Source organism: Vespula vulgaris, chromosome 8 (genome assembly GCF_905475345.1).
Source record: "Vespula vulgaris chromosome 8, iyVesVulg1.1, whole genome shotgun sequence".
NCBI lineage: Eukaryota > Metazoa > Arthropoda > Insecta > Hymenoptera > Vespidae > Vespula > Vespula vulgaris.
In genome coordinates, this window is record NC_066593.1 from 7,450,724 (window position 1) to 7,594,902 (window position 144,179).

The following is a 144,179-nucleotide window of genomic DNA, read 5'->3' on the forward strand; positions in this document are numbered from 1 at the left end:
GATTCAATTACCCACGTTTGCTGCAATTACAAAAAATCGATAATTGTGAAACGCAAACGTTAAAGCATGCAATATTTAACTTGCATCTTACAAAATAATTGTACACTTGCTTTGTAATAATATAACACTACGATAGAACGTAATTATACCTGGTATTACGTTTGAACTTTAATGTTTTATATGCTTTTCTCTTGCTACATGCGTATGGGGAATTGGAATGTTTATTACGAACGATGAGTTTTATATACCGCTTGTGGTTTTACGCGGAATATTTCTTTATTGAAAATGTTTACGGATTCAATCGAGTCCACCTAATCGATTATCCGATTTTTTAATCGGATGTATCGAGCCGTATATTTTCTCTATTCTCCGGAGACTCGTTTAAATCCGTACGTCGTATTTGTGACAAAGCAAACAAATAATTTCTCGAAATTTGTATAGTTTGATCGTTTAAGTTTACTCGATTTTCATGAATCCATCCAACGAAACGATATTCGATAGAGAGCGTAAAATGGTTTTGAATATAAAACATAAAAACATAGACGGAAAGAGAGTGAGAAAGGGAGAGACAGAAAAAGGGATAGAGACAGAGAGAGAGAGAGAGAGAGAGAGAGAGAGAGAGAGATGAAGAGAAAAAGAGCGAGTTGTATTACGTCGTTGTACAGTTGTGTCGTTGATCGTCACTCGTAGCATAGTTTCTACCTAATGAGGCTGATTAATTACTCGCACGTTGAAGTTTTATTAATTGCTTCTATTCGCTCGTTCGACTCTTCGAGCGTTCATTATAGCCTCCCCAGTAGCCGTTTTATTTCCAACGAATTGAAATTCGTTTTAAAAAGTGACGTCGGAATCGTTTAATTTAATTATTTCTCGTAAATCGAGATTAATCGCTCGATATTGGTTTTACCAATGAAATTTTTAATGTAACGAAATATGTGTATCTGACTTTTACCATAAAGATTAATGATCCTCAAATAGAAAGAATTTGGAAAGACGATAAAACGTAAATATGATAAAAAAAAGCTTTTAAAGATAACAGAAGCTTCTCTTAGAGATGATAAGTAAATACGTAGACTAGACGTTACAGTAATAGATATGATTTTATATAACGAAATGACCGTGTGGTTTCGAAATACGGACGATATAGAAGCGAAAACGTAAAAGGGGGAAAAATAACGATAATGGCGATAAGGCGGATGAGAAAAAGGATAAGAGAAACAGATGGTGGAATGCTTTCTTCTTCGAGACTTCACCCCCTTCGAAACGATCCCTGCGATATCCTCGGCTTAGAAAGGATCCTCTCGTCCCGCAAAACTTGCTCCTTCATCGACGAATCTCTTACGACTGGCACTCGATCAGAGTCTGAGTCAACTTACAAGAAACAACAACATTGAAGAAGAAAGGACGGACAAGTACTTCGAATCTTTTGTTTTCGAATACTCAATACATCAATGATAACCTTACAATAACTTACAAGGAGAACCTATATAAGATGAAAAACTAAAGGTTTCCATTATTTATAATTACTTATAGAGTAAACTACAAAACTGTTAACATAACAAATTGTTTTTATTTTACATATAATAAATATATTCTTGGAATCCCTTCAACTTCCAACACATATCGATTATGTCTTTGAAAATCTGTCTCGTTGATGATTAAAATTAAAGAATATAATTAATAGTTTTACCTTTTCTTAAAAAAGCTACTTGTCATCATCATAGTACATAGTAATATTTTCCGCATTTCTAAGCAATTATCGCTATGCTTCAACGGAGCGGCATATGTCAATGACGTAAAACCATGGAACGGAATTAGGCTCGCTTAGGAGAAAATTGATGGCCACCCACGCGACACGTTGGAAACTCAGTTCTGATGTCGAAGAACGTGTCAACAACAGGGACGTCATTTTCCGACGGCGTGACTCGTGCTTTTCCTTTTCTTACGACGTTCTTTTGTGTCGACCGTTCCATGCTCGGCTTGGCCTGCGAAACGACATACGATATTCACGCATGCGTCAAAAAGAACGGCTAACGGTGAAAAGAAGGGGCAAGGGATGGCGGTGTTGCTGCTGGCGACGAGGACGTACAGAGACCAAAGAAGAGAGAGGGATGAAAAGGGAGAACGAGAGAAATAAAGAGAGACAGAGAGAGAAAGAGAAAGAGAGACAGAAAAAGAACACGTACACGGAAAAGAGCGCGGCGAAAAGCTCGGGAAACGTGCGAAATGACGGCTGCGAAATTTCCAGGGAAAACAATTTGCCGCTCAAGACGACGAATCCCTTCTCCCTCTTTTTAACGCGAAAAGCACTCGAACTCCATAATGGAATTGTACGCGTCGCGGAGGGCTCTGACTTTCTCTTTCTTTTTCTCTTTCTTTCTCTTTCTCTTGCGTTTTCTTTCCCCTGATCTTTCTATTCGATGTACCGATCAGAGCGAAGCGACCTTTTCGATTTTCGGCCCCGATTATTATTCGACAATGCACTTGGCTTTCGTCTCGAGCGCTTTTTGCGTGTTTAATGAGAGACGGAGCTTTGAGGTTCAAGTCCATTCCGCGAAAGACAATTAAGTTTGAAATCGTTTAGTAAATCTTAATTCGTTTCAGAAATTACTGCTGAAATCGATCGTGCGCGAAGCAAAAAAAAAGAAAAAGAATTTAATGATGTTTCGTATAGAAAAAAGAATTATATAATTTTAAAAAAGAATTCACAAAAATACATATATTTCGAAGGTTATCGATATCGAAGTAGTACAGTAAAACCAATATTTATTCTAAATACAAAGATACTCTTCAAGGAAGATACGAAATTCTTCAAATATTCGTGGATAGATCGGTAAATATTCCTTTTCGAACGAAATCATTCTCGATAAGTGATGCATATAGCAAGTTGAACGGAGATTCAACGCAACCCTTGGTTTCACGCATCGCTGTAGGACAGTGTAGATTCGTAACGTGAGAAACGAAACTCTCGCTTGCGTCACAGCATTGATTTCAATTGGACGAACAATACGCATCGAGTACGAATACCCAGAAGTCCAATCGTTTCTCTCTCTCTCTCTCTCTCTCTCTTTCTCTCTCTCTCTCTCTTTCTCTCTCTTCCTCTCTCTCTCTCTCTCTCTCTCTCTCTCTCTCTCTCTCTTTCTCTCTCATCTCTACCCCTACGGTCCGTTCGCTTTTCGTGCGATCTAACCGTGGCGGTTGTGCGCGACGTCGAACAAGTCAAGCGTTCGGCACACAATGGAAGCAGCTTAAACGGCAGTAATTATATTTGCGGGTGAGTGTCGACCTGGATGGTGCGCCAGCGAGTAGTAGTCCAGTTGGTTGAGGAATGAGGGTTGGTTGGATACGTTGGCGACGTACGTGTATCGCTACCCCTTGCGAACAACGCCACGAAATGCAGTTCTCTGTTTCTCTCTCTCTTTCTCTCTCTCTCTCTCTCTTTTACTCGCAACTACTGCTGATGGTGATGACTGTCAAGGGGTGAGAGGGGTTCAACGTAGAGGCGCCTCTAGCACGCACGCCACGACATAGCACCACCTACACCAGTGGTTCTCCGATATATTCTATGTGAACTTGTTACAAATTATTTGATTTGTTCAAAGATGAAAACGTTTAGTCGCCAATTATCATTTGGATCAGAGATCTTTTTTCGAGAGACCTATAAAAATCATAACAAGTTAATATTACAATGTTAATATATGTACGTATCTTGAACATTGTTGATTCCTTTTAAATCTTTTTAATCCAAAGCAAGTATTCTTCAATCGTGATTTTCACCTCATCGTCGTTTGTCAAGACAATCTAAAAAAGATACGTAGTATTAATAAAAGATCTTCGATAATTTCCGAATGAACTCAAACAACGAGATTCTTCCGATCGAATAATATACTTTTAAATCGTAAAATTTATATCACGATACTCTTCCTATTCATTCATTCAATACTGAAAATATTGAGAATCTCTGTGACTCGTGCGAGTCACGCGAACGCACTCGATCGTTCGGATTTTTCGTTTTCCTTCCGTATGCGTTACAACTAAAGCGAGGAAGAAAGAGAGAAATAAAGAAAGAAAGAAAGAGGGAGAGAAAGAGAGAAAGGGATAAAGTAAGCTCGCGCGCACGCACCCCCGCGTCGTTATTAATGGTAATACAAATTTCAAGAGTCATCGAGCGCTCTTCAATCTGAATGCCTTCTGCTCGTGACGTCACACGAGTTCCTCTCAATATTTCTTCGCTCTTTCTCTTTCTTTCTCTTGGTATACAACTACGTTCCCGCACCTCCCTCCGACCCTTTCTCTGTCACCAAAAGTTTGTTGTATGTTTTTATTCCCGATGAATGACTCAATCGCTTTGGCTTTGCGATCCGCGAAGCGGGTACATGAAGAGGCGTACGCGTGCGCCTCCAATGGGAACACTTCAACGAACTCGACTTACGTAATGCGAAAGACCGCGAGAGAATGAGCGCGGAAGCAAGAAAAAGAGTGAGAGAGAGAGAGAGAGAGAGAGAGAGAAATAGAAGAGAAGGAGGTAGAAAGGGGGTCGGCAGAAAAAAGAGAAGCTTCAATTAACTTCCCCGATCGTATCCGTGCCCACATGCGGTGGCACTTTTGAAGTTCCAGTCGCGTGCGCGCCGGTCTATACGCTTAAATTATTTAATTGCGCCGTGCTATTTTTTCTCTCTCTCTCTCTCTTTCTTTCTGTTTTTTTTCCTCTTTTTCTCTCTTGATCTCACTCGCGGTGTACTTTTACTCCTGTTTCTTTCTTTTTTTTCTCTTGACTCCTCGAAGCGCGAGAGGGTGAAACGCAGAGGGAATTTGGTACCCCTGAGTTCTTTGTCGTTTCAAACGTATTCTCTTTCGTGCTACGTTTTTCTGTTTGATCAGAATCTTTTTAATCGCTTGCTGACTTTCAATGTTTCGAAATCAGATATGAACGAGTAGACCGTAAGAATTTTTTTTTAATTCTAATAAAGCCTTTATGCATCCTTCGCATGATTAAATCCCAATTTCAATATTAATAATTTTCTGAAGTTGAATGAAATATATCGAGTTTAATTGAAAATTATAAAGATTGTAGTTAATTGTAAAATTAAAAATTATAAGGATTGATACTTAATTGTACCATTGCAACGTTCGCCAACATCAAATCTCTCCTTTCTCTATTACCATGTGTGAATCGAATGATAATGAGATTGTTTGACGACGCCGGATGGTAGGCTCATTGGTGACAGCCCGAGGCTTTATCCACCCTCTTGGTAGACCCTCTTCTTCCTCTCTCTTCTCTCTCTATCTCTCTCTTTCTCTTTCTCACTCGCCTCGATCCACATATAACTATATATGTACGTCGACCATCTCCGCGTCGACACACTACCTGCAAGTGCATCCACATGCGCGAACGTACAAACACACTCGAGTATCTAGAGGTGCACCTGAAACTGCGCTATCCACGGGCTATAATGCGAGCCAGCAGTGCATTGGGCGTCAGTAACGAGATGCAGGAAGTACGGGTTTGCCTCTCTCTCTCTCTCTCTCTCTCTCTCTCTCTCTCTCTCTCTCTCTCTCTCTCTCTCTCTCTCCCTCTGAGAGAGACTGAACTGGCTTGTGAACGTCGGCCGTTCAAGCTGAGCGAAGAGGAAACGGAGGATCGGAGAAAATGTGTGTGTGTGTGTTCGCGCATGTGTGCGCGTGTGCGCGTGCTTGCGTGTCCGTACGTACATGGGAGAAGAGAGAGAGAGAGAGGAAGTACAGGTCGAAGGCTCTACTACGGTCTACGCCCTCTTGCCCAAGGGCGAGGGTGAGGCCGAGGGCCTAGGGCCGAGGGTGCTGATATCCGCCCGAATGACTGCCACGTAATCACCGGCTAATTATCCGATAGATACCCGGGAGCTCTCTCGATGCCCGGCGTCAGTCGCAGCCTCGCTCTGCCGTGTCTGCGTGAATATGCGCCTTCGTATTCGTATGCGTTCATCTATCTCTCTCATTCTGTACATGTATCTATCTGTGTACGTATATGTGTGTATGTGAGTAGATGCTTGCAAGCAGACTGAGGGATCGAAGAGGGTAGTACGCCAAAGAGGGCGATGGAAGAGGGAATGGAGGAATATCCGTGCGGAAGGGAGAGACATTAGCAATATGGAGAATATGTACATAGCTAGTCCCTGTTATCTCTCTCTCTCTCTCTCTCTCTCTCTCTTTTCTTCTTTTCCTTTCTATATATCTTCCTCGATTTATGAAAACTTTCAGTGTGTTTCCATGATCAACGACATTCTAAACCAGTAACAATTTACGATCTTGATCGCAATTAATTTTACTCCTTCAAAACTTTGATCGTGTTTCCATCATCAATGACAGGCCAAGTCTGAAACAATTCGAGATCTTGCATAACAGATTTTACATCATAATGAATTTTACTTTAGCAGAAGATAGTTGGCAATCAAAGAGACAGAGAATCGTGATGTTTTGATCGAAGAAAACATTCATTATTCCTTGACGTTTGTTGATAAAATCAGTATGGTTCCAAATATCACCATCATTAAACCGCGAATACCACGTCGATAGCGTGAACAAAGTTGAAATTCACGGACCTAACCAACAGCAACGGGAATGTCCTCGAGCATCAATACGCACTACGGCTGCTCATTTCGAACATCAGGATTTCAATCATTGCACGCGACTGTACCGTAGATAGAGAGTATAATTTTGTAGATTGTCAAACACTATCCTCAAATTTCCAATTGTCAATTTGTCGATGATAACGAATTCATCCTTACTCTCTTGCTCTTAACTTGATGTTTAAAGTTCAGAAAATAAATTTATTAATCTTTATCTCCATAATCATGAACATTTATAAAGATGAAAATATACCATTAAAAAACAAAAAAAGTAAAAATTAAAGTACTTTTGGAATTCTTTCGAGTTTCATATAAAAAAGTTTATTATACGCAACTGTATATAAAAATAGATTTTTGAAAAACATTTGCAAATCTGAATATCAGAATTGTAATCGCATTGAAAATCTAAGTATCGATAATTGAACGCATTCCTTGATACGCAACACATCACACGGCTTCAAACGTGCGATTCGTCACATGGAGGGTGCTCGGAATAATTAGTCTGCTATAGATACAAAGTGTGCTTATACGCGCACACATAACAAGGAGACAGATACGTTTCACACACGTACATGTGTATAGAAACGATGTGGTGTATGCACGTGGAAAGCTACGAGCGAGACGCGTCGCCCCGTGCAACGAGCTGTGTCTTAGATAACATCTAGATCCTGTCCTAAGCCTGACTGACGTTTCACTACACGGGCGTGCCCGTCCGTGGGTGTCTTCAGTGGCCAATCCTCGAGGGTTGTTTCCACCTTTTTCCACACTCTCTCTCTCTCTCTCTCTCTCTCTCTCTTTCCATGTGCATTTGATTGCTTTAACTGACGAGAAAAAAAGAAAGAGGGTGAAAATACACAATTTCAGCGTGTCTTTGAGCCGCGTGGCCAAATGACAATATGACAAAAAAAAACGGAGACGAGTAGTTTCACTTTTGATGGTACCACGTACGATTTCCAAAAGCTGAACCCCAGGCAATGCATAGAGTTTTTCTCGACATCGTGTGCCGATATTCGTCACGCTTCGACGAAGAAACGGGATAAAGGATAGAAAGAAGATATTTTTTTTCTATTTTTTTTCTATTCTAAAAAGAGACATTTAATAGTTCGCTTCATAGATTTTTAATAGGTTGGAGCAGGAGAAAAAACAGAATCGTCTTAAACAAACGGCTCGTGGCAACGTTTAGAGAGAATGTTTGCAAAGTTATTCCAAGGGTTTGTTTCGCTGACAGGGTGAGATTGGAAAATGATATTGTTTGCGTTAGAAGTACCTCCTAATATCCTTAGTTCGTTGAAATAATGTTTGCTATCGTGAATAGAAAGAAAAAAAAGAAAAAGAAGTAAAAATCAAAAATTGTATGTCGCGTTTTTAATTAATCTAATTCAAATTTAAATAACCATGAGAAATTTAATGATGTTAACAATTTACAATTAAATACATTATATAAGTCTTACTCCGTTTTAACAAATATTTCAAAAGTTAGCGAAGCAACCATTTGCCAAAAATTTCCTTCTAGTCGGTATTACTTAACTGTTAAACAGCAAAGCATGAAAGTTTTACTCTAGCATACGCGGAATAATTCTATCAAAATGAGAGTTTCGTCGTAGAATGAAATGCAGTGAACATTATTAAAGGTTCGAGTTTCAAATTTACCGATTAATAATACGAATAATTTGAAAAGATACGAATCATTGTGTTTCTTTACAATTTTAATTTAAATAAGAGTCTCTTCTTTTATCAGAATATAAGTGATAAGAAACATTCGCATACGTAGATATAAATTCATCCTTAGTCGATGACAGATGTTTAACCCGCATCCTTATCGTCGTTTTTGATAAGCTTATTTTTTTTCGAAATCTAGAGTGAAGCCATAGCAAGAAGGAGCACCCCTCGCTATCGTGCGTAAGAAAAGAAATAAACGAGTAGGTGGTGTGTGCGTGACACGTTTTCTCTCGCGCATATACTCAGAGATAAAAAAGAAAGTGCGTGGAGAAGATATGCGAGCAAACAATGGCGCGGACGGTTCTCCTTTGCAAGAAGGTAACGAAGAAAAGAGACACGAAAAGACGGATCAGAATCGAGAAAATCCTTGGATCCGGAGGCAACGACGTGCCTGGCAAGAGAAAATCGCCGATTTCAGCGGACGAAAGCACGGTTCTATGTCGACAGGCGTATTCCTTCGACAAATCACGCTTCCTTACCCACTTCATTCCTCCTCCACATCGATCCCCCCCTGATATATATATATATATATATATATATATATATATAGTATATATACAAATCTACTTCTTCTTGTTTCTGCCTCCGTCCTCTTGGAAAGATCCAATTTGTCCTCCAAAATGTCGTCGAATCGAAACCCGTCTCATCGATCATATCAACGTACAATTTTTCTCGGTCAAAGTACGCCATCGGCCGACGGCAACATTGAAACACAAGGCACCAATCATATATAGTACGAGTTTTTCTCTCTCATCTATTATATCTTTCTTCGTAAGAATTTTCTCGATATACGATCTTTCGACATACAAACGACGTCCATTCCTCAACGAAGTCGTCTCATTCTTCTTTTCTTTCGCAACATATATAAATATATAAAATTTTATATTTTAATATATGGTTCTTGATACAGTTTAATTAAAATCTTGAACTAACAAGATTAAATCGTGCGTAAAACGGATTCGTCGAGCGATCGTCAAGAATTACCACGATTTCGTAAAGTTACGAAGAACTATTAGATTCGAGGAAATGAGGCAATCCCGTGAGATATAAATGTCCGAAAATTAATTAACGCTCCCGTTTCCCATGTTGGAGGGTAAAGATCATTTACGAATGGATTGTATATCAATCTCGAGGTGGGCTGGGGTGCAGGAAGAAGGATAAGGCGTAATATACGCGAGCGTGCAACGAAACGAATGGGTTCCGCGTACGATTTTGTGCGAGTCGCGATACGTTATCTGTCCCTTCGAAAGAGAGAAAGAGAAAAAGAGAGAAGGACGAACACCAAATGAGAAAGAGAGAGAGAGAGAGAAAGAAAAGAAGAGAAGGGAGAGAGTCGTTTCCGTGGACCCAGGTCAAACGCCGGCCTCGATATCCACGGAGAGGTCAGATAAATTTGCCCCCCTAGGATTACGCGCCTGTCACTTTCATATTCATCGAGATACTTCACTCGAACGACCGCCCGTATTTCTACTATCGGCTTGGGACTCTATTCCCCTTGCCTCGTCCCTCTTTCCACCATTCGTTCCCTCGTTTATCTTTTTATTTTCTCTCCTCTTCCACCTCTTCCTCTCCTTTTCCTCTCACTCACTCTATCTCTCTCTCTTTTTCTCTTTCTCTTTCTCTCCCTCTCGCTTTATTTCTCTCCTTTTCCAGATTTCTTTTCTCTCCTCGTCGTCCGATATACGCTCGAATTACTCTCGATAAGCGAGCTGAACGAAGGCGCGATCTTTCCGCTTCGATCGTGCGAAGAGATATCGTTGACACCACTCGAATGTTTCACGAAGGATTTGGGGTTATATTTCTTAAGGTTTCCAAACGTTTCTTCGAGAGAATGAAATGGATATATAGATGATTTTTTAGATGATAATGACGATAAATTTAATAATTTTATTAACGATTTATAATTTCATTCGCATAAATCAAAAGAGATAGGAGGAAATTAATGAAAAAGTGAATCGTAATTGGTTCGTACTTCTTTTTATTTTGTTTAGTAATTACTAGCTAGGTTTCGTGTTTAAAACGATATAATCAATTGCGTATTCGGATTTAAATGTCCGACGTGACTTTGACCGGATCGTTAGAGCATAGAATCGAGCGATCATTCGTACGGAATTCGTTGATAATGTTAATTAAATCGGATTATTCTGAACAGTTTAATGTAGAATGCTGATTGCAATCGTTTTTCGCAATCGTCGATAAAACGCACGTGTCTCGTATTTCGAAGTTCTGGATAATGTCAGACGAGAACGCGTAAAATATTTGGAGATATTTAAAGACAATTAAAAGCGATCAGCGTTATTTAATTTACTATCTAATATATACATATACATATACATATACATATATATATATATATATATATATATATATATATATATACAACAAATATTCGATAATATTCGTAATTAATTGAATATAAATTTATATTCGGTTAATTGTCCCTACTCATTTTTTTATTATTCAATGATGTATGTGAAAAAGTTTCGAAAAGATTATTAAAATGTATACCTTGTGCTCTTACTCTTTTTCTTTTTTTTCTTCTAACGAGCAAACTATCATATTCCTTTTGTAATGTAAAAAACATTTTACATTTACAAAATGATTATCCAAACTCTTAGACGAGAACGATCGGCGTTCTATAGAATTTCTCAAGCAAGGACGGTGTTCTTAACGACTAAACTTTTCCGCGCTCGACTTTCTATTATTTCGCTGCGTTTGGTTACTACAATTTTGGATTTGTTTGGGAAAGCAAAGGAGAGGAAGAATGAGAAGAAGAAAGAGAAAGGGAAAGAGAAAGAGAGAGAGAGAGAGAGAAAGAGAGAAAGAGAGAAAGAGAAAAAGAGAGAGAGAGAGAAATAATGACGAAGCGGCAAGCCGCACCCGCATCGTATAACAATTTACTGGCTAATCGAAAAACTTTGTTAAGACTGAAACTTGGTTAATTAACATCTTTACCATAGGCCGCCTGCTTACCTTGCGGCGTTCCACGTTCCCGTCGGCCGGAAGCGGAAGGAAGACTTTCCGAGAAAGTACAAAGTGCAAGCCATCGAATCGCATCGGTTAACAATGCTATTTTCTAAGGTAGGAAAACTTGTTTTGATTTGTCTTTAAAAGACAATGGACAATCTCCTTTTTGACTAGTGGAAAATAAATAAACAGATAACATCGAGCATAACTTAAAACAGCGTTATATCTTATTCATTTTCTACTCGATGTCTATCTTTTATATCGTATTTTGCATAAATGCACGAGGGCATCTGAATATTTTATGAATATATATTGTCTTTCAAATAAACTTTCTCGATTTTCATTGTTATAAATTATGAAAAGTAGAGAATAAAAAGAAGAACGTTATGTAAAAATCGTTTCTACGTTAAGTAAATAAATAATAATTTTACTCACCCTTTTATTACATTTAGCTTATAATACGTAATTTTCACTTTAGATAAAAAAAAATTTTTCATTAAAAGAAAATATTAAAACTTGGAGAAATGTGTTCAATGATTCGACCATCTATTTCCCATAAAGTATTCATTTTATTTTCCTCAAGGCGTTATAGATATCCAGGGAATAATCTCTTTTTCATATATATATCATTCTAATAAACATGAACAATAATAAATATAATGTATACAAGAACGTAGGAAGTTTGCGTCTAATCAAGCTGCTTGGTATAAAATAGCGCATTTATCATATTATTATGGCATCTTCGGCAACAGCTTTTAATACGAATAATGCATCTCTTCTCCTTCTTCTTTTTATATTCTTTTCTTTACCTTCGTTTGATTTCAAAAAGTCCTGACCACTCGCACGCCTTTCCTTCCTTTTGAACTTCAACGTAAATATCCAATATTTTCCATTTGGGAAAAAACGCTACATCGTCGAAGCCATCGAACTTTCCACTCGAAATCTATCGAGAAACCAATTTCATTCGACCCGAAAATTCTTTTGAGTTCTCTCTGTTGTTTCTTTAATATTTTATGAAAATTTCGATGATCAGACGACGAGCCTCACAAAATTGTCTCGTCATTTTTACAAATCGCACGATCCTATGCTTCTTTTTTTTTTATTTTTTGTCATTGTCCACCTACAAATCTTTTCCCTTTTCAATTTTTTAAAATTATACATCGAAATTATAAAATTCATTAATGATTTAAATACGAACCTATGAGGATATAAGCAACTTTTTAAACGAACAAAACGAGTCAATTTTACGTACGCACGTAAATAATTACGAACACAATGCAATTGACTCATTTTGCCTCTGAACTTCCTTCGAAAAATAATGATTTAATGGGATAAATATCTTCGTGGTCGCTGCACCAATTGTGTTGTACTACAAATCGTGTGAAAATTACAAGATTTATTATCTCGTTGTGGTATTAATAGGTATGTAATATCGAAAAAACATGATTGCGCGATTCAATATCGAAAAACAATATATTGCTACTGTGTATGGTATTTTAAATATTAACTGTGACTACTTAAATTGTCAACTTGATAATTTTACTTATTGCTATATTGTATACTGTTTGCATTATTGCCAAAAATATCTGTGTCGAGTCTCGAGATTGTTCGTATATGTACTTTTTAAGATGAAATATAAAAAAGAAACAAGAAAAAAGAAAAAGATAGTAAAATTTGTGAAATGACAATATATATAAATATATATATATATAGGTATCGATTCCCCGAGAAAAATATTTCTCATTCTAAGCGTTTATCCAATTCTCATTTTCCATCCTTTCGCCTCTTCGTCTAATTCGTAATTAAATTATACGTACATTCCCGAAGTCGTTCGATGGTAAATCGCGAATAACATCTCACATAAAAAGAAAGTATAATATTAAATCGTAAGTTTACAGGAAGTCGAAGAACCTTCGCCTTAACACGAATAACTATTATACGCTTTTTGAAAGACAATGATTTCTCATAAAGAATCTATGAACGAATAAAATACTTCCAATCTATTCTTTTATTCCTACAAGTACATACTAACGCGTTCTATACGAATTGAATGCTAGGCTCTTTCGTCATTCTGTATACATACATACATATATCGCTGTTCTGGACGCAGAACTGGACAAGAAAAGAAAAAAAAGAAAAAAAGAACGACGAGCGTGATTAAAAATAAGAAAAAGAAAGAAAAGAAAAAGAAATCATATAATACATCTAGACCAACGATCCAATCTAGAAACTCATAGAAACAATGATGCTGAAAATACCACTTCCAAAGAAGATACGAACTTACGATCGAACAATCGTCCCATTTTCTCTCGTTCCTTCGCGACCTTTTCTTTGCACAAAGTCGCGCGTTTATCAAGATATAAATTTCTCTCTCTCTCTCTCTCTCTCCCTCTTTCTTTCTTTCTTTTTTCTACTTTATATTACAACGCTCTTTCTCTCCATTCCTCTTTTATTATTATACAACACACACACATGAGTTTCGTGTGAGTGGTATATCAAGAATACATAATCTTTTCTTTACATCCATTCTCATTACCTCGGCCTTGACGCTTTTCTCTTTTATCCCTTCTTCCTTTATTTCCTCGTTTTACGAATTTAATCTTTCAAGAAAAATATAAGATGTGTAATATTAGCTAGAAGAAAAATACGTCGTCTATTTTATTAAGATACGTCCATTAAAAAAATTCGAAATATTATGATATTGACAAATGATGAAAATACGATAAACCAATATTTATCTTGGAAATAGTCTTGCTATTTCGATTAGAATATTTAACGTTTAATTTAAAAACTACTAATGTATTATACATGAGTGATACATATCTACATCGACGATCATTAATCTAAATCAAAATGTTTCCTGCGATGGAAAGAGTTCATTTTACCAATTTACGAATAATTTCGAACTACATTTTCTTTACAAGATCGACGAACTGTTAGATTTATGACAAGATAGAGAAAGACAAAGAGAAGTTGAAAAAGTTTGACAGTAAGAGAAAAAGAGAAAAAATCGCTTTAAATGATTGCGAATCTTTTGCACGACGTTAGCGGTCGTTGAAATATTTGAGAGAGAGAGAAAGAAAAAGAAAAAGAAAGACGTAATACTTAATAGAGAATAATTAGATTAAGATTTAGATATTATACCAGTCCGAATTATATTCTTGCTAGCTACTGCTCATTAAATAAAGAAGTGGCTAGTTTTTTTATATTTATCGTATGTACGTGAAAGTATTTACAAATTCTTACGTGACTCTTAAAAGAGAAAAATATCACTAATCTGTACAATTTTATTATACTCTCGGATATGCAACCCGTTTTTTTTTCTGTATTTTCAATGGTCGCAGTAGCGAGAATAATGATAATTCGGACGGCATAAGACAAATGGAAACTGTAACCACCAGATATCGTCAAAATCGAGGGCGATATTTTGTCCTGTTAATAAGGATAAATTACAATCGTTACGCGACGATTTAAATACTGCTATAGATTAAAGTTATGATATATTACTAATATATCCGCACGTTACTCGCTAAATATCACTATCGGAACATTATCTCGCTTGGACAAGAAAGTACGCGTCTCTGACGAGCATCAGTTCCCACGACGTTTCTTTCACGCTCATGGAACGATATTATTTTTTCTAATGCTAATAATATTAATAATAATATAATAATATAATAATAATAATAATAATGGTAGTAGTCATAATAATAATAATAATAATAATAATAATAATCATTGTAAGAATAATACAAAAATTCTAAATCACTTGAAGCCGCTAACGTAGTGCTACGAACATCATAGCACAACAATATTTCGCTTCGAAAAGAACACCGATACACCATTATTCTACATGCACTTGTACTCCTTAATCTTGTTTTATTTATTTCTTTTTTGTTTCCTTTTACCTTATCTCTATATCCCGGCGAAGATGATCGAACGTCCGAACGACGTGTGAATTTATTCGTTTTCTTACGTTCGGAGGATCGATCATCTCTTGTCGAACATCTTTTTTCTCTTTCAAAATCAAAATCATATCTTACACACATGCACACAGTTGTCTTCTTATTGCACATACAATGATATTTTGGAGTTTATAGCGTATCTATATTTATTTATAACAAGTATATCGTTCGGTGATGAATATTTTCCCTACGTTTTTGAAATTCATATAGAAAATTTCTCGTAGAATTGCGAAAGCTGAAAAAAAAATAAAAGAAAATACGTGCTACATCGCGACATATATATGCAGATATTCGATTAAGATCGGGACTGAATTAATGGCTCTTTCGATATTCATACGATAGTCGAGATTTATTTTCTTTTTCTCGATTCTATTTTTCGAAAATCGATTCGAACCGTTGATCACACTCTGAAGCTGCCATGGCGATTAATAATGTTATTAACAATCAAACGAGTCACTCTATTAACGATCTCATCCCAAATGATTAACGTAACATCTCGAGGCGATGTACAAGCAATCGAAAATGATACGTACCATTTCATTTATCGTAACATTTAAAGTTCATTTTAAACATTGCCTCGAGGTGTTTGTTAGAAAACCCTTTGAAAGAGCATTGAGTCGTACTAGTAATGCGTTCACAAGATATTGCACTTGTGCTTTGCCATCGGAATCAGTTCCCGCAAGTTTGAGGATCGATATGTGCGAGTCGACGCGAAAGAATCTGCCTGCTTCTCCATTTTAACATATCGCCGAAATTTTATTGGAAAATAAAACATATATCGAACTCTTCGAAGACGGATATTTTTCAAACTTTTCTTTCAAGTAATTCTTGTTTAAGATATTAGAAGATCAGTTTGACTACCTAAAACTTTTTTTAAAAGGAGAAAACTAAGCGTAAAAGAATATAAAAGTTATTTCTTTTTTCTTTTTTTTTCTTTTTTTTTTGAAACGAATAACAAAAATAGATGGAAAATGTAAGCACGATTTACTGAGATAGAATGTTTTTAACTTCTAAAATCAAAACTATACCTGTCATTTACTATTTCAACATTTATCTCGAATAGTTGATAAGATTTTGTATAGTAATGAAAGGGTAATGTTAGAACGGTCTTAATTAAAATGGAAATATAGTTCGCTTGGATTTCAATCGGCTTTCGCGAAGATTCACGTAGTTTTTGTGATACATTTTGCAAACAGACCGGCGTGCTATTAATTTATCTCCTAACGAGATGTAATTCATAACTTCTCCTCGGATGTCATTCAACTTGAATCACGAGACTTAGTCATTAAGTTGGAAGAGCACAAGAGAGATGCGAGACACGGAACTCTCTTATAAATTGATGATATTTTATGTAAACGTTACGTTTAATGACACCTTATGTAGTAGGCGATAAATTATGTCGACAAGCTCTTCGTAATGAGCAAAATCTATTTCGTTTCTGCTAAGTTAAATTACATTTTCTAAAAATTGAAATAGTCGTCTTAGTAGAAGCATGACAGATTTACAAACGGTCACATTATCGACACATAGCGATAATCAATGTCGTTATAAGCTTACGATAAAAATTATATTAAAGCTCACATCTTTAAGGAGAGATAAATTTTGTTATAATTTTGTTATAGACAATTACACGATCTCTATCGCGCGCGCACGTATATACGCTCGTCCACGTTCATATTACATATTTATATTATTTCTTTATATATTACTATTATTATTCACATTATCATCGTTACGGGAGATTGAGTCACGGTGGCGCAGCATGGAAAATTGCTTAAAATTCATTATTATGCGAAGATACGATATATTCTAGAAGAATCTTAGCAATTTTATTTTGTTGATAGCGATCAGCCAACTAGAGATAAAGAGATAAAGAGAAATATAGATGTATAGATATATATATATATGTGTGTATATATAGAGAGAGAGAAAGTCAAATGTTAAATGTCTTTATGAAAAATCACAGCGGCCACGTAACACCGCTTTATAAAATTGTTTCGAGGTAAATCCGTGACGAACGAGTTACCCCTTTGGGCTTTCGTTTGGTCCGAGAAAAATTTCACTTTGTGCGACTGATAATTCATTATGTGTCCCAGGAATCCACTGTGATCGCCGTAATAAGATCAAGATGATTCATAACGAGAGTCTAATTTACGAGTAAAAATCTCGACATTTGTTTATCTGTTTCCTCATGAAATATTTGATATATCTATTCGGACAATTGTCCATCTAAAAAATATTGTATTAAAAATTTCATAGTACTATCAATGGTAGATAGAAACCTATATAACATACGATAAATATTATTACAAAAAAATGTGCCTAAAGAGCATACAAATATTACGGAATTCAGCGGCGAAATTATGGAAAATTTGTAATAAAGTAAATGTAAGATTTCCATTGGTCATTGAATCACACAATAATACTGATTTAATACATTTAATTATTGTGTAAATTACTCTTCTTTCACAAGCTGTCGATTAACTAGGCCATAAATTTAATTATCTTTCGAAGAACATTAAATGAAATACATAATGGCAGTCAATGTTAGCAACTTTGATAAGATATCCGATTATTCCGTAATAATTGTTAACAATATAATCTCCCGTATAATGTAATGTTTTTCCTGGCATGGTCGAAACACAGTGGTGTAAAGTTGGCACTTCTCGCATTAGCGAATGTCATATATGTAATAAAGGGAAAGAAAGAAAATCTGACCGATTTTCATGTAATGATGATCATATAAAGATTTTCATGTAATACGAACGAGTCTTTAGGAACGGTCAGAAAACTACGATATTATTCTTTTTTCTAATTCATCTATGAATCTTTCGTAAAATCTTTTATGTATAATTATCGACACACCGAAGGAGCATGCTTCATCATCTTCATCATCTTCATCATCATCGTTATCATCACCATCATCATCATCATTATCATTATCATCATTATCATTATCATCATCGTCGTCATCATTATCATCATCATCATTGTCATCATCATCATCATCATCATCATTATCATCATCATCATCATCATCATCATCATCATCATCATCATCATCATCATCATCATCATCATTATCATCATCATTATTATTATCATTGTCATCTTCGTTTTTTCTACAATAGCACTACGAATTCTACAAATAGCTGCTACGCGGATACATCAGCGTTTTGAGAGAGAATATTTAATAATGTATATTACATAATACATCCTCTATTTTGCAAAAAAGGAAAGAAGCCACCGCGCGATCATCTCGACTTCAAAATTTCCTTCTCTTCTTTCTCTTTCTTTTTTCTTTTTTTTTCTTTTTTTCTTTTTTTATGCCACCTTTCTTTCTCACATTTCCTATTACTTTTAACCGGCATGAGTAAATCTTACGTTTTAATTCCTATTACGTACTAATTATTACGGAATAATTACCTACATTTGTAAACACGATAAATACAAAGTATGTGCGTACAGCCATGAGATGCTTCTGGTGTATCATTTTTGGCAGTTTAAAATTTCCCTCGCTCTTTATTTTTCCTTATCCTTCTTCCTTTTTGTTTATTTTCTATCTTTTATTTTTTTTCCATTTTTTTCCATTTTTCTTTTTGATGGGGTAATAGTGATGGTGGTAGAGGGAGAAGGGGAATTAACATCAATGACTTCGACGCAGATTCGGTACTCCTCTTCTACCAAAACACGTTTTCCGTCCTCTTCGCTTGCGATATGATATATTTGTATATCTTCATATTAATACACGTATGTGTATATATTTGTATGTCTCTGTGTGTGTACGCGTATTTTTGTTTATGTATTCGTGTCGTGTGTGCGTGCGAATATGTGTGTACCTACTGCGAAGATGAAAAACGTTTGAGCGTAATTCTCACCGAGGTTCGAGCCGATATAAAAACAAAACCAAAAAACAAAAAAAAACCTATCCTTTTTGAAAGGCTCTTCTTTCGGATATTTTCGAACAAAATCGTTTTCCATCGTCGGATTAGAAACGCACGTGTGAATATGTGCTTCTTTGGTTTTTACAAAAGAATGGAAAAGAAACGTGAAAAGCTACCATAGGTTCGTTGTTCGACGTTTAGTTTCCTTTTCATCTTTTTTTTTTTTATAACTCTAAACGCGTTTAAGTGTCAACTCTTTACAAATCGAAAAAGAGAAGATCCATTCGAAAATCTTCTTCGTAATATTGGAAATAATATTCTAATTAAAAAATTTGTTGAAATATAACAAAACGAATGATATTTTTCAACTAACGAATTTACATTATACTGTCACGTAATTTTCAAATTAAATGTGATACATTTAAATAAAAATTAACTTCGTAAAGAATTTGTAAAGAGTTCCTCCTTTTCGAACCCTTGTCTATAGTCATAACTCTATCGTTTCTTGATCCTATCCCTTCTCTACATTTTTCATCGTTCTTCCACTAGAACAAATCATAATCACACTCGAGTATCACTACAGTTTCACGAATATCTATCAAATTCTTTTTAGGCTCGTTTGCGGAAAAAAAAGAATATATATATATATATATATCCTGACAAAACGACCTGACATCAATGTCCTACGACCTATGTAATACGTTATTTCTTTGCATCGATTTTATCGTTTTTCTTTTCTAGATCTTTTCAAGACCATTTTTCTTTTACAAGAATTCTTGATCTATAGCTGCTTTCGAAAAAAAATTTTTGTTGCGATCGTATCATCTTTTTTCTACGCTCGTTCGTCAATCATCCTAACGAGTATTATATATATAATTCAATAAAAATATAGTTACGTATACATGCGTATATACAGGTATATATGTACATACACGTAACCATATCCACATCTACACACACGCACACATACATATATATGTATGTATGTATATATATAGATTGATATATTTCTATGCTTTTTTTTTGCGCTCTCTTGCTAAAGCATCGTCTTCTAATCGCGAGGTTTTAATCGGATTAGTTAATACACAATAAATACAACTACTGTTATCTATACGTATATATATATATATGTGTGTAATCATTATAATAATATTATGCTTAACGCGAAGTATCAAACGAGATAAGGACTCTCAGTCTTGAATAATGAAACGTCGAAAAAACAGTGGCCACTTTGAACTGGAAATTGGAGAAATTCGAAAAATCATCGAAAAATCATTAGGAAAAATGTGGTCGATCGAATGTCACGCAGCTTTCGCGTCGATCTTTTCCGATTAAAGGAAAAATATCGGTTTTTTCAGCCTCAGAATCTCAGTCATTGCTAATAATTACTGGAAGGGTTGATAAAGCGGTGCCTTTGTATGTGTTTTTGTTATGGGACTAGGGTCATGATACACTAAATCTCTCGTTTTTTTCCCCTTCCATTTTTTCAACGGGAATGTGATAGATACATCGACTCGAACTTAAAATGATCTTTCGTTGAGATAATATGACGTATAGGTATGTTATAACTCGTGTTAGTATACATAACATACGCTCAAAATACGCGAATAATTAATTACGAATTATCGTTAACACAATAAATCATCACCATTAACGCACACGCTTTTAGATATTACAAATTTCAACGATAGCAGTTCGCGAATGTAAATTCTTTTATTCCGAATGAAATACTATCGTAAAAAATTATATAAGTACACGTGAAAAGATTCGTATCTTCTATCATTATCATATGATTCCGTGATCTCATTAAAGAATGAAATATATTTATATGATCGTTATCGTCGGATTACGTGATAACGATCTGTAAAATCCTTAAAATTTGTTAGAAACTCTTCGGATATTTTCGCTTCAACTTAATCTCGATTGGTCTACGTGTGCGTCATTAAAAATCAGAGAATATCTCGCCATTGAAGGAATAATATTCGCTACTTACCTTCGCGTATTTTCGAGGCTCCATGTATGTACATAACTTTGAAGATAGTTGAAAAGTACATGATGATATCCTTCCAGAATGTACATACCTATGTTAATGTACAGAAATTAGAAATTAAACAGGTTGATGAAACGGTATTATCACCAATAGTATCTTCGTATCGAAGTTCAATCGATGGTTCGTTCCTATCTCTGAAGAAACATCCATGTCCTTCCGATTGTCTTCTTACTGTGACTAGGTTCGAACGAAATGCAAAGCTATAATGAATTAACTTTTGATCGCAATTATTCGACATTGCTATGATCGCAATAAGGAAGACAATAAATCAAAAAAATCGCTAAACAACGCGAGAGGATGCTTGTTGAACGATTATTGAACGAATGAAAGATCGATGAATTGATAGTAGGCCCAAAATAATGAAAGTCCGAGACCGATCGAAATGACGAACGATTATCGAATCTAAAAACACGTATACCGAATAAAAATCCGATAATGAATCGGAAGAAAAATATTGTTTAGAGTTCCTCGGATAGAGCTATCGGTGCACGAGAGCCAGGCTTTAAATCTTTTACACCGACGCCTATGTCGTCTACCGGTACCGGAGGAGCCAACTTAAGTTGATTGCCGTTCACCTTGATGTCGTTTACGGAGTGAGAACGGCCATGAGTTAACAGAGGCTTCGCGGTAGTCTGATTGGTACTGGTGTTCGAATTCGAGCTAGCAACCGAGTTTGAGCTGGGACTCGAAGCGGAGTTCGTACAATTGGCCGTTGTATTCGAGCCGGAACTGGAACTGGAGTTGGTTTCTTGCGAGGTGCTCACGGAATGACCGTTGGGATTAGGAATGGACTTGGATCGTGGCTTCGCTTTGAGATTCGACGTAGAATTGTGATTACTTGGAATGGTTGCAGTGACCTCATGATCGCTCTCTCGGATGTGTTCAATAGTTGACTCGGGAGAGGATGTCTTTGCCATTATTCCACTGGATTTAGTCGAGCTCGAGAGCGAAACTAACTGATTGGCCGATTGGGAACGCACAGCATGTCCCCCCAACTTGTCCCTCAATGCCATCTGATAAGCTACCTCGAATGCTTGGCCCAACGTTAGGATGACTTCGGTTGCTTGGTCCTGAAACAAACGCGTGACCTCTCGCTTTCACTGATGGAAACGTTATGAATGTGTTCTACAGAAGTCCGCAGTATTACGTGAAATGTAAACAAATATTTCATAATGGAAAAACCTATGTTTTCGTTTGGACTGATATACGATTGTCAAATATAAACAAAACGTGATGTCTTTTATTACAAAGTCATTAAAATTATATTATACATCTTAATGAATATGTATTTGTTTACATTCAGTACTCACTTCGGAATAAATAAGAAGTAATGTAAATTCACCTCTAGCTGTATTATTAAAATAAAATATTTTCAAACGTGAAATTAATATTACTCGAAATATGTAATTTAAGATATTATTTTTCTCTTAAAACGTATAACGCGAAACAATCGTCAAATTTACAAAATACCGTGAAACCATTTGCAATGTAAGTTTAGACAATCATCGTCTGGTGTTATTAAAAATTTCAAATACGAAATGAATAGTAAAGCTCGCATTGATGTTCTTGACTAGCTTTAAGCTTTCAAGTTAGTTATGTAGAACTTATAGCCCGAGTCAGAATTTATTATACGACCTGGAAACTTTAAAAAGCAGTATCAAAGATGTACATGTACTCATACCGAGAGACGAAGGTATTTTAAAGTTGCAAAACGTGAGGAACAAGCGTGAAGTTTCATTCATAGAGTTCCAAAGCTTCGAGACTGCTCAAAAGTTTTGACCAAAGATCAAAGTATCAAACGTTACGAGTAGGTTTTACCGCGCATAAGCCGTAACTTTGTTTCCAAACGACTACGATCGATAAGACTATTCCGTGATATAAAAACAGCATCCATTGAACGAGTAAATCGATTAAAAGATCGTTTTACAATTAGATCGTGATCAATCTTGATTTCATTTTTTCCTGTACGAGTTTCAAATGTCGAAACAAAACAAAAACTGAAAGTAAAATGATGCAATATAAATTTACCATAGTTGGCACGCAAAATACGTGACAGAAATGTGTGCGACTCGCATGATCCTTGGTGATGTAGGCAAAATGTGTGAGATCGTCGGCATCCTGACAAGCACAGTGAATGTTGCGTATCTCATGTTCGCAGATTGGCTCCTATTTAATTGAAGAATTTGGAAAAACAGTGATGTAGAAAGCGAGCGACCATACTCGTTTTAAATTCCAAGATTCTTAATCTTTTAACCATGACCCATTTTTCGTCTAGCTATCACATATTTTAAACATATGTTGATATCAATTATCTATTTTTCTTTAACAATAAAACAAGAGATAACTTAAATTACGAGTCGAGTTTGCTTCGGCTTTTAACTTAGTCTTGGAGTAAAGATCAAGAACTCTTGATACTCAACGAGATTAATAATCTTACGTTGGTCAATGTATTCAAAAATCGTACGCCCCGATAAGAGATGGCAAGAGTTATATCAGGCGTGACTCTGGTATCACGACAAGTCTTCTTGAGTTTTTGAATAGATTTCTTGGTCGATTCGGTACCTCTTAATTCTTTCACGACAGTGGAGCCCAGGTACTGTGTAATTTCAAAAATAATGCAGAGGTACCATCTTTTGTTCAAAAACAATTAAATGAATAAGAGAAATGAATAAAAAAAACTAGACGATCGGACTTACGTTGGCAACGTAGGTGACGCAGCCAGTGACTAGAGCCTTGGGTTGATGCCTCCATTGCGTCTTTAAGGTAGACGGTACGCCAAATAATAATTCCGAAGGTGCTCTGATCTCGAGCTGTTCAGGAGCAGTGATCGCACCGTTGTGCGAACTGGGTCGTTGGGGTGGCTGTGGAGCTGGTCTGTTTTTGCGATGCCTCAGTGTACCAGTATTCGTCGAATTTGTTACGGTTACCGAGACACTCCCGTTACTCTCCCCTGTTGTTTCCGGCAATTTCTCTCGTATTTCCTCCTTCAGCTGTTGTATATTCGTTTTCTACAGAGACCAACAACGACGAAACTATCGTCATTCATATGTCCCGCTTATTCGAAAGATCGAAACTATCGCTGAGATGCTTCTTTCTCACGGTATTTTCGTAAATAAGATCAAGATACGTTATAAAGTTCGTACGATGTGATCTTAAACGATTTTTCCTTTTTTCATTTATCGTTAGAAAAAATATATATACCGAAGATCAAGAAAAAAAATCGTATTTTCATTTACCGATAACGTCGTGCTACGTGAGGTTATCACTCGGAAAGAAGAAAAGAAAAAATAAGTGCGTGAACGCGAGAAATGATCGAAGGACGAGTACCGTCTGACAATGCGTTTCTGCGTACACTCGATGAGATTTTATTGGATCGCACCTTAATGTAAATATCGTGGCTAATTGGAGAGGTCGTATCGTAAAGCTTTCGCATATAATGCGTGAACTTGCGCGCGCACTCGCGAGGATACGAGGATACGTATCGAAGAGCAACCTTTCAGCCTGATCATTCGTGCGATACCTAATGCTTTTTGTTCGGAATTCTCGAGCGTATCAGACAATGCCAGATAGTACCCCTAATGCACTAGTATGGACCAGTCACCATCCACGAAGCCCTTCGCTTCGCGCTCTCTTAATTAGCTCATTAAATTCCGCTAATATCCCTTCGTCGATGCGACTCGTCGATCGACGCGTCAACTTGCCGATCTTCTTCTTGACTTTCCCTTACCATGTGATAATCCTGACAAATTGGTCTCTTACGCTTTTCCGCTTGACGATCGACAAGCGTCAATCGAATTCGAAACTACCTACGTTCCGTTGATACCGTCGTTCAACGAACCGATCGACCGATTCTCCCTTTCTCTCTTTCTATTTCTCTTTCCCGATTCCACGGTTCGAGTTCTCTTTTAATCACACTTCCGAATTGTATACCATACGAGGAATCATCCTGCGTCACATCCGTCGGACAATAGATTTTGTTATACAACAGTAAAGATCGTTTGTTTCGAAAAACCGATCTTTCGTATTTACAATTACTCAACCGTGTAGAGTTCCCCTCACGAGATTAACGAAATTTCTCTTACTCTAATTCATACAAGTTCAATTTTAAATTGATTTAATAATAGCTAAGTAATGACTCGTTCGAATCTAAATAAAGTTTGCATTGTTTTATCGGATCGCAGATATACAAAATTGTAATATATATATATTGATATGAAATGACATCTTTCTTTTATAACGAAGAAATTTTCTCGCTGATCTCTTCGAAAAGAACTTTCCAAAACTTCGCAATGTTCTGGTGTTTCGTAGTTTTCCCGGTTTCAACAAATTTTCCGAAATTTTCCGCGTCGTTTTAATAGCGATCGATAGAAGCTTCCAACGCGGGATGTACTTTCTACTATAACTCGTGAATAATAATATATTCACGAAAGTGGTTTCGACATATCACACCGAAATAACCACTGCATTTGACACAAATATATATCGTGCAACCGTAAATTCTCTGATTAATCGTTTAAATATAAATCAACCAGATTCCTTTGATTCGGTTTCAAAATAAATAACATTAAAATTAAAGAAAAATCGAATCGTAAATACATTAATAGGCAATAACTCGTTAGATATATACATATATTAAAAAAACATTCGACTTACCAAGGTGTTCAAATCCTTATTGAGATCCTCGAGGTTAGGGCCAGTACCATTCCGTGTCTGAGCTCGAGGATTCGGTCCACTGACCGAAGCCAGGATTCGCTTTCGATGTGCAGGCTTCTGAATCTCTAACACTGCAGCCAACTCGACTTCCCAGATGCGACTCACGCGATCCATGTCGGTGTAGAGATGTTTTCTGAAGGTCTCCATATAATTCTCCATGTGAATACTTTTCAACCATTCGTCCACGCTCTGACAATGACTACCAAGACGCTTTTCCACGCGTTTATTCAACAAGCCGGCAGCGTCCATAATTATCGCACGTTCTTGATCACTATTGATTCCCATGTCTCTTAAGTCAGACTCGTCCAGAACTCCGTTCTTCGAGTAAAAGATTTAAATATTTAAATAATCAGTAAAATCAAACCCTTAAAAGCATATATATATATATATATATATATATATATATATATATATGCCTAGATACTTACTATAAACTCAAGATCATCGAAACCATAGTTTATGAAAAGAGATTCATAATCAGCGAGTCCTAAACTCGCTAACCATTGACCGACCGATGTGGAAACGATAGGACTGCTACTAGTATCGGAACTTAAGCCTGAGAATAAGAAAATGAAAAATATATTTATTCGTTATCCTATAAAGGAACGCGTTAACATTCAATTGCCACAAATTTCATTCGAAAAATTAGAAATATGACGATCCTAAGATATATAATTTCATTACCTAATCTCGTTTGGAATTCTTTCTCGAGTTCAGTGACGAAAACTGATTCTCGTACGAGTCCTGTACCAAAGGACGCCATGATCTCAGAAATTTTTGCCCATTCTTCTTGCTCATCGAACGGACTCATTATGCTAAGTGATTTTTCATCTCTCTCACGATCCCTATCCGATAATCGGAAATTCACTTCGTCGTCTTCAAGACGTTCTCCACCACCACCACCCTCCCCGCCGGTTCCCATTCCGCATGCAGTCTGTCCGTAAACGTTTCGCAAACGGCGCAATGTACGCGGTCGCTCCGCTGTGACGGAGCCCTTTAACAAACCTGTTGATAAACATAACAAAATTTTGTATAAATATCTAACACGCTAAGAAGCTTTTTATTGTTATACCTTATCATTCAAATCATTGTTCTATTTCTTTGTATGTAGAAATTAGATTTTGAACAATGCAGAAAGAAAAAAACAAATTTATAAAATTCCGTTCATTATCGGGGAATTCGTTAGAAAGAAATTTAACTGTAAAACATGAATTTATTGACTTATAATTGCGGTTTATCGAATGAGAGATGAATATCATGCATGTTTTAGAAGAGAAAAAAGAAAATTGACTCGTGCATAGCTTTCATTTCATCGACCACGAATCTTACTATCCAATCGATAGATATTTCAAGTGGATACCTGTCTACCCACCATAAGCCGCATCCATAATGCATATATCTATGCATCACTTACATACATAGACATATATCGATAAATACGTTGAATATTTATTGTAAAATCGTCATTGTTCGATGTTCTCGAGAAATTAATTTTTTCGAAAAGAATTAAGTTTGACAGAATTAAGCCTCATACTATTTCATAAAAGATATTGTCAAAAAAATGTATCGTTTGTTTCTTCGAAAGACAAAACGGACGTACTTCTATAGAGAAACGGAAAAGATTAAATCCTATGTGGTACATAGTTCGATCAATGCTTCGATCAGATACGAACAATACATATGTCCATACTTGTGTTCTCGTGGAGAACGAATACGGATAAACGGACGTCACAGAGAAAAAATTCGTTTGAAGTTCGACGTTCCGTAAAAAAAAAAAAGAGAAAGAGAGAAAGAGAGAAAAAGAGAGAGCACAGAAGGGAAGGAAAAAAGTGTAAGAAAAAAAGAAAAAACATTTCCGAGGGTCGAATGATTTACAGATAACCAACATTTTTTCCCCGTTCTTCTTGTCGGTCATCGGGCAGGAATTTTAAAAAGTATATAGATACGTATGTGCTCGTGCGCTTACAAAGTTACTTACAGTCGAGATGATGCAGCTCGGTTAAAATCATACTCGTGAAAGAATGCAAATATAAAGCCTTCGTTTTTTTGAAGCAGTGTATAGTTTGTTGTGTATAGTTTGTTGATGAGTATAATCAAACTAGATAGTGGAATTAACAAAAAAGTATCGAGGTAATTATCTCTTTTTAAAATAAAAATTGTATATTATGATTATTTATTATCATACTTTTAACTATTATTTATCATCATTTAAAAAAAATTATACATATGTATATCCATATTTTTTTACTGGGTATCGTTAGATACAAAGAATCAAATATCTTATTTGTGATAGAATAAAAATTCTGAATAAAAACATGATCGCAGGCATAATAAAAGAATTTGAATGGAAGAATATTGCGAAGTAGTCTTTGAAGTTGTACATTGTATATACAAACAAAAATATTTATCTATTTCTATTTGTCTTTCATGTTGTATTACATACGCGTAAATCGATATTATATTTGTTCAATCATACGATCCGAGCATATATAAATATTAAAAAAATACGGTATTGCGTAATAAGTACTTATTTTGCGTTTTCCTCTTTTAATATATTCGTCCTTCTTGTTCAAATTTAACGTTTCTCTTTTCATCTATCTAGTTGCTACGTTATGTGTGTGTATATATATATATATATATATCTGTTTTTCGTATTATTCATTAGATGAAAAATCCTCGTACCTTTACCACCATCTTTTCTACAATATAAACAAAAAGCTTAATATAAAAATGTAAAATAATAATCCAGTACCGTTGAAGTCCAAGTTGAAATAGACAAATTAAAATGAAAGAAAAAGGAAAAAAAAAAAAGAAAAAATTAAGTCTCTCCGCTAATGACATCGGCTTGACAAAATGGCATCACGAAGAAGGAAAGCAAGTGAGTAGTCTTGTATTCCCGTCAGCTATTCTGAAACATTATTTCCAGGAGAATGAAATGAATTTACGGTCGGGATGATCCTGACTTTCGTTTTTAAATTCAACGAGAACGAGATCGCAGCAATTTCTTCTCTTATATTTAAACATCGCGTCCTGATTTTCCCACTGGCTTCGACTAACTCCTTCAACCCTCTGTATCTCTCTTTTCTCTATTTCTCTCTTTCTCTCTTTCTCTTTTCTCTCTCTCTCTCTCTCTCTCTCTCTCTCTCTTTCTCACTCACTCTTTCTCTCTCTCTCTCTCTCTCTCTCTCGTGTTTCTTTCTGCACTCGAGTTTTTCAGAGACACTCCCTTTCATTGGTAGTGTGAGCAAGGGGAGGGTCCTTATTGTGGTCTCGCATTATTTCGTCGTCACGAAAGGACAATTCCTCGTTTTCAAACCACGACACAATCGGCGTTGGCGGCTTCGCGTTTCTACGATTGAAGAAGAAAGAAAGAGATAAAGAGAAAACGAGAGAGAAAGGAAAAAAGAGAAAATGAGAGAAAGAGAGAGAGAGAGAAGGGAAGAAGAAGAAGAGAAGGAGCTGCAAAAAGGAGACTCTTTCATACGAATTTCGCAAATGAGAATTCACTCGAATGCGCGAGTAGTTAGAAAGAGAGTAAGAGAGAGATAAAAAGAGAGATAGAGAAAGAAAGGAGGTGGTTGTAAGTAATAACCATACACGATGTCTGCCTTTCAAAAAAGCTTCGTGTCCTTTAATGCGCGAAGAAACATGACTAGTGACGTATACATACACACATACATACACACACACACACATATTATATATGCATCTTTGCATATAACTGTGTATGTACATATGTATACATACGTATAAATGTAACTCGTATGAACTTGTATATACATACAGAATGAAAAGCTCATAAAAATACTAAATGAAGAAATGTGGTATAGAGAGGAGAAGATGGAGCAGGAGGGTTGATATAAAGAAAAAGAAAGAGAAAGAGAGAAAGAGAGAGAGAGAGAGGGAGAGAGAGAGAGAGAGAGAGAGAGAGAGAGAGAGGGAAACTCTCGCACCGCATTACAAGCAGCAAACGTACGTAATTTTAATTAAAGCTCCATGACGAGAAAGCGTCGCTTGCTGTCAAGCCACCGACGTTATATTATGTAGGTAGTTATTCAAGTCATATACACAAATTACGTAAATCCTCATCATCACACCCTCCTTCGCGTCCCTACACTTTCTGCTTGCTCTACTTGCGCAACGCGCGCACACCTTCCCTCAATCCATTTCTCAAACTTTCTTTTCTTCCTGTGTATCCTCTATGTACTCTTTTATCTGTGTTCATCATCTTATTTCTCCTTTATTTTTTAATTTTTTTTTTTTATAATTCTCCTCTCTGATAAAATAGTAATATTACCTTTACGGAAAGACTCGACTTTCACTTTAAGTTTAAATCATTGTTGTAAGATGTTATTAATTTACTTAATACATTGATTCCTTTTTTTTCATTCGTTGTTTTCGTAGCTATTAATTACGAATGTTTTTTTCTCTTTAAAACGTTACGCGATCGATCGTATAGATTTCATTCTACTATTACTATATACATAATATTAACTTTCAATCGTTATCTCTCGAATAATATTTCATTCCTAAAAGAAACTATCGGAAGGTTTGACTTTGTTTAGTCGATTTTCCATGTTTGGTGATTCATCCTTATCGGTCTTGTGCCGTCGATGACGCATTTTTTTCCACGAACGATTAGAATCGTGTCAATGAAAAAATACTTACTTATGTACAAAGCAATAACACACCGGTTTAAATTTACATTTGATTTTCTAATCTATCATTGAATTTATGTTAATGAAGATCATTAAAAAAAAAATTGATCGTTGGATAAGATCTGCTTTGAATTACATGAACTTTAAGCGTTTCAGTTTAAAGATTTATTTGCTATAAAAATTCACTAGCATGTATATGAACTAAACGGAATGAAATACTTGCAAAAACCGAGATATCGTTCTATTATGATTTTACGACGTATAGGAAGAGAAAGAGAGACAAAAAATCTACAAGCAAAAGGAACGCCAAACACCATTTAGGATATCTTTAATTCTTAAACAATAAATATTTCCTCTTATCTGACTCATTCTCTCTCTCTCTCTCGTTTTATGCTTTCTTACTCGACTGGAAGAGATCATCACCGTTACATTATGATGGGTGCTAACTTCCGCTTCTCTTAATTTGCCTCCTTTTCTCTCTTTCTACATTACTCTCTTCGTACCAAAGGATATATGATGCGGTCCATTAAAGCAAGGAAAATCTGCGACGGTTTTGCTATTCCGACGACGGCCATAAACGTTAAAAGCTATCCTTGCGTAAATAAATGCTTTGAAAAGCGTACACGTTCCATGACCTACGACAAGAGAACACTAAATCTATCTTTTTCCTTTCATCTCAATTTAAGTATATATTAGAAAGAGCAAAGTTTTTTCATAATAAGACGTACCATCGCATTTTTTAAAACCTTGATGTAATATCTTTATAAATAAATGCGAAGATAAAATGAAATAATACAAAAACTGTTCTATCTTTTACAGAGTTAAACAGAAATGTAATAAAAAATATTTTTATAGCAATCTTAAAATATTTAAATAACTAGAGAGAGAGAAAGAAAGAGAGAGAGATTCAAGCCTAACTATGCCTGGATGGCTAGAGCTTTAAACCTTCGTTATTTGTTACGGGCATATATATATATCTATTTATACCAGCAACTGGGATCAACGAATCTTAACCGATTGTGGGTGCTTGTCATCTCATGTTCTTACTCACACCTGCCATCAAGTTAATCATTCGAGAAAGCCAAGCAAAGAGAAATCTAGCGTGAAATTGCAGTATCATATAAGTCAATTGTAATTGATTCGGCTCATAATATGATATCGTTACGTATATTTCATTTGTTGCATTTTAATTGGTAGTAGACTCGTTCGCGCGTGAATAGATTAGAATGGTAGATAACATCGGATAATCGTTCACGACTCTCAAGACGATTTATCTCAATGCATTACATTACCTTCCGCTCAGATAACAATCAGCCTCGAGCATACGTTCTGTCAAGTTTAAGTGGCAACGATTATGCGACGCGGTGATTCGTCCTCTACTTAACGCAGGAACAGTTCAATGGAATAATAACGTCGTCGTTAAACCGTGCTATACTATCTGGAATACAACGCCATGTAGATAAAAAAATATCGAATTATCTATCATCTATATTCTTTAGAGATAATTATTATCAATTGCATTATCTTCCCGCAAAAGATGGACTCATTGTGAAACGCAATAGTTGTATCGTATACGATTAGAAAGATTTTTTTTATCAACTCTGGCAGGCTTATTATCTAAACTGAAATAGATAATATTATCATCTGAGCAATATCCGTATGTTGACCTTGCCATTTGTTATTTTAATCCTTTCACCGTCGATTATTTTCTATTTTTTGAAGATTACCAGATTAAACGAAAACTTAATTAAAATATAGGTAGAGTCATAAAAATTGATAAATCCTACGAGAATCCTTGTGTACCATTTTCTAAAATTTATACTGAAAATTCTTCAACGTTTTTCAACAATAAAAAAGAAAGGAAATAAAATGCCAGTGAAGAATAAACGAAAATGCCACACGATACTACAAGCTCCGCTTATAAATATCCTAGGCCAAGCATCGACCGTAAATTGGAACGATGAGTAATCGAATTTACTACGAGTAAAAAACACGTTCAGAAAATTGACGTTGACAGCCTATCACAAAATACTATCAATAGAAAACATCCTAAATAGACAAAAAATACTTTACCAGAAAATACTTTATATCATATTCGAACCAACATACCGTGAATGTGAATTTTGAAAAGAAAGAAGCGAATCATATATTTTTTACATAGAGAAACTTTAAAGAAATAATAATTCAAATGGTAATTAATCAACATTTTTTTACCTTACTGTTTAAAATCAGGGTTTCTTAATTTGGAAAAAAAGAATTTCATTTTTTTTTCGACAAATATCATTTAAGTGGAAGATCGTTTTGACGTATTATAATTTGCCAATGACAAATATTTTACGATACTTACAGTCGAATTGTAATGGTGCGAGTCTTGGGACAGCGAGCTTGAACGCCAGAGACCAAAGTTAGAAAGCCGTCTAAGAATATCAGAATTGCGAGGCGAGAATAGACCAGAGAAATAACATTAAGTGAAAATCTACCGTTATTCGAAGCTACGGAAATATCAGAAACGATGGAAGAAACTCGACGTATTTATACCTATCGTGCTCCTGTCCTCCTTTTCTACAAATTCTCTGTCACTCTCTTCGTAGTTGGATGAGACTCGTTATTTACATCAACAATTTTTGCATTCACGACACGCCAAAAAAAGAGAAAATCATCTTTCCATCTAAAGGAATGTACATACTCTTTGGTTTTTAACTTGCTTACCTCTTCAACGCCTAAAGCAATCTATGCTATTTCTGATCCTTTAAAATCAAATTGAAAGACGAATTAGAAGGACGTTAATTAACAAAAACCTTTTCATGGAACTACGTTAACGTAAAAATATAACTCTATCACATCGACGAATAATATCGTTTCAGCGAACATACATAACACACGAATTAAAAATCGTCAAGTTGTTTCTTCCAACTGGATTTATTCAGAAAATAATCGACTTCCTTGAAGTGCATACGTATGCATGTAAGTAACTATGTACGGCGTTTATTGAAACACTAATTAACCGCACGACATTTTTTCCGCAACTACAAAGTAAAAGAGGACAAAGTTATTTCGAGACAAAAGAAGAGAGAGAGACAGGGAGGGGAGAGAGAGAGAGGAGAGAGAGAAAAAGAGAGAGAAAGAGAGAGAGAAAGAGAGAGAGGAAAGAGGACAAAAAAGAAAAAATGCACAATCCTCACCTCGAACAGATAGTACTGGAGTAGTCTTCGCGACGTGACGTAATCCGTGTCGTCGTACCGTGCAAACTATTATTACGTCAAGGGAACGTAAAGAGCAACAAGTATCGCGGTTTTTGCGAAGCACGCCAGGAACTTCGAACACGCGGTGTACTTGCCGAGTGCACGTGGCATGACTGAACACACGCATACACGAGCGATTGCTCTTATATACACACTATACCAATGCGAAAGAAGGATTGCACATTTGGAAATAATAGAAGCAGAGAAGAAGATTGTCCCCTCAGTCACACTCTTTCTCTCTCACACACTTCTCTCTCTCTCTCTCATTCTTTCTATCACAGATGTGCACACGTTTTATCGTATACTCGCCCTCTCTTTGGTCAACTTTCTCATCTCTTTCCCTCTCTCACTCATTCCTTTTACTTCGAAGATCCGCTTCGCTCCTTCCTCGACTCTGTAAACATTTCTTATCCTTCTCTCTCTCCTGCATTTTATTTTGCATATAACTGTCTCGTTTCTTTCAAGTGTTACGAAAATAGAAAAGAAGGTAAAAAGAGGAAAGTCTTCTTCTATCCTTCTTTCTCCATCCTTACTTCGAAGTTACGAACGCGCAACGAACGAGCAACGAACGACGATCGAGTTTTCCAACGTGACACGCCCTAAACGAGACTAACTCGGCTCACCACCTGTCTATCTACGTATCCTCGATCAATGTAGGATCGAACGTACCCATCGATCGTTCTTCTCGAGCGAGATGGTGCACGTGGCTTCCACCTGCTCCTCCTCCTCCTCCTCCTTCTCTTCAATAACCAGCTTCCCCTTTCGCGATGCACGAACTCAGAGATATCCTCGACACCTCCACCTCACTAGAAACGGAGGTTTTACGAGGACAACGTCGTAGAATTGCTTTTCCATCTCTCTAGATCTCTCTCTCGTCGCCAAGACGACATTCTTTCTACATACGCCGACTCGATTCGTCGACTCCACTCGAGTCCAATAGAATCAGCTGACTTCGACGAAAGAAGATATATGACCTCTCTCGGACTCTCGTTCCTATCGATGTTTCTCGTTTAAACCAGTGATCACACTTTCCAACGAACGTTCCGACCTTTTCTTGGCATCTTTCACGTTTGAAATGATACCATGCGAGAAAACAAAATTATCTGAAATGTTTGACTATGTCGTCTGAAACTCACGACGAAACTCTTCGACGTGCCGCAAGGCTGCTTAACGAGACGACTAATTCGAACGTGTTGGGTCCACGAGCACAAATGAGGAACAGTGAGGAGAAAGAGGAGGAAGAAGAGGAGGTGTGGTGGTAGTGGTGGCAGAAGAGGAGGACGAAGAAGAGAAGGAGAAGACCTCGACACCCGCACTACCGTCTGTCTGACAATACGCTTGTGAGAAGGACAGAAAGTGAGAGTGAGAAGGCATAAGAGAAAGAGAGAAAAAGAAAGAGAGAGAGAATGCCGCCTTCTCCGTTTCTATGTATTTGTATTTGTCTGTGAGTGTCTGACCGTCACAGAGGAAGACGAGAAAGAGAAAAGAGGAAGAGAGAGAGAGAAAAAGAGAGGGAGAGAGAGAGAGAGAGAGAGAAAGAGAGAGAAAGAGAGAAGAGAGAAAGCGAGAGAGGGAGAGCTAGTGGCCAGAGTAAGAACGTGCGAGTAGTATGGAAAGATGACCCCAGATATGGGACTAGCACTCGACGGGACCCCGGACCGAATCGCACTGCGTTGTGTCGAGTCCAAACCCGGGGCCCTGACCGATCGTTTAACCGGAGAGGGACTCTCCCTCTCTCCCTCTTCCTTCCTTCCTTCCACCTCCACCCAACCGTCTCTACGTGGGATCGTGCTGGCACAACCTGCGAGACAACTTGCATTCCAAATTTATGCACCGTGCACGCATCGCGTGTTTTCGAAATAAGAACGAGAATTTCTCTTGCAAAGTACGATGACTTTTTCGTATCTCCAAGCAAGCGTTTTCTACGAGTAAACATTCGTTCGAGGATTTTCCGAAAGATTTCTTATCGTCAAATGTGTCATCTTATTGCTGATCATTTTTATAATAACGGCTATAGTATTGAAAAGATCTAACGAAAACAAATATCATTTTACTTCGATAAGTAAAAGTTTATGACATTTACAAGAATATCGGAAATACGATTTTCTCGCAAAACATAACGATAATAATTTGACAGAGAAAACTTAAAGAAGTGTATTTCTTTTGCTATCTGTCTACGTAGCCAGACAATACGATTAGATCTCTTTCAAGATTCTTTCATTGTATTACAAATGTAAGTTTGTTCGAAGAAAGATTTAACCGAGCGACGCTAAGAAAAAGATCTCCTAAAAGACTTATCTACCTTTCCTGCTCGGCCATCGATGTCTCTTACAACCTAGGTAACATGCATGGCATGTTACCTTAAATGTTTCCTTGCACGTATTCTTTTAGATTTATCAATGTATGATTTACCAATTCGCCATTCTTTACTATTCATCGATGTAACGCATACGATTGTATAAAACATTTTCTTTTGTATTCTTTCTATCACAAATTGCATAATTATAACTTCTATATAATCTTTTCGATAATTAAAATTTCATAAAATAAAAGTAGATATATATAAATGTTAAAATGAACGCATTAAAAAAAAAATATCTTGTATTTTTCATTAAATTATGCAAACTCTTTTAATTTTGAAATACTGCACGAAATTACAAAAAAAATTTAATCATTGTATGTACGTATGAGTTTAAAACAAGGCTGTTTTGTCGCAAGGTCGACAATTTAGGCGATTAGCATGAAGTATTTGAGAGCTCAGGGATCTCGGAAAACCTTGACACGACCCTGACGAGAAGAATTGAATGACACAGGCAACGCAATGAATACCACCGCCGTACGAAGAGTATGCTTACAGATGGTAAATGTCGTTTCCAGCTGACCAGACACGGTCATTGTGATGTTAATGAACACAGGAAAAAGCATTTTTGATCAAGCAAATCAACCTCCTGTTTTGTGTAATATCCGTGTAGAAATAACATGTTATTCGTCTTTCCATCTTCATCCAGAAAGATATTAGAATTTGAAAATATAACACATTTCAAGAATCGTTTTATAGACGTTAAACTAATACTCAATATATTACGAAACACTTCCAGACATTAAAAAATTAAAAGGAAAGCTAAAAATTGAAAATTAAATAAAAGATAAATGACATATGGATAAAAATTAAATTATCAAAAAAGTAAACGTAAGTTAAATATCGATATGAAAATTTGAAATTATCGATATTGGGTAGAAAACGAATCTAATGCGAGCAAGTAAAAATTTCAAACAAGTTCTAATCAAGATCCTTAACGTTGGATTACGACACAAGATTATGTCCGATATCTTGGCGAAACTAAGAACATAATTAATGGCTCTGTTAAAGCGATCTCTTTAAAGAATTTCTTTTTTAAAAGTTTTACGTTCTTGACGAAACGATCTATCGAAGATCGAAATACAATGCAATGATAAATCGAGTGTCGATAAACGATCATAAAAAGCTTATTCATTGGTCATGGATAAGCTTTAGAAAGCGTTTTAAATCATATTGTATATATGTCATTGTACTATGATAAAGAGTGATCTATTTAGACGTTTAATTAAAATCATACTCGAATTAAGTGATTCTCTTTTTGTGATGAGTGGACGTTGTTCGAAGCAATAATAATGGATATATGTATGTATGTATCTATGTGTACATAGAACAAGTACACACGAACATATACAACATCAAAAGACGAGGTCTTCTCCGTCGCGTGTGAGTCACATCCCACGATCCAAACATTCCTGCGTGATGTCATAATATATGTTCCCGAACATACGACAGTATCGTTAATTTTTTTTATTTCTCGCAACGCAAAATCGCCACTCGTGACGAGTGTTCTATGTACCAACATTTTATTACCAACTCGAAAATATTAATTATCCCCTGAACGAACGAGAGATATCATTGAAATTAATGTCACGTTATAATGATTTACGTAGTTTCGATATTTTCATTTTTTCTTGATGGAATTCCCAGAATATTTATACGTTCATACTTTTCTTATTAAAAATGTGTATTATCCATTGTAAACATTGTGAATTGTTTCTTCGATATTGAATATATATACTAGGAATATGATTTCTTTATCGTGATCGAGTAAATAAGAACACTCGTTCAGTGTGTGTATGGATCTGGAAAGACCTATTACGCCATTATGAGATATAATACTAGACGACTAACGAAGTTGAATTAATAATTATATCATTGATGAGTCATCGTAACAAGTCGTGCGAATGCCTGAGTATCCTTTCGCGTGAATGATAATTTGAAATTCTCGAAATCCATGAAGGCATATTATATTCTCATTTTTTACTCTACGATTAAAAGTACACACATACATAGATATATACCTACGTATGTACAATATATACACTTCGAGATTGTATAAATTTGAACTTATCGCTCTTTATGATAATTTTTCGAAATTTTTAAAATTGTATTCTAATTCTCCCCTATAATCCCTAGGTCAAAGCACCCGTATTTTTTTTTTTCTGTACATTAGATAAGGTATACCACCCATGCGTGTTACTAGGAACTGGTCGCGATAGAAGCTTTACCTTACGAGATAAGAAAGTTTGAAGAAACGCAGCATTTTCGACTTACCACAGTTCGCTGAGCTAACAATGAATCTTTGGAGTACGTTATACGAGAACTCGAGATAATCGAAAGTATAATACATATACGAATTTACTATCAAAAAAGAAAAAAGAAAAAAGAAAAAGAGAAGAGTAGATATGCCAAGAGAAGAATAGATAATTCAAGCTGAGATTGCAAAAAAAAAAAAAAGAAAAACAAATCAAATCTCGAACGACTACAATTCATATACGTAGATAAATGTATTCCATTGTTTATACTGTATCATTTGGCGGTCAATTTTGTTATAACAATACGAATACGATAGTTCTTTCAAAGCTAACGAGAAAATTGTTATTGCATGAAAAGAAATGCTTTCAAGTTTGAATATTGAAAATAAAGAACAATAGAGATCGGGTTAACGAAGAAAATAAAAGAAATAATCAGTTCATTCAGAGTCATAGTACTTAAAGCTCCATGTGTAAGTGTATCCGGGCGAAGTGCTTAAAGAATTAAAGTGGCCAAGAAAGAGGGAGAGAAAGAGAGAGAGAGAGAGAGAGAGAGAGAGAGAGAGAGAGAGAGAGAGAGAGAGAGAGAGAGAGAGCAGACATAGAGAAAAGAGAAAAAGAGGAAGAGAGATCGCGACAAGAGGAGTTTCCCTATTGAAGCTAAATGGTTGTACTTTAACTGAGAACATTCGCGTTGTGTGGTTGTAAAAAAAAAAAAATATGTAACAGAACGCAGCACCGTTGTATCGCATTACATACCGGCTTCACGCCGTTGCGTTGAAAACGCGCACGCGATTATTAAACCGGCTGTCCGATGTTACCCGCTGCCGGATGTCATAACGTGGTTTGTCTTATTGTCACCAAACCATTAACATTCTCATGGCGTTGGTACGACGCCAAAACCGACGTACGTTTCTTCGCGAAAGTCATGGTGAACCGTTCGGCAACGAATCGAGAGAGTCGTTCGCGTTAGATTTTTCAAATCAGCTTTCGTTTACCGTTCATTGTTTAATAGGACGAGTTCGTACGAACGATGAAAATCTTTTTCAGTCGACTTAATAAAATGTATTTTCTTTTTTATTTAATTAATCAATAAAGTTATGGACGATTCGTGAGATAATTTCGAAATCGAATAAGCGTCTACAACTTGTATAAATCGATAACGACTATATCATTTATATATTTCGTTAAAAAAACATTTGATCCAGAAGAAGCAACGATCCATAACCTACGACAAATGACACGATGAGAATATTTAATGATAAATGAAATGAGAACGTATGATTTGGCTATGTCGACAAAAGGGAGAGAAAAAAGAAGGAAAAAAAAAATAAGCAAATACAATTATCTCGAAAGTTATGCGTATGTAAATCCTCCTAACGACGTATGTAATTTGTAAGAAAAGAAAGATAAAAAAAAAAGAAATAAATATTAAAATTATCGTACGATGAGCGATAACTCGTTAAGAAGCGGAAACTCACGCGTCAATACGTACACGGACACGCCGTCCTTGTAGTGGCAAAATGTCCGGCAATGAACTATCGCATTGCAAAATGTGAAAGCGATTAAAATTCCAACGGACGGACGAGTCTCTTTCTCTCTCTCTTTCTCTTTTTCTCTTTCTCTATGTTCTGCGTTACTTCTATGAGGTTCTCCTCGCGACTCCTTTTAGCTCCGAGTTACGTGAGAAGAATGTATACTTTTTAAGGTGAGCCCACTTTTTACAATGAAAACAAATAATTTGAACGATTCTTTGAACATACGATTACCCATTTAATTTTCTTATTTCACCACGCGAAAACAATGCTCATTTGTTCGCCGTTTCTTTTATCAGAGAAAGAACAAATACCTAATTAATCGACTCACGCTTCGAGAGCGAACGAAAACAACGCTTAGCCGGTCGAAGCGTCGCGTACCTACTGACTCTCCTGAGACAGAAAATCATCGTGTCTGTCCGCTGTCAGATAAGAATATCTATCGTCAGCCATCCACGCCTCTACTACGTATACGTACGTAAACGTATGCGTGTCTATGTGTGTACACATAAACGTACGTTAATATGTGTGTACGTCTTTTGTGTGTACGTCTTTTGTGTGTACGTTCCACGTTTATCTGTACGCGTAGAAGAAAAAAAAAACATACAAAGAGCATATGCGAGGAGAAGGAGTCGTTCAGGTAAAACGATACATTCTGTGTTGTCGTTAGTCGCTCTAAATGTAACGATGATAATGTTACCAAACGTATGCAAAACAACAATATCGATGACACTTCGATACGCGTGCGAAAAGTCTCGTTACGGGAGGCGTTTCCCGTGGAATTTACGAACAAAACTGTTTATTTGATGAACGATAAAATCTGAAAAAGATACTAATTGGTTTTTTTTTTTTTATCAAACCAAAAATTGCATATCGATTCATGATTGTGAATTATTCGATTCAACGAGTCAATATTAATGGAAAAAGATTATGAACGATCTCTAGATAAGTTAGAATAATTATTTGAAAAAAGAGAAAGAAGAACGTGTGTAATCGATGTTATTAATACAATCTCACCTTGCCCTAGTTGGATCGACTCACCTATCGTGATGATTTTTTACATTCATTACTCAGCAATGATGTATAAATTATTTCTACATTACAACGCCTGATTGCTTATATTTAAGACAAGTTATCCTTCGGATAGTTTTCAATTGTATGTTAAATATAATCGTAAAATCGATAAATAATGACAATTTTAACCATTCAAATATGCTTCTCACTCACTGGACTTGCGCATTTACAAATATTTAGAGAAACTATTTGCTCGTCAGCTTTGTAATGGTATAGCTGATTAAATACAATTAAATAGACATTAAGTAGTTATCGAGCTTTACTGATAGGATAAATTAAAAATTTTGAAAGTGCGTTTAAAGAAAAAAAAAACGAAATATAGCTGAAACATGCATTAGTATATAAAAAATTATATGCAATTTATTAAAAAAATTTAGAGAAGAATGAATATTCAGATCATATTGTAAAGAAATATGTTGAACAAAGTAAATGCTGTATTCACTGACCTGTAACCGAAGCATCGAAGAGAAAAGTCGAATTTCGGACGAAATTCTTTAACAAATTTACTTCTTATCTAACGAAAGAGCGTCCATATGTGACATCTTTTAATCTCATTCCTCACAATCGCATGCATCGTTACATAAGAACGCCTTCGTTATGAAAAATGCAAAGTATAGATAATTGGACGAGACTTTTTATATGTGTTCGTGTATGTCAAATAATTGCAAGCATGAAATTGACTTATCGTGTAAATGAAATACGATACAAGGAACGCATCTGTGTAAATGAATATGATGCACTTTGCTTGTAATGATCAGCAAATGATAATTACATACATATATACAATTTGTACAATTTTTATTACAACAATATTTGGCGGATGTAGCACAATTTTGAAAACTATCGTGCCATACAATAAAAAATTCTCTCTAAATCGTTCATTATTACATCGATAGCGTTTACTGAAATATTATATAAAAAAAAAAAAAGTAAAAATAAAATATTTTTTATATGCTTGACAAATACGAAGAGATATTGGTTAATATCTCACAAAAGCTTTAAAGGACAAACGAAGCGACAAAATAAATGTAGACATCGCATACATTATAGCAGCGCAACGTTTATTACCAAACCAATGTTATATTATAAACGATAAATTGCTTAACTTTAAAAAGTAAGTATATATATATATACATATATTTCTCGCACTATCTAAATAGCCTTTTATATATATATGTCTGTTCACATATCTCCAACGATTACACTACATTAATATCAATATTTGTGTGAATTATCTTATATCAAAGAATAAATTCTGAAATAAATCACAACAAATTCAAATACGAGGAAGACGTTTAACTACTTTCCTTATTCTATAATCCTTTAGTATACTGTTACCACGTTTAAGATAGATTCGTTTTTGACTATAGAACTTTATCACATAGAAAACAGTCTCGGCTTATTGAGAGCAGTGCAAAAGAATTTGAAAATTGTGTGTATTAACGAACTTAAATGTGCTGTATTTTAAACTATATCATAAATTGAGATTGATTAAAGTCACAGGACATTTATACACGTTAGTAAAAAAAAAAAAGAAAAAAAATTAAAATAAAAAAGAAACAAAAAGAATGCATGCTCTAAAATTGTTGACGAATTTGTTAAAATTCTTATTGTTATTACATTCACGTCACACGTTATTTACAGGATCAAAATCGAATCTATCAAGGACATTATAATGTATCAAATACTTCATTATACTTACTACGATAATGAATAACATTTTTTTTATATATATATAGGTATATACCTGCACTACTTGGCTCCACTATATTCGTATACACATATTTAATAGTATAACTTATTATAGATACTAACTTGGACTCTACTATTCATTAAATTCTTGTCTACATCTATCTACAATAATATCTCTTAATACTATCTATGTACGGACGCGAAGCTACTCTTTATTAATATCTGTCATTAAATACTGCATTATAAATGTAATATCAAAGAGATAGATAGGTATACGATACGTACTTACATAATTGTATACTCAGCAAAAAAGAAAAATATATCTATTCAAAAAATATACTGAAACAATAACGATAATATAAAATCTCTAGTAACTTTACTGACAAATGAGAATTTCGATTCTCTTCTTCTGCCAAGTTTTTATTTTGCATAACATAATATCATTAAAATTGTTTATAAAACAAACAATATGTTTTGCATAGTACTAAATATGGAAATGGAATATGATATAGTATTTGAGCATACTGCAGTTGTAATACAAATTTCCATAAAGTCTCTATATATAATTACAAACACGTCATATATGTATTATTATATACAATACCTATATACACAAAACCTAATACATGGTAGATCATTTCTAAACTTATTTCCTGAAAATCTAACGGATTAGCTTATTCACTGTACATCTGATACCCCTTAACCGTATCATTTGTGACACTTACGTTAAATAAATCGGTCAACGAGCATGGAAGGGTCATACTGGGAATGTTCAATTTACCAAGCACGACAATTACGACGGACGTTAACTTCTCAACGATTTAATCGAAGCGAAATTTCTATTACATACGTCGAGTTAATTTACGAATAACAATCAATAATTGGCTAGTTACTATTTTCGATCACGTGTCACAAAAATAACAAGCTTTCCAAATCGTTAACCTCTTTTTCTAGTAACACGATCGTGCTCTTATCATGGCACGTTTTAAAGTTTTATTGTTAGTTCGGTCAAGATATAAATTTGAAATCGTTTCGATTTTATTATACTCGCGATCGACGTTCTTTCTGCCGTATATATTTTATATATACATATATACGTATATACGTATAACCACGTTCCAAACCCCATCCACACCCTTAACCGTCGAATGAACCTTATGGTGGCTTCCTTTTTTTCTTATAAAACCAAAAAGGGCTTTTCAATACCCGATCCAAGTTCCGATGGAACGAACGAGTTCTTCCTCGAGCTGTCCGATAACGGAGGTACTACTTGCCCCCAGGATAGATTACCTTCCCTTTTTTTCCAACAAAGGTTTCTTCAGGTTAAAGTGCATCCGATTAATATCAGGAGCGAAACGGGCGGATAGGGAGATTGAAGTTTCTACAGACATTTCTTTTTCTTTGTAGTGAAATTTATCGACATTTAATGAACTTTTTGGTGTACCGATAAGATTGGATAAATAAGAGAAAGGAATTTATACGAACATTTAATTAGAAATTACTATGTGTGTATGAAAAAGATTCTTTTCAGATATCATCGATCTTAAAACATTAAAATGCAAACTCTATAAGAAAAAATAGGATAAAAAAAAAGGAGCGGGAAGGGGCATTGGAGAAAATCTTTATCGTGAGAAAGGAGAAAAAGGTCCGGCAACGAGTGTATTTCCATCCGTGTTCAGGCAAACCGTAAACAACAGAGACGCAACACAACGATTATGCATGTACACGTGGTCAGAAAGAAGCGTCATGCGGTGCAGCCAAGCGTGCGTTGCTGTTTACCTGCGAAGGGCACGTCTCCGAAGTATTCCTCGACGTTGTCGGTAGACATGCTCTTGTCCGAAAGAGAAACGCTCGATAAAGATCCGCTGGATGCATCGAGAGAACCGCTTGCAGGAAACTGTAGCAAATCCTCATCAGTTTCCGTTTCCATGTCGCGAGATCTTCTTTTATAAACCTGTCGAAAAACGAACGCAAAACATTTTTCTCTCTTTTTTTTGCTCAGAGATTTTCTTCTCGAAATGTCGTGACTCAAAATTGTGACTTCTAGAAGATTTTATCAAAAAATGTAAGGATTTTTATCTTCTACTTGGAATCTATTTATTAATCCTTATTTATTTTTATAACAGACAATTCTTATGGAAACAGACGATTAAAAATGCATTCTCTTTTTTTCTTTAAATTCTTTAATTCGAGAAAATCGATTTTTATCAAATACGATATTCATCATGTATTAAAAAAGGAATAATAAAATAAAATAAAAATACAATGTACGAAGCAACAGGAAAAAAAAATTAAATTCGGAAAAGAAATTTCCGTGGCTTGACTTTCGCAATTAAAATCCCAGAAATCAGAGATAGCAGACAGGATCATCACAGCGATGAACATTCTGGAGGTAAAGAGCGTGAATCATCACTAAAAATTCGTACATTTTTCCGTGCTTCAACGGAATGGAAGAAGAAAGAAGCTTCAGGAAGACGAGGTAGAAGAGATGGTGGAGAGAAATGGAGAAACATTTTTAAGAAAGCAAGAGAAAGAGAAAGAGAGGAAAAGAGAGAGAGAGAGAGAGAGAGAACCAGAGAAGCGCAAAAGTCGAGGACTTCATTATCCAAAGGGTGTCAGCGTCTTGCATTTTGCTGCTCTACTGAACCCCCGGAAGTTGACAAGTGAAAAGCAACCATCCGTAATCGGTTCGTTCATTTTCGTCCTTTCTTTCGTCTTTTGCCTGTCGAGTCTCTCATCTTCGTCCTTCTTTCTCTTCTCGTCTATTTCACCGACCGTTACCAACGATCGTAACAACATTTGATCGAATTACGTCGACGATCACATTTCAATAGAGATTCGATAGAAAATTCTCCAAATAATTTTATCGTTCAAGAGATATATCTGAGATGATCTGCAGCTATTAAAACGTAATTCCATTGATCTCTGAAATGAAATAAACGTGACCACGAAAATAATGAAAAATTTGACTCGAGAAATTCGCTGAAACTTTGTATTTCTTCTTAGACCCCAACAACCGACAGCTTTATTGTAAAATTATAAGCGACAGATTGCAAACGTAGGAAGATCGCATACTTGAAGAAGTGGATTTCTAAATAACAGTAGAGAATTCTTCGAAGATGCAACGAAGCAAAAGCCGAGAATGCTCGATTCACACGATTTCGACGTACCAACGGATTCTTCCGAGCAAAAGGAAACGTATCCGTGCTCCAACGATGCACGTTGCTCCCTTCAGAAGGAACACGTTCTCCTTTTCCCTTCTGTGGCATCTAGCAAAAAGGATACACACACACATATATATACACATATATATGTATATATAAATATGTATATATATACACACTATATATATATATATATATATATATATATATATATATAGACACATACACACGCGTGCGCACATACACTGTGTTAGATTTCGCCGAGCGTGTACGGCCGTTGAAAGATGTGGATTTGCAAGTGCATATACCAGCCGTCGTCGCCGTTGCCGTTTGATGAAGAGAAAAGCATCCTATGCTGACTGAAGCAAGAGAGAGAGAGAGAGAGAAAGAGAGAGAAAGAGAGAGAGGAGAGATAAGAGAGCACGCTATGGATATCCAAGTACCGGTGGATAGGAGAGAGGAAGCGTACGCGTAGAGTCGGTCTCACAGCAGAGCGATCACAGGATGACGCGGCAAACGGCTGTGAAGGAGCGATGCTGATACCACGAGCAGAAACTAAGAGAGCGAAAGGGAGAGAAATAGGGTAGGGAACTGCCAGATTTGGCTCCTTGGAAATCGCATCACAGATCAAACAGGGCTTGTATATTAAACGTAGCCCTGTACGTAAGACGTTCGTACATAGGTATATCTATACATACTAGAGACCATATACTACCGCTTATCTTCTATCCAACGATTCGGATCGACTGAGAGATTTAACGATCTTTGACATGGATGGAATTTCTTGACTTCACGACGTTCCACGACGAACTCTGATACGAGAAGATATGAAATCGAACACACCGTTTTGTACGCATCAACGATCACGTAGCAAAACGTGCAGAAATGAATCTTCTAAGATCTTCCTAAGATATATACTCGCTGAATATTGACAAACCGGAGAAAGCAAATATTTATGACGACAATTACAAGAAATCTTTATCTGTTTATCGTCTATCGTAATAGTATCAAACATTATATTATAAATGAAAAAGTTGTTCTGAAAAAAAAAAGTTGAAAATTGTTAGGGATACGTGAAATTATTAAAAAAAAAAAAAAAAGAATACGGAATTCACCTGGCTCAACGGACGAATACGTTCGTGAATCGACTTCTCAGCTTGCATGGCAGAGGGTGGTGGATGATCGGGAGTCGGTGGTTGAACGTAATGAGTTGGACTCGTAGGGAACATCATTTGCACGCGTCTGAGTCTCTTATCTGTGGCCTCTCTGCCATCCTGAACCATCATTGTATGACCACCGTCAGGAGTTTCTCGTTTTTCATCCAGCAGACTTTCTTGGGAAGACTTCAAAGTGAGGAAGGCATTAGAGACGAAAGTTTGTTCCTGATGTATAGAATCGTTCTCGCTACAGGGCGACTTATCGACGCAAGGGCCGTTGTTATCAAGCTCATAGCCTTCGTAAGCGTGTCTACGAAGTTTCCTTCGTGGATTTAACATCTTTATTGGGCGATTCTCGTAAATCGATGTTATCGCAATTGGTTCTACAGTAGTATTTGCTGTTACTGTTGTTGTTGTTGTTGTTGTTGTTGTCGTCATCGTCGTTATTGGCATTGCATCTCGTCGATTGCCACTTTCCACGGACGGCACAAAACGAGACTTCATTTCCACGTACTGGTCCACGCTTCTCGTCACGTGTCGTAACTGCTCACGACGTTTTTGCAGCTGTTCAAGATCGATGTGACTACGCGCACCGCTACGCGCTAAGAACAAGTACTCGTAGTTACTCGGACCCAACGTACAATCCGCCGAAAGTGACATTTGAGTCTGCAGGTGCGTCGGCGAAACCGATAAGTTACGCCTCGGTGGTTTCTTCGGCGGTGTCGGCTACAAAAATCGCCATGAAATAAGCCTCCCTATTGGTATCGATCGTGATACCTATTTTCTACGCTATAGCATATGAAATCATAATAGATCGATTCGTTCGATAGTAAGTCAATGTTGTCACTGCAGAGTATATTAAATTTATGTATTTCGAACGAAAAAATAACTATACGTTTATTTGTCTACGATCGAAAACTACAATCTTTTATATCTAGATATATATGTATATGTTTGAGTATATATTATATATATCCGAATACAAATTGAGAAGTCTTCATAAAAACGCGTTAACCTGAACTCTATTTTCAAAGGATTTTCCATCAATTCTATATTTTGTGTTGAGCGATGCAAAAATCTATTTCCTCTACCTTCGTATTAGATTTCTCCGTTACAACGATCGAATCGACAGGCCAATTATCGAGAAATCGATCAACGAGGAGAATTCTCTACCGTGGAAGCCGCGAAATTGATGATACCTCCATCAATTTAAAGCACACTCTATGCTATAAACATTGTCGATATCTTACTTCACTACGTATAGAACATCTGCGGAACTATTCTCTTGTTAAAACGCGTAATCGATCTGGAATATTAATCGTACACTAGTAACGTTGTTCTTCGTATTCATAATTTAATGATGACGATCGCTAATTCAATCGTATAAACGGTGGAATAGAAATATTCGAAACGTTATTAATAACGCTATTTTTAGCATGAAACATCGATAGCTTCGAATAACTTTGATTTGCTTATGACGTCATTTCACCCCCATAAAAAGAGAAGAACTTCTTACCGAAACTTTGCTGTTAGAGGCAGGGCTATGAAGTGAACTGGACAAGGGTGCCATCGGTAAGTAAATCCCAGGAGCACCGGAATCGTTGGCTAAACAACGTCGTTCCCGTGGGCTCGGTCCACCAACGCTAGATGATGAGGAGACGCTCAATTGATCGGACTCCCTGTTACCACCATATCCCGTGGGCAATGTCAAGGACAGATCCTCCGACACGAAGCTACCCTCCATGGTTCCTCTTGGTACAGGTGGCGTTTGATACAATCCGCTATCCGAACCCCTATGATAACAAATCCCAAAAACTAAATCTTTGGACGTTATCAATCACAATTACTACCATTACGAATACTAACTACGTACCAACAAAATCGAAGTTTCCGTTCTCCTATCTGATCTCGAACGGAAGTCAAATTATTCGACATCCTCCGATTATTATTAAACCGTTATAGCCGTTAATTCGATCGAACTGAGCTTTCCAATTTGAATTCTATATCGACTTATAAATTATTCTAACTTTAAGTATTTAAAGGGATTATCTCGAAAATGAAAACGCAGTTCGTTCGTTCTATTTCATAATAAGCGAGTTATAAAGATGTGAATGATCCACGTGCCAAATGTTTATGTCATTACCCTGTCGTGTCGCGTGGTTGTAACGGTGTTCTAGAGGTGATAGTGTTTTGTGCTTTGTCTTCCGGTGTTTGGTCAGAACTTTCGAGAGTATTTATGGAGTTGAGAGTGTCAGACATGGACATGAGAACGCTGTCGAAGACTGAGCTGAGGTCGGAGTAATCCTCTGTCTGCGGGATAGTCCTCCGTACTCCATTCACTGGTCCCCTATTCTGCCCGTCTTCGCTGAAACGCGTTACGCCAACTAGGCTCGTCAAATCTTTCTTTCATAATTTTAACCATTTTCTTTAACTTTTTTTCAAGCGAAGCTTACGGAGTTGATAACATCGAATCGATATCGAACACGTCCCATCGAAGTGAAATCATCTAAATCTCCAAACCCCCATATTTCAACATATATCTGATCTATTTCAACAAATAGGAAACGATATGGAAAAACAAAAACTAAACAACGACGAGAGAATATCTTGCGAAAAACAAATCGAGTAGCAGTAGGAGAGAAGGCCATGCCCGGAGGACACGGTTGAGAGGCATGGTTATTAGTTTTGTGCTGCTGAGACGGGCTAACATTTACATTGTTTAACGTGATGGATTCATCTCGAGGCAGGCCGAGTCGGGGATACCAATGTCAAACACGGACGATGGAGGGCTTTCCTGGCTGGCATTGCACCCTTCATTCTTTATCCTTCTCACTCCGTCGAGTTCAGCCAACCGGTCGGCCTTAGTAGCTAGCGGAAGTGGAGAGCGAGAGAGCGAGAGTAGCAATGGGGCAATGCGGCGGGGGTGACCTGGGGCGAACGAGACGGTCGGACCCACCATCGCCTGCCTACATCAGGAAAATTAAACCAAGCCAAGCGGTGCTTAACGCGCTGGGGCTACACGCGACCGCGCCACCTCCTCCTCCTCTCCTCACTCTCTCTCATTCTCTCTTTCTCTCTCTATCTCTATCTCTCTCACTCTTTCCTCCACCTATACATCGAAACTTCCCTTCTCGACCCGAGAACCTACAGCTCTGTGGCTAACGCAGGGGCAACGCCACAGTGGCAGTAGCAGAAGTAGTAACAGCAGCAGTAGCAGCGGCAGCGGCAGCGGCAACAGTAGCAATAGTAGTATTAGTAGCAACCAACAGGAGCCAGCAATGACACCGGCTGCGGCTAACAGAAGCAGGTATACCTAGCTAGTGTAGGAGATGGCAACGATGGTGGCAGTGGTAGCAGCTACGCAAGTAGACATCATCACCCCTCCGCTCGTCCAGTAACTTTCTCTTTCTCTTTCTCTTTCTCTTTCTCTCTTTCTCTTTCTCTCTTTCACTCACCCTCTCTCTGTACTCGCTCATTCACTCTCACGATGCTGGGTCCACGTCTATGCTTTTGTTTGCCCACATCTCCTATATTAAAGCTAACACACAGCAATGCACGTACTTGCGCGCACCTACGCGTTATACATACATACGAATATCGAGTCTTTCTGCAAAATATTACGTTCCTACTACATTTTACCAATGCCAGAGTGAGCTGGTCTCTCTCTCTCTCTCTCTCTCTCTCTCTCTCTCTCTCTCTCTTTCTCCCTTTCTCTCTCTCTTTTCTTGCTCTCGTTTATTTTTCTCTCTTCTGCTACTCGTCCCTCTTCCACTCACCTTCCATGTTTCTCCCTTTCTTCGGTATTAATAAATAGCACGATGATAGTTCGAAGAGAGCAAGAACCGCGCGTTGCTCGTTTAAGGATTAAGCTTACTTTCTGGAAAAATGTCAGACTAATTAGTTGACCGAGAACTATTTAGATGAAGATTCTCTTTCGCTCGACGCTGCTACGCATTCTCTTCGTAAAAGTTCACGCGAGCACTCGTTCTAATGAGGAAGCGACGTGACCGGAAACTGGACGTAAACGAGAACGAAATAGCACTAAATTATATACCCGTAGCAAACTAGAAACGTACATATACAATGTTTCCCAAAGTGTAATTATTCGATGTAGTGTGCCGCTTGAAACAGTCAAACGTTCTTATGCCGCATACATTGTATTCGATATGAAATGAGTAATGATTCGTTAGAAAATAAAACGTATGATATATTAAATATAAATAATATCTACTTGACCTATACCTAGGAACGTTCTCGAAATTCTTTTCTGCTTCGTACACAAATATGAATGTATATAAATATAAAAACATAAAAGAGGTCACGACAAAAATATTTAGTTGTAAACATCAGATTATATCCCGTGATATCTAAATGTCTATGTACAAATAAAACATGTTATTTTTCATATCCAAAAAAAAAAAACAGGAAGGAAAACAAATACGTGCGTTACTGCGAAGATAAAATCGTTACTCCAAAGTTTGATCGATTAATTAAGATTTTCTGTTCCGTTGGATCCAAACAAATTACATAATCGTCGAATGTTTGCTCGAATGAATAATCCAAGTATTAAAGTCTATCGATGCTGATGAGATTTCAGCGAAGGGAAAAGAAGAAAAAAAGAAATAAATAACACGTAGGGCTCAACGAAGTGGATCGTGAGAGACGCAATAAAACTGGAAAAACGAGCAGAAAGAACGAAGAAAATAAGATGAAAAAAAAAAGAGAGAGTATACTCACAAAGACATAACGGAAGTTCCGGAGACACGACGATCATCGTCCCGAGGCTTATGATAGAACTGCCATTGAGTGGGCGACGTCCCTTCCGCCGGAGAAAGATCATCCCCAGGGCGTACGTTCTCGTAAGGGCTGCCCAACGAGTCACCACGCTGAACTGGAATCGGTGGCAAGTTCTCACTGTCGGCATCGCTTTCTATTCCGGAAGAGGACCTGTGCCCTGCACATGAAATATAATATTATATCATCGCACGTGTAACAAAAAAGAAGAAACGATATTAATTCTAACAATTCACAGATCACGTATAATATATTCTTTCACCGAAAAGTTTCACAAACGACCTAGTCAAATGAATTCTAAAAAATAGACCTTTCTTTTCTTTTTATATATATTACAAATCTCTTGATAAAGATTTAATATTATTACAGATTCTTACTCTATTATTTATTTAAATCATAATGATAATAAAATTATGAACAATAGCGTGAGTTATTCGTGTTTCTCGTATATGCATAATTACGGTAATGCTGAATACCGTAAAAAAAAATCGCAGTTAATATTCTTGTAATTAAGATGAAAAAGATGAAGTAAAAGGGGATGAGGAAAGTAGAAGGACAACCCGCAGCAATTCCAACGTACTCTTTATTACAGCCGTAATATCTTGGGTGACGTGTGGCGGAAATTGTCCCAAAAGGTCCAGAACGGTGTTTTGACGAGAGTCCCTGATTCCCAGATCCACGCCTCTGTCCAAAAGTGCTCGGACAACCTCCATCTTACCGCAAAGTGCCGCCTCGTGCATCGCTGTACCAGCGGACGTTCTTGTGTTGACGTCCACTCCCGCAGCGAGTAGAACTTCCACGACGGCTCTACAAAAAAAAAAAAAAAAAAAAAAAACAATGTCATGACAGCAATAAAGAACGGACAAATACCTTGATAATTTGTTTTGTTTAAAACATTGTTGTTTTTTTAAACAAATAAATTTATTTATTTGTTAGCAATTTATTCGGAGTATTTAAAAAGCTTACAAATCATCGTAAGGCCATGAGACGAATAAAGCCATAAAATTTCAGATATTTAAAGATTATTAATCGATGGAATCGTTTTTAAGAATTGTTTAGATATGATTTATAGAAAAGCTTGATTTGTTAATCAGAAATATTTGAAAACAAGTAAGACTGATAGGGTCTTACCAATAGGATTAAACGACTAGATGACGAAATGGCCAGAAAGCATTGCCTATGGTCAACATAATAATCCTCTTGGCAAAATTGAACAAAGAACGCACCCTTGCCTTTTCCAAAGGGACTAGCATGCGATCGTGCAGCATCGGCACGACGCATATATGTACATACATTTTCGATAGTCTCGGACAATCGAAATCGCAAAATACGAATTCCATCGCGCGGTCCACGCCGACTGCAGTGACCGCAGCCATCCGTCGCATATAGGATTCGCGGCTGGGGATCGGATTCGCATGCACCTACGTTGTTATTACCGTGCCATAGGAGTATTTGTATACTGGCTTACCGAGAGCAGCGATATTGAATCCGATAATAGACATTACTCCACCCCCACCATTCGCTTTCTCCCACACTCACCCTCTCAATCCCTTTGCTCACCCGCACTATCGCCAATCCTCTCTCTTTCTCTCTCACTCATTCTGCAATTCCAGCAAACGTCAAAGTAGAGTTCATCTCTTTCTCGCTAAAACAAACTCTATATCTCTTTCTCTCTTTCTCTTTCTATCTCACTTACTCGCGCATACACACGCGTAGGTACAGCTAGGCGTTATTTAACCAAAATTCGAGCGATAAAATGTCACGTTGTCCTTCTCTCACTCTCTCCCCCCTTTCTCTCTCTCTCTCTTTCTCTCTCTCTCTCTCTCTCTCTGTGTCTTTCTCTTCATATCCACATTCAAGCACGCAACGTACGCGCCATCAGTATAAAATGCAACCATCGGACTGTACTGTATATCGCCAAATGCGATCGCATTATAAGCGGCGAGCGACGGTTAAAGCGATTACCGGCTGCGAGGATGCATAGAAAAACCGACGTTATACCCGATTACAATGTGAGCACCGTTTCGCGGCGATTCACGATCGCCGACCATTTCGATACCAGCCACTACCACTCTCTCTAACCCATTCCAACGTTCAACCCTTCGTCCCTCTTTCTCTTTCTATCGCACATACACACATAGTCTACGCATCCTACCGTCGATTATTTTAAAGGCTTACCAAGAGGATTATGGACGTGTACCATCGCTATGTTAAATGAGAACGAATCGGTCGAAACGATAAAAATGGATATTCCGCTTGTTAAACGAGCGATCGTCCAGGCCTCGAAAAGAGAAGGGCGTGTAACTTTATATCGAATATAATTGTTGAAAGAACAATGATCAAAATCATTGGTGTTCCGCTAAAACTCTTGCCATTCCTGTTGTTGTTACTACTGCAGTAAGATTTTATATTGCAGAAAAATAAACGAAAGAACACGTTTGCTGAGAAGCGATCGAGCGTGAGACTACTACAAAGGGAGCAAGAAAACTAATTCAAAGTCGGCCGATAGAATATGTTAATAACGTTTTCACTTATTTTCCTCGCGCGATCGTACCACGTCGATGTAATCGATTATCCGGTTAATCTCTCACGCCATCCGATTAAACGATCGATTGGACAACGTACGCCGGTGCTTACAATATTATTTAATTAACAAACCATTAACGCGAATACGAATTTACAATTTCCTATGGCACATACGTTCTAGCATGCTCTTTCATTCGCATTTTAGGAATCGCGAAACAGCTTGAATTGACCGCTCTAATTTCATTCGACGATACAAATAATGAGATTTGTTCATTTTAATCTATTTTCGATATATCCCTTTTCGAAAGAATCATCATCCTTGATAACACGTGAGGTCTAAAATATAAAGCTTCTCTCTCTCTCTCTTTCTCTATATTCCTTTTGCTCTCCTAGGTGAAAATAACTTTAACCTTTCCATCAGCAGGTTTTCAAAGTTCACGTCATGATCTACACACGTACATGTACACACATACACACACAGAGCCACGTGTACACCGCGTAAACTGCATATGGATGGACTGAAAATACGTGAGGATAAGGAAGAAGATAATAACAACGCTGCTACTCTCGTACAAAAGGTTAACCCTTTCAGGTCGACCGATTTATTATCGTTCCTTAAATAAACCGTTTCAATATAAATCTTCGAAAATTATTAGCGATAAAAAATGATCTAATTCAGCATATAGAGAACGTATATTGGTTAGGCAGATTAATTATTAGTTTTGTCTATTAAACTATCAAAGATGATAACGATAAATAAGTACACGTCCAGATATCCAAAGACACCTTTTGCTAAAGGCAATCGTAGATAATCTAGGTCGATACGTTCTGACGGTGTTAATTAATACGATTCTCGCTATCGAGAGGCGGAGGTCGATTGCAATTCGCACGGATGAATCAGAGAGAGGCTGGCCGGCTGTTGGCCGGCATGATGCGTTCTGATGCATTCGTGTTCGCAAGAGAGAGGAGAGAGGATACGTTCGAACTGGTAGATGGTAACATAGGACGTGTTACTCTGAGAGGGTTGCATCGGACCGTGCCAGTTGGATGCAGGCATATATCCCATTCGACGGGATTACGCAACACGGTGCTCTCTGATTGGTTCTAATCGTCGGCTCTGCAAATGGCTCTACATCGTTATGGTTTGCTCGAACGAACCCATTGTTGTCCAGGTTTACAACATCGCGGAATGGGCATTATTTGGTAATTAGAACGGACGGTATTGCTGATAAGAAACGAGTAATGAAAGTTTCCCAAAGGAAAAAAAAAACGTTCGTTCCATTTCGTTCCGTCGATAGACTCTGATCGAATTTGTCAATTTCTGTTTCTTATTACTCCAAAGTCTATGAAAATAAAGATTATATTTGTAGATTAATCGATACAGTCCACTGATATGTGATCAAATTTAGGAGTTCGATTCGGATAAAAACGTAATGACGAATTTTTTTCATTCCAGAAAAATCACAGGACCACGAAATGGTGTACTCAAATGCACCGAAATACGCATCGGTGCAAATACCCTGCTTGCGCGAATTGCGGCTAATCTAACAGCGACACCGCCAATTGTAACGCAATATAAAATGGCGTTGATGGTGATGGTGGTGGCAGTGGTAGAGGTGGTCGTGGTAGTGGTGGTTGCCAATGAATGTGTAGACCAACGCCCGGACGCGTGGTCAAACGCGCTGCAGCGATCATCGGATCAGCTTAATCAAATAAAGAGAACGTGGGCTCTGCACAATATCAAATGGATCCCGAACTTGCGGTAGTACAAATCGAATACCAAGACGATTCACGATAGATTCTGCAGAAAGCTTAGTCAGCGGAATAAAGTGATCATGATTTATGATTTTTTCAGATGAACACTTTTGTCATTTAAAATATATAACAAATAAAAAACTAATTCGGATAATCTGAAGATTTTATACACACACACACACACACAACTTATAGAATCTTTTTAATTAGAAAATTTAAGATCTATAGTAAACTAAATTGTAAGCAAACACTTACCTATGTCCATTACGTGATGCTAAATGCAACGGAGTGTGTGGGAAGATCAAAGACGAGGAAGAACTACGTAGAGATTCAATCAACTCTGGATGGGTTCGCACGAGTAGCTCCACTGTTTCCAATCTGTAAGTGAATGACACGTCTAGCATCTTCGATATCCCTTATATGTATCTATTCTAACTATGTTTACAAACGATACTTTATAAGTATGTTTACAAACGATATTGGACTATGTTCAAAACCAAGCTGATACTTATATAACATCTGCATTAATTACTTTTATATTAATCTTTTTATAAGAAAAATTATTATTATTTTTTTGTAATATTGTCTCTTACTAAATTTTTTTGTTTTGTTTTAAATTACAAATTGTAAACCAACTCATATAACGTTCTATATAAAATAAAATCGGTGTATCGACAGATGGACCTCTTTCTCTCTCCATCGAACTTTCTCTCGTAGATTTAAAAATTCGTACAATCCATTTACCTGCCATATTGCGCGGCGAGGTCGAGAGCAGATTCTCCGCGGCTGTTGCGGATACTCGGGTCGCATCCGTACTGCAACAGCTGCGCCACTATTTCCGTGTGTCCATATTGTGCAGCACAATGCAAGGCCGTCTCGTTGTCCTTTGTCTGCAATCGTATAAAACACAGTGCAATCTCTTCTGACTATAGTTTGATAGATCAGTTTGTGAGAATTGCCAACTTCGAAGAAACATCGAAGAGATATTCCTTTCCCCTTATTTTATTGCTTTACGAATCAAAATAAGAATGACAGATGCCATTGAAGAATTCTCAAGAAGTACGATTTTCTCTCAAAAAGATTTTATCAAATGGTATTATTTTGGAAATTGCTTACCGCTAGATTGACTTTAGGAACCGAAGGTCCTTGGCTAAGAATTAACCGCACAATTTCAGCATCGCCTGCCCAAGCTGCCAAATGAAGTGGCGAAGATCCTTTAGCGTCTACGACGTTGGTAGAAGCCTCATATTGGAGCAATAACTTGACTACTTCACTGGATAGAAAAGAGCAACGATAAAATTAGCGTTAAGCCGTGTGAAAAATTTATAAATCGATAGTCCGTTAAAATTATAATCAAAGTAGTGTAAGAAAAGTCACGTATCAACGATAAAATCTTTAGTAGAGTAAACATTAAACCTTGATTAAAAAGCGATGTAAAACATACAATGCAAATTTATTATTTCAAACAAATGATTTTAATGAACTTGAATGCATACCGATGACCATTGAGAGCTGCATGATGAAGGGCTGTATATCCACTGGCATCTTGCACGTTAGCACCCGGACCTCGTCGTAAACTGTAAATACGACATATTATAAGATATTTTCGAACACCTTATATCCTCTTTGTTCTGTATAATTTAATAGCAAACAAGGGACATGAATTTCTTATACAGATCACAGTCTACGTGAGCAGAAAAACATACTGAAGCAAATAATCTGACAATTTAAATGTCGTTGTTAAAATATAGCTATGATAACTGGGTCAACAATGATGTATCAGTATCGACCATCAAATGCAAATAGAGAACAAGTACGCAAGTAGGGAGAAGGGTAGGGAACTAGCATCCGCAATTAAGAATTCACATTGAGTCATTGTAAACGATACTCTGACAATTGTTTTATACAAGCAGGAAGATAGTTTCATGTTACGTGATGTATTCGCGTGACGAATTACTGACTGCTCCTCGTCATTCCTTGAAATATTTTCAAAACTCTCTAGGAACCGAACGTGTGTTTCATAAAATTATATTACTCATCATTCGTCAAATTTTCCTAACGAAAGATAACAAATGAAATAGGAAATTTTCTCTGAAACTTCTCTTTGTTTCGTTTACTTGCATGCAAACTAAGATCTAAGAATAATTTCTGTAAATAAATCGTCGCAAATCGAGTAATGACTCGTTAGTGTTTGTCGATAAATCATCCGGGACACGCCCGGACATGACAAAGTTCAATTCTAGCTTCATTTCCGTTATCAGGAAATCACTTTGACTCTCGATCCCTTGATACTCTCTACAATCACTCGATTGCCGTCTCTTCTAAGTTTCATCGCAATTGCACTGACAAAGTATGACGTAAGCGTTAGGTATCACGACACCGGCCTCTATCGGCACGCTACAGAAGGTTAGATGGTGTCCACAATAGAGTCCGCAGACAGGAACAGGTTCGCTAATGAAGCTTCCTGCATCCGACACATGTTCTCATTACGCGCCTTTGTTGCCCACCCAGTTCCGAAATAGACGACTGCATTCTCGCAACCCCCGCAAATACCCCTATAAATGCGAGCAAGCTTCCTTTAGTTTTGTCTCGCTCGTTGTATCTATCTGTCTCTTGGGTATAACAGAAAGCTGCAATACCTTAACTATCTCTCTCTCTCTCTCTCTCTCTCTCTCTCTCTCTTTCTCTCCTCCTTTCTCTTTTTCTCTACTTTCTCTCTCTCTCTCTCTCTCCCTCTTTGTCTCCCTCTCTTAACCTTTCGTCAACGACACAAGATCCTACCCTCTTTTTTATTCGATACTGCGCTTGTATTACACTGGCTCGAAAAAAATATCATTAAAATGATACGTCGCCTAACGCGTTCAAAATAAGTTTCGAGAAAAGAAATAAGAATTTTAGTGGTTTACTTATAGGAACAATAAAAATGTGATAAACAGGAAGAGAAATTCTTGAGAGAAATCCTGAACTTCCTACAATCAACTTACTTGATAAAAATAAGCCCCCAATATTGCTCCTCCTTCTACAATATCTTTGTGCTATGTAATAAACGTCACAGAGGATGTCGCAAAGCGTCATATTTGCTTGGCTCTTAGGTGATCCTAATATTAAAGATGCTTGATAATATATTGTTATATTCGAGTTTAATCAAGATTTTATCGACTACTAGAGATGATGAAGGAAACAACAAGATAATGTCTACGTTATTTCTTAGATTTTATTACTGTAAATAATCTTTTATATTTGCATTATGTTTGAAATAAATTTTTATAAATAACAATTGTTCTTTTCTTGTTTCAAATGTTTAAAACTTTTTGTTCGATTATATCAATGAATATGATATTAAAAAATATAACGTTTCCCTCTTTATTATTGTATTTCAAAAATAAAGTAACGCCGACGTATTCTCAAATTGCGATAGGCATAAGTTAAAGGGACGTTGCTCGGACGTACAAAGCTTCGCAGTCGGCCAAAACTTATGCCATCGAAGGAATCCCACGAACAATGAACAAAAATAGAATTGGCACAGCCGCCAAAACCATTACGCGAATCCGGCACAATCGTGACTTCAAAGTCAACGAACGGACCAGCGCGAACGTAGCAACGTGCACATACGCATGTTTCCCGACGAAAACGATTTGTTAATTTATGCGAGGAGAATACTAACACGATCTTCATATTATTACCTTTTCTGCTTGTTTATAATACACGGCTTACGTTTTAAAGGTATTGTACCGTTTAAAAATTAAACTGGGCTAAATTGGTCGGATGAAATCAACAGAACGCATCAATCCATCACATATCGGTGACTTTCTAAATATTTTTCTACGATATTTATATTATAAAAACGATAAAATTTCATTCTTGCATGATCAAATATCGAAATTCTAGAGAAACGTCTTTTCTTTAGATTTGAAGATCTTAAAGCAGAGTATAAATAGAGAAAGAAAGAAAGAGAGAGAGAGAGAGAGAAAGAAAGGAGAAAAGGAGAGCTTTATCTAAGGGCATGCTAGATGAGATCAAAGCTCACCGACGTCGTCGTCATTAAGCGTTGCCCGTCATTAAGCATTTCGCTTAACGGTCCTTTAAATCATCGACTTTTCCAAAGCGGCACGCGTGCCGATGCTTTAAACATCGTTCAAGGTCTCCCACCCTTACACCATCTCGTTCCTTCTTTCGAAACCTCTGATCCATTATAAGCGAGATCAAAACGAGGAACGATAAAAAGGGGCGGCGAAAGGATAAAGTCGGACGTATAAAAGAATAAAAGAAAGAGAGAAGTAAAAAGGGGTGGGAGAGAGGTAGTTCTGGAGGTCGTCGAGAGTTGGCACGACACGATGTGGCGACGAGTTCGAGAAGAGCTTTCGTTCGCTTCGTAGAAAAGAAAACGAGAGAGAGAGAGAGAGAGAGAGAGAGAGAGAGTTAGAGAAAGAGAGAGAGGAAAAGAGAGAATACACGTGCTGCATCTCCTTTCCCAGCCCATTTACCACCCTTCGTCAATTCTCTCTCTCTCTCTTTCTCTCTTTTCTCACATTCGTGTCTCGTGAAACACCCCTCGCCATCCTAGCAAGCTGGTATATACTACATCGTCTTTGCATCGAGTAAAGGCACGTATTTGTTTTCCGCGCCCTAACAACCGCCGGCGTGACATCGAAGGTAGGCGAACGGACTTTTAAAGCCATGAGGGGGTGGCCACCCTTTCCCAATTCGTCGCGTCCTTGCGTACGACGCTCTTACATGCGTGCAGTCAAGAATCTCTCTCTATCTCTCTCTCTCTCCCTTCCTCTCACTCTCTCTCTTTCTTGCTTTCCCTACCGTTCTCACTATTTCGACCAGGCCATTCATCGAGTTCATCCGCTCGCAAGTTCCTTAATTAAACTCCGAAGATTGCGCGCAAAAAGGACATCACCCAATGGCCCTACGTCCCTTTCACATTGTCTGGCCTAACGAATGAAACGACGTAAGGGTAGCTAGGAAGAAGAAGGGAAAGAAGGGGATCGAGGGAGCCTGATGTGGGCATACTTTCACCGAGAAGCAGATCGAGAAGAGAATGAAAAGAGAGAGGATGATATCTACTTGTTAGACCACGTACAATGACAATTTCTTGTTGGACTTAATCAAGGAACTGGACGATTCTCGAGTATAGATCCGCTTGTTAACAGTAGATCGAGGAAACTCGTCGCTGTTCTTCTTTTTAACACGCATAGTTTTGAGTGCACAAACCTTGTTCTAACAAAGAAGATTTTCAAATCACTTACATTGATAATTATTTATTAAAAGTCGCTAATCGACTGATAATATTTCATTCTGATTTTTGCGAACTTTGTAAAAATTCATATCGATTGTTAAAGTTAAATTAAAATATGTTTGATCTATTAAATACGAAACTGATGTCAGAATATTGTTAAATATGAAAATGTTAAAAAAGATCGAATGTTAAAAGTGTTCAAGAAAAATGAAAATAATACGTAACATCGTATGTTTCTCTGCAAATTTCTATACGATTCTTGTATAAAATATTTTTTCATAAAGAATATACTGAATTGAAAAATCATATAAACATATTCCATATCAGTTGTATGATGAAAGTATTATAAAATCTCAAGCTCTATATGAATCCAAAGGCATTCAATTCGGAATCTAAAGTTCGTGGTATCTTCTTTTTTCGAGCCATAGTGCAATGAGAACGGTGTGATCTAAAACTAACAGTCGTAGAGGGGAATGAACTCATTGGAATACGCATGAGTTGTATTGGATGTCGGTGGTGAAATGCTTGTCCCACTGTTTCCTCTTAACACTGCGAGAAACTTTGCTGTTTGCTTCAATAGAACGACGCGGATGTAAACGCGAATTCTATATCATATTCAAAAATTCCATTGTTTATATCGTATTACTAACGGACGATACAAATTCTATCGAATTCTAAACGATGAGATTATAAACGGCGAACAAACGAGTTATTGATTCAACTGAACAAACGTGTAAGGCTTTCAAATAAAGAAAACATTTACCAAGAAATATTTATAATGCAAACAATTCTCTAACTAATGAAATCTCAAACACGAATAATTTTAATCTCGAGTATCGATTCGTTGATACGATACTTCGAAAAGAAATTAACAATTGTAAGAAGTTCAAAGTAAGTAAGTACGTGGAAAGCTACAACCCCGTTCACAATCGTGAAAGGCACCACTACGTGAAAGTTGAATCGAACGGGTAAAGTACGAGTCTTGTGTTCCGTAAAAGTGCAATCTATCGCTGAAAAGAAAAAAAAGGGAAAAACAATATGCCAACACTTAACGCGAAAATAGGCACGAGAGTCTCAAGTCATTGAATTACGCGGTTTTTCCCCAGGCGTTTGCCAGACAGAGGCGCCATAAAACGTAGAGGGATAAGAGAACTCCTATAAAGCCCTTTCCGGTTGCAGGAACGTGAGTGCTTAGTGCGAACGCACCCTTAGGCTCGTAGCTAAAACGAAGAGGAAAACTAGACTGAGAGAGGACGAGAGAGTAAAAGACGACGAGAAGAAGAACGAGAGCAAAAGAGAGCAAGAGAGAGAGAGAGAGAGAGGAAATTGTGTGTGCCTATACGTGTGAGGGGTTGCTGAGGCATCAATCGATAGTTTCCTCCGGCGAGGAGGAGAGAAATTATATGTGCTGACATAGCTGAATATCCTTCTCGAGGAACACTTCGAAAAGATTTTGAAAAATCAAGTATCTCTTTCTATTTTGTTCTCTCTGTTTCTGTAACAGCATTTGCATGCATAGACTGCGAAGATTTCTAATGATATTTGTAATCACTGAACTGTGAACAAATATCTTTTATTTCCTCTTCATATAATTTCAAATCAAAATGTACTTACGTGTTAAGCATATATCTATAGATCTTCCAAAGTTACGAATGTTCTTGGCTAAGTATAATTTTTATAGCAGGAACATAGTTTTATAAATTTCATTTATTCAAATTATTTGTTACACATATCGTTTGACTTTCTCTCTCTCAAAAAAAAAAGAGGAAGAAAAAGAAAACATTGAATCAAAAGCAATAATATTTTTCTTTTAAAGTAATACGTAACAGTTTTTATAAACTCCGTTGTCCTTCAGATACATCCTGTACAATAAAGAAGGATAAATTCGAAGGTTATTATGATTACGATAATAGTAGGGTAATTGATAACATTCCTTTTGTCGTACGTACTCGATAACACTGTTTATCATATTGAATTCTCGTAAACGTCCGAGTAAATTATTAGGGAGGAAAGCTAAACTACGTGTGGCAAAAGCGAGCATTTTCTTCATGGAAGGATGATCCCGGTGTCGACTAATTGTACCCTCGACGATCGTCGTTTAACGCATCGATTCCTTCTTCCAAACGAGTAAATGCAAAACAAAACATTAAGTAAATGTAAGATTGAAAGTAGGGAGAAAATTACCATGTTAAATACGATTTTTTAGGATCCGTCCACTGAATTCCCTTTTCCCTTCTGTCGCTTTAATGTTATTCGCAAAAAAAAAAAAAAGAAAAAAAAACATGATCGACTCAGTGAAGAGACGAACTCGAAGAAGAAATAGATATAATTTCTAACACAAATCTTTACAATTCATAAATAAAACTACGACGTATGCAATGATCATTAACATCGTATTCCAAATAAAATTTACAGCATATGACTTTGTTTTACCATGAAAGATAAGTTAAATATTCTTTTTAAACAAAACAATAAATAAATAAAGAAAAATAAAAAAGAACTGATTCGTAAGATGAATTTAAAGTAAAGTAAAAGTATGAACTGACACAAATTCAACTATCTCGACTTATAAAGTACTCGATTTTCTAATGAAATATTAATATCTTCATTCGTGAAGGCCTGAAAAATGTCGAGCCTTTGCGAAAAGCACACTTAGTAATATCGCTGAATCTGCGACTAGAATTTTGCCGACTAAGCGACGCGGCAATGTATATATGTATACATACATATATATATATATATATATATATATATATATATATATATATGGATACATAGGTGGAATGCAACAGCATCGTCGATAACCTCAACCTCGACGTTAGTGAATGGTAGCTGTAACAATTTCTTTTTCACACCTTTGAAGAAACATCAACGATCTTAATCGTCCTGCTCATATATACAGAGAAAGCCGTGATTTCTAAATGAAAATAGAAAGTGATTGAGAGTCTGTCTATTCATATACACATATGTATGTAAATAAGTGCCTCTGTTGTATGGCAGATATATACGAATTATCACGATGTTGCGTTAAATGTTTTAAATGGTAGGTTAAAAAAACAAGAAAAAAGAAAAAAAAGATCTCGAGCGACTTAAAGTAACCATACAAGATCGATTATGCAATTAATTAATAAATCGAGCTTATTTTTAATCGTTTGACCATTCGATCGATGTATGAAAGTTATTTAGGTTGATGCACAAGGGAATACATAGTGACACATGTCCGAGCAACGACAAAGTATACTCTTTTAGTTATTAATATCACTTTTAAAGCGGTCACTCACACTGATACATCTATCTCACTACGACTATAAAAACAGAGAACCGATATTCGTTTATGAACGACGCTGAAATTACGTTCCCTATGTGAAACATTAACTAAATATTTAAAGACCCTCATCGATGTCGAGAAGTTCTTTAAATACATCGATGTAACTTCGAAACAACCCTTGTAAACAGCCGACTCTTTACGAAACATAAAATCAACGTCGGGCATACGTGACGAGAGTCAAACAAACGATAAATGCATTGGCCAAGAGAAAGAGAAAAAGAGAGAGAGAGAGAAAACGGTAGGGTAGGAGGGCACTCATACGCGAAAAGTGGCACATCCACGTCGCGATTAGCATCGCAAAATATTTCTCGTTTCCCTTCTGGGTGCAAGTCGCAAGGGGTCGACAGTTTCGCACGGGGTGCGGCATTTTATATTACTTTCCTCTGATCTCGAGGCGGAAGAGGAGAAAGAGGAGAAGGAGGAGGGTAAAAGTGCCAAGTACGATATGGAGCAACGACAACATCGCCTGGAGTAGGAGCAACGCTTGATACTGAAAATGGAGCGAGACAGAGAGAGGGAATAAGGGTGGAGGGATGGTAGCTTTGCCAGAAACTCGCCGCGGGCACACTTTGTAGTTATGGACAAGTTGTACCACCCGACGACGAGGAGCACGAGAGGCAATTTGTTAGAGAGGACGAACGCGTTTATCATGAGACATTTCAAATCAGACATTGAATCTTCTTCTTCTTTTACTCTTCATCTTCTATCCTCTCTCGAATGCGTCATGATCAAGTACTGAGAGAAATAGATTGAATGCAAAGAGACTGAATAAATTTAAAAAAAACTTTCATTAAGTGCATTAGACGAACAAAAATAAATAACGATATAAGAAAATAATTATTTTCTTATTTCCTCTTCAATGAAAATCTTCAAACGAATGATTTTAATTGAAAAATCGAAGAAATAAATTTGTGAAATATAAGTGAAAAGTAAAGCTTAGAAATGTAATAAAAGCGACGATCTTTTGGAGTCTCGCTAAATCATTTACGACCGCATTTTCAGAGTGTATTCGATCAATGGACAAAAAGAATGGAATTGCAGTTCCAACGTCATTGTCCACACTTTGCCCGATCGAATGTTCGTTTACGTGAAACGATGTAAAACAGGCTAATATTTCTCGAAGGCAAACAATTGCAAATGAAAGCGTTACTTCGATAATGTCGTGCGTTAAAAAAAAAAAAAGTAAAAAAAAAAAGAAAAAGAGAAAAGAAAGAAGAAAAGAAAAAAGAAGAAAAAAAAAACAACGTTAAAATTAATACAGCGAAAGTAATAAGAAATAAGTGTTCCTTATTCTTATTCTAATCTATTCTATCTTCTATTCTATATCTTATTCTATATCTCATCATTATGTGCGTACTCGGATTAAGAGGAACGAACACTTATCGTCGACCTTAAAACGCGCCGGTCCACGTGCATGCACACAGAAGACTCACTTAAGAGAGTAAGAGAGAGAAAGAGAGATGACGAATTCTTGGCGGCACGATGAGTAGCCGTAGCGTGACTTAATTAATGCGAAACGTGGGGTTAGCACCATCGACAAAGTCGTCTTTGTCGTTGAGGGTAATAGCAAGAGAGAGAAATAGAGATGGTGGGAGGTAGCTCCCAGGACTGGGTCAATAAAGACGGTGTTTCGACTAATTGCGCGAGCGCTACTTGCTCGATGGAGAAACAAAACGATCGACGATCCGAGGCCAAGTAATTAGACGAAATGAAGAGCGCGATCAAATTTATTCGAGTTCGTTCAATGCTCGATCGAGTGAACGTGATGATTTATACTCTCGTAACTATATTCGAATTTAATCGATATTTATTCGCGTAAACGAACACTCGCAAACTTTAAAAATAGTTTTCTTTTTTTTTATAGTGAACAAGAATATATACGAATATAACTTTTCGTATATCTCGATAATAAAATACGCATTAAAAATTTTGTTAAAAAATTTTTTAACTAACCAACAAGTTCCTTTTTTGTAATTTTCTTGTAGTAATTTTCTTGTAATTTTTTTTTTTGTAATTTTCTTTTTTGTACACTTCTCATACATTATATACATGTATATAACATACGAGAAACGATATATGGATCACATTTGCATTTCTTTTTCACGAAATTAATGAAACTATTTAATAATAAAAAAAGAAAAATGAATTACTCGTTTGCAGACGGATCGCGTTCCAATTGGAATAAAAGAGAGTGGGGGAAAAGACAGATATAACATAATTTAATTCGTTACGCGTCAAACCGGTGTAACGAGTCATTATAATGCAAAAGTTTTTAATGAAACGCACGCTTTTTAAACAATTCACCGAATAGCTCATTTGCCGACCGGTGATTCGGTATCGTTTGAAAGACCGATTATTCTACGCGATCATCTCTTTCGTGGAACGTGATTTATCACACAAAAGGTTATAATCGGTAACATTGTTCCAAAGTGAAAACTTACCAGAGCGAACATCGCAAAAATTGCTCTTTATAATAAAGCGGGATCTATTTCGAACCAATTATTCGTTAAAATTCCCTCTGATTTTTATTAACGAATATTAAAATGCCAATATCGAGATATTTCTTTTCGACTTAATTGTTTATTGTTGGCTTACGTAAAAAAAAATTACGCAAAAACAAATTCGATCTATTCTTATTCCTTTGTTTATAGCAAACATGTCTCTGTCTTTTTCTTTTTCTATCCTTCTCTTCTCGATCGAACAGATATTCTTATCGTTTTCTTGATGTCCCATTCTGAGCTACAACAAAAAGCTCTTTCGCTGATCGTGGATGTATAAAAAAAAAAGAAAGGTAGAAAAAAGAGAAAAACGAGAGAAAAAGAGAAAACCAATATCCTTAAGAAACGTATAAAACTCTGATATCCACTTTAATGTGATGTAATCGAACGAATAACGATAGAGAACGCTATTACGATGATAGTAATAGAATTGGAAACACGTCGTTTCGCAGCGAGCGAGGACAAAAAATTTAACGTCATTTACGTAACACGAATAAACCGTATTACGCTTCTCTATGTAAATCGAAATGTTCGGTGACGTGCATCTCATTTTTTGTTCCTTTTTTATTTGTTTTTCATTCTTCTTCTTCTTCTTCTTCTTCTTCTTCTTCTTCTTCTCCTTCTCCTTTTTTTTTATTGCACATAATCTCGAAATGACACAACGCCACAAAATGACCCGTTCTCTGTTCTCCTTTTAGAATCTATCGCAACCCCGAGTTAACGTTATCATCGACCCTTGAAAATAAATAGCTCGCACGCAGGAATAGGCTCTATTTATCTGACGCCGAGAATAGAAAACGTAGTGGACTCGATGAACTTTTCACGACGAGTACTTAGACACGTGCACGTATCTCGTGATATTAACATCATTACTTTTACTCATTGAACATACTTTTTCTTCAAATTATTCATAAAACGATCGAAAGAGATCAGAAATAATAAACTCTGACAAAGGTCGTTTCTGTTTGATCTACTTAAAACAATAGTAAAAAAAAAAGAATAAAAGAAACAGTAAATAAATTTCAATGCATACAAATTAATTTCATACGTAATTTTCATAAAAAAATAAAGTCGCTTTCGATTAAGAAAGTTGAAAATCGAACACTAATGGTTAATGGAACCTAATTAAATAATCTCGGATAATTATAAGAGTCGAGATAATCGGTAATGAGGTTCTAAGGTCGTACGTGGTAACCCGAGTCTTTCTACTATCTAACACTCATCTCCGTGCATCGTCATACCGTATGCGCTTAGGGTGATTCATGGTCACGGTGAAATCACGAATAGACACATCGGAGCACGATCGAGAAAAAGAAAGGAAAAAGAACGTTGATCCAAATATATACTTCTCGTCTTTCAAATGCATCGGACGAGACGAATGAACAGCAATCATCTTCCTTGTGAACGAAAAGAAAGGCTTACGAGTTTTCAATGAAATCGTAAAAAAGCAGATCATCGATAAGTTATCGTAAATAGAGATACAATATTATCAAAACGGAAGATTATTTCTTATCGTTCTAATAACGTAATAAACAATTTTTCTATATCGTCTCAGATAAATAAACATCTTTCGTGTAAGATATTTACAATAACATACATATATAATAACATGACCAAGGTTATTACTTAATGTTATTAATAAAAAAAAAAAAATAACAAATATGAAAGCAATGTTAGTCATACGTAATAAGATTTCAAATCGCATTTTTAAATTCAATTAAATTACAAAAGTAGATATACTTGGCGATCGGCAATTCGGGCTACGCTATTTTAAAATTACTTCCGTTCGAATCTTCGAACAGTGTTGAACATCAGTATGTTAGAGAAAATAGGTTCATCGAGGTGCGAGTCAAGCTAATAGCCGTGTCAAAAGAATCGCAAGAGAAAAGCGGGACGGCGATCGGTATCTTGTAGGAGGCACAAACGACGGAAGCGGATCCTCCGTGAAAGCTCTTACGAAAGCAGCGGATTAATTGAAAGAACGGCGTGCGATCAATCGAGCGTGGGTAAACCTATCGCGTAAAAGGGAGAAGAGAAGCGGCCTCCCGACCAATGAGAAAGAGAAAGACAGACATATACCGAGAGATAGGGGAGAGAGAAACGGAGAGAGAGAGAGAGAGAGAGAGAGAGAGAGGGAGATAGACAGACAGACGAGAGAGAGAGAGAGAGAAGATAGCATCTCGAATCATTGAAAACGCTATAACCTAACCTCGATTTTCGATCTCGTTATTGCACGAGTCTTCGCTATGAAAACTTCGCGACAGAAAATATTTCCGTATTGCTCGCATTAACAAAGAAAAAAGGACAAACAATAATGATAAATTACGATCGAGTTTTCTTACGAATGTTCAAAGGAAGATATAAAAAGAAACAGACATTTAAATGGATGGATAGTAGAGTAAGAGATAGAAAGTACAGAATGAGTAGGCAGAGAGAGAGAGAGAGAGACAGAGAGAGAGAGAGAGAGAGAGAGAGAGAGAAAATTGCTCTCTCGTCCTGACGAAAGGACGACTCGATACGATCTCTCTTTCTATCTCACATTGTGATAATTTGTAAGAAAAAAGAGCCTATGCTAATGGTAAAAACAGTGTTAAAATGATCGGATGAATAGGAAAAATACGTTAGACGAGGATACGAGGGGAGTAGGTCGAGGGAGAAAAAAGGCCGAAAGTGTCTGGCACGGTGACACCCACCTTGCCAGTGGACCACTCCTCTTCGCTCTTTGTCCGAGTATTTTCTCGACCACGGTGACGTTTCCGCTCCTCGCTGCCTCGAGCAGCTCCTGGTCCTTCCCCATGTTCCATTTACACCGTGATCGGCCCTCGATATTCGACCGCGCACTTGTCAATTTCTGTTTTTACTACGATTACTCGCGTTTCATTGATCCAGCGTGGCCATCTTGCCGAAGCGACTGAAGCGCCTCCGTGCGGCCAGCGCTTGAAGCGCCATCGCCGCCGACGGCTGACGAACGTGCGACGAACGAACCTTAAAGAACGTGGGTGCAAGCAAGAGCGTTGTCCTCTTCGTAAACCCCTGTGAAAGAAAGAGTGAGAACGATAGCGTGCAAACGAGAACAACGCAGGTTACGATCCCACACGAATTCTCCCGAACGAACGAAAGAACTAACATTAAACGACAGCTGTTGCGCCATTACTGAATTTTCGTGTTCTTCCAACAAGAATCAAGTTTATACGTGTTTCCTTTGTTATTATTTTTATATATTATAAATTTCTTCGTTTTATCGACGAGGTTTTATCAATACACAATGAAGCGTACTGTTCTTGGGTTCTCTTTTATCACACTATGGTTATTCGTAATTAGTGAACGAATTCAAGAGGCTATCACGTCCCCTTCAATTTTTGGTAAGCATAAAATTTAAAAGGTTATATGTTCTATTTTTAAATCAGTTTTCGATTCTTTGATTTGTTCTGTCCATTTAATACCAAAAGATTTATCTATTTTTCTTTTTCTTTCCTTCGTTTCTTAACACGTGGGAAGCATTTTGGAAATTATTTCTTTAATTTTGTTTTGTACGTACATGGTATCTTATCAAGATCATGTTTGTTTATATATTCTTATAGAAGTTAGATGAGAATTTAATAAAATATTCATTAAAATACTTTAATGCAGATGGTATATAAAGCTTTCAAGAAATATGAGCTTGTCGATAGCATGTTCATAGAACATATAAAAGGAAATAAATTCTTTGTAATCTTGAAGTGGCAACCAATAGTAAAATTAGGATCAATAAACCAATAATACAATTAGGATCATTACGTTATATAAAACAAATTAAGGAAATATAGCTATTTAGTAACTAACCTTCTTTCTTTATACCTAACCGTTAAGAAATGGCATGTAGTAGTTTACATGGTAAAATTAAATACCTAATATCATAACAGTAAGACAAAAATGATTTTATCTTCAAATACCTTCTATGTGCATTGGAAAACACTTATATTTCTATATAAACATTATAGTTATGTTTGAATGCGTCGCTTATTGTACATACATAGTTTAAGTATCATTCATAAACCGAACATATATAATACTAATCTTGTAATAACTATCTATTAAACTAGCGATACTGAACTGCTACTAACATTTGCTGTATCGACTATGCATGTATATTAACTGTATAATTATAAATATTAAAATAAAATCTAATATTATTAAAATAATGACGTTGATAATCAATTATAATTAAATATATTTTTCCAACGTTTTCTTTCATTTCACACATTTTGTCTCATTCTTATATCATTCTTTAAATAAAGAAGACTCATATTTTTCTCATTACAAATAAAATATATTACAAGATTATAACGATTATTTAATAAGAAAATATCCTTGTTTTTATCACAGGAGAATAACATTTTTACAGATGATAATATAATCTCAATATCGTTATTGAATTATCGAAAAAACGAAGCTGTTAAAGAAAGGATAAAGTTAGCTCCTACAAACAATTACATGATAAATATTACCGCTATACCGCCTACCATTTCATTTCTTATCTTTCAAGTTCATACATATCAATATAATATTACTCTTTCGTATGACAAATTAAATCTTAATAAGGTATCAAACAGAAGTCTATTTGGATCTAACGTCGGTTTATATATCGTACCAAAGAAGAAGGAAACGACGTTTTTCATAAGAAATAACAACGTTCGACATGTCGAAACTCTATTAGCGGTCGTTCCTTATTTGAAGCAAGGTGGGTATACAAATACATATAATAAATCAGCATATTATTAATATTCGAATTATTGAAATATCCTTTGATCGATTTTACAAATTTCGATGTAAAACAAATTGTTGTTTCTTAATATTCCAAATTATTAATATAGCAAAAAAGAAACAAAACCAATCATTTTTTCTATATCATATATATATATATATATATATATATATATATATATATATTTCATCACTCCTAGACAAATTATACTCGATACTGAAACTATTTAATTGCGCACGTTGTAACAATAAAATTGATCCCTTTAAATACATGACTGAAAAAAAAAAGAAACGAAACATTGCAAGAGAGAGGGTGGGCAGGAGTCAGAGGGAGGAAAGCAGAGGAATGATTTCCAAAAATCTCTGTTACATTGCTCGACAATTTACCGATTGCAAATCCTTTTCCCTAATCCGATAGCGGCGTGTAAAATAATGTTTTCGCATACTCGCAAAAAACAAAAAACATAAAAAAAAGAGTATCTAAAGGGACCCTCGAAACACGAGAAAACGTACGTTGTACGTTTTTCGCGAACAAATCCGCATCGACACCCGCAAATCTCGGCAGCAACGCTCGTAAAGTTCGATCTGGCAGCGACAGATATCTGTCTCTCTCTCTCTCTCTCTCTCTCTCTCTCTCTCTCTCTCTCTCTCTCTCTCTCTCTCTCTCTCTCTCTTTCTCTCTCTCTCTCTCATTGTTGCTATTCACAGCACCAGTACCAGGCGGCTGTAACATGGAATTCAATATCGAAGTAGCGCCATATCAAAAGCTATTCGTAAACGATTCGATCGTTATCCTGGATTCACAACCTGCCTCTTTACCACTCACGAGCAACGAAACTCAGAGAAGCTGTATTTTTGCAGAAACATATCGCCTTTTTCTAACAAAACAGGACTATTCTGTAGAGAGTTACTTCAATGCTATTAGCAGTATGCTCACTGTCACGGATATTCTTCGTAATGGTGAAAAGGTACATCTTCGTCGAGAAAATATAATAAAAAGAAAAAACTAGTTCATTATTCATTCAATGACTCCTCTGCCCTTCCCCCTCTCCAATCACACGCCCGGTCCAATATTATTTTTCTCACAAGACGTGTTGATTCTTGAACGAAAACGATTACGTTGTTGGAATAAAATTATTTATTCTTTGTTAATCGATTAATCGATAATCAACGTTGAATGAGAAGAAAAATTATCTTGTAGAATATAAATTTATTTCTTTTTTATTTGTTTTCTTTTTTGGTTTGTTTGTTTCATTATCAGATACCGGCACCGACCATAAATCCGTTAAGAAGGATCAACAACCTTTATTATGGAATTGGGACCGTCTACGCGGCTATAGCTACTTATGGAAATGATTCCTCGGCTTATGTACCAACTTTCACCTATGGATTCAACTATGTTCTTCATCCAGAAGATGATAAATTTTTAAGTACGTTTCTACATCCTATTTTATTAAATTGGTCATTCAGTTATTGCTCAAACTTGGCAATAATATAATATTAACACAAATATAAGAGATTTTCTTATTTTCGTTTGTTTTACAGATGATACGCTATCAAAGTTATTGTGCATTTTAATGTGTATCGTTGGCTCCTTATGCGTCTTACAAGGACATAAATATCCCGAAATGGAGTTCGTCGTGTACACAACATTCTTTGGTGGCATTATCAGTTACATCGTAGTTAAATCTTTCGCAACTTACGACGTCAGAAGTAAATAGCAATATTTATGATCGTTAATTTTTCGAATAATCTATCTATGGCTTATTGATTGATATCAATCAAATTTTTTCTTTTTTTTTTACAGCAAATATTATATTGAGCTTAATCGGAAGTTTCCTTTTTCTCCTCGTGGGCGTTATTTCCTGTTTTACCAAAAAATACATAAACGTTCTCTTTTCCATACTTTTTTTCGGATTTCTCTGCAGCTCGATCTTCTATTTCAATGTAAAAGGTAAAGTAATTAATGACAAACGCAGAAAAAATAATCGCTTAACTTTTATAACTAGGACAGAAATAATTAGAATAGGTCTAGCTAGCAGATAAAAGTTTGTTCAAGTGTAAAGGCAAGTATAGGCGTTTATCAGCATTTGTTTGAAACGCATTGAAGCTCCGCTACGTAGAGCTTCTAAAATTGATCTCGATACATTTATTACGAAAAATGTATAAATCCTAATCCTTTGAATTAATTTAACGTCCTAAATTAGATATTTATCTATCCATTTTATTACAGCTCTATAAATAAAGAAGAAACGAACAATTCTTTTATTTTATTTTCGTTCGAGAAGTTTACGTCTGAAAAAAAATATTTTGATGGACCAAACATCCTACTCAAAATTTATAAGAAAGAACAATCAAAAGAAATAGATGCTTCGTAATATACTCAAGAAATAGTATCGATGAGAGCGAAAAACAAAAATATGCTAAACGTGTTTCTTCCCAATTTAATCGTTTTTAATGCTAAAACGAAAAAGAGTGAGAGAAAGAGAAAATACGGGTATAGGGTGTATGGGGGAGTGAGAGTTGGCCAGCAGGCCGAAGTTAGTTCGAGTTTGGCGAAGGGATGAAACGCGGAGACTTCGTGTTTCTCCCTTTTTCGGGGGTAGCTTCTATCAATGTTGTCCGCTCATGTGGAAACTTTCGACTGCCGAATCCCCCTCGGTGCAGGGAGTAGAAACGGAGCAGCATCCGCGTTACCTCCCACCTTTCTCACTATACACGAGGACGAGAACGAACACCCTCCTCACCCTTCCATTCCGTACACGCGCGTACTTTTCTGCGCGTACAATGAGCCTTCGTCCACTCTCTCTTTCTCTCTCCCTCCCTCCCCTTCTTTGTCTCCCTCTCTCTCACTTTTTCTTTCCCTATTTCTCTCTTTCATATTGCCTTCCAGTTTCAAATCCCACGGAACGATCTAACCAGCTTGAAAGATTTGCATTTACCTAATTGTGTCCCCTCCGTATTTGCTTAGTACCAAGACCTATTTAGATTACCCGCTTTTAGTAGGCGCAACCCCATGTCGAATTCTCCTCGATTCTTTCTCGAACTCGAAGAAAATGGCACTTTTCTTTTTTACGTATTATTTTTATCCTTTTAACCTATCCATATCGTTTAACGAAATGGATATAGGATTTTACGAATCATCGAATCGAAAGAATCATTTCGATCTATATATAATCATTTTCATACGAACGACATGGATCAGAAATTCGCGTTATCATTTCTGATTAACCTTTCAGACTCTCCAGCAATTTTGGAGAACGACTGGTTGTTTTGGCCGATTTATTTGTTCATCGCGCTCATCGTCACGATTATTCTAATCGCAATGCCCTGCTTTGCTCTTACTCTGACATGCGCTGTTCTCGGAGGATTCACAGTGGTCTTATCGATCGCTTATTTTGCGAACTCAAATTTGGTCTACATCATTATCAACGTTATCAGGCGCCTGACTGTATCTTGGTTCAATTATGCGATCGTTAGTTTTCCGTTACAGAGCAAAGGTAATCAATCGTTGAATTCATTTTTATTATTTGCATTAGTCATAGATGAAAAAAAAAGAAGACAAAAATACGAGAAAATATTGATCCACCTTTGTTTTTTATTTTTTCCTTTCTAGATATGATCTTGATCGTGTTTTGGGTTTTTCTGGCCATAGTTCGTATCCACAGTGAGGGCGTTTTTAGAGATTTTTTCAACAATTTGTACTGGAAAGTGTGTCGACGTGATTTTAAAAATATTGAATCGGATAAGGCATTCGAAGATATACCACTTTATAAATATAGAGTATTAGACTATTTCAACTAGAGAAAGCGAAAAGCAAGTTGCCATTGACTTTCCTATCATTTGTTTTTATTTTTATTCCTAAGGTAAATCAAGTTGTTTCCGTCGTCGTTAGATACGTTATGTTACTTAGAAAGATAGTTATAGATTTTTCCTACATTTTCTAGTACATGTACAAATCTATCAGTGATTTATGTTTTAGATTTTTTACGAATAGAAAAAAAAGAATTATATGCCTGCTTATTTATTTTGATTAGTTACTCGTTAAATATATTTAGTTTTATAATTTCGTTTAGGTTTCTTATTAACGAAATATGATATTGTACCACTTACCTAGAATTTTACATTGAAAGGTTAATGTGATAAACGATCGTGGTGCAAAATATGTAATTATGTTATCGCAATATATTCGTATCAAAAAGGATGATATCGCAAACGAATGCGATCAAAACTAACATATATGTTCATGTCATTAACGCGTACTCACTTCGATATTCACAGTCCTCTCTTCCTTGTTCCAACAAGTGCACTCGAAAGTTTGCAATCTATACATATGCTTTAATGCAATGATGTGGGTAAAGAATGTGACTCTGTTAGGATTAAAATGAAATAACATTTATTGGAATCGAGACAGTGACAGCTAACAATGGTTCTAATTTCCTACTACTTACAATCTTAAAGGTAATCACAGCAACAATATTATCTCATTATTCACAACACTTACATTGGATTACGGTCGTATTAATATATATGCATATACGTACGTAATATTTTATATACATTTTTATTATTTCTCATTAATAAATTTGCTTATACTCGTACACTGTATTCATTACTAGTATCATTATTACAGATAAGAGAAGTGTTACGTGACCACTTCCACGTCATGTTTATTTAAATTACTTGCTGATAATCGTGGGAAAGAGATAATAATGCCGTTCGATTGGATATTAAAAAAGAAAGAATATAAAAATAATCGAGTTACGAACTGAAATAATAGAATATTCTACTCTGCCCTATTAGAGCGATTAGTGAGAAGTTTACGATAATAATCCGTGCAGAGAGCGAGCAAACGAGAACAATTCGAGGTTTCTCCCGGACATAGATAAAGACGCAGAAGTGGTACTTACATAGTGAAATCAAAACGTACGTAGATGTCTCGAAACGATCGGCAAAATCGATAAGGGACCTCGACTTGAAGATTTTCGAACGTTTTATTTTGAAAAAGATGACGAATGAACGAAATGTAAAAGTATCGTAAAAAGTAACGACCGACAAATTCTATCTACGAATCTACGATCTGTGCTCGCTTCTGTCCCTGCTTCTATCCTTTTTAATTTCATTTTTTTTCCAAAAATATAAATTTACTAGAGAGATAATGTACATTATGATTCCACGGTCGAGCGTATTAAACGCGTCGCGTAATAAAAGCGCTTGATGATCGAAAGAGAAAGAGAAAAGTTTGCGAATCTACGAGAAAATATCGTTCGATTCGTTTCCTCTACACTTTTTACGGAACTCGATGGAGTAGATAGAGAAAGGTAATGGGGAATGGTCGCGATGGCGATGATGAATAGGACAAACGTTATTATGTTTGACATGTCGTTAACTTTTTAACACAAACGTATAGGTATTCTTTGTGATTAATTATTGACCGTATGACAAATTGTAAGTGCTTGTTTGCTATATTTATTACAAAGTTCGATTCGTCGTAGCCCATCCCAGACGTTTTTGGCGAGAACTCGCGGCTTTGTTTCTCGGTACGCGATCGTCGACAATCGAGAGAGCTTTCGTGCAAATCGTTGGGGGGAAAAGGGAAGAAGGAGCGAAAGGGAGAGAGAAACGAGAGCAGTCTGGATCGTTTAAAATTCGAAATAAATGCGTCGTCGGTGACTCGTCGGCTTTTACACAGCTTCCACATCGGACTCGGAGATCGATGGACTAATTATTCAGCGCGTGGCACTCAATTAGCAAAAAAACGCGTTGTTTCGTTCTGCTTTGTGCATCATTAAAAACATTCGGTCGAATCAACCACGTCGCATCCATCGTCACGAATCTCCAACGGAAGTTACAGGTGGTTGCCGGATAGGACGACATATTTATTTTTGCTCGCGCGCGCAATAGAATTTCACTTTCCCGTTGAATATTTAAACCGGACTGTGCGGTGAATTAGAAAATGCGATCGAACGATGGATTTCGACTTCGTGGAAGGAAGCTTCTTTCTTTAAAGCGTGCACGATTGAACTCCGTGATTGTGACGTTAATTAAAAGAAAATGACCCGCGCGAATTTGTTCGCCGGTGCGGAAATCAATATCGTTCCGAGATCCTTTTACGAAATTTTCGGAATTTTCCGTTCGGATACGCTTCGACGATCACAAGAGAACGACGATGATCGCGCGTACGATTTTAAGCCACGGTTCTTAACGTCTGAATTTATAGCGACGATCGAAGTTTCATATATTTTTGTTCTTTCTTCTTCATTCGTTCGTTTCTCTTAACTACAACGTATATACAGTATGCCGTATGATTATCGCTAATTTACATGTCTACGATCTACCGAGAGTAACAAATGCTATTTTACAATCAGCTTTATACAAGAAAAAGAAGAGTAAGGATTAAGGGTTTAGGTAAGAGGAAGAAGATGTAATTTGTCAAAGGAAAAACGGAAAACGAGAAGAAAGATCGACTATCAAAATCCGATGCGAATGTCGAGCATTGTTTCCAATCGTTATTTCGAAAATTAATGCTTCGAGGATCTTTCTCTCGCAGAATTTCGACATCGATTCTCTAAACCGTTTCACGAATTTTATAAAGCTACAAATTTGTGGATTCCTCTTATTAAATAAGATAGCTCGAACGAAACGATCGAGCTATCGATTGGATTTCTACGAATGATCGGTAACATCGAGTGTTTTCGAGTCGGAGAAAACAAAAATTTACGATCTGAAAACGCATATGTACGTTAATTCGTTTTTCTTGGTTCTGCGTTTCGTTAAGAAGAAAAAAAGAGAAAAAAAAGAGAGAGTTTACCCTGTGATTAAACGTCGACGTGTCAACAAAAATTTTGCGATAAATGCACGATTCGTTTCAAGTTTGTAACCTGATCTTTCCTTCTTGTCCCGTTCCGAGTTATTAAATTACGTGTACTCTCTTTCTTGGTATAATTCGTCTCGTCGACGCACCGTCATTGCGATGAGTTTCACATTTTTTCATGAACCGATAAGAAACAAATGTTCCTCGACATTCTCATGATTTCCCTTTAGAAATCTTCTGTCATTAAGTTCACGCGATGAACTTGTTCAAAATTTTCTACGTACATATTTCCATCAAATCATTATGATTGATATGATATTGATTTCTGATTGGTTCAACTTAACGAAATGACAATAACGTTTAATATTCATCTACACGTAAAAGGATTACTTTATGACAGAAAAGAAACGTTAAAGGCTGCAAGAAAATCGATTGAAATGATTCGAATCGGCTATTTCAACGCAACGCCGGTGTATCACCGAAAAAAAATGTCTTTCCAACGCGATGATGTGTGTCTTAATTTATATAATATCGTGAACGGTGAAATATACCCTGTGTGACCCGGGTCATGCGTATACAATCTACGAGATCTAGACGATACACGGATGATCGTCACAGAGACATCGATATTTTCGAAAAAGTTCAATTTTAAAAACGCAGGTAACTTCGCATCGTTGATCCGATCAAATCGAATCGACGTAAAAATAAAGAAATACCTGCTGTAGCTATTGACGTAGGTATTTCTTTAACGTGTACATCTTTTCTTAGAAGGAATAAGATAAATAATTAAACAAGGATTCGTCGAGATAAAGCTGAAGATAAAAAGAAGACAAAAATTAATGATGATTAAGAAACGTCTCACCGATCAACGATGCAAAGTCCTCCGAACTCAGTGCGAGTAGATGAAAAAAGTAGGTGAGGTATCCGGTTCGAGGACGTCATCAGCGCCGAGCGACGTTTCGAGGCCTCGCTTGACGGGAAAATATCGTAAGTCTTAGAAAAAGGTGTTTCTCGCTGTGGTTAGAAGTCTCGATGAATTCTCGATGATTCTCTCGGTCTTTTTCTTTCTTTCTCTCTCTCTCTCTCTCTCTCTCTCCCCCCCTCTCTCTCTCTCTTTCTCATTTGAGAGATAGAGAGAGGACCGCGATGATGCGTCTCATTCATTCACTGGTATCGGAGGTATGTACGGGGGTCGTTGCCGGCGTGCTGCTCGGCTGTTGTTGCTGTTGCTGGGACGCCGTCGGTGGTTGTGCCGGTATGCCGAGACTGGCTAAAAGCGGTCTCGAAACGGCACCCGGTGTGACCGTCGGTGGTGGCGGGCTCTCCTGCCCCACGAGCAAGCTCGCGGGCGGGAACCCGAATAGCTGGGATCACTGGAGCCGAGGCCAATAGCTGCCAGTCAGGTCCGGAGTCTGGGATGGTATCTGCACTGGCACCGATACGCCTGCCGATATTACGCCTGAAACATATTCAAGGTCGATCGCTTGCTTTACCTTCCTTTCCTCTCATGCAAAACGGCCTTTCTCTAATTTCTCTCTCTCTCTCTCTATTTCTTTCTTTTTTTTTCGTTATATTTACTTTTTTATTCGCGAACAAAACTCGAAGGTCTCGGAGAATTCCTCACGAACAGAGAACGTTTAACTCGCGTTACTATTTACCGATATTGATCTTTTGATTGACAAATGATTAGAACTCTTTCAGATAAATCGTACGTATAACTACAGAACCATCAATCGCAATCATTTCAACCATAAAATTAATCCGACAAACGTGGTGGAAACGTGGAATATTAATCCAATAAGGACACTATTTCGAATATCCTCGTTTATACTCATAAATATTATGTATAGCTATTTTTTTCATATTAGTTGATTATATTTAAACGTTAGATCGAATGTGATCAAGTATCTTTTATAATTATATTCCTTAAAGTAATTTTGTTAGAACAAAATATATTAATTGATGTTATCTCATGGTACAAGACTTTTTTAAATTGAAGATATATATTATTTTACTTTGCAAATAATTATCAGTACATTTATATAAAATATAACGAAAGGATTTCTTTCGATATTAAACTCCGAAATGAATCTTTCAAAATTATCCTTTCAAAAACATAACTAAGAGAAAAAGGAAAGCTTTACCATGGATGCATGTGTTAACCTTCATTACGTTGATGCAAGAAGGAAGAAAAAGCGAAAATGTTCTCAACAGTGAACAGTGTCTTCACCACAACCGATTACTTAACTATGAAAACGTGCTCCTCTCTGCAGAGACATAGGTGCCGAAAGAAAGAGAAAAAGATAGATAGAAGAAAGACAGAAAATAAGGTGCAATGATAACGAGAGCGTTGTAGAAATCTCCGGCGTTGGCGCACGTAAAGCGATTATGAAGGATAATGGCGTGTAAGAAGAGAAAAAAGGAAGGAAAGATAGACACCGTGTTAAAAGAGAAAGAAATATATATATATATATATATATATATATATATATATATAGAAAGAGAAAGAAAAAGAGAAAGAGAGAGAGAGAGAGACGAAAAGAAAGAGCGGAAAAGAGAGTAGGAAAAGAAGGCCGCGCGTGTTCCGCAGTATTCCACCATTCTACATCGCTCCACTCCATTCCTGTAGGTACGCCGCGCACCCCCGTATTTCCTCCCCTTTGGGTTCGCACGTTATTGAGCGCTCGCCCAGCCGAGGCGAGACCCAACCCATCCACATCCTCTGTTCACCCCTGTACATTCTGACGAGAGTGAGAACGAGAGAGAGAGAGAGAGAGAGAGAGAAAGGAAAAAGCGAGTAGAAGGGATAGAAGGGAAGGGTAAGTAGGGAGGAAGAGAGATACAGGACGAAGAGGATCGACCCTCGACGGCTTTCGTTAAACGGGAGAGGGGTGAGAAATAGAGATGGATAGAGAAAATGAGAGGAAGACAGAGAGAAAGAGTGAGTGAGCGAGTAAACGAGTGAGTGAGTGAGTGAGTGAATGAGAGAGATAGAGAGAGAAAGTCGAGAAAATGGAAAATTCAGGAGCTCTACGTCGACGGGGGTGGAAAACCGCCGAACATCCCATTCTTCGATTCAGCCCGCCGGCGCCATGCGAGATTTGTTTTAAAATCCTTTTACAATTCCGTGGGCGAGCGTCGACCCGCGTGCTATAACCACTTGGACCACCCCTCGCTCTTCTAGCTCTATCTCTCTCTCTCTCTCTCTCTCTCTCTCTCTCGCTCTCTCTCTTTTTCTCTCTCTCTCTCTCTTTCTCTCAGAGAACGGGGTTTGGTCTATGTAGATTGCGTGCGAAGAGGCTCCCAGGTAATCCTCGCCGCTTTATTTTGCACTCGACACTGAGCGCAAAAAAGAAAAAGAGATAGAGAGGAAGCGACGATTCGTGAATAACGAAGAAAATTCGAAACAAAAACGGACTCGACTCTGTTCTACTCTCTCTCCTAGGAAGAAATCTTCTTGTTCTTCGATGCGAGTTTCTTTTTTCTTTTTTTCTTCTTTTTTTTTTTAATATTAGACTTATTTCAATCCTTTAAGGTACCCTAAAAATGCTCGTCTCGGAAAAGCCCACACGAACGTTTCTTTTGTAAATAAAGCAACGTCGATTTAACGCATATTAAAAAAAAAGAAAAGAAAAAAGAAGCAGATGAATGGAATATCATTAACGGTACGTGGGAAATAATTAAAGGTATTGAATGCACGCGTGGAAGCGCAGATAATAGATTCACCGGCACGATTATTCACAATGTCATTGGGAGTGATAAAAATGTAGGATATATTTCACGGATATGAAGCATAGCGATATTCTCTCTCTCTCTCTCTCTCTCTCTCTCTCTCTCTCTCTCTCTCTCTCTCTCTTTCTCTCCCTTTTCGCGGAAAATAGCTCTCTCCGTTAATAGACGCCGAAATGGTTGAAAGCTTACGACATAAAATTAGCGACACCCCGAAACTCTCCGGAGATACGAAGCGAGAGATCAAATATCCAGAGATAAAGTGCTAAAATAAAAGAGACAATGGGACGCAACCGAGGAGGTTGAGCGGATGAACGACGCGGCACGCACGCGTTATTAAACGAACGTGAGGAATTCTTACGTTGAATTGACGAGCGAATAAAAATTTAAGATATCATTCGAGCGAATCGTAGAGAACTACTAACCTATGCAATTCCTTAGCGAAATCTGAATGTTTCTTTTATCGCGTTCACATTACTACTAACGTTTTTTATTTGATTTCGAATTTTACGAAATAACTGTGATCAGTATTTGAAAAAATGAATATAAAATGAAAATAATCGTAAAAATATCGTCAAATGAAATCTATTCAAAATGGCCGTTTATTCCTTCATTTTTATGTTTTCCAATCGGTTCTTGCAACGTGTAAAAAGTGGAACTCGCAAGGAAATTCGAGCGATCGACGTTTTTAGAAGAACTGCGGTATCGCTGCAAGCTCAAACTGCGATGAATATCGGAGATACCGTATTCGTTATCGCTCGACACGCATACACGTGCGGGTATGCTCACCGACGACGTTCGCCGCTGATAAAATCAGCGAACGGGGGCCGTGCGGGAAATCGAAACGGTAATTTCGTTTCAGTTTCGAATCCAGTTTACAGCTAATCTGCTTTGAAACTAGGGTGTAATGCAAACACGACAAATATTGACCTACTCAAAATAGTTGCGAATTCGCATTTGTAAGCGCGGAGAGGAGAGGATACTCATCGAACGATTTTCGTCCACCGCTGAAACAGAATGATATCTTTAAAATCATTGCGTACGAATTCTCCGTCCCGTCATGGATGCGTTAATTATTCTATTATGGTTTTCTCTGTCAACGAATCTATGTCAATATAGTTAAATTCTTCCCTAATTCTCGTTAACAAGGGGAACAATGAATACAATCCGTATTCCTGACGAAGGATGAATAAACGAACAATATAAAATAAGTAATATAAATAGATAGAATAGAAAGATTAGAACAATATAGATATGTATATTGTATAAAGTAAACCGCAAAACATGCTAACATTGTTCAAATAAAATATCAAACAGTGATTAAGAAGTTAGTAGATAATATACTACTAACCATTAATTCTCTACTTTCGTGTTAAACGGTTCGTTTAAAAAAATAAAACATATAAAAATCGCCTTTTTTTTTAAAGCAACCCTAACTAAACTTTAGAAACAACTAAAAGGCAAAATGAATACTTAAATTAGTCAATAGAAAACTTACCGGTCGCGGTCGAGGTCGTCGGCTGATAGGGTGCACCACCTGGTCCCGCAGGTTGGCCACCCGGCGTGGTGGGGGTACCACCATGGGAGGTCGGAATACCACGATGGGGTTGCGAATGCGCAGTGCTGTGTGCGTGGGTGTAAGACTGCGTGAGCGAGTGAAGTGGCTCGTGGAACACGTACGCCGGGTATCCCTCGGCTCGTTGCTGAAGGCAGCTTCCACCCATTGACCCGCCCAGACTACCCGACATTGAACTGACATCAGAGAGAAAATCCACGATGGGGCGTTGAAAATAATTCGCCTTTTAGACGTTCACCAAACTTTTCAATAAGATTCGTTACGCTCGTTACACCGTTTCGAAGGATACTTACCCTATTATTACCTGAGATATTGATACCTAATTTATACCAAATTAATTTACTTAAACCTTTTTGAGAACTTGGATACTTACCGATATCGAAATATTATACTTACAAAAAGATGAGTTACTTTCTCTTTTTACTTTACTCTACTTATATATATATATATATATATATATATATATATATATATATATAAACGTACATCTATAAATACATTAAATACAAACGGATTTTCTACTAACTAACCTGTAAGTGTCAGGCATAGTAGCAATTGGCTGCGGTATCGAGGAGTACATGGCGTTGAATCCGGCGTTTAGAGGCAAACGTGGAGTGGCCGGTGTCGCTGCGGGAGGTGCGGCACTGCTACTACCACCCCCGCTTCCACCTCCGACAACCTGATCGACGGCCGCTCTTCTCTGGTTTCGCAACTTTTCCTCTCGACGCCACTTTGCCCTGCGATTACTGAACCACACCTGCAACCGGTGAAACCAAACGGTGCCTCTGTCACGATAAATGCGTTATTCCCCGCGATTCGCCTTTCTTTTCTCTCTCTCTCTCTCTCTCTTTCTCATACACACACATGTACACTTCCTTTTTCTCTTTCCACTTCTTTTACCTCGCATTTCCATCTTTCATCTTCAATCTGTTCCTTTCTCTCTTTCTCTTTCAAACAAGCATGCACACCCACACTCGCACTTCTTCCTCTTTCTCGTACCCTCTTTTTACTCTCTGCTTCCTTACTTTCGAATTTATATTTTGTATTACTAGAGATATCTCTTTTCTTGTATATTTATTTGTGCAAATTAATCCGACATTTTTTTTTTAAAATGCAATTTTCCTTGTCTCTTTTCTATTTTTTTTTTTTACATGAAATTCGATCTCACGTTCATTAATTGCAATTAAATGATCGGGAAATTGAATTTCTCCTGGTCGATCTTGTTACTCTCGCGTTACAAATTGCGATATAAATGTTAATGATTTACGAGCAGTTTACAAAACTTTGTACCGGAATTATTAAAGACAAAATGAATGGAGGAGGATGGAATGAAACAATCATTATTTTTGCTCTTCACTCCTATTACTAAATTTGTAGTGATCGTGCATATCGAGTAACTTACTTTTTTCAACCTCTCGAAAGTTCGAATACAACGAACAAAAAAGGAATTTTCTCGTTCGCAGAAAAATGGAAACTAGGAGGAATATGGTTCGAAGGAATTGAAGTTTTACCTATTCTCTCTAGTTCTCTCTTTCTCTGTCTGTCTATCTCTCTCTCTCTCTTTCTCTCTTCCTATACTTCTCCTCTTCACTCTCGGCGTAGCGAGTAACGCGGTTTCGAGAGCTACCCATCGACGAGCGTCAATTGAATCAAAAAATAAATTTCATTCCCCGGCAGTTTGCAGGAACGACCACGGGGGGATAGAAGGGTAGCAAATCGTGTTCGAGCAACCCCACCGTCAAATATCTACCATTCGCTCGGAGCGTTCTCCTTCCGCCCAATACCGTCGCTCCTCGTAAACTCGTCCTCCCTTGTCCCCGAAAACTCGTTCGAATCGATCCATTCGGAATTCTGCGATCCCGAATAGACCTCGGGATGCTCTCCCTCTATCTGTCTATCTACCTCTTGCTTTCGACCCTCTTCAGGAGAACGAGAGATAGATAAAGAAAGAGAGAGGAGAGACAGAGAGAGAGAGAGAGAGAGAGAGAGAGAGAGAAAGAGAGAAAGCACACATCTTCTATTCTGATTGACGATATCTCAAAGATGGTTCCAACCTTTGAATATTCAGTAATTTCTATACGAGTTTTATTCGAATCGAAAAATATTTGCAGAAATGAATCCGCTTGTAAAGTCAACAGACGCGAGATTGAAAGGGATGATAAGTGATGCCGAAAATAAAGAAGATGAATTGATAGAGTTGAAGAAGATGGGTCACAACTAAGATCAGCTAAGAATTAGAATCATCCTTATCGAAGGTGAAGATTTCTAAGAAGGAACGATAAGCGAATTGAATAAATAAGATTGAGTCGAAGTTAGGGAAAGAGATAGAAAAAGAAATATAATAAAAATATACTTGAAGTAAGAATCGTTTTGTGCGTTCCATCACGGAAAACCTTTCACAGCCACCCTCTAACGATTTACCCTCTCGAGACGCGTCGGAAATCCTGCGGTATACCTCCCTCCGAACAGGAGCATCCCTTTTTGTCCATTTCTCTCTTCTTCTCTGTCTTTCTCTGTTATTCTCTATCTTTCTCTGTCTTTCTCTGTATTTCTCTGTCGAGGAAGGGAGAGTCGCGTGCGATGATAATCGGCGAGCAGTCTAGGCCATGGAACAACCTCGTGGAGATGCCCGCTAGTACACAGACGCACGAAAGGACGAAGGAAGAGCGAACGAGGAACGGCCAATCGGAGGACAACCTCCCCGGGGACGCGTCGTTGCCATGGTTGCGTCCGAACCCTCTTAGGCCTTCTGCCGGATCCCTCGTAGCTCACCGAGAGACTCGTCCGCGTCGCGCGCGCTACCTATACGTTACTTCCTCACCCTCTATTTTCCTCTTTCTATCTGACTTGCTCTCTCTCTTTCTTTCTGTCTCTTTCTATCTTCCTCTATATACGCCCAAACGTCTACCCTTATCTGTGTTCTCACACTGTACGCATGTATACGTATATGTATCGAATTTGGCATGGTGGTTCCACCATTTGCTTGGCCGCCGTTCAGTACGCTCTATTTCCTTCTTCTTCTTCTTCTTCTTCTTTTCTTCCTCTTTCTCTTTTCTTTTCTTTCCTTTTTTATTTACCTTTGATCATTCATTTATTTTGTTGACTTTCTTTCATTCATATTTTCCCTTTCATTTTTGTTTAACGCGTAACCGAATATTCTTTTCGCAAGTAACTATATTTAGATGTTCCATCATTCTTTACTACCTCCATCTTGTTTTCTTTTGTCATCATTTTGCTCTTTAAATTTTAATTCGCGATATCTACATGTTCGTACGTTTAATACTACTATCCATGCATTTTTATATACGCATCCATTGATTTTTGTCTTTACAATGCGCAACGTGGAACTTCCAGCCGTTCAGAGAATCGACCGTCGGTCGAAACGGTCGACTCATCCCTTTCTCTCTTTCTCTCTCTCTCTCTCTCTCTCTCTTCTCTTTCTCTCCCTTTCTTGTTTTCTCTTCCTCCGCTTGTTCTTTCCCTCCCTGTCTGTCTCCCCTAGTCTTTCCCTCTTTCTCGCCCTCTCGCTCTCCTGGCACTCCCGGTTTCCTGCACTTAGCAAGATCAATACCAGCCAACGAGGCTTGAAAACATGCGTCAACATGGTCTTGCACTGTTTGTACGTCCACATAACGCTCCGCGCACGGCTACTAGAGGCACGCCAACCACCACCACCACCACCACCACTTCCACCACTTCTACTACTACCATCTCCACGACCACCACCACCGGCAACATCACCACCCCTGGCCGGCCACTTCGCTACCCCCCATCGTTGAAACAGGTGAGGAAGGGAGAAAAGAGAGAGACAGAAAGAGAGAGAGAGAGAGAGAGAGAGACGGTGCTCGAATATCATCCCTCGAGAGACGACAGAGAGAGAGAGAGAGAAAGAGAGAGAGAGAAAGAGAGAGGTATCAGAGCGGTACGACCAAACAATGTCCGACAAGGCTGCGTACATATTAGCTTATACGGCCATACGTCACCCTGTGGCTCGACCGGCGGTATTAATTAAAATAATACGCCGTGAAGCGCGCCTGCTCTACATCCTATCGTATCTTCGTCCCTCTTTCTCTTTTTCGTCTTTCTCTGTTTGTCACGTTTGATGGAATTGCGCTTATCGTTGAACACTCGACCGAAATCCATCTGCTTGATCAAGAAAAGAATTAACGTAATCGACTATAATTTGTTATCTGTTACTAACTAACAATAAGATGCAAGGTTACGTGTTTTGTTTTATTTCGGTCTTTTTTTTTTTGGATTTCTCTTACTTTCATCCTTTTATCGAAACGATATAAAAGTGATTAATTTAGTTGAAGCAACTATTTCTATGTATTTTACTTTTTAATTAAATCGAGAATAGGTACAAATATTTGTTAACTTTAAAAAATTTCAAAAATTCATAGTATTCGCAAACAAATTTAACTTTTCGCATGATTGAAACGAGATTAGACTTCGGATCTATCGTTTGTGGAGCTATTGCTCTTTCAACTGATTTAGTTCTTTCAACCTTAGTTCTTTCAAACAAAAATGTTCGTGTTTCTATTATCTTTAATACTTACCTTCCAGCGAAATGTTAAAAAAAATTTTTTGTAACATTGCATTTAGATTTATCGTTTGTATTGTCGAGCCATTTCATCGAATATTAGAGCCAAATTTAATTCATATTGGGAAATATGGAAAAACCATGAAAGAAACAAATTATGAAAGCTTTCAAACTCTATAGTTGGGCCATTGAAAGCTATAAAAGTTGATACCTTTGTTGGAAGTTAATTTCCCATGGGGAATAAAAATTCCCGTGACATAACATTTGAATTGGTAAAAAATTATCCTTTGTCAGAAAACATTCGGGATATTCTCCTATAAATTTGATAATCGAACGCGTACAAAAATTGCTTTTGGTTTTTTAAGCTTATATTTTAACCCAATGACTTGTTATTACGTATATCGTAATATCATATTTCTATGTATGTATATGCAAGTATGTTAATCATTTTATAATTCTTATTTCGCAAAAAATATTGCGACTCGCTAATTGAAAAACATTTCATAAAACGAATTTACAAACGATATATTCCTTTGCATCTGTTAATATGCACAAGATATACAAACGAAGTCGAGTGGCAATTGCGTTTACGTTGAAATGGTGAATATTTGCAAACGATGCTTGGATATTTCAGCGTTGCTAACAAACATGGATCATTGTTTTGAAATAACAATATTCGATATGCGTTCATCCTGTTCTCTCTCTCTCTCTTATCGATCTCGTAAAATCATAACACGTCATATTCGTTTATCGTTCCCTTTGTCTCGCAAAAATTCGCATTAATTCGAGATAGATGTAAAAATATTAATTCCCGTTACCGCACACTATGAGAAAATCATTCGAACACATTATTTTTTCCACTCTTCCGAACTTGTGCGTTTCATTACGCGTTTTACAGTTACGGTAATTTAATATTATTACGAAGAGCGCTCTTGTAAATGTAACAATGCGTGGAAAACGATGCATTGTATCGGGCGTATAAATCTCGTGTATACCATATCACATTTATTAGCGAATCGTGCAGAAAATATTAACTAAATATTCGCGTCGTCAAATTCGACGATTTTCATCAGGAGAAACGAGAGATCCATCCTCCCGGGGATAATCGAAACGATGACGGAATTTCGCATAAAAAAGAAACGAAGTGATACTCTGAAACGACGAGGAAATATTTCTACGCTTGAATAGACATAATGAAATAACTATAAACCATGAGACTTGGTCTCACCGCTTGGAGAGAGAAAAAAAGAAAGAAAAAAACATATTTTGCGGGAAGGAAGAGTCTTCGAATAATCCAATTAAAATCGACGTCGTTAAGGGAAAAATTCTAGAAAGATCGGGATCCCTTTCGTCTCATAGAATTCACCTAACGAGTAAAACCCATGCGAGGAAGTGTGAAAGAAGACCGAAAGCAAGAGAGAAAAGAAAGTAAAAAAGAGGGAGAGAGAGAGAGAGGGTGGAAAGAGATTCGTTGGGAAGTTGGGTAGGACGTTACTCTCTCGGCATTTAAAGTGCATCCTGCGTGTGCATTGCCGGCGGTGAGCACGTTTTAAAACGTTTAATGAAAGGGCGTCTCCTTGCTTAACGCCCGCTCGTTTCGAAAGGAACGAGCAGGCGAGAGTCGAAAGGAGAAAAGTGAGAAAGAGACAGAAAGAAAGAGAGAGAAGGAAAGAGAAAATTCTCTAAAGGAAACGGAGAAAGGAGACCGATGGATGAAGGTTAGGATAGGAGTATACGAGAAAGAGGAAGCACGCGCCTCATTCGCACATTCACACTCACCTGGATACGTGCCTCGGGCAATCCAATCTTCTCGGCGAGACGCTCCCGCGCAAACACGTCCGGGTAATGTGTCCGCTCGAATTCTGAAACGAAACCAGTTTGCAACAAGTGTGCCAAGTTATTGAAGGAACACGGATTTTAGATTCGTTATGAACTTTTCGTGGAAGGATCAGTGTTAAAGAAATCAAATGCAAACGTTGGTGGTTTGTACATAATAATGAACAGTCAACAACGATTTACAATGATATAAACAATAATCGAATAGAGAAAAATATAAAAACTCGACTAGTCAAAGTTTCCTCGTCGAATGAGAATGATAAATAGAAGAATTTAATTAAAAATATTTAATATATTCACCTTTCTCGAGGCTGTCTATCTGTTCGTTGGAAAAGGACGTCCGATTGCGCTGAAGTTTTCGCTTCAGCCTTAGTCGTACTTGCGAGTCCTCGTCGCCGGATGAATTGTGTTCCGAGTTCCCGTCCGACGTTGTCTCCTGCTGATGCGACAACAGAGAACCCGTGTCTGGAAAGAGATTTTCCAAAATTTCGTGCGAATGATCCTACTAAAATGTTTCCTTTTCTACTCGTAAAACTAACGTTTGCGAAGTACAATATGCGCGTTTAAATGTGCGATTGAAAATGATTTGGAAATAATTGACGAAAGATGAGTTACATGTTTTTTTTTTAATATTTTGAAAATTTCACGGTTAAAAGACAAGGATAGAAACTCCTGCCAGCAAGGAGATCGATCCAATTAAGGAAGCGAGTTTGGTTCCCCTCGACGAGCTTACGTTTCAACGATTTCAGCTACGAGCAACGGCTGCGGTGGTGGCAACGAGCGTCTGTTGAATTCCTAGACACGAAGAGGGAAAACGCGTCTAGGCGTACGTTCCACCCTCGATCTTCAGGGTCGCCATATTGGTGCGTGTATCGGTGCGCGCATACACACACAGGTACGGGCGCGTTATCGCGAGCCGCGATTACTTTCCGCCTCTGCGAACCGAACCCTCGGCACTTCTCATCCCTTCAGAAACCTTTCTTGCATCCCTCTGTCTCTCTGTCTACCAACGCTGCCAATCCTCTTTCTATCTTTCACTCTCTCTCTCTCTCTCTCTTTATCTATCTATTTTTTCTTCTCTCTTTCTCTCTCTCTCTCTCTCTCTCTCTCGTTCTTCTTCCATCTCTTTGTAAGCCTTTGCAAAAGAACAAGAGAGAAAGAGATACGTTGTTACGTATAGAATGTCCCATTTTCGATAAAGCCAACGTTTAGCCTTTAAACCGCGGGGAACAGGAAAAGACGAGGACAAAAAGAAAAATCGAAATAGACGTCTCGAAAATGTTATACTTTAATCGTAATCGTCGTACTCGTTCGTTCCATCAGATCGATCGTCCATCGTGAAAAATCGTTAATATTCTCCTGACAGTGACGTCGTAACGCGTTTACACGATAAGTCTGCGTCCGACGGAGCACACAGAACATCGAGACAGTATAATCGATCGGTTCGGTTATGTCGAAATAAAAAGTATAAGTAAAAAGTGATACTTGTGGTCGATAAGTAAGCCGATATTTTGAGGAGAGAGAAAGAGAGGAAGAGTAAAAAGAAAGAGCTATCGCGATGGAATAAAGTCTCGTTTTAAAGACTAATATTTTATCGCGTCATCGCGACGTCCATTTACGAAAAGTTTAATAAATGTATAGGGGAAGGAACTGGTAAAACGGATACAAACGCATGTTGAAAGTTAAATGTACGATAACTTCGTCAGCTTCTCGCCTTCAGCACAAAGTTATATTCTCTCTTTCTTTCCATCTTTATCTTTCTCTCTCAACTCTTGCACAACTCGAAATGCCGTCAGCTCCAAACACTGCGACTGAAGACACCCCCTCGTTGTCGTTCTTCTCACAAGCACGCTACCCCTGCGCGTAACGACCGATAGGGAGGATCTCAACAGTCCCCTGCAGACCGATCGTTGGCTTTAATTTTCTAGGTGACGACGCACCAAGCGAAGAGAAGAGAAAAGGGATTAGCCGCTGCTGCTGCTGATACCGATGTCGATACCGATGCCGATGCTCATTCGATCGGAAATACGCGACTATCGATAGTTATAGTTTTTGCATTAACACCAAAGTATAGGACATTGATAATAAGACTTTTCTATTTTTTCCATTCGGTCGATCAACAAACATTCTGTTCGTTTAAACATCTCGACTATTATCGACTATTATTTCTGAATATATTTTTTGTACTACATTAAACTTATCGATCGATCGCCTTTCTTCATATTGAAACGATCAAAATAATCGTTTTAGAAAAAGAAAGTTGAGTTTAAGGTCCGGAGAAGAATAATTTCAATAGCAGCTGTGGGCGAAATGTTGGGATAATTCTTGAATCAGGAACCCCGACATATATTGCATCGTTTGTCCTTCACACACGAGAAGCAGAGTTTCGCGTAATCCGGATTTCGGGGTAGAAAGCGCATCTGGAATCGTCATCTGTGGCACAATCTCAACCGCGATCGAAACGCGCACACGGATTTTCGTGATCCTATTAGAGGTGGAGGACGACGATCGTGCAGGTATCGTCGACCTTGCGAACCCACCACGTTGCGTTGAGCCAAAAGGTTCGTCTAGATTGCTCGTAGGTGGTTCAACACCAGGGACGCCCTTCACAATGCCTCTTTCTCGATCTCGTCAATGAATCCGACTTAACGCGTGCATAGAATCCGTAAGGAGCGTTTCGAATTACAGAGCCACGCGAATGACTTTCGACCATTGTTGATCGAGAAGTGGATCGAGGGCGCGAGGATTACGAGGGTTCCTTTTTAGAGCTATTGGAATCCATTGGGAGAAAGAGAAAAATTTATTCGATCGCGTGATTCTCTAAAAACAACGTTATGTTTATCTCTTATCTGTTTATTAGCAAGATATTCGACAAAATCCGAATGATGAAGGAAAAATATGATTTTCTTACGATAACTTGAAGAATAAGTTGTTGAATATATTATTTGTGATTCTGATACGAACGATCCATAAAATATTCCTGAACAAAGAACATCATTAGAACTTACCGCTTCGTTTGAGCAGAGAATCGTCACGACCATGTAGTTGACTACCGGGTAGAAGAGACTGTCCGGAGCCAGGGGTAGCCGCTGTTGGAATGCCAGTGGCCAGTGGATGATGAGAGGGCGTAGCCGAGTACCATGCCGGTGGCCAACCTGCAGCCTGTCCGTTGAACATTCTCAGCTTGTCGTAAACACTTTCGGCGCCTTGATGCGCTTGCACCGCTGCCGCCTGTTGCTCCTTCTGAGAGGCTAGGTTCCTAAGCACCCTGTTGATCGACGACACCTACAAAAATACGTCAAATTCTTCGATCGATATCCTTTCCAATTTTGCTATTGTAGATCATTAACCAAATACGAATTTGTCGAAGGTTCCTTTTTTTTTTTTTAATTGTAGTTGTTAGTTAAAGAAAGAAAAAGGTCTATTACAAAGGTATTGTATATTCCCAGAAAAAAAAGAAAGAGAGATGTACTCGAGACCAGTAACTCTTTGTAAAAATTTGTCTACTCTTCGGATATTTTAGATTCGTATTCGTCCGTGAGTCCACGAATATCATCATTGGCCTTCTCTCCCTCTCTCTCTCTCTCTCTTTTTCTCTTTTTAGAGCTTCCTCTCTCATCGGGGTAGGGAAATCTCCAGATGAAAGGATGCCGCCATCCAATTATTATTACATGAAACGGTTTCCATAGCTCTTCGCTCCCTCTATCCAGACACGGTCGTCTTCACCTTGCACATTGCGGTCGAACCATTGGCTAACTTCTAAAGTTATAACGAGCCACGGGGGTGAGTCTCGGTGCTCTCGACTCGTACATAATAGTGCTCTGTACTCTACGCGTGCCCTCGTCCGTCATTCTCTCTTCATCCTTCTCTCTCTCTCTCTCCCTCTCCCACCCTCTTTGTAGTCCTCTTTTTGTGCAACATGAATGGTATAAATAAGTTGGATATATTTAAAGTATACACTATGTCTTCACTCAACCAGTATTGAACTAAGCATCTTTATTACAATTTCGGTTAAAAGCTTTAATGAGAGAGACGGACAAAGAGAGAGAGAGAGAAAATAAGGAAACACTTCGAATCGATCAGATTTAAAAAACATGGAATAACGATTATACTTCGATTATATGTTGAGGGCCAACGATTCTAATCGCGAATCAATGATTTATGATTATTAGGAGAAACATCGAAGAACAAAGATACTAAATTAAATCAAGATTCGATAATAATGAAAGATGATAACAGAATAATGATAAATCTAATAACTCTCAATAAAGTTTGCATTCGATCAACGAACGAATGATATCAAATAAGACGCGACTCGTTAAAAAAGAAGTCTCATTAATAGTTCAGCCTTGTTTTACCTCATCGAACATACATCATCGATCACTCCGATACCATTATTACTGAAGGAAGAGTTCGAAAGGGTAGAGGACTTATTGGAAGGACCGATAGTTCATCGATCCTCCCTCATTAATCGTTGTATCGAATCCGAGAACGAGATAGGTACATAGCTATAGTAGAGCGATAGAATCGAGAGCGGACTCGTTTGGAAAGGTTCGTTCGCGTGCGAGATTCCCTTCCGATTTCGCGACGTAATGACAGACTCCGAGGGATAGGTGGACGGTGATTGTACGAGACTAGGGGTAGAGAATATGGAGTGTGGGGTATGCAGTGAGGGAAACGAAAAGGACGTTTCTCGACTAACCGCGCTCGACAGCAGTTCGCCCATCCTGATCTAGCCTTTCCATCATCGAGTCGTGCAAAGCCGGCTATGGCTCGACGCTATGGCTCGCATTGCCCATGCTCGGCCTCGCTCAAGCTCCGCTCTTGCCGCACAACAGCCGCAGCACCGATGCAGACCATTACACGCGCGACCGGACACGAATAATTGTGCAACACGCTTAACTGATCCCATTCACTCTGATTCTACCCGCTTCTCCGTTCGCTCGACTCCTCTCTCTCTCTCTCTCTCGCTCTCATTCTCATTCTATCTTTCTCATACCTGATCACCCCTACTACTCGTGTCCCTTCCCTGCATGCCTCCTCACACCCTATCGTCGACGACGCCACAATGTGTACCCGCCGCAACAGCCACGACCGACGCTATTAGTATTACGAATACTGTTATTATTGCTATCACTGGTGCCAGCATAGGTGGAATATAGATGATAGTCGTCTGGACGTATCGTTAAGTGAGACAGAAAGAAACGCCGATGTATATGAGACTATCGATCTTCGTCAAGATCGTTGCATATTTTGTAATCGAGCTTTAAGTGATATCGTTTGAAATTGATTCTACAAATCTTTCTTTACCGGCACTATTAATAGTACCAAAAGAATTATTAGATATAGGTTTTAGACCAGAATATCAATATATTAATGTAATTTTTTTTATCGATCGGTTCAATCAATTCCGTTCGTTGTAACAACAAAGAAAACGTAGAATTGAATCTATATTAATTGTGGATATACCGGTATCTCGGAAAATAATTTGACTGTGATTCCTAACCTTCTTGAGAACCGTGGACAACCGATTAAAATGAACGATTCTTCCACGATTGGAATAACGACCAGAACGCGTGCGATGTCTTTCCCTCTCGTTATTTCTCTGATGGACGTTCCGATCCAAAGGGTAGGTAGGGAGCGACGAAAGGAAGGAAGAAGTGGACAGACGGGAAACGGCACTCGAAGGAAAAGCGAGATACCGTTCGAAGATTCCTTCTCGTCCGAACAGATATTCGCGAGGAGGGTTGAAAAGGATGTTTGGAAGACGCACGGATGTGCTCTATGTACGAGAGAGCCGATTCTTTCTGACGGAAGAGGGGTGATAGGGGGTTCAAGGGAGTTGAGAGAACATTCGACGCGAGGGTGGACAATAGCCTTGGTCCGCGTAATGGACCGATTACCCCTCCCAACCGATCGTATTTACGAGACTTTGATTAGGGTCGAGTGGCCGGATCCGACGGGTAAGTACCGGACTGCGTCCGCACCCTGATAAGCCACCGACTACGCCTCTTTTCTTCTTTTCTTTTCCTTTTTTTTTTTCTTTCTCTCTTAATCTTAACTTATCGAGATTTCTATCGCGTATTTCAATCGTTTTGTCATAAGTACGTACACTCGCGAAATTTTTTACGCAAACTCGTAAAACTTCAAATGCTTTTGTGAAAACAAATTTTTTTTGCGAAGGAAATTTTTGGCCAACGGAGGAGAAAATTATTAGATATCCTGGTTCTTTTTTTTCTTTTTTGAAGATTCATTTTACAATTGTAAATTAATATAACGAGAAGGAATAATTCGAAGGAAATCGTTATCTTTTTATATTCCTACGAAGTACGTGTAGATCTTTACTCACGCTTGGTATATTGTCATTATTGCAAACGCCTTCCTGGAGAAGTCGATCTCGTATTTCCCAAGCGAAAATCGATGGACACTCGCGCTTGTAATCGGCGATCTTATTGACGACCGGAGTGGTCGCTACTCGTGGCTTACTCCCACCTATCGCACGTGGTTTTATGGATCCGGTCTCGTAATACCTGTAAGAAGAAAAAGATCAATGTTCCTAACTTCTTTGGATCTATACACGTATATCTTCTTTATTTATCGTCTAATCGTTTGAATCGTCATCGTGACGGTTACAGGCTCGTCTTTGTTTCCTGTCTGTACTACCGTTACGTTCTCTTCTCTAATTATTAACTTGACATAGTTCAAGCAAACGATCTTCGTATTATTCGAATATACTACAAAGTTTTTGGTTGAAGGTAAAATGATTTTTCCAACCAATTTCATTGACTAAATAAAACAAATTTAAAGCTTGAAAAAAAGAACAGTGAACTATCTCGATCTATTCCACATAATGCTGAACTCTGATCAACATGTAAACGAGTTATTAACTTACAAGATAACTCACCTGCCGAGGATCTTGGAGACACATCCGTTGCTAACCTGCAAAATTCGTGAGATATCGCAAGGTCTCGCCCCACTGTGCGCCAATTCGACGATCTTCTGCCTGGTGGAGTCTGGCAATGGCCGACCATTGACGTAAACACCGCCGAGCTGGTTAACCCCGCTGTGTCCTGCAGCCGAGCACCCAAATATTGAGTTCTGTCCGACCATAGAACCCCCTCCAATACCCGCGCCACCCCCGTGCATCAAGTCCTCTTCTGTGAAGCAAAACGCGCGCTATTTGTATTTTATTATCACATTCGAATAGCTTCTTCTGTTCGCTGATTAATTACCAATTAATGTATTCGCATTAATCGATCATCGACCTTTCAACGATCCTTCTATGATACCATTGAAATACGTTCGCTATTTTACATGATCAAATTCCTTGGAATTTTGCATGTTACATAATTGATCACAAATACGTACAATTCGATGCTTTCATTTAACCCGACAGAGTTTCGAAATTAATTCGGACTAATTGTATTTAATCTAATTCAATCTAACGTAAAACCCTACTTAATTTAATTAAACGTGACACCTTCATCTAACGAAATTCGACTCTATGATATCTGGTATAGAAGAAGAAAGAAAGAGAAAGAGATGGAGAAAAGCGAGTTCTAATATAATTAAACCATGTGAAAATTATGATAGACGCTTTTCTGTTGGAATGAGAACGAGGGAAAAGAGATAAAGAAGAATAAAATATTTTTTCAAATATTCACAATGAGTCAACTTTACGGAGTACTTTGATTGACTCGGGCGTATCAATTATTCAAGAAATAGTAAAAACAATGAGAGATATAGAAATGAGGAAAAATAAAGAAGGAGAGAAAAATAGGAAGGGAAGTAAAATGAAAAAACGGAAGTGTGAGAAACGAAGCGGATGGACTAGTAAAACGCGAAGCTTTTTAACCTTTGTCGTCGCTTTGTAAATTCACGCGCTAACACTGGCGACGGACTAGGGGAGAGAAGGGTGTAGGAAGTTAGGGTGGGGGTGGTAAGGGTCGTACAACGAGAATGCGTCGTGACTCACCTCGAGGACGAAGAGAGAGAAAGAGAGAGAAAGAGTGAGTGAGTGAGTGAGTGAGTAAGTGAGTGAGTGAGTGAGTGAGTGAGTGAGTGAGTGGAAAAGAGTAAGAAAGAGAGAGAGTGAGTGAGTGAAAAAGAGAGAATGAGAGCGAGAGAGAGAGAGAGAGAGAGAGAGAGAAAGAGAGAGAGGGACTCGAGGAGACTGCGCGCTAAATGCATCTTGCAATTAACGAATTTAATTAATCTCCCACTTTTGCGCCGTGCAAAGCGACAAGAAATAGTTGGAATGTAATTTGAATGGGCTGAGCACGGCGTCACCGTACGAAACCACTTTGTATAACGACGCACGACGCGTTTCACAGGCCCTCTCTCTCTTTCCTTCTCTTCTCTTCCTCTTTCTCTCTCTTTCTCTCTTTAACTCTTTCTTTCTTTCTCTTTTTCTCCTTCACTCTTTGCTACTACAACCAGAACCACCACCACCACCTCCTCCTCCTCCTCCTTCTCCGCCAGTACCTCTTCAGCGAACACTACGAGGAGCCGAGATTCCCTGCATTTTGTGATTACTTGATGTCGTTGGAAAAAAGAAGGAGGTTGTCCTCTCCTCGCATGATCTTCCATTTCTATGTGCCAAGCCAAGTATTCATCACTCGTAGACGTAATCACATCCGTTATTTTGTATTCATCAAAAACCGTGAACTATTTTTCCGTAAATATCTGCAGACATTTATGTTGAGTATAAAGAATGCGACGAATAAATATCTGTCTTTACATTCTTATTTTTTGTTTTATTTTTTTTGCAAGTATCTATCTCAAAATTATATATATTTGCAGTATTAATCCATAGCATTCGTTAGAAATGCTTATTCTTGATAAATAAAATTTCCAAATTTATATCAATTGTCGTAAATAAAAAAAAAAAATAAAATAAAATGGAAAAGTTTATTGATATCCATCAATCGTATCGCTTGTCAATACCATCACGTATCGTAATATAAAATTTCTATGAATACGATTGTCTACGAGATAGATCCATCGGTTGATTTAAATTCTTGGGTATACTTAAGTGAAAATATGAATGAATTACATAAATACTGTATTCTATCATAGAATTAAAATTCGTCCAATTATATCTGCTTAGAAAGATAAAAAAAAAAAGCAGGAAATTTTCATATTCTCGATTTCATTAACCAAAACTTGTTTGAACTGGGAAACTGTGAGGAAAAACGGACTATAAGACTAAAACCTCCGTGAAGAATAAAATGAAGGAGGTGAAAAAGAGAAAGAAGTAGAAGAAGGAGAAGACGAAGAAAAAGAAGAAGAAGAAGAAGACAAAATAAAGCCATCTTTCTTCTTTTCTCGAAGCAATTAAAATGACAGCCGAGACTTGGAGAGTTCTTTTCCACGTAAAGAATCAATGAATATTCATACAGGTGCCCAGTTTAATAAGCGAGTATGTAGATCTGTCCATCGTTCCGCGATCTTACCATTCGCGCTTCCTTTAATTTATGCAACGAGATACATCAAATTATAATTCTCTTTTTCTCTTTCTCTCTTTCTCTCTTTCTCTCTTACTCTTTTACTAACGGTAGGACGGTTAACGACATGACGTACCAACACCGACCGAAAAGCTTTAATTAAAAAAAAAAGTAAATGTTCCAACCTCTATTTCTCTTTCTGTTGGGAAAAAATGAGGGACTCACATATTCAGATATTTGCTAGCTCGATTTTCTTTTCCTTTAAGCGTAAATATACAATGTATTCCATTCTATCAGTTACAAAAATAAAAAGAAAGAATAATTTCATCCTTTGAACGAGATGAAAGACAATGGACGTACGCTTTTTGTATATAAAATTATTTCCATTTTTACAAAACAAAAAGTTATAATAAAAAAAACATTATTTCAAATAATTGAGGATATATCTGATCATAGATAAGAAAAAATAAATAAGTAAATAAATAAATAAATAAAACGTGACGTTGAGTGGATCGAATTTTCGTTCAATAAATATTTTAAACATTAATCGTTAACTTAGAAAATGCATTAAACAAATTTAGTAAGTACACTTTAGATAGTTGTTAGAAATAATACGAGAACTTAACAAAATAAAAAGGACTTGATAAGATAAAGTTTGAAGTAAGTGGAACGATCGAACATGCTTGTCGTTCAACCGCGTGCGAGATGAAAAAACTAAGTCACCCTTTGAGAAAGGCATATGACAGGGGATGTTTCTCGCCCCGCTACAGTTTTAATTCTCTACAAAGGGCGTCCGAGAGAATCCGTAACGCCGGCTCGTGTATCTATACGTATACTATACGAAGTTTCACACGATGTAAACCGACAAAGTTCGAGCCCCCTCCGAGCTTTTTACTTTCGCCCCTCTTCGTGTCGTCCTTTTTAATGGCGCACCTAAGATACGGGATGGAAGGGCGACCGACGATGAAAATAAGTAACGATCAATTTGCCGAAGATAATAATATCGTGCTTGGGGCGTATCTAACGTTATTTGTATAATAAACGACGCTCCAAAGGGATACCGCGTCCTAGATTTATGCCAGCGATCTTATTTGCTTATTTATCGAACAACTTTATCCTTGATAATCTTGTTGATCGGGCTATCTATTGATTAATCAACGATTTTACAGTTTATAGTAGATATTTACTTGAACTTTTCTATTTCATATTCGAAAATACCTACTAGAAATGTATTTCCTATTTAACTATAAAAGATCATTAGTTTGTAATGTATTTTTATTCGCGATCGATGGACCTGAAGACAAAAATCATTAATCGAAGCGAAGAACAATAAACACCGAACAATGGCCCCTGTGAAGATCTCTCAGGACCAATCGAATATCAGAAGATACGTGACCGGCAGTTAGCATTGTGCGCAACATCTTCTCGCCCAATCCCGCTCCGAGGCGAGAAAACTGAACCGCCCTTTGAGGTATGCCACGACCCTAGTGTTCTCCGTTAGCGCTTTAATTCATTACAAAGGAAGACTTCCCGTGGATTTGCACCTATACGTACATACGTACGTATATACACGTGTATATAGGAAGTTGCACATGAGGTGAACGCACAAAGTGCATACTACCTTCTCCCTCTTACACCATCCTTCATTTCCTTCTCTCTCTCTCTCTCTCTCTCTCTCTCTCTCTCTCTCTCCGTCTCTGTCTCTTTCTCTCTTTCTCTTTCTCTTTCTCCGTCTCTCTCACTCTCGTATGTTGGCACAGCAGGCAGGGTGAATCGTCCAAGCAACGCCGGCGATTCGCGAACACGGTGTGCGCGCGCACATACACGCTAGCTTCGCACACATTCTTTATATATAATTTCGCGTTAATCTACGCGACGACCAGCGCAAAAGCGAGTCATGCCGCAAAGTGAGGCAAAAAGGTTCCACTTGGCTAAGCGTGAAACGGAGCACAGATTAAATCCCTTCCTACTGGCGCACGACGTCGCGGCACCCTTCCACTACCACCTCCACTACTCTCTCCTCCATCTCCTCCTACTCATTCTACTCATCCTTCCTTCCTTCCTTCCTTTCTCCACACTACCACCACTTTAACCAGCTACCGCCTACTCTCCCTATGAGAGCCAAGAATCGTCTCCGTTCCTCGTTAAACGACTCGAGCAACTTCTCTGTCCTTCGGACACCCTTCCTTCGTTTTCTTTTTTCTTCCTTTCTTTTAACCTCTTTTCGTTCCTTTCGCGTGCAAAAAGAAAGATCAAAAGAGAAAGTCTCCTCGCCGAGAAAGAGGAACTCGAACCTTTCGATTTTCTCCTTCGGAAAGCGAAGAATTTAAAGGACGAAGAAGCTTGGCTTTGATATCCATAGTGAGTCACATTACTTGTTACGAGTTTCTATCACGATAAGTACTCGTGATATCCAGAAAGTTTAAACCAATCATTTTTAAAGTGTTAACAAATTTATTCAAATTTGTGGATTATCCTTATCTCTTTCTTTCTCTCCCTCTCTCTCTATTTTTTCACGAGAAGAAATATCTAACAAGGTCGTAGAAAAGTGTATGAAATTCAAAAATACAGAAACATAGCAAAACAATCGGGAAAATGGCCTGACGTTATTAAAAATGTAATTATTCGAAACGATTTATATCATCACGCTATTAACAGCACGTGATCAGATAGTTGCGAGCGTGCAAATAATCTCGACTTTCTATCTTACTAAGTGGAAAGATTAAAGAATGTCATCAATTATATCGTCGATTTCTCTCTTTCCACGAAGAATCGGTGAGAAAAGGGAGGCTTTGATGGTTACGTAATGTCACTCGTTGACGGTGCTAAAAAAATCGTACTTATTTACACATCGTTGAAATATCTCCGAGCATTATTATCACGTCATCGCGCGCATCTCTCATTTTGCCGAGGAGAAGGGTTGAAAACGCGTTTCACTTCCAAAGTGTTTCGAGATAAACTCGTGAATTTCGTTTCAGCTCGGTTTCAGCTCGATTCTCTCTCTCTCTCTCTCTCTCTTTCGTCATCTCTCGGTCTCTTTCTACAGATCCTACGACAGGGGTGACATCAAATATGTTGCTGAGGGCTTACATTCTCTAATGAGTTGAATCGTGGTAAGAGCGAGACACCTTTCCTGTCTCTCTCTCTCTCTCTCTCTCTTTTTGGTTCTCGAGAGTTGAATTCATTACGTACGATGTTAGGAGGTAGCGTTTGAATTAGCGAGAACAGCTACTACACACCAATGTCGTCGTACGACTCATTATCGCGCGAGTCTTGGAACTCTGTCCCCTTTTTCGCGCATAAATTGCGAAGTTTATGGAACACGTCTGTCCCTTCTTGCGTCCAGTTTTTCTTTTCCCTTTTTGTTTCTTTTTTCTTTCTTTTTTCATTTTTTCTCTTTTTCTTTTTTTCCAAGTCCGACACATATTAGGAAATATTAAAACTAAAGATAGAGGAACTAAAGGAAGATAATTATTTTCTCAATTTTATGAAATAATTATGGAAATTATTTAATGTGGGTTAAGAAAACAGTTTACGTGTCGTTACCTTTTAGACCTATTTAGATTTTCAGACTTTTTTAGAATTATTTAGCGATTCGTAAAGAAATTTCGAAAGAATTATTCGTAAGGTATCAAACGGTAACAATGAATTGTTGTTTTTCGATTCGTAAGACAATACGTACTCCTTTCTTGCTGTAAATCGAGCTCGAGAGCAATTAAAAGGTATAAAACTTGAGGTTAACGAGTGCGCGACCACAGAGCAAGCCGTAAGAATTTGTACTCGAACAGGAATATGAGTAGTGGCATCTCGTCACCTTTCCCAGCCTCTACCCTCCCTCCCCACACCCCCGCTCAGCTTGACAATAAACCAGAGTGTCTCGGTGTGACGGGCCCGCCACGAATTCGGCTGACCGCAATTCTTTCTTTTTTCTTTCTATACAGAATGTGAGGAAGAACCGAAGAGAGAGAAAAAGAAGAAGAGAAAAAAGAAAGAGAGAAAGAGAGACCGGTTCACGTCCGGAGATACGAGTACGTCATCGTCGTCCTCGTAACAGGACAAAAGGTACAAAAGCGTAAAGATAATAGACGTCAGGGACTCAACCAAAGGGAAGAGAAGCAGCTACAGTAGCAACACGACCTTAGAATCGAGCGACATCGTTTACGACAAAATAAAAATCTCAGAGAATTATCTAACTGAACAATACACTTCCCAGAGAAAAAAGAAGAAATCGTTGGTTGAGTAGATAAAAGATAATTAGCCGACAAATCGACTTCATCGTTAAAATGATAAGTTCGATTACCTTTGACGAAACGTCTTTTTTAATTCGATTTCTCGTTTCATATCATTACCAATTGGAGACTTTGTTCGAAGGTTAAACCTGTTAAAGCTTTTTCGTTTCGTTTCGATACGTCAAGATACGAAGACAAGCGATTTGTCGATATTTCAGATATATCTAATAAACATAACGAAGAAGATTTTAAAGAAGAAGAAAAAGGAAAAACTTTTCGTTCCTATAGTAAATGAACGATCCTAGAAACATATCCGTTTGTGACGAAGGTTAATCTCAATGGATTCGTGGGAGACGAAGCGACGGCGTTACGAGACAAACCATAACCATTAACAAATCTTGTAGCGACGCAGAAAATAAAGTACTCTCGTGAATCGACCGTTTGATTCGAATAGCCTACGGGAGTTTTATGGGGAAGGAGAGAGACGACATCGTGCCGGTAGTTGGATGGTCGGTTGGATGAATGGCTGACTGGTTGGATGGATAGATGGATGGATGTAGGATGGATGTAGGATGGATGGTCGGGTGGATGGACGGTTTTGCTCGGAGGGTCGCTTTTGCCCGGCGTTCGTTCGTTCGTTCGTTCGTTCGTTCGTTCGTTCGTTCGTTCGTTCGCTCGTGCCAAGCAGACATTGTCCGCCCCGAAGCAATACACGGTGTTCGAATGGTTCACGATCGAGAAGGGGGAAAGCACACTTTACTCCTCTATAACTCGTATTATGATCTCGAGGCGTGTAACGCGATACCAAAGTGTTTTGGTGCGCCGGAGCGTGCGTAAAGCCACAGCGCTACGGAAAGTATTATAGAATGCTGCCTCGTGGTGGTTTATGTGCCAAAGGGTAAATCGAAACAGGTCTTTGCTAGAACGAACACTACCCTTTGTCAATGAGTTTCTTTCTGAGCGTTATTATCGTGCGGATTAAAGGAGTACAGCTAACAAAACGAGGAGTCATGTTGTTAATGAAACCAAGACTTTTTTGTTCCTGTGAAATCGATACACTTAAAATTTAATGAATATTACAAAAAAGCTTTTTCTACTTCGTATTAACAACTGGTTATTCTGAACAGATAGTTCACTCCCCAAATATCCATAATATCTATGATCGGATGATAAACGTTATAATTGTTCGATATGCGTTTGAATATGGTTTTTTTAACTGAGACATCAAATAAAAGCACGTGAAATAATTCGTCACGTATAACAAGATTTAAAGGATCTTTTCAATAACTAATTTGTAGGTATAAATCGGTGTTATAAAAGACATAAGAGAGGTAGATACTCCCGACGTAAAATAGTCTACTGTGTATGGCGTAGCAAGTTGGATTCGTACGCGACGGCTTTTAGGTGAAAGGCGCCACCCTTCAACGTCGAACTACCGGCTCGAAGGGGCTGTTGGTCCGACAGAAGCCAAGGAAAGGCGTGTCGGGTTACGGACTAACCCCGGGGATAACCGCCAGCCCCACCTAAGCCCATAAGCGTAGACGTATTTACTTCCCTTTCTCTCTCTCTCTCTCTCTCTCTCTCTCTCTGTCTCTCTCTGTCTCTCTCTCTGTGTCCCTATCCTATTCTCTCTCTTCAACCCTTTCAATGTATCTTTACGCAAAGGTCATGAGTCGGAGGATCGCGAAGGAAATCGTGTCCTACTAAATACGTCTCATTTTACATGCTCGATTTGTTTGACTCTAGACGGTCAACTCTTTCGAACCCTCTTAACTTTCTTTAAAATTGATACTTGAAGAATCACGATTCTTCGGTATAGTTCATAATACAGAATTCATTTTTCAAATGTTCTAATTCTTAACAATAATTATATGTTTCTTTGGTAAAATACAATGGTAGAAATCGATAGATCGAGGAACTAAAAATGAAAGGAGATAATTGTTACGAGTTAGATACTTATAAAATTGATGTCAGTCATAAAATAAATCAAAGTCAAAACTTTCTTCGTGCAAAAAATGTTTGCAGTCTTATTTTTATCCATGTAAAAGCACTCAGAAAAAAGAGAGAGAGAGAGAGAGAGAGAGTGAGAAGGAGAGAGAGCAGTCCTTGTAACCGCTTTTGGCTGGACTCTCAAAATCCGTCTAGGAAGATGATGCGTCGTCACTCGAGCGTAACTAGATTGAAATCCTCTAGGACCATATTCCACGCGCCTCGTCGAAATTGACGTTAACGATCGACGACAGCGTGAGAGGCAAGGAGAACGTATGTACCTAGACTCATCCTAATAAGAATCCATTAGCGAAATGGGTGAAGTGCTAATACGCGTTAAGTATTTGTCTCGTGAAACATCGAGTCTTGTGCATCTGAGCGTTTCGATAACGAAAACAACCGTGATAAAGTATCGAAAACGCGAAACTCATTAGTCATTAATCGATGATTAATTGAAATGAAGGTCAATCGTTAAAGATAATTATATCATTGAAAGATTAATAAAGTTATTCAGAATTTGTTATATTGTTTACGTTCATATTTTGTATTCCTTTTCTTCACTCTTTTCAATTAGATTAGCTCACACAGCGACAATTAGTGTTTAATAAATAGTTCAATAAGAAATATCGACGCGATAAAGTATGAAATTATGGTTAAGCAAAAAACATAAGTAGATACCAATCGCAGTTTTATTTTTCATTCATCTTATTTCGTTTTGCATCTGATTTGTATTAATTATTATTTAGGATGTATAGCGAAGATAAATAAAAATAAAAATTATTTTAATCGAAATTAGAAGACATAATCGATCGTGTTTACAAACGTAAGAACGATGAAAATGATTCTTTTTTTACCACATAACTAAATAAACATAGATATATTTTATTTACATACATATAACTATATAAAACGATCCGAGAGAAACATAACGAAACTACAAATTTGGAATGAACATAGAGGTACAAAAAGATAACAAAACATCCAAATACATAGAATAAAACAGTAGTGTCAAAAATAACGATTTGTAGATAGATTTCTGAACAATAATTAAAAATCGTAATACGCGAGAAGTAGATGACCAAACGAAAAATTACATTCCATACGCGATATAGATACCTAACAGTTAAAAGTCATAGAAAAAATGCAAATGGAGATGTCTTAAGGAATGAAAGAAAAAAAGAAAGAAAGAAACAATGTTTAAACGTATGGGAAGAAGGAAAGAAGAAGCGGATAAAGTCTTAGGAAGAAAAAAAAAGTAAGAAAAATGAGGTCCTAGAGAGAGAAAGAGAGAAAGAGAGAGAGCATTAATCTTTGGAATGGTAATTTGACCGACCTTTGTGCGGCATCTTCCAGAAGGGCGGCTCGGGGGTGGACGAGCAAGGGTTAGCCACCCCCGCGCCCAACAGGGTCCTTGCCGCGTGCAGCGCCGCCGCCGCCGCTTCCCTGCTCCTCGCAGCCGCTACACTCGGCGGATAATCCGAAGGGCTATCGCCTCCTCCTCCTCCTCCTCCTCCTCCTCCTCCTCCGCCACCTCCACCACCACCACCTTCTCCCCCACTGCCTCCTCCTCCACCACCGATTCCGCCGCCGCCGATTCCTCCGCCTTCTCCTCCTCCTCCTCCTCCTCCTCCTCCTCCTCCTCCTCCCCCTCCTCCTCCTCCTCCTCCGCCGCCGCTGCCGCCGCCGCTGCCGCTGCCGGCGCTTCCGCCGGTGCTACCGCTGCAAGGACGAAGCTGCAGACTCAGCCGACCGCCTCCTCCACCACCACCCCCGTCTCCTCCACCACCACCGCCGCCACCTCCGGCCACGCTAACACAGTGCTGAAATCAGTCAAAACGTCATCGTCATACACTTTTTTTTCTTTATTCCATTCGTGAATACATATCATGTTTTCGACTAACTCCACGTTGAAATTTATTTTCTCTCTTTCGTTTTATTTTCATTCGAGGTAGCATGTCGAAAGTTTGGTACATGGTTGAATGGCCGACACTCAATTCTACAGACTTTAAGGATCTCTTTTCTGACGCTTGAAATACTATATAGTATACTTAGTAATAGATATCAAATCTGATATATTATTTAGAAGATCTGTACGTTTTATTTAGAGAAAGTTGGAATAGATATTAGGTGTTCGATAGATCGATCTATTTACAATTACTTTAGCAATAAGCAGCGTTAAATTCTATCATCAAGACTTTCGTAATTCCTGATTCGTAATCTTAAGAACAATTTATATTATCAAATATAAATTATAAGATATTTTACAAGCTTTGATGAGGAATGCAGATATATAATACAACAGATATACTCTAATTCTTGTTAGTCGATTTTAAAAATACATTGATAAATAATAATAGAGTACTTAAATATAAATGATACATTCGATTAGGTACCTATGTTCTTTCCTATGTTTATCAAAGCTTCAAAAACGGACAATAGTAAATCGCTATACGTCGAGGACCGGTCTGTGGAATGGCGTGGTGCTTTTAAAAAATAGAGAACGTATTCGAAATTGTTAAAATGCATTTAGAAATAGTTCGTTCGAGCGAGCGAAGAGAAGCCGACGGAATGGGAACGGGAAAACCGAATACGATGCGTTCGTACGCTCGCTCACGTATTGTACTCCGAATCCCGAAACGACAGATTAAAACTATTTCTCTCGAATTTCGTGTTGCACGAGCATCGGCTGCTAGGTGTACACGACGAAAACACGATTGACTTTTATACAGTTCCACGCTCTTCAACGCTCTCTCTCTCTCTCTCTCTCTCTTTTTCTCTCTCTCTCTCTCTCTCTTTCTCTCTTTTACGCTCGTACATACAAACAGCGCGGCTTCAAAGAACATAATTCAGGGGATTATCGTCCGCGAAATGGGGTAAATATTAGCACCATCGAAACCGTGCCTTCCGCCAAAAGCAAATTTCAAAGTGCACCAAAAAATAAATACTCCTACCAAGCGACAAATAATAAACATCGGCCGCGTCGACGGTAAATTTTCCCAATTTTTTCAAGCCTGATTACGTTTCTAAGTCGATTTTCGGCCGGTTGACATGTGGTGTATCGAAGGAGGGAAAAAAGGGAAAAAGAAAAAACAAAAGGAAGAAAGAGAAGAAAAGAAGAAAATTCATTCGATGACAACATTCGATTGAATTATTTAACATTATTTTTCTCTTTATAAAAAGGACGTAATCTCTCTTTAATCATATTTCGATTATAATTTCTCAATCGTCGAATATTCTTTTAAAATACATATCGGTAAAATCTTTTTTTAGGATTTCATCCTAAAATGAATAAAACTCATTAAAGGGACCTTGAACTAAATAACATGACGTGTTTCATAGAGTCTGAGGTGTTAAGAAATATTATTTTCACGAGATGAAAGCAATAATAACGTTGATAAGATTTCATTACTCTTGCGAGAGTCCAGGGGATTAAGAACTGAAAGCTCACATCGGAATGGAATCCTCTTTTCACTTCTCTATCTCTTTCACTCCCTCTCATTCTCTTGATAATCGAGATAAACTTTGGTGTTAGCCGCCAAGCTTCTCCATCCACGTAAGAGCATTCCAATGTCGCTTTCGTTTGCGAATGGTTAATCGTCCAGCCGTTATGAGAAACATTAATTATCATTCACTACGGGGCTCTTAGATCATTAGCCCCTTTCATCTCCGTCGCAAACGAAGAATTCTAACGTAATCGTTGAGAAGCGCGAACTCGCACGTGCTGACGATCGAAAATAAATGAAATGTTATCCGCGATGACAAATGCGCGTTTCTTCATTTCAAACTTTCTTCCTAGTGATAGAAACGAATTTCTTTCTTTTATTATTATTATTATTATTGTTATTATTATTATTATTATTATTATTATTATTTTCTTCTTTTTTTTCTAATTAATACGTAAATTCGAATTTTTGATAACACCGATTTCATATCGCGATACATCGAACGATATTCTCAATTGAATTAACTTGACGTTTGTATACGAAATACGTCCGAGTTATAAAACAAATCATTTATATTTTGTGATTGTTACTTTTAAAATGAATATTTTCTCTAAAACTTATAAAAATAAAAGAAGATGATTTTAATGCATGCACAATTCCGTAAACTTTGAATAATATCCGTGAAGATCGTATATAAACGTTAATAATGTCGGAATGCAATCGCTTTACCTATTGATCTCGCGAATACGATTAAGGATTCAATCGAGCGAAAAAAATTTTAATCCGTCTGCACGTATCGTTTTATCAGAACTGGCGTGAAGGTAGTCCGTTTACTCCCTCTCTCTCTTTATATATATATATATATACATATACATATTTTAGTACATATATTTAGATAGATTATACACACACACACGTATATATATATAAATATATATAGATACATATATATAGATAGATTTTGAATAAATACGATATTTCTTTTAACAAAGTTGATATAAAAACAAATATATGATAGTCGATCGATTAACGCTATTATAAGCAAAAGTATAAAATAAATGTCTCTTACAAAATCATGATATCCGACGGTACTTTCGAAACGACAGAATCGTTAAATACCCTTTAACGTAAAAATATCACAGTATCTATCACGATTCAATGTTTAATATTTACTCGAAAAGCTTATTTTTGCTTACCCGAACAATTTTATTTTTTTATAGATAATCAAACGTAGATTGAATACAGTTGGAAACACTGTAGGTAATTATTTGTCGAATTCGATTGATAAGCGATCGTTTTATTTAACGTCGTATATTTAAAGAGAAAAACCGAATTGAAAGCACACCGAAACTTTTTTCGTTAATTTCATCGAATATTCATAGAACATCGATAGACATTTTCCCGACATATTGGATCAGAGTCTCGATTGTACCCATATATCTATCGTTTCATCCAACTTAAATAAAATAGCAACTAAGTTTTTCGGTATCATTGAATGCAATGAAAGAGAATCTTCTTGTCTCGAGCTTAATAGTTGCTAGCTAAGATAGTTGGATAGTAACGAAATTACTATGTCGTATCTACCGCGAGAAGACGAGGAAGTGCGCGCGAAGGAAATCAGAGAAACGAGCCGACTCTGAGTCTCCTTTTCGTAATGATGCCAGTCGTGTTACCTTCTATCCGAACCAGATACCTGCTTCGTTTCCTGAACTTCTTCCGTTAAGCATGGAAGACTTACCTAATCTCGAATCTCGTTACGTGTTTGACGAACAAATCAGATTATCCAATCTGTTTTTAAAATATAACTTTCAAATGTGGAAATATAAATCAGTGATTTTCCAGATAAAAGTCTTAAACTCGGTAAAAGTGATAATAAATTGCGGAATTGAATGAGAGATATCATGAACATTGCGACGCGTGTGAAACAAACGATTCCTTCTAAGAAAAGTATCCCAATAGAATTAATGAATTAAATGGACGTAAAGGGAGTACCAGCAATCAAAGTATCATGGAAAGAAGTAGGTAGGTACATGGAATTGGCAAACAATTTGGATTTTCGAGGCTCCTACGAATCTTGTCCTTTCGCTCTCGAGGCCTGAAGTACGACAAAGGGCTTTCCACGGATTCTCCGAGGACAGCACGAGATTTCTTTGTCAAGCACTCGAGCTACGAGGGACATCTGTTACTTTCCAAGATTGTATCGCGCTTAGAGAAAGAGACCTTTCTTTCTTTCTCTTCTTTCTCTTCCTTTGAAAATAATAAACGACGACTAGCTACCCTTATTTTTCTAAGGATCCAACGAAATATATATCTAAACACAACGAACCGAATTATACGTCGACGTAAACCACAAAAAGCACAAACAATTTATTGATGCTCTACTATCCGATATCAAAAGAACAATATTTTTTTTATAGCTAGCTATTCTAATTATTTTTAATCGAACGTAAAAATTGTTCTTCTTCAAAGCTTCTCCCCTACCCGTTCGATCGGAACGATTAAAAGCTTCGCTCGGTGTTCTTTCGGGAGAACAGCAGATTTTATTTTTCGTGCTTGTCGTTGCACCATATTTATGCATGAAAATAACGCCGATATTAATTGGGCGGATAGGTGGATGTGTGCGCGCGCGAACGCGAACGCGCACGTGCTCGCAAAACGCTTTTCTGATAAAACTTTGAGGAAGCATCGCACCGTATTATTTCATCATCCCTCTTCGTTAAATAAGCACGATGAAAGCGTAGCTCGTTCAATCGACACCAATTTTTCCGCGATCACAACGCGACGCGTAAGCGGAGCGTTAACTGCTCGTCATTGTACGATATACAATTTGTATTAGCGTCGCGTTACGCCGCTACTCCAAGTCATTACGTTTCTATCAAACTTTATCACACTTTTTCCTTCTTTTCCTCTCCCCTCTTTCCCCCTTTCTCTCCCCCCCCCCTCCATCCATTTTTTAATTTCTTTATTCCGAGCAAGAAATCAATTTTCGCAGAAAAATTATTATTTTTTCGGTTAAAAGAACGATAAAAAAGACGTTCTTCTTTTTCGTTGAATATTTTATGAAATACCTTGGCAATAAACATACTTTATCATACTTCATAGCAACACTTTGTTTTTCAATTTGAATTTATAATCGATCAAATTTTTCATTTTGTTTAACGTTTAATCATATTTACATAAATGACGTTAAAAATCTACAGCTCGCCGACTTGATAAATAGTCGTTGAAGCATTTTTCTTATTATATATTTATTCTGTGTCATAAATTTGCAAATTAAATATCACTTTAAATGAATTCAATAAATTACACGAAAACTTCAACCGACCGTAAAGGAGTAACCTGTTAAGGAGTGATCATAGGATTTTACTCCGATCAAATACCGCGGAATTCTTATCTCTTTCACATTACGTGAAGTCCATTAAAGTGTGCCAGACACGGGAATTTAATACTTTCAATTTTTAGCAATCCGTCGGATACTGTTGGATACTCCGCAAAGACCGTCCTTATTTTGACCATTCAAATTAATTTCTCACTTAATTATTTTCAAGATTTTATTACGAATTCTATTCTTTCGTTATACCTGACAAAACACAAATTATTCCGTCAAAGTTACGCGTACTTTCTCTCTCTCTCTCTCTCTCTCGCTCTCTCCTTATAAAAATAAAAAAGCTGTGTGTTTTAAGTGATTTAATCTAATCGACACCTTCGAACTATCTTACAAAGATAGTTATTTAATTCGGAAAGTTTAACAAAAACATCGATAAAATGGAGCAATCGAGCCTTATAGAAAAAGTCGCAAATAAGCGGCTTTTTTTGCTCTTAATCCTCGCACTCACCGCGATTCGGAGTTAAACTCGAACAAAACTCGCGTGCGTGTTCTCTTTACTCCTAAACACGTACGTACGATGATGATCGCTCGGAAGAGAGACGAACGTACCGTGTCGAGAATGGCCGTGGTCAGGCCGGATCCAGTCAACAGCTAAAAGCACTATCCGCGTGCGGCGTAGTCCCGCTTGATGCTCTCCTTCTCACTTGCCACTTTTCCTTCTGCGACTCTCTCCTTACGATTTTTTTTCTCGTTCGCCTTTTATCAACAATGGTACTCGACGAAATGGAAGAAAGGGAGAAGACGAGCTGGTCCACCACCCTCCACGTAGTTATAGTCGTCTTTCTCGGCTCGATACGTCGTAGAACGCGACAAGATATTCTTTCTCTCACTGATCACCAAATAATATAATAATAAATATATTGCACAGTTTTGGTACCAAATAACCAACACTTTCTGCTCGTTCAAATCGCGCTCGCGTCGAGAATCGTGGAAACTGTTGATGACAACGAGAAGAGAGAACGAAGAAGAAATCCGTGGTAGAGTTCGAACACGCTCCTTTCTGCGCGCGGAGCACGAAAGGACGGAGGATGAACGGCAGACCGACGAATTTGGAATTGATGCAGCACGAACGAACGTAGGCGTCCTCGAATGATATTCCTTTTGCTCTAGACGATGCACCTCATGGAGAGATATTTTTCTCCCTCCCTCGATCTCTCTCTCTCTCTTTCTCTCTCTCTCTTTCTCTCTTCCTTTATATCTCTCTGTCTTTCAATTATTTGTTTCTCTCTTTTTCTCCCCCCTCTTACGTGACGCCGGTCGCCTTGATTTTTATCGTCGTTTATCGCGCCTGGTTGGCCAGGAGAGAAGCACGAGGACAATTCGGCGCGATTCCTTTTGACACGGTGACGAAGAGAGAAGAAGAAACGGAACAAGAAGAAGAAGAAGAAGAAGAAGAAGACGAAGAAGTAGAGGTAGAAGTAGAAGAAGAAGAAGAAGAAGAAGAAGAAGAAGAAGAAGAGGAGGAGGAAGAAGAAGAAGAAGAAGCACGTGCGACTTGAAAACGGGGGTGCAGTGACGCGTCGCTGCTACGGTGCGCGGCGCCCGATTGACCACCAGAGTCTGCCTTCCCTTCATGCGGAGATCCCTGCCGTACGATTTCGGTGTCCCCCACCCCTATGCTTCTGCCTCTTCCGCGTCCTCGGTACCCCTTCTCTGAATCCTCCTAGATGCCCCTTCCAACTGGTTCCGAGACTCGTCGCCTTTGCCTTTGCCGTACGAGAAGAGAACGAGAACGAATACAACGGAACGAGAGAGCGAGGGAGAACGAGAAAGAGGGAGAGAAAGGGAGAGAGAGAGAGGATAGAGAGAGAAAGAAGGAGAGTATATGAAAAGCAACGCGTGTCTGGACCAGTAGGCGGAGCCTCGATTTGCGAGGGGCGTGGCTGGTTATTCCCCCGCGACCTACTATCATATAAGCGACCGTCAAACGTACCAAGAGTGGGGGGTTCAAGCGAGTTAATCACGCCCCGTACCTTAAAATAACATCGAAGGACGACGCAACGACACGCAGCGCCGTGCTGATATAGACACGAGCGACGTTGGGCGTCGCTCCCTCGTAGGCGGCCTCTCGTACCCCGATTGGCTCGCTCCAAGAGACGCCATTGTTCTCGTTCTTTCGCGCCTCTCGACGAACGCGAGAGACGCACGCCGACGCCCGGCGTCGCGACGCCACTCTCGCACGCAACGCCGTCGTCGCGCGGCCCTCGTTCGACTGTCGCTCTTCTTCCGTTTCTTATTCTTTTCTTTCCATCTCTCTTTTTCTTTTTTTCTCTTACTCTCTCTCCATCCTCCCGTCCGTCTATCCGTTCGCTCAACCATCCAACCATCCATCCCTAAAACGTGCATAAGGTAAGTCGAATTTCTTCGTATATTTTTATCATCATAACGTGTCCCGTGTCCGTTTCCCTCCGTTATCATCGTATCGAACATCGACGCTGCCGCCGACGGCTCGAGGATTGTTTTTTTATCTTCTTAAACTTTCGACCATTTTTAACCCTTTCATACCTACGATTTCGCGCCGGTACGAGGACAGTGCTGATCGTGGCTCCGAGCGATATCGACTCAGGTGGATGCTGTGAGATGACAGGGGCTATTCGAGACTCGAGAGAGAAGATGGTGCTTTATGTTTCTAGTGTCTCAAAACATCGTTAAGATTAGACGGATCGCTATGCCATCGCCAGTGATATATTTCGCCGGGATTACTTTTCTTGTTCTAAAAATGAAACCACGAAATGGTAGAGATTATATCTTTTCTATGTGCAATAATATCTATACTCTTGTCTCTTGAATTTTTATAGGAATCGTACGAATTACACAACGATTCGGTCTTACGAACTATGTAAGCGTCCGCTTATCTACTCGTTTCTTTTCAACTCATTTTTCTAGATGGTCTCTTTGCTGTCGTAATATTGTATTGTAGCTCGATCGCGTTGCAGAAACTTGAAGACTCTTTGAAAGAAATTGGTATTTATATTAACGTAAGGAGAAATACCGAAAGTAAAATAACCTTGTTATTCGTGTTGGTACTCGTGGTTTACGTAAGAAGCAGATCCTTTGTACTTTGATGTACACGGTTTACAATTGACATATAAAACTAAGATCAAAATGGAGCTTAAGAAATGTTGTAACGCTTCGTCCAACAATTTTCTTCGTCAAAGTAGAAACATCGATGTTATTTCGACCAACATACTTAAATAATGCGAATGGGTGAACGAACCTAGACTTAGGTACGAATTTCAATTACGTTTGTAACAACAATTAACTGCTAGAACGATTCAAACTTGATCACGATCGTTCGTTCTTTTCTGCACATGTTTTACATGAACGAGAGGTTACATTTGCTCGCGTTTAAAAAACTAAATGTTACTAATCGAATTTGTCTAATTTCTTCCAATCATTTATCTTTCTAATCTAATCATCTTTATCGATTTAATCCATACGAAGAGCTTACGATTCTTTGCATAGGAAACTATATATTCGATTCAAAATGGTGGAAATCAGAGAATGGGTCGTGTCGAACGTCGGGCGTTACGTCCTATCGAATACAGGTTTTTGGATTAGGCCAGTCCCGTTTCGTCATTGGGCTAGCGACACGTTCTTTTTTTCTGTCGTGACGAGTCTACCAACCTTCCCTCCCCAATTCGGTCCCATGTACTATCCCATTGAATTGTAAATCAAAGCCCGACGGTTGCACAATCGGACATTGTTTCATTTCGCAATTCAATTTATATAACTCTCCAAGGACTATAACAAATAATTTTTATTCTTTCGATTTTGAATTATTTGATTACTTGGTTACTTATCAAAGTATTGTGATCTGTCTAACTTAAACTCCAATCTTTTGAATCGATTCAAAAGGAGGAAACACTTTTCAATATGTTTCTCCACTCTCGCGTACGTGACTACCCTTACGTATTGTATCACCTCTTTAATTGCTAGCGACGAAAGAGGATTTAAAGAATGAAAGAGAAAGATAGATAGAGAGAGAGAGAGAGAGAGAGAGAGAGAGAGAGAAAGAGAAAGAGAGAAAGAGAAAGAGAAAAGAGAAGCAGCCTGGAGGCATCCTCACTCAAAATAAATACTACAAGGCCGACGTCCCTTTGCCCACTTCGATGGAACAGGTGGCTCCAATTAAGCCCCAATTACCTGTGTATCTAGTTCTTATTTGTCCTAGTAGCAATCGGGATACAGCTTTCGAGTATTCCTATGGGAGGGCTCGAGTTCGTGCACAATCGACTATTTAAAAGACCGTCATTGGATGAGACGAAGATATGATGTTATACGAAAAATCGATATGAATATAACGAATCATAGTATTCCATTACGTGTCCCTTTCCCTTCAACAATCTATCCTACGTAAACAGGACGAATGGAAATTCATTTAGATTCTGGTTTACATAATTTTTTCTATCAACACGTACCAAACGATTACCAGATGTTTTTTATTCTTTGTCGTTGTCTTCCTCGTCTAACCAACTAAAAATGCTTCCTTCAGTCAACACGAATACAAAATAAGTTGAAAAATGCGATAGTGAGTGCTAGTGAGCTTTTTAACGAGAAAATGTTACGTATAGCGAGACCATTCCATTGTTTACATTCAGAGTGAATATTCACACGAAAGAGCGGGGACCTCGTGGCAGGACATCGAAGCTTACCATCAAGGGCAAACGATCTCACTACCATCACTAAATACTATAGAGTCACTCGAGCGTGCAATAAACCATTCATCCGTGTCTAATCGATTCCGAAACACGTAAATCCATGGTCTGGGACCGTCGTCGACTATATCCTATGCATTTTTCGAATATTCCAACACGTAGGTATTAAAATACTTCATACGATGCATTTACATAATCCTTGTTTCGTACGTTCGACGAAAGAAGTTAAAGAGTGTTAGGACGTTAGGCAAAAATTCAAATGAATTGCAAATATTGTTTCGTGTTATCAAATGTTAATTAACTTGAACGATGATAAATACGGATAAGATAGAAAATGTTTTGAAAAATATCGTAAAAGGACAGATATATTTAACAATCTATTGTGAGATAGACAAATGAAAATTTAAGAAAAATAATGGATAAAAAAGAAAGGAGAAAAGAGAAAGGTAACGGAGTAAGTGAATAATACGTGGATAAATATATCTAGCTAATTACATCCGGACATTTGAGCGACACTTCTCATTTATTTGAACCGTTGATCTCCAGTACGAATAGCCTACTTTAGATAGGAGGCTCATTATATCGAAGTGAACCGTATCGATCTATAGCCCGCCCACGTTGTTGTCTAATTCACTTTTAACTTCCGTGTATCCGCGTAAATTTTAATATTGTGATTCGAAAAAATAGGAAATAATAGAATTATCTACATCATATGAAACATTCAATGGAAGTTTAACGCGTAAGAATCAAAGAATACGTCGTGTAACTTAAACTTCATAATTCTGCAAATTAAAATTACACAGATATCTAGATATCTTTTAGAATTAAAAAAGAAGAGAAACGTTAGAATATCTCAACGACGTATTAGACAGATAAAAAGGAGAATATACACGGTAGCCGAATTCTCTCGAAATTGAAACGTCTAAAAGTTTATTAGATTGACATCATCTCTCATCCGTGTGTGTATGTGCGTGTGTGATACATTTTTACTTATTAATATTCTCGAGGTGATAAGTAACAGCAGTCATATCGTTGTCAGAGATCTATAGCTGACTCTTTCGTCACGCCTCTCATGTATCCTTCGGCTTATCCACCGCGTACAATTGGATTTATCAAGTTAGAGCTGAAACGTAGCGAACCCGATGTATTTCTTGTTCGACTGTGGCTCGTGTACAACACGAGGGAGTATCGGATGAGCCTACCAAACATGACGGAACGACGTAGAATACATACCAACGTAACGACGAATCTCATTGAACGAATCGTCTCGATCGATCGGCCTGTAAATTTTTTTCGATACATATCGCTATCGGATATTTAAGTTTATTGTCCTAAGAATTTGTTACTCGATAATTTTCTTACTATCTTAGTCTATATTATTTCAATTTGTATGAAACAGGTCTTGATAAAATGACTGATAAAATGATTACAATACAAATTCTAAAATGTGTTTGAAAATGTTCAAAAAAAAGGAAATGTATAAAAATAAAAATAGTAATGAAAAAAAAAGAACGTAATGCGCTTTGAAAGAGCCAAACCTTCAAAAACACATACACCCACCGTTGTTACCCGGGAAAAGGGCCGATTAATTCGCAAAAGCACGCGCAACGTATTTTCTACGATAACGTTTAACAGTTTATCGAATAAAGTGATACGGATATATATCGGTCGACCAATCGAGATGGGTTTCATATTCACCGCCAATATTTGAACGTTTAATGCGCGTGTAACACGTCCAAAACCCGCATTTATTGTTGGCAAGCATTTTCGTTCAAAGCATTTACAATTCCACTTTATTGCCTTTCGGCTTATCCGGGATTGTGCGAGTGCATTTACGAGTCGCGTTTCATTCTGATAATTGCCATTAAGTTAACGAACTGCAATATGGATATTCGAACGCGATCGTGGAACATTCCGATTAACGTACGTAAATAAGATTACCAAGCACCGAACAACAGATTATTATACATTTCGTAAATGTTACACCCATTATTTGAAAATAAGACAATAACGGAGCTATCGAATCATAGGAGCGAACGTTTCGTTTCGATTATGATTCATAATTATATATTAAAAACGTCCAGTCAAAGATACGATCAAATTTCTCAATAGAATCGATAAAATTGATACATACATTTATGTCGTATTAAATTGTTTCCTAGCAACAAAGAGAGAGAAAGAGAGAGAGAAAGAGCGTTCGACGAATCTAATCTAAATCGTGGCAAAAGTAATTTTTTTGTCGAAGTTTAAGGAGAATTTTATTATAAGTAGGAGAGAAAGAAAAAGGAGGCCACTGATTTCGTCTAATCGCGTACATGCTGAAAGGGCTTTCCGTTTGAAGAAAATATCGGGTTACAGAAGACGCGTTCTTGAGTCGCCCTCGATCGAAGATGGAAGAACGTAGAGAAGTCAAAGTCTCGTAGAAAGAGGTGAAAAGAGGAGGGGGAAAAGAGAGAGAGAGAAAGAAAGAGAGAAAACGAAGTATAGTGCGTGGACCCTTCGAATACGCGGAAGTCGGCGACGGCGCTCCGAAACGCCAAGCGGCATTAGGCGAATTTTATTATTCTCCGATTTCAAGGTTCGCTGCGCCGCAATGAAGGAGGATAGAAACGGCAAGTGCATTTTGCGGCAAACGAGCCACGCCGACATCTCGGTGTAATCAGACACTGGCGACGTGCTGCTGAAGCTCTAGAAAGAGAGAAAGAGAGAAATGGTAGGGCAGAGAAAGAAGGAGAAAGAGGGAAAGAGATAAATGTAATTGAAAACATCCGAGACGAGAGATCCGCCACGCTTCTGATCCCAGCCGCTCTCTCTTCTCATCCCTCTTCCACGTTTCCCATCTCTGTCTCCATCTCTCTCTTTCTCTCTTTATTTCTCTTTCTCTTTTTCTTTCTGTTCTACTCTTTCTTTCACTGCATTTAAACGCACTCTCCCGCTTCTATCTCACGATTAAAAATCGCTCTTCCGACGCATCAGCAGCATACATACGAATACATTTTATAAAAGTATGCGTATTCTCTTTTCTCTTTCTCTCATTCCCTATCTTTCTCTTATTTGTCTCCTGTCAGTCGTCAAGTAACATGTCACTCTTGTACTCCAAATGTTCTTGCTTTTTCCCCATTTTTTACGATTTCCTTTATACCTTCTATCCGAGTAAGTATAACCCATATCATTGATTCTTTTTACTTTCTCGCATAGATCGTTTCTATGATCGATCGAAAGTACCAGGAGCGTTGTAGGTAGCATTGAAGAGACACGCGATACGATTCGTACGCCGGCAAGAACGACGGGACGTTACAAAAAAAAAAAAGAGAGAAAAGAAAAAAAATTACGATAAAGAAATCCTTTCATAGAATTGCGGTATTCAATAGTACAGCTATCGACTAGTTTTCTTCAAAATTCACGGAAACGGAGCGACCTCTGGATGATCGAAAACTTGAAAACACCATGCACAACCCATGGCTCTTTGAAAAGGGACACGATCTCTTCTCGAAAAAGGGCATGTAGAAACGCATGGATAAGCAAAGAGCGCGATAATACGTTTTCAAGTAGCCTTCCTGGTTGACGTAAAGAAGGTGTAAATACTAGGAACACACGGGGTAGAACGGGGGTTTAGGGGATAGGGGGACATTTTCCGCGTTGGATCGGCGCACATCGGGCAAAGGAAGCCGCCTCCATCCTTATTTTCTCTCTTGCCAATAATTTCAATGGAAACTTTTTCTCACAAAATTCTCTCTCCCTCTATCTCTATCTTTTTCTTTCTTTCTTTCTTTCTTTCTTTCTTTCTTTCTTTCTTTCGTTCTTTTCTTTCTTTCTTTCTTCCTTCCTCTTTGCTTCTATTTTCTCGGTACGCTCCGTTCGTATTCGAAAACGTATTTGTATCACGGTGCATGTGAAACGATAGAGCAAAAAAGGGATTTCGAAATACGCTGACATACAGAGAGAAAGAGAAAGAGAAAGAGAAAGAGAAAGAGAGAGAGAGAGAGAGATCCGCCTCTGATGAATACCGCAACCAGTGGCCACCGTGTTTTCCCTCCATTGGTCCATTCTAGCAACCTCTCCTCCCCTTGAAATCATCCCCCGTGCTGCATCCTTCTGTTCGACTTTCCAACCCCTCTGTAAACCGCGAAACGAATTCTTTCTCTCTCTCTCTCTTTCTCTCTCTCTCTTTCCCTCTCTCTTTGTCTTTCTTCTTCTTTCTCTCTCTTTTTCTTTTTTTAGAACGAGCGTATAATTCTTTTGCACATGGGTATAAGCTGTAAATATATTGCATGTACTTATCTATCTATATATATGTATATATACATAAGTACATATGTAATAATTTTTATGTAATCTTTAAATACGTACGTTTAAATTTGTGTATTCGCGTTGGATTAAAGGATATTTAATAATAATGGGAGATATTTTCTATATTTCTTCATCCATTTCTATTTAAAATGATGGAGAGAAAAATACGTCTTGCCGATGTTTCAATTAATGGATGGAGATTCCATTTAAAATAGAAACTTCGTCCAATACGACGTTCCTAACTCTCTTGAAAAATCTATGCGAGCGATATTCACCTATCACGAAGGAGACGGCGGCATCGAACAAAAAGATACCTAAGGAGAAAAAGAAAAAAGATGAAGAAAATGAAGAAGAAGGAAGGAAAGAAAGAAGGCAAGAAAGAAAGAAAGATAGAAAGAAAAAGAGAAAGATAAAAAAACGAAAAGACGAAAAGAGAAGAGAGGAAAGAAAAAAAAAGAGCGACCGATAAACAAACTCCAGAGGATCGCGGCACTTTAATCTCCCTTTGGAGGCATCAGCCGCCCTTTGCGGCACGGAATGAAAAGGGGGCCTGAATTGATGGTGGGGGTGTCCTCTCCCCACCAGGACTCATTATAGCAACATGCGGTAAGTATGCTCGTGCTTAAGCTCGCGGTACCCTTCGGAACGGAGGGGTGCCTTGGTTTGGAGGGTAAGCATTGGTTATATGTATATATACGCAGTCTCTATAAAAAGTAGTTGGAAAAAAGAGAGATAGAGAAAGAGAAAGAGAGTGGAACGCGGAACAGCAACGTTGAAAGCAAGCGGACAGCGATGGAACAAGGATGGTCGGAAGGAGCATCCCTTATTTCGTGGCTGCTCGTTGCACGGCTCGACGCATTCGAATGGTCTCACTCCTCCCTTCTGATCCGGGCGGTTCCAGGTGGTTGCTGACCCCTCCTCTCGAAAATTAGCTGTACCCCTGATCTAGCGGCTCTTACACAGCTGCGACCAGGTCGATTCGTTGCGTCGATGCATCCAGATAGGTGTGTGTGTGTGTGTGTGTGTGTGTGTAAGTACCTATTTATTCTCGTCTTCTATTCTCAATTTTTTTCCCTCCCTTACACACAACATTGTCTTCCTTCATTGAAGTCGCAAGCGTCTAGACTTTAGAGGAGACAAAGGGTAGTAGATAAATTTTTTTTCCTACGGCTTCTAACGTAATAAAAAGCTTTGCGCGATGCTACTCTAAAACTCGCTCCTTTTATCCCTTCTCCAGTGACGTGAACTATCTATGAAAAAATTTAAGAATTTCCACCAACCAGATTTGTTTAAATTTAGATATATTCTATGATAAATTGTGTAAGAAGAATAAAGAAAAATAATAAGAAATAATTATTTTCTTTCGATTCTCTGATTAGATATTCTTTCATTCACAAGTATTCTAATACACTAACCAACGATATCTGATCAATACAAAATTCTGCATATCTCTTCGTTTTCTTTTTAATCGAAGATAGAATATTATCTGAATTATCTCTGTAAGAAAATAACAAAAAAGATCTCTCTTCATACGTATAAGTATATAAATCTACGTAACATTTATTCCAGACATTTTTGCGATATAGGTAAGTGAAATAGAGGAGAAAACGAAAAGTCTATTCTCTATTTCTCTTTCTCTCTTTCTCTCTTTCTTTCGTAATGTTACAAGGAACGGCAAAGGTGAGAGAAGATAATCTTGAAAGGATGAAACGATGGCGATAGTGCGAGTAGCGGCTGTAATGCCGACGACGATGGTGTCAGTGCTCGTCACGTTGGCGACGATGGTGGTAATGCTAGTGGTGGTAGGACTTAGCCCTCCTCTCGATAGTACGAGGCAACCCTTGGTAAGAGGCAACGATACTGCTCTTGCGTCCGTGAAAAGCCGCTGCGAATAACGTGCTTACACGCGATCATCCGACCGCGATCTTCAATGCCCGTAACAGATCAAGCTGCGGGCCCCGTGAATCGTACTTCTAAGCCCTACGCGCTAAGAGCCAACGAGTATGTATTCTCGTGCCCACCTAAGAGAGAAAGAGAAAGAGAGAGAGAGAGAGAAAGAGAGAAAAAGAGAGAAGCTAAGTCTCTTCGCGGATGAACGAGCCACAACGCTTCTACGCTCTTCCATCGACGACAATACGGTGTAGATTACTTTTCAGAATGGGCGGCGTGACGTAAACGCAACGAGAAGACCGTTTTTCTCAAAGACGACGAGCGACACAACAACGAAACTGTTTGCCAACACAATTTGCACGGATTAAAGCGCGTGGGTGTCCGAATTCTTTTCTCTCTGAACCCTAGGTCGTGTTGTCGTTAAATACTTTGGACAATGCTTTTTCGATATTACCGCTCAAATCAAATCAATTGGGAAAAATCGAACGAGGGTTTCGTGATGTTATTTTTAAGGTTTTTCTTTCCCTTTCTCTTCTGTCTTTTTTCTTCTTTCTTTTATTTTCATTTATGGGCAGAGAAGATTTTTTTATGAAAATATGCGAAATCTTTATCTGATATGTTTAAGTATCTAGTTAGGATTAGGTAGATGAGGTTGTACAATTGTTTAATATATAAAAAAGTAATAATAAAGATCATTCTGGTATGTTAAACGATTAGAATTGAATTTATTTGAATGATTTACAATGAAAATGTTTATGTTTAAGAAGACTGCGAAAAGAATTAAAAGTATGTTTTACCGAATTCTAAGCAACGATTCATCCAAGCTAATCCTCGTCTTATTCAACGGGGACGAAAGAAAACGCAACGTTTCTGCGTAACAATAAGGTGTAGATTACCTTTCAAAAGGAGCGCCATAGTGTAAATACCACGGTTATTTATTGTTAACCGAACAATGATAGCGTTCATGGATGAAATCTATGAAAATCTTTGATCTTTGGGTTCTTTAGATTTTTGCATTAGTATATATATAGATATTCTATTGAACTATTTACATATAACGATTGTAACTTAAAAGAATTTGTATATATAAATAACGTTCGATTAGAAAATGTTAATCAAAAATTAGCATTTTCGTAAGCTTTTCTACTTCTCGATGTCTATGACAATTTAACAATATTTAAAATTACACAGAATGAATTAGATATCCCATTTTGGATATTATATTATATACTCGATTAAATCCATAAAATATACATAGAATGTATCTACAGTTAGGATCAGTAAAGGGCAAAGGTGGAATCCCTAAGAGAAATTAATTGAAAATTTTTATCGACGATGACGTGATAGTCCGACAGCGAACGGTAGATGTTGAACCGACCGAGGACTTCTCGAATTTGTTGGGTCGGTCCAAGAACGATAGTCGAAGAAGAGAGATGGGTATATCAAAATGGAAAAAGAGAAGAAGCAAAAGAAAGAGACCGCATTCCTAGACGGCTTACCGGTTAGCTATCACGGCGGCCATCGCTCGGCTTCTCATATCCAAAGGTGGCGGATTTGTTTCTTCTTCTTATCCTACGAGGACCTTACTTTAGGACTCTTCGAAAAACTCCTCTCTTCTTCTTCTTCTTCTTCTTCTTTCTGTCTTTTTCTCTTATGAGGGTTTGCTGGTTGACCGATACAAAAGACACCCCAGGGAAACAACTACGTGTCATCTTCAAGGAATTTTCCTGGGCTACTGGATTTGAAGATGCCCCTCCTACCAAATTGCTTTAAGGATGAGATTTCTATAACTTTCTTTGACAGATGTTTGATAATGTCAATCACTGTCAATAATATTATTATATCGTAGGTATATTTAGGATGTATAATTTTACAGGACGATGAATGACGAACGTCACAATGGAGCTAGCAAGAACAGAAGCGAATATTCCTCTGTATCGTGAGTTCTATATCTATCAAACAGTAAAGACAATGGCTTTTGGTTAATATTTTGGATAGAGTGGCACGATAATTAGTGCCGATGAATAAGAATGATTAATTATATTTACGTATAATAGTATATATGTGTGTGCGTGTGTAACGAGGAAGGGTGAGAGTTTTACCTAATTGAATTTCATTCAACGCGTAAATTAATGCATTTTTACGAAATCGTTGTTAAAGGGAGAGCGTTCTATATCGATCGGGACGTTAAGTCGATATTGAAAATATGGAAAAAAAAGGGAAAAAAAGAGCTAACAACGAGCAGTACCTATTTGCTTTGGCGGAAACGATATTTTGTTAGTTACGGTAACGAGAAAGGGAGCGAATGAGAACAATGGACGCGTACTTGACACTCACTTTAAATAACACTTACCTTTCTTCGCGATAGGAGATAAATAAAAGTACCGATATTTATGAAGTACTGATTGCGTCATACAATACCGAGTCAAATCACTGATTCGCTCCCTCTCGACTATTGTGCAGGATAACCCCCCTGTTTCCATTATAGGAAATCAGTCGAGTGTGAAGTATTATCATACAAATATAATTCCTCTGCTCCCTTCTGCGAAATAATATTTGTCCTGATCGTCGTACGACCAATTATCCCGACTTGCGCGATATGTCAACTCGCATACGCATACACGCGTAGAACGTCAATGTTACCCCTAGCACGGCCGCGTGCCCTTCCACTCTGTCCCTTCTCGTCGATGGTCGTCGAGTCATCATCGACGATGGAACCTTCCCTATGAATTTTATATGTCACTCGATTTATTTATTTTTCTTTCCAATAGATATTCCAATTTAGAAAATTTTCCTTATTTCAGTTAATATCTCGCTGGATGATAAATACATATATCGATCTTCATTTATCAATCTTAAAATCAATTAAATTCTATTTGGAAAATATATAATATTTATAACGGTATATAAGAAAAGAAAAAAAATATACCTCTCGAAAACATCTTTGCGCATCTGGTCTACGTACTACAAAGAACTTCTATGTCGCGATACGAGGGTGAAAACCGATTGCGGATCGTCGAGCACGGCTGGAAAACGAAACGAATCTCTCTGTCGGTGAAAAAGAGAAAGAGGAAATAAGAGAGAGAAAGAAAGAAAGAGGAAAGAGAGGAGATGGTAGTCGAGAAGGACGAACAGCCGACAGTGCGCACCATTCTCTGTTTTCTGGCTCTCGCGAAACAGTTGGCCACTGATTGGTCATCTGTGTGTGATTGACCGCGTTATACACAAGGATGAACCGAACAACGATACGCGTTCACCGTAGACCAGGGAGCAAACGTCCCGTGAAAATCTTCTAAATCAATTTCTGCGCCGGCATTTATCGAGTCGCCTCTCTCTCAATCTCGATGGATTTAAGGGATGGAAACGAACGTCCTTGGATTCGTCGAAGGAAATCGATCCTGCTACTTGCGACCTGCTCCTTGTATACCGGGTATCCTACTTTCTCTCTTTCTCTCTCTCTCTCTCTCATCTCGATTGAACGAAAAGAAAATGACGTATCAAACTCGACTACGTATAAATCCTTACGGCTTAATATCGCCCCTATAATTTCTTGCATCGAATTTCTTCGGGAAAATAAATTTATTTATTATTTATTTTACGATAGAAAAAAAGTTTCAAAGTTCTCCTTCGATAAAATTCTATTTTCTGAAATCGTTTCTATTCATATCATTTTCTTAATACTATATCGTTCTTCGTAGGAAATATTTATATTTATTTTCGATCTGCCATTGAAAATTATGGAAAATGATTTAAACATATCCCGATGCATACAAGCACATTATGGTAATCTCCTCAGTGCCCTTTGCAGGCATCCCTCTTCGTGAATGTGCTGGTAACGTTCCCGCGTTTGTCGGGCATGAGGGTGCATCGATCTAAATTCGATTTGTTCCGTATTCGAATCTAATATTATTTCTGTAATTTATTCCATTACGGTTGCCCGCACTGATTTTATTCCGTATTAACGCACGAGCAGTTTGAAAAAATCGTTAAACACAAAATTTATCTTATTTTCTAAACTTCTGTAATTCGTTAAAGTTTATGGATTCCAACGTGTTTACGTAATACTGACCGAAATGTCTCGCGACTATGTAATAAAAAATTGATGTACATACCTACCAATGATCAATGACAAAACAATTATTATGATAATAGCTATTAAACTTCGACTTAATTATATCTCAAACTTCGTTCGAAAGTGAACGAGAAGTATATGAGAGCTCCTGGATAGATCCTGAATCAACTTTACTAAAAAGAAAAAGATAAAAAAAAAGAAAGGGAGAGTGAGAGAGACGAACGCAATCCGTTATAAGGGAAAGGTCTCGAACCAGTAGCTCGAGGAAACCGAGCGAAGGATCCTCGGCACCGGGCAAAAGCATTCCTGATGTCAGGACTTCACCGAGGCTCGGTGATCTCCAGGTTGGACGGTTGGAAGGTAGAGTAGCAGACATGGAATATCGAGAAAGGTCAGCGGGAGACTCTTCGAGTAGAAGCTACTGGTTTCTTCTCTCCTTCCTTCTGAAGAGAGTGCTTGGATCTCCTCCTATCCATGTCCGTTCTCCTTTTCCTTCGTCAAAATGTCTAGAGCCATCTCTCGTACCTTAGCTCGTAGCGTCGCGCAAGGATCTCTCGGACAACGGCACAGCGTGAGTTCCCCGTCAGTTTTCTATATGTCCATCCTTTTCATCTTCTTCGTTGTCCTTAACAAATTTCAGCAGTGATATATATTCTCCTCGAGAGATTCGTTTCTCTTGCACGTCCTTTTGATATTTAAATTGATACGAGATAACGAAATAAAATTAGCGTAATTTATTTCTTTGCGTTGTTTTCTATCCGTTCTACTAATTGTTTTCCAAATTATTTTCTTTCTTCCATTTGTTTTTTCTTTGTTGGTTGTTCTTTTCTTTTTGGTTTTTTAATTTTATCGAAGAGAAATTTTTAACGAGAGTGGTCAGTTCATCAGAGATTTCTAGTTGACGTGTTCGTATAAATTTCATGAAACATACAAGAGCAAATATCGATAGATTTTAGAAAGGGTCAAGCTCGAACAATCCGTGAAGACAATAACGAGCACCGCCCCTAAACGTTGATGTACATTTTATGCCATGCTACAGCCCCGTCGTTCAAAGTTCGATCGTGCGAGCAGGGTAGTAAGCGATAAGCTTTACTAGGGGATGTTAGCTAAGGTCACAGGTTTCACAAAAGGAGCGGTTAATATCCTGTGTGAGAGGTTAATTATCTAACTGTCGTTAAAATTCGAATAATATAAATCATTAATCATCTATTCATAATGTATATACAATACATATATATGGATACATATGTATAACGAGGATAAGAATTTTTAATTTCCTTTTTTTTGTGATTTAAAATCAAATCACATGTATCTTTACGTAACAAACAAAATCATAAAAACGTAAAATAATGAGAGATGATACAGATCATGGAGTGGATCGAAGCAAATTTCTAGCACAAGATATAAACTCGGACACACGTAGGTAGATCGAGATCGAAGCACAGGAAGAAGAAAAGAGAGCGAGAGCGAGAGAGAGAGAGAGAGAGAGAGAGAGAGAGAGCATTCTTCTCGAACCAGGTACGAACAAGTCTGCAGGATATGAGAAGGAGATCGCTCAGGCCGGTGACAGGGGTGCACTCTCTCGAATCTCTGTTGGTGTGCGAGGCTACGATGGAGTATAAGAGAAAAAGAGAGAGAGGTAGAAAGAGTATGAAACGAAGGAAGATAGTAACAAGTTGAAACGAGGGAAAGAAGAAAAGAAAGAGATAGAAAGAGAGGAACGAACGAAGGGACAGATGGACAGACGGACCACCCCGTCCGCTAGCGATCATGTCTCGATCACGTAAACTGGCCGCCCCCTCATCCATCATGCCTTCGCCGTACGTTGTCACGTGTTACCAGGACGAGTCGAGCTCACTTCTACCTTACCTTTTCGTATTCCTATTCTTATATTCTTCCTTTCCTTCTTTTTATTACCAACGATGACCGTTCCACGACAAGATGCCGCAAATTGGCACTATGTCGTCGTATGGACGATCGGGAAAACTGGTTCGACGTAAGACGCGGATTGTTTTGTATCAGGTGTGGTCAGTGCCTTAAAACGACGCATTTCAAAATCACAAACGTCGACGTTGACGTTGACGACAACTCGGACAACAACGACGAAGAACGCGAGTTGTCATCCTTTCGAAATGACGTAAGATCGTGTATGCCAGCGTGTGTGGTATCTTTCTCTAAGACAAGGCATTTTTTCTCTTTGTCGAGGAGCAATTATATTCCCGTCGCCCTATCGCTTCGCTTTCGCGTGAATCGGAGGTAATGCGAAGCAATACTGTGTGCTTTCATCTTAGAAGATACCGTCTGGCTGTTTCTATTTTCTCTCTCTCTCTCTCTCTCTCTCTCTCTTTTTCTTTTTCTTTCGTTTTTTCTTCATCTTTCATTTTCCTCGACAAGACACGCGTCTTCCTTTTTTGTAATTTCAATGATTTATGACGTTGCCTTGAAAATAATAACAGGTTTCATAGATTTTTATTCTAATCATCTTCATTTTCTATGAAAGAGACAAGATATTCAATTCGTTTTATCATTGATCTTTTCAAAATAAGATTAGTAGAAATGAATGAGACCGAATATACGTGCGATTGAATATATATTTGGTTTGAAATTGGTTTTAATTGATAATAATCCACAAAATATATTGTGGTAGAAGGGTTAGTTGAGTACACCATGACCAAAAGCTCGAGGGCGCTTCTAAAAAGCGGTCCATCCAGAGTCCGACTACTGATTACAGAGTTTCTACATTGGAACGTATTGAGAGAAAGAGAGAAAGAGAGAGAGAGAAAGAGATAGAGAGAGATAGAAATAGATAGAATGTATAATAACGCGCTTTATTATGAACGAATAATCTCACCACTAGCGCGGTTTCATAACTTCGCGTTGACCGAAACGATTCAAGCCGCTTTCAAACCGCGCGCGGCGTCCGGCATCTTTCACCGGACAGTATCCTGCTAATTGCTGATTGACCGTTTCTGAATAACGCAATTAACCGAAAGAGAGAAGCGTGCCCCGTGTAATTGCACGAAAATAACAAGCGGAGATTATTAAGGAACGGCGTTTAAAGATACACCCACTCGAGAATTAATGTAGCAAAATCCAATCTATTCTACTTGAAGTAACAACCGTGTGAAATCCGAAATTATTAAACTATTACTATGTGAACTCTTTGTACCAGATAGAAATTCGAAATTACATACATTCATATATATATTTAATTAAAATCTTCATTTTTATTTAATTTTAAAAGCAATAGAAACTCGTAGAATTTCATATAACAAAATTCAGATAATATGATTTTAACATTTAACTGTCTATAATTCTATATAATTTAAAGTTGCATGGAAAAGTGCCTTTAAAGTCGTAGATCTCTATTTTTAGATTCTATTGGATCTTCTTGCATGCAATAAAATCAATTATTACTTTATATGAAAAGTTCAATATTCGCCAAATATAAATTATATTTTGTATTACTATTACTATTACTATTACTACAGAATTACTATTTAAAAAAAAAGGGATTTTCTATCGTTTCCCAAGACGATCAAATTAATCAAAGAAATCGCGAAGTAAATAGAAAAATGTCTACGGAACGATATATCCACCTTAACTCTCATTTCATCATTGAAAGAAACGTTTAAGCGGCGAGGGAACGTGAGTAGTTGTCATTTAACTATAATCGGTTACAACCTTTGTGCATTTTGCTTTGAAGTTGGAAAATTTTCTCATACTTGACTTTTGTCGATTCGAAAAAAAGAAAAATGAAATGATATTGTGAATCAAACTGGGACGGTTTCCCCTGTCGTGCAGGGTTGATGACATAGTGGGCCAAATAAAGGGAGGATAGGGAGGAAATAAGGGTGAAAGTGAAAAAGAGAAGGAAAGAGGGAGAGAGAGAGAGAGAGAAAAAAAGAGAGAGAGAGAAACAGTGAGTAAAAGAAAGAAAGAGAAATAGAATGAAGAAAGAGAAAGAGAGAGGTCCTGGCAGCGGCACGTGCGAGGTCTGCCAACCGCAAAAGAGGCGGCTTATATTATTATAACACGGGCAGGTGGGCGAGGCCACTCCATTGGCAGTGCTAACGAGGGAACGGTAATTATTACCCACGACTTAACTCCTGCCTGGATGCTTGCCTTGGCTCGACTCGACTCTATTCGGCTCGTGCTGAGGCCTTTATTGCGCCCCGCCCTAACTTCCTCTCCTACCTTTTCTCCGTTTTTCCTTTTGCCAATTGATTTTTCACTTTGTCGAAGAACTTCTCTATCGTTCCGTGATCGAACTTATCGATCATCGCCGATAAACATGTCTTTTTTTCGTATGGATGGAATGACGTTTATATTTTTTTATTTCTTTATATAACTTTTTTTATTTTGTCTTCTTCTTTTTACTTTCAAACAAACACGTTTAACGTTTTACATTTACGATTTCTTATGCGGCATAATTTCTTTTCTCTTTTCTTTTTTTTTATCTTTTTCTTTTTCTTTTTCTTCGAAAAAGAATTTATTATTCCGTGTCTTTTATATATTACATTAGAAGTACACTTGTTCGATAGAATAAAGATAACCGATAATAAATTTATTAGATTGTTATCGTTGCGAGAAACGTGCAATTAACGAACGTATCGTACGAGCGAAATTAAATAAGCAGAAAGATATGCTCGTAGATATGATAATTTTGCTCCTTTATTTCCTTTTCTTTTTTCCTTTCTTCTCGTTTTTTAATTTTGATGGAGCTGTTGACCCTCGTAAGTGTATACCTGTGTGTGTCGGCACGATAATATACTTTCAACGCGTTGGTGTGAAAGCACATTTACCCGGCTGGTCAAGGTGAACGATCCATCATTGTGTCAACAGAGCATTATGTCGAACGCAGCATTTCTAACATTCTCAGATTCGCCTACGGGAAAGTAACTAAAATGCGTGCGACATGACCACGATAGATTTAAATATAACTAGTCGGAAATGTGATTAGAAATCCTACCGAATAAATATGTATGTATATATATATATGTATATTCTTTTTTAAACTAAATACTCGATTCTTTCTTTCCTTTTAATATTTATTAAACTGCAAATTAATGTGATCAAGTTAACAAACTCAATGTTTATCAAATTTAAGGAAACCTTTCATAAATAGTTCTTTTATAATCGATCAATTGTTCTTCACAGTTGCAAATCCCTTTGTAAAGAATGAATCAATGTTAAAGATGAATCTTTTTTGATCCTTGCTCCTCCTCGTTTCACGCTGTTTTCAAAAGAGGATAATCATTCGTTTCTTATTTCCTCCGATTCTTTCGAAAGAGAAGAAAGATACATTTCTAAACGTTTAGCGAATTAACGTAAATCCTCGTTAAAATATAATGAACTCGAGACCCGTCACAGTATGTTCTTAAAGGTATAGTCCAATATGATGTACAACTTCTCGTCAACTTTCACGGATATCCGTTAACGGATAAGAGAAAAGAAAAAAGAAGAAAAGTAGGAAAAAAGACAAAAAATAGAAAAAAAAAGAACAGGGGTAGATGGTCATGCCGATGGTTATAGACCAGTAGAAAAATGGTTCAAGGAAAGGAATTATATGGGCATCCGTGCTTAGCCTCATTATGAGCCAAGACTTGGATATTTGGATACCTATAATCCCCTTTCGACGACTCCGCTACAAGTTCTGATCTACCTGACTGAAGAAGAAGAAGGGTGACAAATAATATCAAGTTGCCGCGAGAACGCAGCGGTGTCAGCGTCTGAACCATCTACAGCCTGCACCTCCTGGACCTGATATCTGATTGTAAAGGATGCGAAAGATGATCTACCTTTCGGGTCCGAACGAAAGGTATCCCTTAGCCCAAGCAGAGTTTCCCAAACGAGAAATCGAAGGATTTCAGCGGTACGATTGTATCCACGGAGCCGTTTCGTTTTACAAGTTTCTTTACTAAAAATAAGTGCCATCACAAAGTATCCGCCGACAGATTATTAAGTATTCGTAGAAAGGATCTAAGAGAAAGATACAGAAGAAAGATATTACAAAAAGATGCTATCGAGTGATGATATTCATTTATGTATTTACATGCATATAGAAATGACAAATGACGTTAAATATTTCAACTGGAACAATAATCAAATTTTAATTACTAATAATTGAATTATTAAGTTTCGATAGACGGGGAAGAAACTGAGAATATTATACGATATCTAATAGTTTTAATATCATAATAATGTTGATAATCAAAATACGAGACACTACATTGCTGAACATTTTATCAACCCAATTATTATTATTATTTCGATTCGTTAGAAAAAAAACTAAAAAATAAATAAATAAAAGCGTCATTAATCATGACGAAGTTCTTCGACATTTTAAGGAAATCATGGACTGGAAAAAAAGGAGAGAGTAACGTCGTTACACGAATGTAAAATTGTCGAATCACTCTGCAAAACTAGCAGTTCACTCTTTCTCTCTTTCTCCGTGCTTTCTCCTTTGAAGCTTTGCCATCGATAGAGAAACGGTAGTGTTGAGTGAACGTGCGCGCTCTCTCTCTCTCTCTCTTTCTCCTTCTTTCTCTCTCACGCATCCCTCGCAACAGGAGTCGTTTGTGCGTGGATCCGCTTTGCGCAAACAAGGTTAATCGAGGCTTTCCAGCGTTTCCATCGGGCCGACTAACCCTCCACCCCACCTCCAATGAAACGAAAGAGCAGCATGGCGCGACGCGCGCAGACATGTTAAACACACGACGCTTCTCCAAGGACGTACGAAACGTAACGCTGTAAAAGGGAAAATTGTCGATTCCCGTCTACGTTAATATGTATATGTGTATGTACATATATGAGTGCGTGCGTCGTACATGCGTTAAGCGCTTGTTCACCTCGCACGCGCGTACTCACAACGAATAAATGAGATTCGTGCTTTTTGAACGAATGATAAGGACTTTCGAAGAAGAAATGTACCGTAACGTTGGTGACAAATTCGAATTATTAAATGAAATTAACAAGATTGAAGTATGTAACAGTGCGTTAACGAAGAAACATTGATTTTGAAAAACAATCGAATTTGTCTCCTTTCTGATTTTATATCAAAATTGTATCGATATTAAGTACGTTTTTACATATGAAATCAATTTTGCTCTGAGCGATATACTAACTTCATTTCATGAAAGGTAGATATTATAAGTGGACGAGTAAAGAGAAGAAGCCACGATGTAGTGTAAGAAAAAAAAAAGAAGAAAACGTTCAGGATGAGAAAATAGTCGGGCAAAAGGACAAAGTACTCTTGATCTGGAGTGTAGAAGAAGAAGAAGAAGAAGAAGAAGAAGAAGAAGGAAGATAAGAAGAATCGGAACGGGTAAGATCGGTCATGAGAGGAAAACAGACTGAGCAAGATCGGAGAAAGGCAGGTAGATGGGTGCGTAGTCGATACAATGCTTTTCAAAAGTGGATATTCGATCGAAGATATCTTATAAGAAACAAGTTAAATATTCTGCTTGATTTGACGAAAGGGGTTTAGAAAAAGAATTCGTCGGATTCGTCAAGGAAATGAGATCTCTAAGATTCTGAGAAGTTAAAGTAGATTTTGAATTTGTTAGAGAAGTTAATATTTTTGAAGCATCCTGTAGAGAGACGTTTGTATGTGTAAGTGAAAGAAAGAAAAGGAGGAGAAGAAGGAGAAGAAGAAGGAGAAGGAGGAGAAGGAGGAGAAGGAGGAGAAGGAGTTGCCTTCGTCGAGGCACCGTAGGCAGTGGCGGTCTCTGATAGACGGAGCGGCGGTTCCCTTTGATGTTTCACCGCCGTCATCTTACGCGTTACTTCACCGTTGGTGGCTCCGCACGTCGGTCGACCGAACGAACGGCGCAAATCATTCTCCCTCTATCGGTACTAGCACGTACTTGTCCGTACGGCGTAAGCTGTTTCGACTCACCCTCCCTCCTCGCTCCCTCGCCCCTTTTAACATTCTCTCCAATAGGTATACGAGCAAAGAGAGGGATTCCGCGAGGGTGGAATTGCGTGCCGGCATCCCCCTTATTCGACTGCTTATCCGACTGCTCGGCCTAACGCGCGACCATCGGTATAGCGCGCTAAACCACCCTAGTGGCACATCGTATTTCTCACTTTTATTTTCTTTTTTACGTTTTCCGTTCGTAAACTTTCTCCGTTTCTTTATATCCCAACTTTCTTCAGTTCGATACACGCTTAGATATGTACTAACTCTAACTAGTCTTTGTAAACGATCGTTCGATCGAACGATCGATCGATCAAACGTAGAGATTAATGTCGCGGAAATAGTTTCGCGGTAGCATAATCGTAAGAGATTCCTACGAGATTTCTACTGGTACCGATCATCATTCGTAATCAATATTACGCTGTAGGAAATCGTGACAAGGAAAGAGAGAAAGAGAGATAGAAGGTTGACGCGAGTTCCGCTACTTTCATTCTCGAAGAAGATGACCAGCCGATTGTATGCCGGTGGGCATCAATACTCATTAATGTTTGTCACATCGCCGATCAGATCGCAATGCGGGACAAAAGATCTCACTGACCCGAACGGTAATCGTCATAACGGATGACCGTTCGGTGAACGTGCAGGTCTTGGACGAGACCAAAAATGATCTTGAGGTGAAGTAAAACGAACGCCGTACTCTTCTATCAATCGAAAACTTTATTCTCTTGAAAAGCCATTCGAAAAAAAAAGATGGAAAGAAAGAAAGAAAGAAAGTAAAAGAGAACGCGTATCCCTTAAAGGATGATCCTCAAAGTAGTTAGGCTTGTTGGTTAGCGGAAAAACTCTACGGGTTGTCCTTGAAGTCCTTAAATCGCTAGCTGTACCTTCTCGCTTCGGTCGATCCTTTCTATTCTGTTTCAAGAAGAAAAAAAATAATTACGGGTTTAAAATTCTCGGCGAGTTTTTCGTAATCTCCTTTCTCTTCTACCCCTCCCCTACTGGTACTTTTTCTTTTCCTTCTTCTTCTTTTTCATCTTCTTCTTCTTCTTCTTCTTCTTCTTTCTTTTCCTCTTACTCCTCCTCATCCTCCTCTTTCTCTTTCTCTTCCTTTTTTCTCCCCCATTCTTCTTTGTCGTTTCGTTCTTCTTTTTCTTCTTCTTTCTCGTTCAACCGTAGTTATACGCCTTGTTAAGCCGTTTACTTTCGGCGCGCGCTATGAAAGTATCATGTCGAGCGACAAGTTAATTTTTCCTCGACCATCGGAAGAGAGTCGAGAGTCTCGTTCTCTCCTTCACCGATCTACCGCTACTTTCCGGCGTCGAGAAAAGTTTTCAATTTGAGGGTGAACGACTTCGGGACCGAATGTGACGTCGTCCTACTAATTGGGTTAAACACTTTGACGCGATGTAATTAGTACTCGCAAGTAATATCAAACCTCAGGGGAATTCTCAATGCCGTTATAATTAATTTACTTGAATTTTAATCGCCGGAAATTCTCTTCTTTTTCTCTCTTGCGAATGAATTTTAAGAAATCGATCTTACGAATAAAAATGAATCGATATCAAGTCAAATATTTCATTTTTCTTATATCTGTCGTTCCAATACGTATATAATATCTGACGAAATAATAATCCTTTAATATTTTTTATCTCTTAAAAATTCATGATTGAAATCATTATCGATTATAAAAAAAGGTTTTGTATTTGATTATTTTCCGATGAAGTATACCTTAAGCATACTTTAGTCCGTTTAATTAGTACAGTTTTCGATTAGTATATCTTTTCGTTGAAAACTTGTCATCCTTTTTGTTCCGTGTTTTACGATTTTACGACTCTCGTAAAGATTTTTGTAGAAAATTATATCTGTGAGGGAAAGCATTAAAATAGGGGCCCGAATTTATCTAGAGAAAGAGAGGATCGAATAACAGTAAAGTTTACGATAAAGAGCTCATTCGTTCCTTTCGCTTTTCACTCTTCCTCTCTTTCTCTCTCTCTCTCTCTTTCTTCTTCTTCTTCGAGTACTCCAAGAAGTACGATTCGTCACTGGTCAAAAGATTTTGGTCAATGGACGAGGAGGAAGAAAAGTCTCTATGAACTCGTACACCTGTAGCGAGACCCTCTCGAAAAACTTTGAAAAAGTACGAACACGACGACTTTTTCGTTGACTCTTCGACCTTTTCTCGGTTTCCTTCTTGAATTCAAGAAAATCGATGAATTGGACCACTTCTCCCTTTTGCGAGTAGTCCAAGTGTTCAATGAAGATATAAGAAAAAGTTATGCCTCGTGTGGCCGATTATCGCTCAACTTTTCTATTATTCCGAACGATGACTGTGAGAGTTCTGTTTTGTTAGTTCGACCGTTTTACGAGGAGATTTCTTTTCTTCCTTAGATCTTTCTACGTTACCAATACAGAATAAGGAGAAAGAGAAGAAGCCGAAATATTGTATGGTTCGAAACGATGATCGTCGTTTATCCTAACTCAAAGATCTATAGCATCTATGTATATAAAATTGGGATATAGAAATATTCGGACTTTTTAGAAACGAATAACATTTTTTAGGCCGAACAATGTGACTTCTTTGAATTGATGAATAAATAAATGCAGAAAGGTATGTATATAATATATAAAAATAGAAGAAAAGGAAAAAGAGTTTAGTTGCAGCAATCATAACAAATATAAAATAAGCTTTTACTGAATTTTTGATAAAATGCTATTGTAAAAATGGAGTAATTGCGTTTTGCGCATACGTATTTTTCTCTCTCTATTTCTTTCTCTATTTCTTTTCCTTTTTTTTCGCTCTCTTTTTTATGACTTCGTTTTAATGACAATCCTCTTACTCGTAGAAAGATTAATTTTCGAGTGAACGTCAGCAACCTTTTCGTTGTAATCATAGGTTCGGTATAATGCAATTCATACCGTAGCAAACAGGGAGATCCATATGTCGACTTCGTCTTTATACGACCCCTCCAGCTATAATTCTTATGTAATCAAGAAATATACACGGAAGAGGGGGAGACAGTCGCTAATGATAATCGCATAACGAAACCACGAGGGAAGGGTGACAAGCGTTACAAGAATCGAGTCTGGTAATGATAATCGCGCTAAAAATTCAGGAATTCGTTGCTTGGTGCATACGAACGAGTCGATATATTCGCCGATACTTTCCTACAATTTTATACTTTAGAATTTTATTAATAATTTAACTACGATAGTTTCTGTTAGTTAACACACGTTGATTCTAATTTCTTAGATTTCATTTTAAATCAAAGTATCTCGCGAGATAATAAAATTTAATATAAAATATATTAAATTAAATACTTGGAATACATTCACGAATATTATACGTACGTATCGATTTACACGAAATTGACATCACCGTCGGCATTTTATTTGTTACAAAAAATTTTGATGAATAAATCGAGTAAAATTTGATAAAAGAGAAATGAAACAAAAGACAAAAAAGAACGGGAGAAAACGAAAAAGAATGTAACAAAAATAAACAAGAAACAGAAAAAGAAAAGAAAGTCGGACTTTTCTTCTAAGGGTTAATGTAACCCCTTAAAACGTGACGAAATACCAACGAATTCGATACAAATAGCTTCTCTCTCTCTCTTTCGGTCGTTCGCGGGAGGCAGATCAAAAGCAGAATCAGAGAGATAGCTAGGAAAGGTGCGGTGCGGTGCGGAATGGAGTGGAGCAACATCGGGTCCGAATGAAAAGGCATTGGCTTCCCTTTCATCGGCTTACAAAATGGGCGCTCGGTTGCGTCGGCGTTGCGACGGAGCGCAGCCCGTAAGGCAGAACTCCTCTCTCTCTCTCGTAATCAATCAGTTCTGTGGGAGCTCGGAGGCTGCGTTCGCGTCTCACTGCCGCTAATGCTCTCTCTCTTCCCAGAGAGAGAGAGAGAGAGAGAGGGAGAGAGAGAGCAAGCGTGGTAAAAAACTATAAGCGCGAGTCCGTAAGAGCTTTAAAGTCGAGCCATACGTACAGTGACCATCGAAAGTACATTATAGTTTATTATGTTATTGAAAAAATGAATATCAAATCTTTTTAGGAATTTGGATCGATAAAATATATTTTTATACGAGCATATCGATATATATATATATATATATATATATATATATATATTCGATTGATATTACTTATATAGAATATAGAGACGAGGAATATCTTTGACGTGCATGGAATATTTGAATATATTACTGAGTTAGAAAGGAAAAGAGAAAGAGAGAGAGAGAGAGAGAGAAAGAGGAAGATAGAAATTTATCGTCCGACATACTGTTGCAAATATCTCATATGTATACTTTTCTGAACATTCCCTACGATCCTTATTTTTCTTTCAGAACCCATTTAGGATTTATTTTAACGGGCCACTTATCAATAAAAATGATAAATATTTGAAAAGTTCGTAGAATCACCGATACCTCGGTGAAGAAATTACTTTTAGTTTGGAGTGAGGAACGTTAAAAGTCAGATTATAAAATACTTTCATCAGCCACTGTACACGTAGACGGAGGCTCGTCGGTGGACGAACGTGGGAGCATCGTGGATGAGCGAGATGATGGGAAGGATAGGGGAGTGGGGGATGCAAGAGGGGATTCAGGTGGCGCAACGCGAGATGAATATACACGCGGGCGCAGGTTACGCCGCTCTGACGAGCGCATTGTGTCGGCGCGACGACTAAACGAGTCACGCTGCGTCACGTTTCGAAGCCAACGTCGAGCCGACGTCGTGTAACCACAGCAAACTCCCGAGAATTGAGGACTTTAGGGCGCGAGCCGATACTCATCCCCTTCCCCCATCGTCATCCTCATCCCCATTTACTTTAACCACCCCTTTTCCAGATACTTATCTATTTTACGAAAGTTCATCGATCAAAATCTGTTGACATATTTTGTTAAACACGATTAACTCGTTTATTCTTTAAAAAGAGAATCTTGAAACAATCAAGTAATATATAAGAGTTTGTGTTCGTGAGGAATCAAGGATCATGTCAAATATAATTTTTACAATCAACAAAGGAACATTTGTCATTAGATAAATCACATATGACGACGATGAGATCTCGTTCGAAACGTGTTCACGAGAAATATCGTAGCAGAATAAAATAAATAATCTCTCTTTCTCTCTTTTTTTTTACTCTCTTTCTCTCTTTTTTTTACTCTCTCTCTCTCTCTCTCTCTCTCTCTCTCTCTCTCTCTCTCTTGTTAGACTTCTCGAGCTACCTGCAGTTTTAATTAACATAATTTTTTGGATTTCGTGTTACTGATATACGCTCCAACGAAATTAATTAACATTAATATATATATATTTATACGTAGCGTAAAGACAACGAGATTTGGTGGTTTTATTAGAAGAATATAATTTTAGGAAAAGTTTTTAAATAATTTGACTTTCGACTTTGTAATCATCTATATGTACTTTTCTCTTCTCTCTTTTTAATGATGAAAAGAATTAAAGAGAAAATATTTTTCGAAAGCATCGACAAATAAAGCAAAGTTAGTCGTATTAAAACGATTTATAATCTAATCCAGACCATCGACATTCTATAATCCTCATATTTGTTGCTCCTCGAAGGAGGCCACGTATTTTCGATCAAGCAAAGCGGATTATATGCCTCGAGGTCTTTTCGATAGTCCTAAAAATTCGCGTTGGCATTGGCTACGAAGGTTCATAATTTAATGGGGTTGACAAGTCGTCGATGATGATGATGGACTGCGGTAAAAGGAGGGATTTTTCAAGGAGTACAACCCCACCACAGGGGGTTTTAGAGAACGATTCGCTACGGCCAGCTGTGGCGCCACGATCACCCATAGTCCTTGTTCTCTCTCCCTGTCTCTCTCTCTCTCTCTCTCTCTCTCTCTCTTTTTTTCTCTCTTTTTCTCTCTTTCGTTTTTCTTATTTTTGTTAGGGTGAGAAGACAACGCACCCTTCTCACCACAACTAAAGCTATCATCGACGTTGTCGCATTTACCACCGTTTTGTATTCCACGCGTTACTCCACGTACGAAGTTAGCAGTATACAATATACTTCCGAAAATAATTCGATACGGCGGAATTCCAAGAGGGTGCTTCATCACGTCATCTTCAATCTTTCTTATCTTACGACGCTGCTAACATAACAACGAAAATATTTATTTGCACAAATAACTTGCATCACTATTTTAAAAGCAAATCGTTTATGTACAAAATAAACAAGAAATGATCTATCGATTTAATCGGTTTTTTTTTTTTATAAATACGTTTACGCATATATGAGAAATTAAAGAGAAGATTGAAACGTCATGCAAAATTATAAAAACCATTGGATTGGATTTTCTATCGAACTTCTTTAAATTATTCGTAATAATTCGTTGCAGAAGGGATACACGCACGTTCTACGGTTCAGCGCCTTCCATTCGTTCCAGCAGGAGCACGTGTGTTTTACATGGGTGACTTTCGTATCCTCGCATTATGCACGGAACTCGTCGCGTTTAAGTGGCCGAAGAGAGGAGAGAACCTCTTCATTATGCTACAACCGAAATTTTTCATTCATGGACGCTTTGACTCGGTCACGTTACAACGTCGACCGCGTGCGCCTGTCTGCACGTACTTGCTCGCATGCATGATTACGTGCCTTTTAAACGCGACCACGGAGAAAGAAATTACGTGGGTGGAGGATTGTTGATGGAGCAAGTTAATGCACGATGGGACGATTTATTTATTAATCGACGTTTATAAAATAAACAAATAATTACTTTTTTGTGATTTAAACATTGTTTACAAACATTATCCTTAATTACTATATACTTATAATAAATTCTTATATGGAATTTATTTCAAAGTTAAATTGTTATTTAATATGATTTAGTTATTTATTTAAATGTTGTTTTTTCATGCTTTCTCAAATTAAGTTGAATTTGAGAAAACTATCGCGTTTGACATCTTACAAGTATACATTTTTTAAATAATTATTGAAACTATTATAGTTTTAAATCTGAAAGTATATATAAGCGCCATCGTTAGTAAGTTTCGTTGCTCCGTGGATAAATATGATGAAATACTCCAAGGATAAAAGAAAATTGCAGCAACGCCATCTATATTCTCTACGTTACCGATTAATACTTACAGATGTTGGTAAGTGTCAATAAAATACATTTAAGTTATCAAAACTTTCATAATCTATTATAAATTTTATACTTACGTATAATCAGATCGTCAGAGATTAGATTGGTTTTTCTATCTCATTTATAATGCATATATAGTAATTATCAATTGTATAAATACTCAAGAGATGTCGCTCGTAAGAATTATTCAAGTTTATTGTAAATCTTTTTTGAAAATTAAGTTCCTCTATCATTTTTGATTTTACTTCTTGTCAATTGAGGACGTAATGATTAAAAAACTATTACTGTTTGTATTCCGTCATAAAACATTAACAAATTTCAATTTTTATAAATTAAATAATATTTTTTTCTTAAAACAATCAATTCACAGAAATGTATAAAATAGTAGAAATAAAATGTGTAAATAAAATTCATCGATGTTTCTTACAAAAAAGGAAATAGAAATGAATATTAGAAGATCGTTGCGTTCGTGTACAATGCATTTAAAGTAATGTAAAATTATCAATGGTTTCGCCATAACAATTCAAGAACAATGATCCGGGAAGAAAATAGAAATATGTATACGTATATTTACAGATGAAGTAAGCAAAATTTAAAATATTTATATCTTCCTATGAGTCAGACATTTTAGTAGTGATAAGGAAGCATTATTTACTCGAATTTCGTAGATCGCACGGAAGCAAATAATAAAACCGTGCAATTTAGCTGCGCGAGACATTTTAAGAAGAGGAAGTTTCGTTCAATGCTCCTTGTTCCATTCACATTTTATCGTTTTATTTTCGTTCTTGGGAAGAAATCACAATTGTGCGTCGTTCGCATACTGATAACGATTGCATATATTCATGTAAACTATTCGAAACATTTACGCATCGTTAAAATTCTAAAACAAAGAAATTTATAAAAAGAAGACTATTAAAAAGCGTTTTTTTAAAAACAGAAAACATTTTCACTAATAGAAAATATTTTATCTACGATTCTGAACGGTCTTAAACATTACTTCGACAAATATATTCTTATCGTACCTTGACATCGTTTGTTCCGTTTTTTATTATCATTTATTTATTCATATTACAAATCCAAAGGACTTTCATATCCGTACTAAATGACTTTACTCTTTTTCTTCGATCACCAGTACTTATTACCATGTACATTTCTATCAGTCATTGATACTACACGAGCAGAGAATTTTTCTTGACAAGATTTCATAGACAAGATTTTCTTTTCTTTACATTTTTCTTCAAGGACGAAACGTAAATGTCAATGCAACTGACAATTACATTTAAATTGATCTTTAACTTTTACGAAGAATTACAAGTTC

The 144,179-nt window shown here is 37.7% G+C and overlaps 3 protein-coding genes across 8 annotated transcripts; 1 reads left to right on the forward strand and 2 right to left on the reverse strand.

Moving 5' to 3' along the window:
• Window positions 1-2,749: 2,749 nt before the first annotated feature.
• LOC127065687 (ankyrin repeat and SAM domain-containing protein 1A-like) lies at window positions 2,750-70,126 on the reverse strand. 3 transcript variants are annotated; one of them, XM_050998415.1, is made up of 18 exons: window positions 69,879-70,126; window positions 57,611-57,691; window positions 57,231-57,387; window positions 56,859-57,004; window positions 56,370-56,492; window positions 52,414-52,640; window positions 51,777-51,993; window positions 49,183-49,404; window positions 48,556-48,832; window positions 46,998-47,765; window positions 44,498-44,672; window positions 26,591-26,911; window positions 26,335-26,462; window positions 25,847-26,224; window positions 23,890-24,201; window positions 23,631-23,789; window positions 23,222-23,359; window positions 2,750-22,263 (listed from the first exon to the last, which is right to left on the reverse strand). In XM_050998415.1, exons 1-18 carry the CDS (start codon window positions 69,980-69,982, stop codon window positions 21,652-21,654), a joined length of 4,545 nt encoding a protein of 1,514 aa, XP_050854372.1. In that variant the 5' UTR covers window positions 69,983-70,126; the 3' UTR covers window positions 2,750-21,651. The 3 variants fall into 3 exon arrangements, with proteins under 3 accessions (XP_050854372.1, XP_050854373.1, XP_050854374.1); XM_050998416.1 differs by lacking the exon at window positions 49,183-49,404; XM_050998417.1 differs by lacking the exons at window positions 23,222-23,359; window positions 23,631-23,789.
• Window positions 70,127-70,233: 107 nt separating this feature from the next.
• On the forward strand, window positions 70,234-78,735 carry LOC127065689 (transmembrane 7 superfamily member 3-like). Of its 2 annotated transcripts, none has more exons than XM_050998420.1 (8): window positions 70,234-70,547; window positions 71,570-71,905; window positions 72,637-72,896; window positions 73,190-73,358; window positions 73,474-73,641; window positions 73,736-73,882; window positions 75,168-75,428; window positions 75,545-78,735. In XM_050998420.1, exons 1-8 carry the CDS (start codon window positions 70,451-70,453, stop codon window positions 75,730-75,732), a joined length of 1,626 nt encoding a protein of 541 aa, XP_050854377.1. In that variant the 5' UTR covers window positions 70,234-70,450; the 3' UTR covers window positions 75,733-78,735. The 2 variants fall into 2 exon arrangements, with proteins under 2 accessions (XP_050854377.1, XP_050854379.1); XM_050998422.1 differs by having other exon boundaries at window positions 70,239-70,547; window positions 71,551-71,905.
• A 1,079-nt stretch (window positions 78,736-79,814) lies between these two features.
• On the reverse strand, window positions 79,815-107,621 carry LOC127065691 (paired box protein Pax-6-like). Of its 3 annotated transcripts, none has more exons than XM_050998426.1 (9): window positions 107,424-107,621; window positions 97,331-97,583; window positions 96,776-96,956; window positions 93,435-93,711; window positions 90,727-90,891; window positions 90,370-90,452; window positions 84,578-84,804; window positions 83,970-84,208; window positions 79,815-80,201 (listed from the first exon to the last, which is right to left on the reverse strand). In XM_050998426.1, the coding sequence occupies exons 1-9, from the start codon at window positions 107,434-107,436 to the stop codon at window positions 80,113-80,115; spliced, it is 1,527 nt and encodes a 508-aa protein (XP_050854383.1). In that variant the 5' UTR covers window positions 107,437-107,621; the 3' UTR covers window positions 79,815-80,112. The 3 variants fall into 3 exon arrangements, with proteins under 3 accessions (XP_050854383.1, XP_050854382.1, XP_050854381.1); XM_050998425.1 differs by having other exon boundaries at window positions 83,970-84,223; window positions 90,382-90,452; window positions 107,424-107,618; XM_050998424.1 differs by having other exon boundaries at window positions 83,970-84,223; window positions 107,424-107,615.
• Between the last annotated feature and the right edge of the window lie 36,558 nt (window positions 107,622-144,179).

Coding starts and splice junctions, on each gene's coding strand:
- LOC127065689 (XM_050998420.1), top strand. CDS start 70,451: ATGAAGCGTACTGTTCTTGGGTTCTCTTTTATCACACTATGGTTATTC. Junction 73,359..73,473: donor AGAAGATGATAAATTTTTAA/GTACGTTTCTAC, acceptor TTTGTTTTACAG/ATGATACGCTATCAAAGTTA. Junction 73,642..73,735: donor CGCAACTTACGACGTCAGAA/GTAAATAGCAAT, acceptor TTTTTTTTACAG/CAAATATTATATTGAGCTTA.
- LOC127065687 (XM_050998415.1), bottom strand. CDS start 69,982: ATGGGGAAGGACCAGGAGCTGCTCGAGGCAGCGAGGAGCGGAAACGTC. Junction 51,994..52,413: donor TATTACGGCTGTAATAAAGA/GTACGTTGGAAT, acceptor TTTCATGTGCAG/GGCACAGGTCCTCTTCCGGA. Junction 22,264..23,221: donor TATTTTGCGTGCCAACTATG/GTAAATTTATAT, acceptor CGTTTGTTTCAG/GACCAAGCAACCGAAGTCAT.
- LOC127065691 (XM_050998424.1), bottom strand. Junction 90,892..93,434: donor TTCTCTGCTCAAACGAAGCG/GTAAGTTCTAAT, acceptor ATCTCTTTCCAG/ACACGGGTTCTCTGTTGTCG. Junction 90,453..90,726: donor GATAGACAGCCTCGAGAAAG/GTGAATATATTA, acceptor GTTTCGTTTCAG/AATTCGAGCGGACACATTAC.